This window comes from Monodelphis domestica, chromosome 4 (genome assembly GCF_027887165.1).
Source record: "Monodelphis domestica isolate mMonDom1 chromosome 4, mMonDom1.pri, whole genome shotgun sequence".
NCBI classification, from domain to species: Eukaryota; Metazoa; Chordata; class Mammalia; order Didelphimorphia; family Didelphidae; genus Monodelphis; species Monodelphis domestica.
The window spans coordinates 147147950-147272058 of record NC_077230.1 but is presented as its reverse complement, the minus strand read 5'-3'; the positions used below and the strand labels follow the sequence as shown (position 1 = coordinate 147272058).

General features: G+C 35.0%; 1 long non-coding RNA gene across 3 annotated transcripts; it reads left to right on the top strand.

Annotated features, from left to right (window-relative positions):
• The first annotated feature begins 15987 nt into the window (after positions 1-15987).
• LOC130453693 (uncharacterized) lies at positions 15988-101706 on the top strand. Of its 3 annotated transcripts, XR_008911192.1 has the most exons (5): positions 15988-16136; positions 47708-47869; positions 75293-75572; positions 76201-76335; positions 87066-101706. It is a non-coding gene; the product is annotated as an uncharacterized LOC130453693 (long non-coding RNA). The 3 variants fall into 3 exon arrangements; XR_008911190.1 differs by having other exon boundaries at positions 76201-101706; XR_008911191.1 differs by lacking the exon at positions 15988-16136 and adding an exon at positions 36410-37196 and having other exon boundaries at positions 76201-101706.
• The last annotated feature ends 22403 nt before the right edge of the window (positions 101707-124109 follow it).

The following is a 124109-nucleotide window of genomic DNA, read 5'->3' as shown; positions in this document are numbered from 1 at the left end:
ATGACCAGTTCCTTCTATGTTATAGCCTACTTAGAAACTATTTAATATAGAAATTACTATAAAAGTCATATATCCCAACAACGAGGTGTGTTATTTTTCCCCCATGTGCAGTGTCATTAGGGTAAGAATTGTAGAACATGATGAGAATGTTCAGGCATGCAATTTACTGCATTTTTCTTTTAGTCTGATTTACATTAACAATGTAGAACTGGTGAATTATAAATTATGAGGAAGAAAGAATGTGTTATATAGGCAAATAAGCATTTTGTTGCAGCTATAAGAGATGGGAATACATTCTTAGATGTTAATAATTTTCATTTGGTACCATAAGAATTCCAAGATTATATATATATATATATATATATATATATATATATATATATATATGTTATCAATTTTTAAAAGAAGGTCATTGTGCTTTCCATTTGATAAAAACAAATTCATCACTTCATAAAAATCTTCAAATTTTCAAGAAAAAGAATACACTTGAATTTTCTCCACATGTGATAACCAGTGGAATCATGCGTCGGCTATGGGAGAGGGAAAGGCGGGGGGGGGGGGGGGGGGGGGGGGAAGGAGGAAAAGAAAATGATCTTTGTTTCCAGTGAATAATGTATGAAAACGACCAAATAAAATAACTTTAAAAAAAAAAGAATACACTTGAATTTTCTCTGTAGATTCATGAAAATATGGTCCTCAAGAGCAGAAAAGAGAAAAACCTCTTAGCTCATCCTTTTGTCTCTAGAATAACCAATACACAGAAACCATGACTCCATGAGGCTGCCAGTGTTCACAGTATGCAAATTTTAATCCCTAGAGATTGTTATTTTGGTTCCAAGAAAGCCCATCTATATGTATAGATTCCTGTATAATCTGTTTTATGTGTTAATGGAGAGGCCATTACAATACTCACATTTCTTGATTTGAAAAACACTTTTTTTTCACGGTAATAAACTTTGTGAGGTAAGTAGTACAGGTATTATCATTACCATTATAAAGATTAAGAGACTGAAGATCAAAGAGTTAAAATGTCTTGTTTGTCCAAACTAACATCACTGATGAGTGTTAGATATGAAACCCAGATTCAGGTTCTCTGATTCTAAGGGCATCATTCTCAGAGCTTTTCAGTAATCTTTCTGAAAAACTAACTTGAAGCCTCCTATTTAGGGGAAAGCAGTATTCTCTCCTTTATTCAAATCATTGGAGAGCTCCATTCTGGTGTTTTACCACTCATCTTTCAACATGCTAGCAAAAGAGTAGAAAACTCAAAAGATGATAACATTTTTGATAGAGTAAACTTCTCCAGACCTCAAATTTTAGATGGAATGAATGAATGGATAAGGCAGAAATGATTCAGCTGGCAAAAGCTCATTTAGGGGCCTGAAGTGATAAAGGATAAAGAAACCAGTTAATAGGTTATCAGAATAGCTCAGACATTGTGTAATGAGAGCCTAAACTAGAGGGGTGGCAGTAGGACAAAAAGAAGGGAATAAATGCAAGAACATTATGTTTCTAATTGACAGAACTGACTGGATTGGTAGGAGATTGGGGAGAGGGAATAAAAATGACTCTGGTTTTACATCCATTCTACTAGGAGCAAAGTAGTATCATTAGTAATAACAGTGAAATTAGGATAAAGAACTTATCTACAGAAGTTAGATAATGAGTTTCTTTTTAGTCATTCTAAATTTGAAATTATCTAGATTTGCCAAGAAGACTGATGGTGCAAAAAAAGTTATAATGGATTAATGCATAGGTAGCCAATCCTAGAGAAACCAAAAGAAAACAAAACAAATGACAACTTGGTTCAAGACTTGTTAATAATACATATTAATTTCTATCTTGGATCCCCTTTGCTATGTGTGTGTGTCATTCTCTGATGGATCTCTTTGGCAGTCTGGAATGGCCCAAGAACCCCTATCAGGTGTTACAGAGCATGTTTCATGATTAGTTTTCTGAGATCCTGGTTGGTCATTATATTAATAATAGTCTATCAAAATTGTGTTTTTTTATTTATTTATATACCATAAATTTATTTATGGTATATAAATTTATATACCATAAATTATTCTCTCCCAAGTACTGAGCACCCCTCCAAGTTCTCATTCTTTACCATCTTAAAGAAAATTATGAATCTATTTGTATATACTTAGAGTTCATTTGCTATGGACGAACTCTTCCCTTTATTTATCCTCCTTCTAATTCTTTCCCTCCTACTTCTTTGTTGATGAAAGCTATTTCTGTACCTATGTGTATGCACATATATATGTATGTTTTTCCTTCTTTTGACAAGTTCAGATAAGAATGAGATTCAAATGTTATCTACTTTCTCCCTCCCTTCCACTTTATATAAATGTCTACTTACATACAATGATTATGTGAAATCATTTTTTCTTAACTTCCTTTCTCTTCCACCTCAGTATACTTCTCTTACTCTCCCTTTCCATGTATAAGATTTAGTCATAATAGAACCATTTTCCAGCCCTCAGCTAATTGGGTTTCTTCCAAGACTTCTGATGATGTGAAGGTTCATAGAGGACACATGTTATCATCTCCCATATTTGAAGGGAGGCAGTTTATCCTTGTTTAATCCTTTATCACTGTTCATTCATATTCATTTTATTTTTTTATGTTTCTCTTCACTTCTGTGTTGAACTTGAAAGCTATGGGCTTGATGAGAGGAATGCTTAGAAGGCATCTTTTTGATTAAAGATCCTTTTCTGTTCCTTGTAAATGTATACTTTTTGCTGGTAAGCCTTGCTTAGCCATAAGCGCAAATCATTTGCTTTTTAGAATATCATATTCCAAGTCCTTCCCTTCTTTTATTGTGGTGGTCATTAAATTGTACATGATTCTGATTGTAACTCCTGAGCACCTGAATTCTTTCTTTTTAGCTACTTGCAGTATTTTTTCTTTGATTTGGAAACCAGATTTTGGCTATGATGTTCTCAGGAGTTTTCATTTGGGGGTTTATTTTAGGAAGAGTTTGGTAGATTCTTTCTATTTCTACTTTCTTGTTCTAAGATCTCTAGGAAGTTTTCTTTTAAGAGTTTTTGAAATAATAAGGTATTAGGTCTTTACTTAAAAATGATGTGAAGATAGAACAATGATTCCATTTTTACTCCTTGATATATTTTCTAGGTCATTTTTAATTGAGAAACTTTAGATTTTAATCTATTTTTCTATCATTTTAAATTTGTTTGGATATTTATTATCCCCTCATAGACTCTTTGGTTCTGGATTAATCGATTCTGATTTTCAAGGAGTGTATTGTTTGGGCAAGATTTTGCACAAAGTTATTAATTTCCTTTCCAATTCTTTCCATTGTTTTCTTTAAGTGCTATATCATTCAATTTATAAAAATGTTTTAAAATATTTTATTTCTTAGTAAAATAAAATTGTTCACCTTTTCTAGGAATTTTTTTTTGAGTTTGCACCCAAGCTGTGTTTTTCTCTGAAACTTTCCTTACAGATGTTTGGGAATCATTCACTTTCCACTTTGTATGTTGATCATCATTGGTACCATAATAGCTCTTTTTGGTACAGATGTATTTTTTGTTGTTGTTGCTTTTCTTTTGCTCATATTCCACTCTGCTTCTTCACATCAGACTTGAGGTTAGGCCTGAACTCAGTGGTAATTCTGGAAGGAACATTTAGTGGTGGTCCTGTTACTGCTTTCTTTGGATATTGAATGTTGTATTTTTCCAGGATCTCAGGGGCAGCCTGGGGACCTGCAAGCTTTTAATGTTCCCAAATTGGTCCAAATCAGCTTTTGATTTCTTCCCCCTTGATATGAGCTCTACAAGTTCTTGATCTGGGTTTGGTTCTGAGCCATATTAGACTTCCAGTGGACTCTGCCTTTATCGAACAATTTGAAAGCTCTATTGGTTCGGATTGCCAGAACTCTAACGTCCCCTTTGGTCTGAGACTTTCACTGATTTTTCTTCAGACTGAGCTAGATGCTGAGAAGCAAGACCCTACTCTCAGCTTAAGACCTGAATAACACCACTGATGCTGTTAGCTTTTGAACTTTTTCTTTTCTCTGTACCTTTCCCAGGATCTCTCTACACAGGAATTCTTCCCACCCCTTTAAGCAAGTCACTTTTGGAGTCTGCTCTTGATATGTTACTGAACTGAGGAGGAGGCTATAAAACTATTAAAATTTGCCTGTTTCCACTTGAAGGCATCAGTATTTGCCTAGCAATGTCCTGTACAAGTCTGAGACTTCCTCTTATTATGGTGCAAAGTTTGGGTTTGAGAATGTTCCATAGGCAGAAAGATCTTGTTCCAAGTGGTCCATAGTAGTTTCAGATCTCTGTCTCTCTGTGCTGATTTGGGCTAGACAATGACACACTGATTTTTTTCTGAATTTCTACAAAATCTATCAAGATTCAATATGAGTCATTTTTAAATCTGGTTAGAGGACTTTTTTGGGAGGGAACTAAGCTTGTCTAATTTCCTCTTACTAGTCAATGGTCTTGTCTCTGTGCCTAATTAACTGTCTGATCTTACATCTTAGGGGATAATTTTGAATACCTTAACTTGAAAAGGCTTTGTACAAATAAAATGTTACCAAGATTAGAAAGAGGCAGCAATTTTTGAAAAAAAAATTAATAGACAGCCTCTCAGATAAAAAAGTCTTATATCTAAAACACTTCAAGTGCTTTGCAAAATTTAAAAGAATAAGACTAACCCCCCCCCAAAATGAACAAAAGACATGAACAATTTTTTCATGAAGAAATCAAAGACATATATAGGTATATGAAAAAAAAATGCTCTAAATCACTACTAATTAGATAAATGTGAACCAAAGCAACTTTGAGTTGTCACTTCACACCCATTAAATTGGCTAAAATGACAGAAGGTTAAAACAAAAAATGTTGGAGGGGATGTGGAAAAATGGGGACACTGAAACATTGTTGGTGGATCTATGAACTGATCTAATTATTTTAGAGAGCAATTTGGAATTATACCCAGAGAGTTTAAAATTGTGCATAACCTTACACCCAGCAATACAATTGCTGGTCTGTTTCCCAAGGAGATCAGAAGAAAAGGAAAAGAATCTAGATGTTCAAAAATATTTATAGCAATTCTCTTTGTGATGACAAAGAAGTGGAGATTTAGGGAATGCCCATCAATTGGGGAATTACCAAACAAATTTTGGTTTATGATTGTGATGGAATACTACTGCATCATAAGAAATGATGAACAGACTAATTAAAAAAAAGCTTAGAACTACATGGGATAATGAAAAGCATAATGATTAGAACCAAAAGAATATTATATATAGCTACTGAATTAATATTTAAAGATTAACTTGTGAATGTCATCTCCAAAGGCTGGACAGAAAAAATGGACATATTAAAGGCATGATCTATATATACATATGTGGGGAAGTGAGGAAGAACCTAAGACATTTGTAAATAAATTCCACTAAAAAAAAGTGCAAAAGCCAAAAAAAAAGGGAATATGAGAAGGAAAATTGCCGATTTACATACTTAAGTATTATACATGTATAATACTTAAATATTGTTAAATAAGATTTTACTTCAGAAAATAAATATTAGAAGATTAAGTGATTCTCCCTAGATATCTGGATAGCATAGTGGGCAGAGGGTGAGGGCTAATCTGTCTCGACAGTACAATTGAAGGTTTCTTTTAATAGATAACACAATTGTACTGTCTTAATAAAAGGTAAGAAAAGATGAATTCATGCCTCTTAATAATTTAATGTAAAGACTAATCAGTATTGTACTTTAATTTTTCTTTTAATATTAATCTAAACTCACAACTCAAAGCCCAGTGGTTAGAATCATAAATGTAACTGCAGAAAGATACATTTTATGTGCTATGTTTCAAGAGTTGCATTATTTGAATATAATTTAATGTGAAAAAGTATATGTTATTAGATATTTTAACTATGATTATTAGTGAGCACCACACATTTCAAGGAGATTTCATTTTTATTTCCATTATTACTTACAGTTACCCAATAGTTAAATTGCCAATATTATTTCATTTTTTAGCTAAGATAGCTTGATAAGAGAAAGGTTAAATATATAAAATCCAAGAGGTTATCAAGTCTACTCCTCATGACTGAATCTTAACCATCTAAAGTATAAGGTTATCTATGCTATTCATAAAGAAGTAATGTTTTTTTAAAAAGTAGTTCAACAGTAGTCTGAAAGAGTTAAAGCAATTTCCACTATGCTTATATCAAATCAGGAGGTAGATTTCTTTTTTCCCTTTTACTCTTTGGGAGAGTCCAGATAACTAAGATTTTTTTTCAATTAATAAAGTGGCATTATAAGCTTTGCTGATCCATTACTGCCTAGATACACAATAGAAAAAAACAAAAAAAAAGGAAAATGCATTTAAATGGTAGAAAGATATAATTTTTAAACAAAAGGATTAGTTTATTCATATTTAGGTGACTAAACACTGAGACAGGGTGTCAGGGACAAATGTAAAATTCCTATTATTAGAAAAGTTTCAATAGAAATCTTATTACATTTTAAAGGCAAAAGAAATGGAAATTCTACTTCATGATGATATATAAAAAACAGCTTAAAGTACTCATTGGGGTTATAATTTAAAACTAATTGACATTATTTTTATTTCCATTCATAGAGAACTGTTAGTGTGTTAGATTTAGGTTAAACAAAGATTAAGTAGTCTGGGACAATACTAGATTTATTGTGTAGCCATAATATGTGCTGATGCATTTAAAATCCACTGCAATATCTTACAGGTGATTACATATTAGATATGATTTCATAGAACTATATCGAAAAGTATTTTATCAAAAAGACATATATCTAAAGTAAGCTTTGAATTATTGTTAGTCTATGTTTATCGCTGGTAAGAATTAGTCATTGCCATGGAGAATGGTAGCAGGAATGGAGAAGTTCGTGTATACAAAATTTATAGACAGGTGGAAGCTAGGACAAAGATGGGTGCCATTCAGCCATACACAAAACCACCTATCTTCTATAGAATGCTGAATAGATGGTGTCATGTAGACTCTTTACCAAACTCTCTTTATTATCTCTCTATGGAAGCCCTGCTCTTTTCATTCACCCCTCAGACTGCTCTAACCTTACTTCTACTTTTTGAAACATCAGTACTCCAATTCCATGTATCACATCCTATTTATTGATTCTGGTTTCTCCTAGAATATTTCCAGACCCTGGTACTGCAGGCACATCTACCCTCTCTCATAAATTCATGCAACTAATATGGTTTCAACTTTTGCCAGGATATCTCAGACCATGGGCTGGATGTTTCCTGAGCTGTCTCAGAATAATATACATTAACTTTAACAATCTTGTTTGGTGATGAAAAATGAACTGGGACCAAATTGATTCCCCTGGGTAATTTTCTACAGTAGGCTTTATCCTCACAGTCATAGACCTGACTGAATGGTTCAGGTATTTTTTGAATGCCATGCCTTATAGGCATTTCAAACTCAACATGTCCAAATAGAACTCATTGTCCTACCACCCCTAGACTCTCAGGGCACCCTTCTTCTGAATTTCCCTATTATTATCTATCCTTATTATTCTGATTCACTCCATATATCCAATCTGTTTCCAAATCTTGACATTTCTATCTTCACAATATCTCTCACATTTCTCTCTCTTCAAACAACTATAGCAGTAATGGTAGTCTCTCGCTGACAGAATGACAATTGCCTTTGTGCATTATCATCTACGGTGTACCCTCATGTTGCTTTGGAGTCCAAAGACTGAGGCACAGAGTTTGTGGCACATGGGGCATGGGACACCAGTTGTTATGGGAGGTGCGTTTGTGTCCTGGTGTCCACATTCACGCGCAGCGGCAAAACGTCAATGTCGCTCATCTTCAAAGATGGTGGTGGCATGGTTAATGTGGATTCGCCAGCTGCTTCTGACAGAGGCAGCGAGTTCTAGTTGCTTTGGTGTAATGCCAGCCCACTTCAAGTTGGACTTTAGCTGATCCTTGAATCTTTTCTTTGGTCGGCCTTGTTTCCTGAGTCCAGCTGACAGTTCACCATAGAATACCTCTCTTGGTATTCACTGTGGGTCCATGCAGATGACGTGTCCAGACCATCGTAGCTGGGTTTTGAGGACCATGTCTTCGATGCTGGTGGAGTTGGCTCTGTCAAGGACTTCCTGGTTGGTGATTCGGTCCTGCCATCGGATCCTCATGATTACCTGGAGAGAGCGTTGGTGGAATTGCTCCAGCTGTTTCATGTGCTTCCGGTACAGTGTCCATGTCTCACAACCGTACAGGAGCGAGCTGAGGACCACTGTGTTATATACACTTTGAGCTTCGTCGCAGTGCTTAAACCTCTGTGTTGGAGGACTTTGGAGCGCAGCTGCCCAAGTGCCTGGCTGGCCTTTTGTATCCTGGCATTGATCTCATGGTCTAGGGACCCGTCGTTGGCGATGGTGCTGCCAAGGTACTTGAAAGTGTTGACTTTAGAAAGCTGCGTGCTGTCGATTGTAATGCACGGCTGGTTAGTTGGCCTCCCTGGTGCAGGTTGGAACAGCACCTCTGTTTTGCTGAGGCTAATAGTCAGGCCAAACAGTTTTGTTGCGGTGGAGAACCTGTCCACAATGGTTTGAAGATGATTTTCTTGGTGGGTCATGAGAGCACAGCCATCTGCAAAAAGAGCTTCCAGCATGAGTGTCTCTGTTGTCTTTGTTTTTGCAGTCAGGCGGCGAAGGTCGAATAGTGAGCCATCCAGTCGGTATTTGATGTAGACGCCCAGGTCTAGATCCATCACAGCATGTCATAATACTTGGGTGAAGTATAGGTTGAATAGTACCGGAGCGAGGACACAGCCTTGTTTCATGCCATTGGAGATGTTGAAGCGATCGGAAGTCTCTCCACCAGATAGGACTTCCCCTGTCATGTCGACATGAAAGAGCTGGATCAGTTTGACAGATTTTGCTGGGCAACCGAGCTTGCTGAGGATCACCCACAATGTGTCCCTGTTCACTGTGTCGAATGCCTTTGTCAGGTCTATGAAGACAATGTAGAGACTCAGGTTCTGCTCAAAGCATTTTTCCTGCATTTGCCTCAACGTGAAGACCACGTCGATGGTGCTGCGATCTGGTCGGAAGCCACATTGTGATTCAGGCAGGTTCTGCTCTGAAACAGATGACAGGAGTCTGTTGAGTATAACATGGGCAAGGATCTTTTCAGCAGTGGAGAGTAGTGAGATGCCTCTGTACTTGTCACAGGCTGCTCATGCACTTTTGTTCTTGTATAGGGCTACGATGGAGGCATCTCTGAGTTCTGGGGGCATGTCTTCCTCTTCCCATATGCTGGTCAGCACTATGTGGAATGCCTGGAGCACCTTTCCATTTAAGGCCTTGTACACCTCGGTTGGGATCCTGTCTTTACCAGGTGCCTTGCCTGCACTCATTTGTTTAATGGCTCTTTGGACTTCCTCTATTGAAGGAGGGACGCCAAGTTCTTCAATGGTGCGGTTTTGGGGGATCTGGTCAAGGGCACTTTGGTTGACTGAAGAGGGTCGGTTGATAGCTGACTGAAGTGTTCTTTCCACCTGTTGCTGATGCCTTTTTTATCTTTGGATAGCAAGGGAGTGGTGGTGGGTTTTAATGGCCCATAGACAGTCTTGAGAGCACTGAAAAATTGTTTGTAGTTTTTTTGTATCAGCAAAGCGCTGGATTTCTTCTGCCTTTTTTTTCCCACCATCGGTCTTGCATTTTCCTGATCTCACACTGGGCCGTGGCTTGGAGAGCCTTGAATCTGTCCTTTTTAGGAGCAGAGTTTGGGTTATTTTGCCACTCCATAAAGGCTTTGTTCTTTTTGCTCAATAGGACTTCAATAGCAGTGGTTGGGTTGTTTGGGGCCTAGGACTGCCTTTGATGTTTCCTTTACTGCGTCTCTGAACTGCTTCCATTTCTCAGTTGAGCTTCCAGTGAGTGGTCCCTTGGCAGACAGCTTGTCACCCAGGCAGGACTGGAATGTTTGCAAATAAGATGGATCTCTAAGATGACTCATATTGTAAAATGCACGAATGAACTGTCTGAGCGCATTTTGGATGGTGAGAAGCAATGCGCATTTGAAGAGTCTCTCTAACCAATCGGTGGTCTATCCAGCATTCAGCTCCTCTCATGTCTCTGGTGATCTGTACATCCTGGATGTCTCACCAGCGTACAATGATATAGTTCACATTGTACATTGTACAACTATATCACCATAGTATAAATTCTCATCACCTCTTGCGTTGATAATTGTGATAGGTTCATAAATTTCTCTTTATTCCAATCCATCTCCCCATCAAGCTTGACAAAGTGATTTCCCTAAAAAATACTGTTTTTCTCCACTCAATAAACTCAAATGGCTCCCTATTAGTTCCATGATAAAATATAAAGACTAACCTTGGCATTTTAAACTCATTATGGCCTGATCCCTTCTATCTTGATTCTTGTTACTTATTTTTGCTACTCCTCTTTACTGACTCTTTGATTCAACCACAGGATACTCTGTCTTTTCTCTGGTTGCCCCCTACCCCCATACTTAGAACACTCTCCTTTCAGATTCCTTCCTGTTAGAATTCCTGGCTTCCTCAAAGTATCAAATCCAGTGGCACCTTCTGTTGGAGGCCTTCAAGCTATTTTAATAGTGCCCCCCTTTAAGGAAACCACCCACCCAGTCTCTGTTATTTTGTTCATAAATGATTTTCCTCCAACTGAAACATAAGCTCCTTAAAGTCAAGCACTGTTTTTGTTTTTGTTTTGTTTTTTAAACATCACCAACACTTAGTACTCTGTTTGGCAAATTATAAACAATAGATACTTGTTGCGAGATTAATAAAATACTTCTTTTTATTTGTTGCTTTTAATAAATTATTTGATTTAGACTAAGAAAATGCAGATTAAAGGTTATCCTCAGACAAGATGCTTCTCATTCCTATGTGAAAATTATATGAGCTCATGACAGAGATAAATAACTTTGTTTATTGATATCTCAGGAAATAGAATTAGAGAGGTGATAGATCGAGACAGATTAGCAATAAATGTGCCTATCATGGAATGCTGCATCTTTCTTAAGGTATCAACAAAAGGACATTTCCTTTTGATAGAGAATTTATATGCATACTCTTATTCACAGATAAAAATTACTGTCACAAAGCACCAAATATGATAGAAATCCCTTGTGAAAGCTATATTAGTCAAGATAACTTTAATGGGGAAAGGGGAGATTAAACTTTTTTTTCCTTCAGATTATGAAATATATTTCTATAGCTATGTCTAGGAAAGTCATTCATTATGTGTTACATTGCTCCTTATTCCACTTTCCTTAAGGAAAAGTCCACCTTGTTAATACTAATATGCTTCCAGTAATGCTCTATGCTTATGCACCATGGAACACCACAATATAAAGAGAATTAGAATTAGAAAGTTTGTGTTAGTCAATAGAAAAATTTATAGCGAGCATAGATTTATTTTGGTGGTTTAGATCCAATTGAATAAAGCAAGAAGGACAGTGGATAGTACAACTCAATAGCTTGTGTAGTGGGGGAAGGATGGCTGAGGAGAAGGAATGGGGGTGGGTAGTAATGGGAAGACAATTGGCAAGAGACATGATGATAGAGGAAGATAGTCCCTGAGACATAACCACGAAGTCTATTGCATTCTACAGTGTAATGGCTTTGGACTTGAATCCCAGTAGGGCCATTGTACAAACACCAGTGGAGAACTGTTGCATGGAGGCCACATTCTTAGTCTCCTGTCAGCACCAAAGGCCAAAGCCCTAACTGACCAACTCTGACTTTGGATCTGATGTTGGGTATAAGTGGCTGCAACATGTCATTGAAAATGAGAAACTGCATATTCAGAAGTATATTGGTGAACCCCAAAAATCTAAAAGAAAAACAGGAAGGCTTTAAGCATTTTAGATGCTAGAGACTATAAGTCAAAATGTGGACATGTCATACACAAAACAAGCAGATGTTCGCTATGTGCTCATAGAGAGAATACCAGAACTCTAAAATTCTACATGTGTCTAAATGAAGTATATCAGGCTGTAAAGACAAAAGAAAATTCATGTAAAATTCTACTCTGAGTGAGCAAGAACTTCTCCAAGTTACTTTTTTTCTTGTTATAATTGCAGAAGGGGGAAAAAAAAAGCCTTGGTAAGGGACAAGTTGACTTCATAATCACTTCCAACAGCCTTTAACTTTGTAATGATACCTACAAGAGTAAGACAAATGAAACAAGGGTGATAGGAAATACATTATTACAAAGAACTTGACTTACTTGGAGTTAGCAGAACTGAGTTAAATCCTAAATTAAGGTCACAGTTAGTATGAATTCATGTTATCTATGTGACCTTAAGCAAGTCACCTAACCTCATTGAATATAAATTTCAACCAATTAAATTGTGGTTTTGCTAAATGAAATAAAAGGCCTTTCCTAGCTTGAAATGTATGACTCTAAGGCATCCTTATTAAGGTATTTTCTTACTGTGTGAATTCTTAGATTGTGTATTTGACCTGTCAGTGTATCAGAAAGACTGAAATATGTGGTTATTGATATTCACAGTGTCAATTTCATAAGATTATTAAGAGGAGAATATTTTTTCATAATGAAGACACAAGAAATTACTCAGAAGTTCCAACAAATTCTCTAAAATTGTCTTCCCACACTCATCTGGCTTCTCTGCCATAGATTTTATCAGGGATTCTCTTCTTACCATGATATTTGATTCATTTTGGATAATGTTGATAATAGCAATGTGAAATGTTTATTTCAGATCCAATATTATTAAAATGACAACTCTACCTAAGCTAATCTACTTATTCAACAGCATTCAAATTTAATTACCAATTTTTATTGAACTAGAAATCATAATAACATTCATTTGGAAAAATATAAGACCAAGAATATCAAAGGAAATTATGAAAAAGTGTTAAAGGAGGAGGTCCAGCTGCAACAGATTTCAGACTATATTATGAAGCAGTAATTATCAAAAGTATCTAATATTGGCTAAGAAATAGAAAAATAGATCAGTGGAGCAAATATATGTACAACAAATAGTTATAAAGTATTATATTAATTTTCTGTTTTACAAAGCTACAGTTACAAGTTTTTGGAATAATAGTTCACTATATGGTAAAAATTGTTGGGAAAGCAGTTTAGAAGAAAACACAAATAGATAAATAACTTATATCACTTATCAACATAAGATCAAAATGGATACATGATTATAGGTATCAAGGGAAATAATATAAACAAATTTGAAGAACGAGGAAAATGTTACTTTAAGATTTATGGATAGGAGAAGAAATTGTGAATTCTAAAACAGAAAACATTGTAAAATGTAAAATGCATGATTTAAATACACTAAATTTAAAAATTGCTCAAATAAAACTAATGTAGCACAGATTAAAAGAAAAACAATAAGTTAGGGGAAAAACATTTTATAGACAGTTTCTTGGAGAGAGGTCTCCTATCTAAAATAGAGAGAGAAATTTGTCAAATATATGAGAATATGAGCCATTCCCCAATTGATAAGTGATAAAAAGTTCTGAAAAAACATTTTTGGATGAAGAAATCAAAACTATGTATTACTATGTGAAAACTGCTCTAAAACATTTTTGATTAGAGAAATATGAAAATTTCAAAAATCTGAGATATCTCACACCTATTAGATTGCCTAAAATGTTAAACTGGAAAAAAAAAGACGAATATTGGTGGAAATGTGAAAAAATAGTGACACTAAACCATGATGGAGCTATGAAATGATCCAACCAATCCATTTTGTGGAGCAATCTGGAATTATACTCAGTTATAAAAGTATGAATACCTCTTGACCCAATACTACCAGTGTTTGATTTATTTCTTAAATTGATCAAGGAAATAGGAAGTGACAAACGAGGGAATCACAAAAAAACCTGGAAAGACATTTGTATACTCTTAAAAACATTTCTATGGCTATAAGCAGTGGCAGAGTAGCCTTCCTTGCCCTATCCAACATATATGGAGTCTAGTGAGAAGGTACTATAGAGACCAAGAGACCTGTCTGAACCACCTCAGAAGAAGAATGGCCCATCTATTGGAAATACTGAAATCTAGAAGGAGTGAGCATAGCTGAGCCACCAATATCATGGAAATGCTGAATTCAATGTTGAGTTGAACAGAAGAGATTTATAATGAACTTCCATAAGGATTGCCCAACAAGAGAAAGGATATTAAGTTCCAGAGAGGTGAGGTGCTTTGGCCATGTCTTTTCCCTAAACATATAACAAGCTGCCATTTTATTTTAAATTATTGTTTCAGGGACTCATGATAAAAAACTGGTCTATTGTTATAGAAGGAAATAAACAAGTCTGAATGAAGACGGAAGCCTACCATTTTTTCCATTTTAATTCCTCTATGAGTTTATTCTATAGTGTAATTGATATGTCTTCTTTTACATGATGAACATAGAAATATCTCATTTGGGGAGGGGGAAGGAATGGGAGAGAGAATATAGATGATAAAATGTCATAAAAATATAATTGAAAATTGTATCAATATGTAATCTTGAAAAAAATTTAAATTTCATATCTACTTTTTTGCCTCCTAGATCCTGAATGAATATGTGGAGTGAGTATCCCTAGTTTTAGAGGTAAATGCTTTGCAACTACTATTCTTACTAAGCCATTTGAGAGTAAATTCCATTACTGAAGGTAATTATTGAAGGCCTATTGGTTGATCATTGAGAGAAGCACACTGGTGGGCATTTAGGAGCTGTCATTTACAAATATAGACACTCACAGGGTTACCTTGAAACACAGAACAGTAATAGACACCCATCTGCTAATGGAAGCTTGGAATGGGCAAATGCATCCTGACTGAGTATTATAAATATAAGTAGGCACACACACATACACATATATATATGCATATATATAATTTATTCTCAACATTCATGGTAGTTATGCATTATAAAGTCTCTATAAACCCTGAATTTTCAACTACTCAACCACTGCTCCTAGGGAAAATACAAATTCCTGAGAGATTATAGTCACAACACTTTTGTCAAGTGAGAAAGATTCCTTATTTAATGTATATACATATATATTTCTTACAAATGATTATTTATCATATTTCTTTATAATAGAATATTGTTTTAATTATAGAACTTTTGAATAGTGTATTCTATGGTACTATGATTGTCCCACTTTAATGTTATTACCTTAGTCACACATTATATACACAAACATAATACACATATACAGTACTCAATTCAGTGAACATTTATAGAATATACAGTAATAAAGGTAGGGATGTAGGCTCAGAGGCTTAAGTGAGCTGCCCACAGTCATACAATTAATGGATATGAAAGACAGGATTTACATCAGTGCCTTCATGATTTGTTGCAGTATGCCCTATTTATCAAATATCTTCTAGAGGGAATTGTTGAATATGCGTGTGTATCTGTGTGTGTGTCTAAGTTTGTATCCTCATTGAACAGAACAGAGGTGGTGATTATGATAATAGGAAAAAAAGATCAAATATATAACTGTGATAGGCAAGCATAATTTAGAGCATTAGTCCCCAAGCATTCTGTGACAGTTACTTTCCACTTCCCCTAAACTATTAGACTATTGCTTAAAGATGGGAAAAGAAAAGGAGCAAAGAATGGTATTTATAGAGACAGTTATACAGAAGTGAAAGAATTATTGACAGTAGTTTCCTTAAAGCTGAATGATAAAGAGAGCACTGTTGTTACATTGCACAGACAGAGTCAAGTTTCAAGGGGCAAATATCCTACTCCATACTCAGAGAGAGAGAAAATTATATTGCTCTCTTTTTGTCTTTGCCTCTCACACACATAGAAAAAGATCTGAGTTCATATTTGGTCTCAGACACAAACTGTGATTTTTGGAAAGTAACTTTTCTGTTTGCCTGGATTTCATCAGTTATAAGAATGGTAACAATAATAACAACTATCTCACAGGATTATTTTTTAGTATCAAATGAAATAATATTTTCAAAGGGAAACGTTGTAGATAACATAAATGCTAACCATTATTATAATTTTTAATTCATATGTTTATGCATGGACTTGAAGCATACTTGTACTACGAGGATGGAGAGGAATTCATCAGGCAACAATAGAGGAGTAAGGTATTTCAAATGATAAAGATGGTAGTTATATATAAATATTATAATATGCATGTATGTAAATATAGATATATAATTTCACTTTCAGATTTTAAAAGATTTTGTAGAATATTGCCCTAAAATATGAGAAATTTGAATTTTATGGGAAAAAGCTTTTTAATTTGATTGGGAAATATAGTATATGGAAATAAGTAGTTAGAGAAAAAAATGAATTATAGGGAACTTTGGACAATTTATTTCGATATGGCATAAACATTGGAGATCATCTATGACAATTCCCCAATGCCTCTCATATAGATAAGGAAACTATAATAGAAAAAGTTATATTTTTTCTCAAGTTTATGAAGGTAGCAAAATGGTGGTATAAAGATTTTAATCTAGGCCCTCTTACTCTAAATATAGAATACTTCCATGATGTCAAGAGGCTTTTTTTTTTTATTGCCACATTTAATTAATGAAATACAGTGAAGGTTTTTTTTTCTTTTAAAAAGAAAAACTCCAAAAAATTCACAAAACTATTGTTTAAACAAGTCCTTCCTGTCATGAACTTAAGATTTTTATTTAAACTCTAAATTTAAATGCCATGGAATTTGAACCATGTAGTTCGGTATTCATATTTGTTTGTTGCATGCAGTTCCTTTAAACATAAAGTATTATTCCTTATTTATCTTTTAATATAAGGTCAGTTTTTGACTTTGCTTTGTTTGATAGCATGATTTCAACTCCTGCTTTTTTGGATTAAATTGATGCATACTAAATTTTGTTCAAACTGAAAATCCATGCAATAATGTCAGGTAGCTATATTGGATTTGGAATCAACACAGTGGAAGATTTCACAACTTAGTTCTCTCATTTACTAGCTGTCTGACCTTGAAAAAGTCATTTTAGATCTTTAAAGCTCAGCCATCTTTGACTTTGAAATACTACTAAGCTGGGTGCCCTCATGACAAACTTTCAGGCACTAAGTTGGTCTTTGACCTAATAATTTTTAGGATTTGTTTATTTAGGCTCACATTCATTTTTTATTTGAAAAATTTTATTTAATTAATCGATTTAGAATATTTTTCCATGGTTACATGATTCATGCTCCTTTCCTTCCTTCCTCCTATTCCTCCAACTTAGCCAATGAGCAGTTCCACTGAGTTTTACATGTGTCATTGATCAAGACCTATTTCCATCTTATTAATAATATTTTCCCTAGATTGATCAATTAGAGTCTACATTCCCAATCATATCCCCATAGACTCATGTGATCAAGTAGTTCTTTTTCTTCTGTGTTTCTACTCCCACAGCTTTTTCTCTGAATGTGGATAGTGTTCTTTATCATAGGCCCCTTAGAATTGTCCTGGATTATTATATTGCTGCCAGGAGAAGTCCATTACATTCGATTGTTCCACAGTGTAAAGGTCTCTGTGTACAATGTTCTCCTGGTTCTGCTCCTTTCATTCTGCATCAATTCCTGGAGGTCATTCCAATTCACATGGAATTCCTCCAGTTCATTATTCCTTTGAGCACAACAGTATTCCATCACCAACATATACCACAATTTGTTCAGCCATTCCCCAATTGTAGGGCATCCCCTCATTTTCCAATTTTTTGCCACCACAAAGGGTGCAGCTATGAATATTCTTATACAAGTTCTTTTCCTTATGATTTCTTTGGGGTATAAACACAGCAGTCCTATGGCTGTAGTTTTTTAGCACCCTTGGGGCATAGTTCCAAATTGCCCTCTAGAATGGTTGGATCAATTCACAACTCCAACAGCAATTCATTGATGTCCCAATTTTGTCATATCCACTTCAACATTTATTTCTATCCTTTACTAACATGTTAGCCAACCTGCTTGGTCTTAGGTCATACCTCAGAGTTATTTTGATTTGCATTTCTCTGATTCTAAGAGATTTAAAACACTTTTTCATGTCCTTATTAAAAATTTTGATTTCTTTATCTGAAGATTGCCTATTCATGCCCCTTGCCCATTTATCAATAGGGGATGGCTTGATTTTTTGTACAAATAATTGAGCTCTTTATGAATTTTAGTAATTAGACCTTTGTCAGATTTTTTATGAAGATTTTTTGAGGATTTGTTTTATCCCTTCTAATTTTGGTTGCATTTCTTTTGTTAATACAAGAGCTTTTAAATTAAATGTAATCAAAATTATTTATTTTACATTTTTAATTTTTTTAGCTCTTGCTTGGTCTTAAAACTTTCTTTACCCAAAGATCTGACATATATATTTTTCTGTGTTTACCTAATTTACTTATAGTTTCCTCCTTAATAGTGAAGTCATTCTGAGTTTATCTTGGTTTAGGGTGTGAGATGAATATCCAAACCAAATCTTTCCCATACAGTCTTCCAATTTTCCCAGCAGTTTTTATCAAATAGTGGATTTTTGTCCCCAAATCTGAGATTATTGGGTTTATCATAGACTATCTTGCTGAGGTCTATAACCCCAAGTCTATTCCACTGATCCTCCTTTCTGTCTCTTAGTCAGTACCATATAGTTTTGATGACCACTGCTTTATAGAATAGTTTGAGATCTGGTACTGATAGGCTCCCTTCGTTCACAATTTTTTTTCATTATTTCCCTAGCTATCCTTGATCTTTTCTTCTTCCAAATGAACTATGCTGTGTTTTTTTTTCTAATTCAATAACAAAGTTTCTTGGCAGTTTAATGGATATGGTATTAAACAAGTAAATAACTTTAGGTAGGATTGTCATTTTTATTTTGTTAGGTTGTCCTACCCATAAACAATTACTGGTTTTCCAATTATTTATATCTAGTTTTAATTGTGTGGAAAGTGTTTTGTAGTTGTGTTCATATAGTTTCTGTGTTGTCTTGGCAGATAGATTCTTAAGTATTTTATATTGTCTAGGGTAATTTTAAACGGAATTTCTCTTTCTAATTCTGGCTGCTGAGATATGTTGGAAATATATAGAAATGCTGATGACTTATGTGGGTTTATTTTGTATCCTGAAACTTTGCTAATGTTGTGGATTATTTCTACTAGCTTTTTAGTTGATTCTCTGGATTCTTTAAGTAGACCATCATATCATCTGCAAAGAGTGACAGCTTGGTCTCCCTGTTGCCTATTTTAATACCTTCAATTTCTTTTTCTTCTCTAATTGCTACTGCTAGTGTTTCTAGTACAATGTTAAATAATAGAGGTGATAATGGGCATCCTTGTTTAACTCCTGATCTTATTGGGAATGCATCTAGTTTATCCCCATTGCAGATGATGTTTGCTGATGGTTTTAGACATATGCTGTTTATTAATTTTTAGAAAAGGCCATTCTATTCCTATACATTCTGGTGTTTTCAATAGGAATGAGTGTTGTTTTTGTCAAAGACTTTCTCTGCATCTATTGAGGTAATCATGTGATTTTTGTTGGTTTGCTTGTTGATATGGTCAATCTTGTGGCTTGTTTTCCTAATATAGAACCATCCTAATATTCCTGGTATAAATTCCATTTGATCATAATGAATAACCCAAGTGATCATTTGCAGGAGTCTTTTTGCTAGTATTCTATTTAAGATTTTTGCATTTATGTTCAGTAGGGAGATTGGTCTATAGTTTTCTTTCTCTGTTTTTGACCTGCCTGGCTTTGAAATCAGTATCACATTTTTGTCATAAAAGGAATTTAGTAGGACTCCTTCTTTGCTTATTCTGTGAAATAGTTTGTATAATATTGGGATTAGTTGTTCTTTGAACATTTGATAGAATTCATTTGTGAATCCATCTGGTCCTGGGGATTTATTCATAGGGAGTTCTTTGATGGCTTGTTCAATTTCTTTTTCTGATATGGGAATTTTTAGGCATTCTATTTCTTCTTCTGTTTTTATATTTCTTCTGTCAATTTATATTTTTTCTAAATATTTATCCATATCACCTACATTGCCATATTTATTGCCATATAATTGGGCAAAATTGTTTTTAATGATTACCTAGATTTCCTCTTCATTAGAGGTGAAGTTTCCCTTTTCATCTTTGATCTTACTGATTTGGTTTTCTCCTTTCCTTCTTTTAATTAGATTGACAAGTACTTTGTCTATTTTATTTGTTTTTTTCAAAAGTACCAGCTTCTAGTCTTATTTATTAATTCAATAGTTCTTTCACTTTTGATTTTATTAAGTTCTCCATTAATTCTTAGGATCTCTAATTTAGGTTTCATCTGAATATTTTTAATTTGTTCACTTTATAGTTTTTTTTTTAAATTTGCATGCCCAATTCATTTACCTCAGTCCTCTATAATTGTTAATATATGAACTCAAGGATATAAATCTCCTCCTACGTACTGCATTGACTGCAACCCATAGATTTTGAAAGGATGTTTCATTATTGTCATTTTCTTCAATGTTATTATTAACTGATTCTATGATTTGTTCTTTAAGTAACTGGTTTTAGAGAATCATATTTTTTTTTAATTTCCAATTAATTTTTTATTTTTCTCTCCATATATTCTTACTAATTACTATTTTCATTACATTGTCATGTGAGATGGTTGCATTTATTATTTCTGCTCTTTTATACTCGTTTGCAATGTTTTTATCCCCTAGTATATGGTCAATCTTTGTGAATGTACCATGTGCTGCTGAAAAGAAGGTGTATTCTTTTTTGTCCCTATTTATTTTTCTCCAAATATCTACTAACTCTAATTTTTCTAAGATTCCATTCACATCTCTTACCTCTTTCTTATTTATTTTTTGGTTTGATTTAACTAGGTCTGATAGAGGAAGGTTCAGGTCTTCTACTAGTATAGTTTTTCTATTTCAACCTTGAGTTCTACTACTTTCTTCTTTAGAAATTTGGATGCTATGCCATTTGGTGCATACAATTTGAGTACTGATATTTCTTCATTGTCTATACTGCCTTTTATTATGATGTAATTACCTTCTCTATATATTTTACCCAGATCTATTTTACTTTGGCTTTGTCAGATAGCATGATTTTGGCACCTGCCTTCTTTTTCTCAGTTGATGCCCAATCAATTTTACTCCATCTGCTTACCATTACCCTTTGTGTGTCTTTTTTATAGACAACATATGGTAGGGTTTTAGTTTCTAATTCACTCTGCTATTTGCTTCCATTTTAAGGGTGAGTTCATTCCATTCATATTCCGCTTCTTGATTATCAGCTGTGTATTTCCCAAAATTCTGATTTCCACTCCTAGTCCTGCCCTTTCTTCTTTCATTATTTCCTTCTACACTAGTTTTTTTTTAATCAAGCCCCTTATTTCCCACCCTTGTTTTGCTCCTTTTCCCTGCCCCTTCCTTCTTATTCTCCTCTTATTTTTCTTTGGGGTCTTTCTTATCTACCCCCCATGCTCTCCCTCCCTTGTATTGCTTTCTTCCCAACAAGTCCTTTTGTTACCCTTATACTTTCTTATAGGATGAGAGTCAATTCTCTGCCCCAATTGGACTGATTTTTCTTCCATCTTTGAGTCAATTTCAATACACATAAGAATTAAGTATTTCTTATCTCCAAGCTCTTTACACTTCCAGTGTATTGGTATTCTCCTCCACTGCCACCATGAACTTCTTTATGAAATATTTATTTACCCCATTTTGTCTCTTTCCTCATTGCTATTAGTATTAACCTCTTTTTTCACCTCTAGTTATATATATGCATATATGTATATATAAAGATAGATACATAGATATAGATATAGATATAGATATAGATATAGATATAGATATAGATATAGATATAGATATAGATATAGATATAGATATCTTGGCATTTCATCCTAAACAATTTGCCACTGTTCCCTCTAAGTATAATTCTGCTAGCTACCCAAGTGATAATAACAATTTTTAAAAGATTTATCAATATCCTCTTTTCTTGTAACTATACAAATCATTTTATTGGGTCCCTTAAAAAGTGTTTTTTGGGGGGTGGAGTTTTGGGTTTTTTTTCCCTTTCATAATTACCTTTATGTGATTCTCTTGAGTTCTGTGATTAGACATCAAATTTTCTGTTCAAGGCTGATTTTTTCTTTAAGAATACTTGGAAGGCTTCTATTTTGTTAAATGACTATACTTTCCCCTGCAACAAATATAGTCTTTTTTCCCTGGGTAGTTGATTCTTGCTTGTAACCATAGTTGCCTTGCTTTCTGGGATATCATATCCCATGCCTTTCAATCCTTCAGTGTAGATACAGCCAGATGCTGTGTTATCCTAACTGTGGTTCCTTGGTATCTGAATGACTTCTTCTTAGAAGCTTGTAATAATTTTTCCTTGGTCTAGTAGTTCTTGAATTTGGCTATAATGCAACATTCCCAGGTGTTCTAAATGGAGATGTGAACCCTGGACTTTAATCCCCAGAAGTCCTTGGTACTTCCCAGAGTTCCCTATAATCTCACCTGAGTCTTCACCTGGGTGAAATCACAATTTAGTATTTAACGGGCTCTCTGCCTCCCAGGAGCTCCTCTTCCTCTTCTATATTCATGCGTGGCTCTCTCTTCCTCTACTTGGCGATTGCAACATGTAGTAAGTAAAATGTGAATGGGCTAATCAGTCCTAGGCACGTGTTTATTATTTTGTATCCTTGATTTCTAATAATCTTTAATAAACCTCACAAAATATAATATTTCTATTACTAGAGATTATTTTAACTTTTACAGTGTTGAAAATTGCAGATTAAATACAGATGGTGATTTGTGGATTCTGTTAATCTCCACTTTTTTCTCTTGCTCAAGAATGTCTGGGTAGTTTTCTTGGATAATTTCCTGTATAATGGTGTCCAGTCTTTTTATTTTGTTATGATCTTCAAGTAGTCCAATGATTCTTAAGTTGTCTCTCCTTGACCTATTTTCTAGATCTTCTGTTTTATGGATCAGGTGTTTCATATTTTCCTCAATTTTTCCATTCTTTTGATTTTGTTTTATATTTTCCTGCTGACTTGTGAAGTCATTTGCTTCTAGTTGGTGAATTCTAGTTTTTAAAAACTGAATATCATCCCTGGCTTTTTGGTTATATTTGTCTCATCTTTCATCTCCTTTGCCTCATTTTCAAGCTGATTAATTTTGACTTTCAAGATACTAATGTCTGTTTCCAGATGAATTATTTTGCTTTTTAAATTCTTTTCCCAATTGTCTTCATCCTCTCTTAATTATTTTTTTAATTGTATTTTGTGTTCTTCCAAAGTCTGTGTCCAATTTGCTGGAGTTTCTGTGTTTTTGCTTGGTGTTCCTTGATCTTCCTCTGTTCCATTGGCTCTTTGTTCATTGCCTGGATAGAAGCTGTCAATTATAATGTCTTTTTTCTTTTTCTGTGGTTTACTCCTATTTTCCCTTTCTTTCCCCCATGCAGTTGCCTGTTGTCTTGCTCCTCTCATTATGTGCTGGATCTGTCAGTTTGGGCTGTTCAATCTTGAAAGGGCTTCTTCTCTGGGTTCTGCTGATTGATTGGGTACTGACAGCAGCAGCAGAAAAGACACGGGGCTATTGTCAAGGTTGTTGCCTGTAGTTTGTTGCAGCTTTTGCCCTTGGAGATTAGTCAGCAAGGATCTCAGATCAGTTGTTTTTTTTTTTTGGGGGGGGGGGTGTTGGAGCTTGAGCTTCACTGACCTCTGAAGCATACTTATCTGTCCTATTGTTGAGATAGTGCCAGAGCAGTTGATCTGCAAAGCTGGATGTGCCCTGAGGCCAAAACATTGATGGGGGGGTGGCAAGGTAGAGTGTTTTGGCTGAGCTTAGGCTGCCTACTCTGAGCTTCTCCTCCAGCTACCTCTATTTCATCTGTGTTCAAAGCTCTGAGCCTGGCACAGCTGTGCCAGCAAGGCACTCCCTTTGCACTAGCACCCTTGCTCACTCAGAAATTCCAGCCACTGCTGGAGGCTCAGGACTGTAGGTGGGAGAGGGGTCCTGGGACTTTCTTCCTTCCCCTTAAATTCATATGTTCAAGAATTCATGCTTTTGGGGGGATATCCTTTTTAAGTTGGGTCCAGGAGGAGGGTTTCCTAGCTCTGTCCTGTTGTTAGATTTGATTTTCAGTCCCCTCGAAGCATTGTGTTTTTGATTTGGTGAGGAGAGGTTTATGGAGGTCTGAAATGTTACTTTCTCTAAGCCACCATCTTGACTCTGCCTCCTCTGCTTTGCATTATTTCATATAAATCTTTCCGGGTTAAGTTGTGATCATTTTGTTTGTCATTTCTCAAGGCACAATAGTTTTCCATTACAAACATATACTACAACTTATTCAGCCATTCCCCAACCAATGGACATACCTTAAGTTTTTATTTCTTTGCCACTGGAAAAAAGAGCTGATATAAATCTTTTTATACATGTATTTTGTTTTCCTCCATGTTTAATCTCTTAGGGATATAGACCAAGTAGTAATATTGTTGGGTCAAAAGATATGCACAGTGTGATGACCCTTTGGGAATGGTTCCATATTACTCTCCAGAATGATTATATTAGTGCATACTGACACCAACAGTGTATTAGTATCTCAATTTTTCCACATCCACTCTAACATTTATCATTTTCCTTTTATATATAATGTTAGCCAGTCCAGTGGGTATGAGGTAGAACCATGAGTTTTTTTTAAATTTAAATTTCTATAATTAAGATTGATTTGGAGCATTTTTCATAAGACTAAAGATAGATTTAATTTCTTCATCTGATAATTGCCTCTTCATATCCTTTGACCATATTTCAATTGGGGAATTCTTTGTTTTCTTAAAAATGTGAGTTAGTTCTCTATGTTTTTGAGAAATGAGGCCTTGATAAAAAAGACTTGCTATAAAGGTTTTTTCCCAGTTTGTTGTTTACCTTTTAATCTTGGTTGCATTGCTTATGTGTGTGTAACTTTTTTAATTCAATGGAGTCAAAGTTATCTATTTCACATGTCATAATATTCTCTATGTCTTGTATTCACCTGAATTCTTCCCTTATCCAAAGGCCTCATAGGTAAATTGTTTTGTGCTCCTCTAACTTATTTAATTTATCACTCTGTTTCTAAACTGTGCATCCATTTTGACTTTATCTTGTTATTTGTTCTGAGGTATCAGCTTGTGTCTAAATTGGCATGCTGTTTTCTAGTTTTTCCAGCAGTTTTTTTCCTAATAGTTATTCTTAAAAAAAACTTGGATATTTGGGTTTATAAATCTTTGATTACTATGGTCATTTACAATTGCATGTTGAGTTATTCTTCTATTCTATTTGTACTTCACTCTGTTTCTTAGCCAGTAGCAGATGGGTTTGACATATAATATAGCTAAGTCACTTAAGATGAAGTTTAATACTGATCCTAATCCAATCAACTTTAGTAACTAGATCATATGTTAACAAGTTCATCTACATTTTCTCTACATTTTCTTCTAATGCATCCTTTTTCTCTTCCTTTTTTTTTCATTTTCTGACAAAACAAAATTAATTTTAGCTGTGTTTCTAGTGACATTTTTCTTTTAAGATTATATTCAGTTTTCTGGGCATATTATTCTTTGTTATAAATAAACATTTATATAAATATTGTCAGACTTAAATAATTACAAAAATATTAATTGTTTGTTATCAGGATGAACCAATACAATCAAAATGATACTATTACCTCATATATATATATATATATATATACCTATATATATATACCTATATATACCTATATATAGATACACCTATATATACCTATATATATAGATACACCTATATATATATATACCTATAATTTACTAATTCAATGTAATATCAATCAGCCTATAAAAATACTTTAAAGAACTAGAAAAAATAATGATTAAATGCAATTAGAGGAAAAATAGTAATTAATGAAGTAATAAATTTGTTACTTTTCTCAAAGGCAATGAGAGAAATAATGAAATAAATGGAAATAAAGAGGGCCTAGCAGGATCAGATTTCAAACTATTCTACAAAGCAGTAATTCTCTCCTCAACTTGGTATTCGTTAAAAAACTGAAAGACTGATCAGTCAATAGAATTAGCATAAGATACACAGAAGCAAATATGTATATCACAGTTTATTATTTGAAAAACACAAAGAAATTATCTACTTATATAGAGACTTATTGATTGTCAAAAATCATAGACAAAAGGAGTCAATAGCATAGAACAAATTAAATTTTGACTAAGAATTTACATCTTAAATATCAAGATAGTCTGCAAATGGGTACTGTTCCCTAAACATGAGATGTCCCATTATTAACAAATTAGAGAAATATTGAAAAAATTACCTATTGGTTAAATATTAGAGAAAATGTCCTAACTAACCAAGGGATAGAGAGGACCATGGAAGATAAAATGAATAATTTTGATTGCATAAGATTTCAAAGTTATTGTACAAACATATATAATAAAATGAAGATTAAAATGGAAACAACTAAATGTGAAAAATATTTTTATATTAAGTTTCTCAGATAAACATATAATTTACAAGATATATTGATTGATTGACTCTATATGAAAACCCATTTCCAATTGATAAATGTGTTTTAAGTACATTGTATTGATAATTAATTTTTGAAATTATGAAATGGAGGCAGACATATCCAATTCTTTGTGTGCTTACCAGGAAGGATCATGATTGGCAGTAGGAAGAGGTGTGGCAATCATCCTTTTTTATAAACAGGATGTGTGTAAAAACACATGCAGGCAGAGATAATCAACAAAAGAGGTACAGAGGCAGACACCAGACTCTATTGGAATAGGGGATAGGGTATTAAAGGCAAGCACCCCTAGGAAATAGGATAGGAAGGGATGAGGCAGAAAATTTCAGTCACATAACCATAGATTAGATTTAGGAGCACTAGGAAGTATAGACCCAGTAGAGAGGGAAGAATGCTTGGGAGGTTGGTGTTTGAGGTCTCATTTTATAGGGTTTTTCTTTGAGGGAGGAGACTAATACTTTTCTGAACCTCTTTGGGATTAATTCATTAATGTTACCAAATCATTTCAGTTATCAGTAAAACTTCAAAGTCCTGATCTCACAGTTATTATCACCTAGCAGGGCTGGCATGGATGTTCTGTTTTTGATGTTCTGCTGGTCTGGACATATAGTGACCTAGAAATTATGTGGAATTAAAGTATTTTAGGACTACATATCCCTGCTAGAAGTACCTCAATGTCATCCTTTCATTCAGCAGAGAATACCAGAAAATGTGTTTTTTCAAACATATGACATAATTCTGATCTTTTGATCTTTGAGAAAGTTTGTATATTAATTGGAGTTTTCCATTTGTAAACTTATTTACTACTATTGTCCTTTATATAGCTACCCATAAGACTTACTATAATGACAAGAAGGAGAAAGAGGTTGTCAGGGGACCAGAATATTATATAGTTTTAACATAAAAATAAACAAGTACAGGTATGTGGTGCAATGGATAGAGAGCCAGGCTTGGATTCAGTAACATTCATCTTCCTGAGTTAAAGTCTGACTACAGATATTTACTAGTTGTAAGACTCTGAACAAGGCACAATGCAATTTGCTTCAGTTTCCTCATTTATAAAATGTGATGGAGAAGGAAAAGGCAAGCCATCCAGTATCTTTTCCAGGAACACCCCAAATGGGATCACAGAATCTAACACAATTAAAAATTACTGAATATGATGACAAAAAAGTTAGTTCTTGAGCATAAAAAATCTAGGAAATGAATGGCTCTATTAAAAAATGCTTCACACCAAACTAGAGAAATGCAAATTAAAACAATTCTGATATTTTACCAAATACTTATCAGAATAAAAAAAATAGGAAAAAACAAAAATGATCAATATTGGAAGAGCTATGGGAAAGCAGGTGCATTGATGCAGTACAGGTGGAACTATGAATAGAGACAAACATTATGGAAAGAATTTGGAATTATATACAAAAAGCTACTAAATAGTTTTTGCCCTTAAAATCAGTTATACACTGTGAGCTCTATACCAAAAAGATATAAAGAGAAAAGATCCTTCATATACAAAACAAAAATATTTGTAGCAGCTCCTTGTGGCAGTAGGAAACTAAGGGGACTCCTAACAATTAACAAATTGCTGGAAAAAGTGTGACATATGAATTAACCTGTAAGAAATGAAGTAATCCTTTTGAAAAGACATAAAAAAATTACACAAACTAATTTAGAGTGACATGAGAAGAAAACTTCATGTGATAAACACAATATTATAAAAAATGAGTAACTGTAAATATTATAAACTGATGAAGTATGAAATGAACAGAACAAGTAATTTATATAATAATAACAGCTAAACAAATAACTTTTAAAGTCATAAAAACTATAATAAAAAAGCCATTCATTAATTTATAGGATTGATAATGAATCATGCTATCTATGACAGAGAAATAAAAGGCATATATATGTACATATATATATATATGTACATATAGATCATCTAAAAAGAGTAACAGCTTTACCTCCTTAATACCTATTCAAACACCTTAAAATTTTCTTCTCTTATTGCTCTAGGTAGCATTTCTAGAATAAAATTGTATAGCAGTGGTGATAATGGGTATTCTTATTTCACTCTTGATTTTTATTGGGAAGACTTCTGTCCATATACAGATAATATTAGCTGATGGTTTTAGATAAATGCTACGTATCATTTTTCAGAATGTTTCATTAGTTCCAGTGTTCTCCACTGTTTTAAATAGGAATAGGTGTTATACTCCATTAAAAACATTTTCTGTATCTATTAAAATAATCCAGTGGTTTATATTATTTTTGTAATTAATATGGTCAATTAAGTTGATAGTTTTCCTGATATTGAACACATCTGGTAGAAAACATACCTGGTCATAATATATGATACTTGTGATATATTGCTTTAATCTTCTTGCTAGTATTTTGTTTTAAAATTTGCATCAATATTCATTAGGACAATTGGTCTATAGTTTTCTTTCTCTTTGTTCTTTTTGGTTTAGGTATGAAAACCATATTTTTCTCATAAAATAATTTGGTAAATTTCCTTCCTCAACTATTTTCTGAATAGTTTATATAATATTGGAATAAATTATTCTTTAAATGTTTGCTAAAATTCATTTCTGAATCCATCTGGCCAAAGGACTTTTTTCTTAGTGAATTCATTGATGGCTTCTTCAATTTCTTTTTCTGAGATGTGATTGTGTAAGCATTTTTTTTTCCTTTTTTTGCTAATCTGGACATTTTATATATCCTTAATTATTCATGTATTTCATTTAGATTATCAAGCTTTTTGGCATATCATTGACCAAAGTAACTCATATTAATTGCTTTAATATCCTCATAAATGGTTATAACCTCACCTTTTTCATTTTTATATTTGTAATTTAGTTTTCTTCTTTTTTAATAAAATCAATCAGTGGTTTATCTGTTTTACTTTTATTTTTCACCAAAATCAATTCCTTGTCTTATTTATTAGTTCAATAGTTTTTATATATTCAACTTTATTAATCTCTTTTTTGATTTTCAGAATTTCTAATTTAATGTTTAATTAGATGTTTTTTATTTGTTCTTTTCCTGTTTTTAATTGCATATGCAAATCATTGATATGCTCTTTCTCTGTATTTTTTCCATGTAAACATTTAGATGTATAAATTGTCCATTATGTACTCCCTTACTTGTAATAAAATTATTGAGTATGATTTGTTCTTTGACCCATTCATTCTTTAAGGTAAGATTATTTAATTTAAAATTCATTTCAGTCTTTCTTTTTTAAACCCTTACCTTCTGTCTTGGAATCAATACTATGTATTGGTTCCAAGGCAGAAGAGTGGAAAGGCTGAGCAATGGGGGTCAAGTGACTTGCCCAGGGTCACACAGCTGGGAAGTGTTTGAGGCCAGATTTGAACCTAGGACCTCCCATCTCTAGGCCTGGCTCTCAATCCATTGAGCTACCCAGATTCCCCTCATTTTAGTCTTTTTTTTTTTTGCTATTTCTTTGCTCAATGGAATTTTATAGGCTGAAAACAATGTATTTAAATTTCTGTTTTTCTGATTTTAGTTGTAAGGCTTTTATGTCCTATTTTATAATCAAATTTTGTGAAGATGCCATATATTGCTGAGAAAAGGCATATTCCTTTCTATCCAAATTCAGTTTTCTCCATACATCTATTAAGTCAAACTACTCTAAAATTCTATTTGTCTTCTTAATTTCTTTTTTTTTATTTTTTGCTTTGAATTATCTAATTCTGAGAGGGTTAAGTTAATTTACTCTAATTATATAGTTTTATGGTCTATTTTTTCTCATATATTATATAGTTTCTCTTTAGGAATTTGGATTCTATGTCATTTGGTGCAAATATATTTAATATTATATTACTTCTTTGTCTCTAGTTCATTTTAAAATATGTAATTTCCATTATTATTTCTTTTAATTAGGTCAATTTTCACTTCTGTGTTTATTATAATTGCCACCTCTCTTTTTTAATACTTTACCTCAAGCATAGTTGATTTCATTCCAGTCCTTTACCTTTACTCTATGTGTGTCTTCTTGTTTTAAATTATTTTCTTGTAAATATTACCTTGAATATTTCTTTAAAATATTATCCTAAAACAGAACTACATTTCCCAGGAGACCACTGACTTCCTGTCATTATGTATTTCCTGTAGACAGGGGATATTAGGCAGGTAATGCAGAGGGTCCCAGCATCTTTGGCATGATGATAGAGAGCTTGGTGGTGGTAAGGCAGGTATTTTGAAATGGCTGATCAGCCATGGGCACATGGTCTTTATTTTGTTTCCCTTTTATTCCTTTATTTCTAATGATCATTAATAAATCTCTTAAAATATATTTTTATTATTGAGATTTTGTTTTAAATTTTATAATTTTGGCAACCACTAGTCAGAAAAGAACTTCTCAAGTTTTTAAGATAACCTAAGATAAAATTATTTTGTCACATTTCTCCTGCCAAGGCTCTCCCCCCCCCCCAAACTCTGAGAGAACACCAAACTCTCTTCAAAGCTGCTGCTTTACTTCTGCCTCCCTATCTTTTGCCTGATTGCTCTCCCTACCAGCAGACTGGTTTTAGTTTGAGAGTCTTGGCAGAGAAAAGATAAGCCGCTTCTCTAGCCCATCTGACTGAGTCAGCATTCCATGCTACTATCTCTTGCATTGCTGTTGCTGATACTGCCTGCTCCTGCTTCTGTTTCTATTCCTCAGCCTGAGCCAGAGCAGTTTAAATTAATTATCTCTCTGTCTCTGTCTCTGTCTCTGTCTCTCTGTCTCTCTCTCTGTCTCTCTGTCTCTGTCTCTGTCTCCCTATGTCTCTGTCTCTGTCTATCTCTCTGTCTGTCTCTGTCTCTGTCTCTCTCTCTCTCTCTCTCCTTCCCTTAATTCCTTCATTTATATTAATTAAAATCTCCATAAAACCCAGCTTACTTGGGTATTTTCATATTTAGGAATTTCCCATGGTGACCACTTATTTTAGATTTAAGTCAAAACACTAAAATTATCCTTACAGTCTTGGCGTTTACACATCTCTGGCCACACTCCTACTCCTGCTCCCAAATCAGCCTCTGCACAGACCCTGACCCTAACAGCTGTTTCTGGTCCTGTTGGGCTGCTGGTAGCTGTAGCTGTATCCTTGGAACTCACAAACTTGGAGCCAATCTCTGGGCAGCTGGTAAAAATCAGGGTGTATTTTCCTTAGGCAACAATTAGCCTCCCTATTCATGTGGCAGGGGAAACAATCTGCTCCCTAGCATTTTACTTCAGGGGGAAAGGGAAGGAAGTTACTCTTCCAAATAGGAAGTAAATTACAAGCATGGCTCACTCTTTGAAAGAGCAGTGCATAACCTATTTCAAACAGCTTCCAGTTTTAGGATTTTTTTTTATGAGTGAACTGATCCTTTCATGTATCTTGCCTGAGATTCGGGGGAGAAATCCATCATCCTACAACTCTTTGCCATTTGGGCCTACCCAGTCATTAAGATTCATCCAGCTTGGGATTCTTCAAAACCAGGTTCTCCTTTGCTATGGGATATCCCAGAGCACTGACAAAAAGAATCTGAAAGGATAGAGAAAGGATCTTTAAAGAGACTGGAAGTGAAAATTTTAAACCTTTTCAGACTCCATTATTTTATGAAAGTCTTTGTATTTTATTGTGTTTGCAGATTGTTTTGCTTTAAGATTTAATGTTGATGTTTGAAGTTCATATATTAATGTATTCAATAATATTCTGTTACACTGAATCATTTTAATCTACTGTGTTTTAACTACTGTTATATTCTGTTACTTTCCCCTACAACTATACTGAACAAATATTACTGAATATGTCCATAAAAACAATTTTTTTTCAATTTTGGCTTTGTTAATTCTTCATTATGATAAATGGACTCAACATGACTAACAACTTTTGAAAATTTTAATGAGCTAAATATCTTAAATTGATTTTAAGGGGTCTTTAGACATGATTTTTAATTTTTTTCAATAACTCTGACTTATCATTTTGCCTGCCTGTAAGTTATTTGTAACAAGCGGTAAAGAGTTAATTTTAGTAGCTGAAGTGAAGTACTATTATAATCCCCATCTCCCACATTTGTAAAAATGTGAATGGATGGGACATAACAGTCTCATACCGAAGGAGCTCAGAAGTTGATACCAGAGCATGGTACCCCTAGATAGCTCCCAAGAGTGAGCATTTCTCATTTGTAATTCTTTAGCTCACTCTACCCTTCCACCAGAATGATCTAAATTTTTTGAGACATTTTTAGACCCAACATCAACAGCACAGAGATTTAGTTTTTTTTTTTAGACTCCCCTATCACATTTTGTAATAATGGCAGTAATAGATTTTTTAAAATATCTCAGCCAAGGTTGAAACATTGCTACACCTGAAAAACTTGTGACAAGTATCCATTAGCTTCTAAGGTGTTTTTTTTAATGTCATACAGCAGACTTATGTGAATCCTAATGATAGTGGGTTTGTTTGCTATTGTCATTAAATTGGTTATTATAACTTTGGGGATCTTGATTTTTTTTTTTTTGGATATGCATTACCTGTTCTATTACTGTTCTTTGTTTAAAAAAAAAACTGTTACTTTATAAACAGTGGATCATGTCCAAATTTATAAAAGACATGGATCTCATTTTTTGTGTGAGAAACTTTTGTATTCTACCTTTTCTTAACTGACATAGTGTGTCAATGAGTGTAAGCTATATATTTTTGATTTATAAAACTTTTATTATTTTTTTTTGCTTGCATTAGCAATATACTATTTCAGTTTTATTTTTTCTCTCCTTTTGGTATTTGAAGCACATGTCACCAGTACTGAGAAGATTTTCTTTAACTTTTTTTGATTTTGCAGTAATATAAGTTTATATACATTTGCCCTAATGTAAATGCATACCCCAAAAGCTTTAAACTCTAAAAATGATGCCATTGATAGTTTAAAAAATAATGAGACTTTGCTTAATGATTCTGTCTGATTACAGAATTGTTTGTTGGTTGTCTCTCGAACCGAGGATGACGATTGTCTTTGTGCATTTTTGTGCACAAAGACACCTGTGCATGAAGATTTAAGTGGAAAAGTCAATGCACACAGATTACAGAATAAGGAATACAAAAAGAGCCATAGCACAGTGTCAAAGAATCACAAAGCTATTTTCATAGGGCCAATCAAGTGCAAGATCAAGGAGACCAGACCAAACCTACATGTATTGATGACATTCTGTGCAAAGAGTGCAAGGACTTGATCATGTATGAGATTAAAGGTTGTGGCTGTTAAACATGTGTTAAATGCAGGACTTTCTTGTAACACACACTCTATATCAAATAAATAACACCAATTGTTCTGACTCCAGTATCCCTGAGAAAAATACCTAAAATCATATCAAGTTATGCTGTTTCCCATTTGCTGCAAAAATATAGTCCCTTTTCTGTCTTTCATAATTTGGCAACTTTCTGTAGTCCTGGCTACTGATTGGGTAAGTGCATAATTACAAAAATCACTTTATTTGGGTCCTGATTCAAGGACCTGTTATGAATTTATTTTTCCTTTACTTAAAATTTTTACACATAAGACTTTGATAGTCTATATTTCATCCAGAAATTATCTTTTTTATTTGGATTTTTTTGATGTTTTTTATTTCTCTTGTCAATTGATTCATATACCTCATAACTCAGCCATATATCCCTAAGTGATCCCTGTGTTTTTCAACCTTCTCTTCAGGGGGAAATGTATTATTATTCTAAAATGTGAAGTTTACATTCTTTTTGAGAGTAATTTAGGTTAAGAAACATGCTACCTCTCCAAATCCAGAAAGTGAACTGTTTGGAGAAAGCACCATGAAGATGCCCCCATAGACTTTATAATGCACCAGAAAATCCAGAGTGAATTTTGGGATGTGGTGATTTGAAATGTGTGGGGTTGAATTAATTTCTTTTTTATGTATATTCTTATGTCGAAGGGGACTGCCCCCTAACTGGCTTTTTGTCAATGCGCCTAGCAATCATTTGTTTGTTTGTTTTTTCCCTTTTATCCCCAGATTACTGTAATTCAAAAGTTGATTATGTTAAGTGATCAAATTGGGGAGTCAAGGCCCCCAAATTTATCATCAGTGGGAATGTATAATTGAAAATCTGTTACCCTAAAAAAGAACTACATTTCCCAGAAGCAGAGTGCACTGACTTCCTGTTGTCATGTACTTCCTGTACACAGGGGAAATTAGGCAGGGACATGGAGGGTCCCTGCCTCTTTGGTATGATGACAGTGAGCTTGGTGGTAGTAATGCAAGTATTTTAAAATGGCTGATCAGCCATGGGCATGTGACTTTTAATTTTGTATTCCTTTTATTCCTTTATTTTAATGATCATTAATCTATCTCTTAAAATATAATGTTTTTATTATTGAGATTTAATTTTAAATTTTACATTATTCCCTAACTCTGTTTCTGACTGTAAACCTTAAAATTTCTTAGACTTATAAATGTTGGAAATTTCACCATTGGGAAATTTCATACTTGAAAAATTTCCTATTGATAGTGGGAACTCTATTGGAATGTGAACCCCATTGGCATGGGAGGTTCCTCCTCCTCCCTTCTTAAGATTACTTTAGGACAAAAACCTTTTGCTGAACAATGGAAAGGGCTTTGACCTATGCTTAAGCATAGAACAGGAATTTCTTTGAGTCATGATTTATTTTAGAATTGATACAATAGAGATACTTGGAATGACAGAATCAGGTCTTGGAAATTACAATCTCCACCCTACTCAGTCCTAACAGGATTTAGGAAGGGCTGTAGCATAGATCAAAATTTAATTATTCCAATCTTTACCCTACTCAGGGTAACAGGATTTAGGAAGGGCTGTAGCAAAGGATCAAGATTTAATTATTTGAAAATATAACCTTCAACAGACATGTGCAAAGCCACAGACCTCTGGGTGGTCCTGGGTTAAGCTAGAGCCACCATTGGCACAGGGAAGACATGGACAGTGATTGGTAGATGTGAGAACTGAGGGGAGGGAACTTGGATGGCTGGCTTAAAGAGAGAGGGGTCTGAGGTCTGAGGTGTGGTTGGTTGGAGAGTTTTGGCTCTGAGTGGTTGGAGAGGTGCTCTGAGAAGCTTGCTCTGAAGGAAGCTGGAGGTGGAGGCCCCTGAGACTGTTTCTCCATTTTGGTCACGTGAGTAATAGGGACTGATCTCCTTTCTTTGCCCCAGCTATCTAAGGGCTTGGGCCTTTTGGCCCAGCCTAAACAGAAGGAGTATTTAAGCCCTATTCCCTTCTCTCCCCTTTCTCTCTCCCTCTCTCTCTCTATCTCTAATACCTTTCTTCATCCTGTTTGTAATTAAACTCCATAAAAGGTTGACTGCTGACTTGAGTTTTCATTTAGGAATTACATAGCTGAATTCCTTGGCGACCTTAAATTAATATATATCAGTCTTTTAAAGTGATTTCCTTGTCACAGACTCAATTGCCTTAACCCATACTCTCTAAAGTTGCTGCCTCCCTCATGTGACTCTCCTTTTCCTTTTGTGAAATATGAGATTCCTAGTGACAAATGGAACATGTCTAACTGGTTACATTAGTATCAATATCTGTCAAGGAACTCAAGGATCTTCAAGTGTCAGTAAAATTTAACATATTCTCTATGGTAAATTTAAATATTGGACTTCCCTAATCCTACTTACTAATCATTTACCCACCATAACCTTAGGTGTCTAGAGATAAGGGACTATAGGGCATTAGATATATATTGGATAATATAAAGTTTAACATTATTCTTCCATTCTCTGTAACAGCATTGGTCTATACTATGACCTTCTCTCTTTTTGGACTTCTTGAATATAGTCCTTATTTTTTTCTTCTCTTTTTTTCTTTTCTTCTTTTGGAGTGAAAGGATGCATACTGGGAGAAATTCCAGTGATGTACAAAACAAAATATTTCAATATAATTTTAATTTTTAAAAAGATATCATTCTTCTTAGGGTTCTCTAGTGGTGTGAACTATGGATCTTTTCTTGAACCTGTTTCTTGAACTGTTGTCAGCAGCTTGTTTGAAGCCATTGATAGCATGATCATTAAATTTGCAGGTGACCCAAAGCTAGATTGGAAAGCTAGCACATTGGTTGGCAGAAGCAGAATTAAAAATTTCTTTAACAAACTAGAATATTGAATTTACTAAGACAAAATTTAACAAAGAAAAATCAAAAGTCTTACACTTGAGCTCAGAAAATCATTTTCAAAGTTTAGAATTAAGAATAATTGTTAGATATCACTTCATATGTAAATAGTTTAGGGCAGAAGTTATAGACAAATGATATGTCAACTTCATATGGCCCTCAACACTCCTGATCATAGCCAAAACAAGATTAAAATGTATTTTCTTTAGGATTTTAATGACCTGATGGATTATGCTCCTTTGAAAAAGAAATATATAAATGTGTAGTTTTCTAAAGTATGCCTTTGCAAAATACCTTCTTTCAGTTCACAGCAATTCTTATTTATATTCTACTTGCCAACATTTCTATTTTAATTTGACCATATAGGTCTAGTGGACAGCACTTCAATAAAATTCAGCATTGTTATTTTGCAGATAGTAAGCTAAAGAAACATTTGATTGAATTGAGAGCCATACATAGCTTCAAGAATGAAAAACATCTGAATGCTGCCTTCATAATGTCCATTTCAAGGTATAGTAACAAATAATAACATGGATAAACTGGAGAATAACCAGTCAATGGCAACCAGTATGTTGAAATACTCTTAGTTCATGACATGAGAACTTATTTAAAAATAAAAATGGAGATGTTTGATTCAGAGAATACTCAGAAATTATAGGATAACTGCAAATACTTAAAGAGATATTATGTCAAAAGAGGATTAGTATCATTTGGCCTCAGAGGCCAGGAACAAAAACAATGTGATAAATTGCAAAGCTGCAGATTTATGTATGATGTCAGGTAAATTTTCCTAATGCTTGGGATGGGCTAGATCACTAAGTCTTGGGTTTTACTTTTTTTGGGAGGTCTTCAAGCAAAGGCTAGATTTTCCTTGATCAGATATGTCACAGGAATTTTTTTCAGTTATGGGTTAGACTAAATGACCTATAAGATCTCTTCTAACTCCACATTAGGTGATTGTTATTCTCATTTGTCACATATTTTCTGCAGTGCCAATTAGTTTTATACTTAGCCCACTTTTTTATATGTAATATGATTAATCCCTAAGTAGTCATAGATATACTTGCCTTAAGTAAACAGAAGAACAAAATAATTACTTACAATGCCATCAAAACAGTGATAGTCTGCTTTTGTCAACTTTGTTTTATGGAACCTCCAAGTTTGCCTTTGTTCCTTGGGAACTTGCCTTAAGGGAAATACCAGACTGACCTTGTCTTTGACTGAACAATAAATCTTAAAATACCCAATGATCTCAGCTTAGACAGAACCAGTAGTTAAAATCAAATCTTAAGTACCCTTTTGTCTTAGAAGTTTCTCCCATTGTATCAAAGGCTTCTCCCAAGTAGTCCAGCCCCTGGGCCTCTTCTTCCCTTATGCCCATTGTAAAGCCAAACATTGTACCTTCCTGTCCTATATTTTCTAAAAGGTATATAAGACCACAAGTTCTTCAGCTCATTGGAAAATCTCATTCTGAGGTGCTTCTTCTTGGAGACATTGTTCCCAGAGTCCCATAGCTTTGTCTCTGTGTAGTATCTAGTGCTTGACTCTGTGTAGTGGCCAATAAGAGCATTGTCTTCCTTGTTCTGATTAAAGACTTGTTCTTTTTAACTACTTTAGTGGTTCTGTGTTTTTCAAAGTTAACACTTTCAAGGATATTTAAGAAGGACAGTAAGTTACAAAGCTAAGTATCAATTTAAAAAATTCATTTCCACAAATTTATCAACTTATAGTTTGGGGTCACCAGTATTCCAGTCACACATGTGCTCATTTTTAATGACACAGGTCAGTTGCCTCTTCCACATTTTGGGAATTGTTGCCTCCCACAGGGCCAACAAACATAGTCATGTGTGCTGCACAAGTCATGGATTCAGGCTACCAATATTCCAACCTGAGAGTTATTGCATCTTTATACTAGTCTCTCAAATTTCTTGGCATACTTTCAAATCCAAATACATAAGTTCTTTCACAGTTGTATCAGCAGCACATCAGTCTGTAATGGGTTTATTTGAGTCTTTTCTGTCTTTTTCTTTGTCTTTTTTACAAATAAAATTCATGAATAAATAAAGGTTTTTATTATTTTGTTTGGTTCCAAAAAAGAATCCCTTGTCAATTTAATTGAAATATCATCATCAGTAAGTTTAGGGAATATATTATTTTTTATTATATTGGCATTTCCTAACTGTGACCATTCAATACCTTTCCAATTGTTCATTGTCCTTTCTCACAATTTTGGTTTTCTTCTATATAGAGTTGAGGTTTGTTTTGTGCAAAATCATAGAATAACAGAATTAATGTTAGAGTGAACCTTAGCAATAACCTTTATCTATCTATCCTCCAAACCTTTCTTCTCTTAATATAGCTGACAGGTGATTATCCAGTCTCTGCTTGAAAATGTCCAAGGCAGGGAAACTCTTTGCCTCTCAAGGCAGACCATTTTACTTTTGTAAAACTGTAATTGATAGTTCTGTATATGTATTAATAACCAGTCAATAAATACTTATTAAGCACCAACTATGTGCCCAGCATCTTATTGAGCAGTGGGGATACAATTACCAAAAAAAAAAAAAAAACTAGTCCTTGCCTTCAGAATAAAGGAAGATAATTTGCAAAATAATGGAAAAAGAAGGGAATTGGGACATAAGGAAGCTGAGTCTATCAAGTAGAGATAACTTCCATGTTAAGGTGACTTTGTTTCCTTGACCTGAACTTGCCTCTCCCTTTTTTCAGATGTTTCCCCATTAATTGTCTCATCCCAATTATATTCTGAACAATTACTCAGTAAATCCAATTGAAAAAGCAAAATAATATTTTAAAGGAATGTAAATAGATATCTCCTGTGCCAATAGAGAAAGAGGTTCAAGGAGAAGAGAAGAGATAACACCTTAGGGTCTATAGTCCACTTATATGTTTCAGAAACAAGCATTTTGCTTGAATAACCCAAATAGCATCAGTCATGGAGTGCTGGCCCTGCTCCTGGTCACACTTGCCACTGTTGAAGCTTTCCCTCTCCCAGCTTCATTAGATTTAGAAGGATAAATCTAACACTGAAGCATTTCACCAGAAGTGCTATCTTTGGCTGGAAGCCCTCTCATCAGGAGCTTCATTCCTTTTTCACCCTCAATTCCCTCTGAAATAACTTTTAAAAATTCATATGAGTGTTATGACAAAAGATTTCTTGATGTGCCTGCATCTTTACAGTTAATTCAATTCTTCATTATTTAACCCTTTTTTGTGATTAGGTCCTAGGAAAGAGGAATTTGGGTAAAAGGAGAGATACGGGGTAAGGAACTATATCAGAATTCCAGTAGATAAAACCAGATTTTCTCTAATAATAGTTTAGTACACTTGATTTTTGCACAGAAGGTGGGGTACATGAAGATGCAAGAATCAGAAATGGACTTATGGAATAGCATGAGAGATTGGTCATATAATTTCCTTTTCTTCAGGGATGTAAAAAATAACATAGACTCTCTGTTTCTGTCTTTGTCTCTGTCTATCCGTCTGTCTTGACTGTCTCTCTCTGTCTCTATCTCTCTCTTTTCCCTCTGACCCCCAGCTCCTTACCCTTTTAGATGCAGGATGATATACTAGTTTATAACCCAAAGTCTCATCAGGCCTAGCTGTAAACAAAATTGTTCACAGACTGAAAGCTAGTGCAAAGTAGGCATCCATTCATTTATTTTATTTAATTTATATAACTTTATTAATTATCTAATTTATGTGTCTAATTTTTAAAATTATATATGGTAAAACATTTATTTTATAAACATGTTCAACCTGGTCAATACTTGATATTTTTTTTAATTTGTAGAAAATCTGACTTTAAACATTTTATAAATGATTAATAGATTTTCTATTTTCAAAAGTATTTTACCACTTTAACAGTATTTTACTGTGAAATAAATTAAATATTCATTTTTATATATTTCTAATGCATCAAAATATGCTAATATTTTGTGCAGAAAATAATTTATCACATTTATATATAGCCTTTAAAGTTCACTGTAGCATCATAAGTATATTTTAAAGTATTTTTTTTATGTGGGGTTTGAACCTTCATAGTCAGCCTACCAAATATGTATAAATTATGGAGGAAAAACTCAGCATAGTTTTCTTTTCCTGGGAAGTAGAGCAGTTAATATTCAACATGAAATGTCTAATCTTTAAATACATTATAATCTAACTGCTTAGGATAATTTTTGCTTTAATACCTTAAGAGTCTGCAAAGCCTGAAGGATGGGATTATTAAGATGGAATTTTAATGTCAAAATTATCAGAGAAGAGAACATATTGCTAGTGTTCATAAAAAAATGTATTCAATTTCTGTATGATTTGTTCAAATAAGAGACAAGAATATATTTGATTATAGCCAGTAAGTAACCCAAAATTTGATCAGATGACTGTAGGTCATTGCTACATAAGTGCTGCCAACCTCAGGGATTAGACTATTTAAGACATAGAAGTCACCGTAACATATAAATGTACCTGCACAAAATACATAAAAACAAGTAATAAGGAAATAATTGTAAAAAGCAAGAATGATGTGAAAATAGCAATGGAACAGAGACTTATGAAAATGAATGCTAGCAAAATGGGATGTGTGGGGGGAATCTTGTAATTTTTGTTATAACATACCATAAAAGCCCCAAAGGAGAAAATGCTGCTTTGTTTTCATCTCTCAAAGCCTTTCAGTATTTCAGAAGTAACATATGCACAAAAGATTTCTAAATTTCAAAACTATTTTTATTCAGCTGACATTTATTAATGTTAAGATTAATCTATGATGTATAAATTGCTGTACCAAGCCAACTAATACAAAAGTAATAACAAGATAGCATTTAACTGTACTATTTTAGGCAATTGTTTTAGAGAAAATACATACTTTGCAGCATTTTCTATAATTGTGCTTGTCAGTTTCTTAAAGAGGATTATCCTGTAGCAATACAAACTTTTCCTTCTACGTTATCAAATACCTACAATGATGTGCTCATACATAATCATTTAAGGCTATTAATAGAAACTGTAATAAGCAATCAATAGTCATTCAAACCTACAAGTATAATTTCTTATCCAAGTGATGGGGGATGGAGGAAACTGTCCTATGAATTGGGGTAAAGATACAAAAGCACAGTAGGTATCATTCTCCAAACAATGCACATTTGTAATTTATGAATGTTCTTTTATATACTTGTAAGATATAAATATACAGTTACATTTTTCCCTCTTTCCCCAGTGCTACATAATTATAACTTGCAATATGTAAATATTTATGAATTCACAGGATGCTTGCTAGGAGAGAAGAATGTTATACTTGCAGATTTGTCTAGTATTTGCAGGATTTCAGATCATATTATTAGGCTTCATATTGTATTGCAAAATGTAAAAATACATTATAAATTTGACTTGTCTAGAAAAAATACCATCTGGTTACATTGTTGAGACTTTGGGATTAAATCTACCACCATTTACTGCTAGAGATAGACATTACAACATTTACGGAGAATTTTCCTTCCTCCATAATAATATTTTATAAAGTAGAATTTATGTAATGCTCTTCATCCTTGGTGATACTAAAAGGTTTTCTAAACTTAGAGTCCAAGAATTAGAAAGGATTTTAAATACTATGCAGTTCAACTTGCTAGCAATTAAAGGAATCCCTTCAACAATATCCCTCATAGATGGACAATCATTCAGAGTCAGCTTGGATATTTTAGCAATATTTACAAGCTCACAGGAGAATATATTTCATCTTTTGGAGATTCAAATATTCAGAAATATATTTATTGTCCTCTCATTAATTTAAACCCATTAATTCTACTTCTCTGAATCTTTCTAGAATAGACATAAGCTTCTTTTTGAAAAAGAATCACTCACATTTCTAAAGAATTATATTCTTCTTTAATGTTATCTTTTATAGATTAAGTAACAATAATGATTGCCAGAATAAAAACACATACATATATAAATACATGCACACATATCACTTTCAGGTTTACAAAGTGCTCTACAACTTTCTACTATTCCAGATATCATATCATGTTGAGATCCTTCATCAAAAAGGTGGCTCATTCCCAGATGCATATTAGTTTAATAAAACCACTCTTTAAGTAGAATACTATAATGTATGTAAATTGCAAATATAAGTACATTTTATACAAGTCATCTATTATTATTATTTAACATTGTATACCCATAACTGGTCATAATAGTTCAGTTGTGATCTGAGTTCTGTAAAATATAATGGGGCTATAACCACTATATCCTACCATCCACAAGTGTAAATATTTCTATTATTCCATTCTAATATCACATGTGGAACATTTGGCCTAGAGTCAGGAAGACTTGAGTCCAAATCCAGCCTTAGACATTTACTAGCTATGTGACTCTCCTAAATTCACACAACCCTTTTCCCCTCAAGTTCCTCATCTGTAAAAATAGCTGGGGAAGTAAATGGCAAATCATTTCAGTATCTTTGTGAGAGAACTCCAAATAGGGTCATGGAAAGTCAGACAACTGAAATAACTGAAAAACACCAAAAAAAATTCCATGAGAACCCAAAAGTCCAAACTGAATGCTTGTAATATTCAAATAAAACCTTGTGGTGGGATTAAATTAAACATTAATCTACTTTTGTTGTACAACCATTCAGAAGCTATGATTCAACTCACTTTTCTATCATTTATCCTATAATTCTACATCTTTTCCCACCAGCCAACCAACCAACCAAACCATTTATCAATAAACACTTTAAGTTCCCACTATGTGCATGGTACTGTTCTTGATTTATGAGATAGATATACAAAAGTAAAACATGACTGACTATCAAATTCCTTGCTGTTGAAGCTAAAATACATAGTGCCTACTGCATTTATCTACCCTATGCATTTATCTAATAAAAACATCAAAATGGGAAATAAGATTATATTGTCATGTTTTTTTTTTTCTTAACAAAATGATGCTGACTTCTTTCTTACTAGTCAGTATAATTTCTCTTCTATATGCTCATGAATCTTTTAAATGATAAATTCTACATTTTCTCCCTCTTGGGATTCGCCTCTAGAATAGTCTATAGCCATGATGGCAGACTTATGGCACATGTGCCAAAAAGCTTATTCAAAGCCCTCTCTGTGGACATGCTGGCAGTCACTTGCCAGAGAACTTTACTAGAAAGCCAAAGGGACTTGGGGCAGAGCTGTTCCCCTCCCCCTTTCCATATCCCTGAGGACATATTTATAGGTTACCCACCCCTCTGCCTAGCAACGCACTGGGAATACTTCCTCCTCTGCTATCTAGGGTAAGGCTGGAGTGGGGAGGTGGCTCACATGCTGCGTGAGGGTGCAGTGAAGATAGCAGCCTGTTAAAAATGTAGTGAAGGTGATTCCCATAATGGGGTACTAAAGAAGCTACTTTTGAGGGGAACAGTGCTATAGCATGGCACATAGTTGGAGAGAAGCAGAGGTGGAGGGGAGTGGAGTGCTGGAGCCCCTCTTCTCCCCCTTTCTTCATGCTTCTCATCACTAGCCTCTCTGCCCAAAAGCACAATAGGAGTTCTTCCTCCCTCCCCTGTCTAAGATAAAAGGGGTCTGGGGGAGGAGGGTGGGCAGGGACCCAGCACTCTGTCTCTAAAAGGTTCACCATAACAACATCATTTCTACAGTTCAACTTTCTCCTATTTTTCTTTCTTTTTTTTTTAAGTTGTTACATTTATTTATCTTAGTCCTTTGGTATCTTGGTTATAACCAATAATTTTGGGATAGCAAGAAAGTAATGATTCATAGGCAGATGTTGCCTTTACTCCAGTATAATGTTCTCTCTGCTTCTTATTAGACTTTAATCTGAACTGATAAAAGTCAAAAGGGTCAAGAACATTTTTCCCATTCTCTCTCATAGATGATTCAAGGGCAATGAAAGAAAATAAGGAGTTCATTTCCCTGAGGATCAGCCAGAAAATCTCAATTGTCCACTTAACTAGATAATAATTATAATATAGAATTTTTAAAGAACCTATGGGCCAGGCACATGATAAAGTATTTTTTTCCTTTTTTTTATTTCAAATTGTACAAAACCAAGTTAAACAAGCATTTCCTCATACAAAGAAGATTGTACATAAATGAAATAGCAAATATATATTTAGCTTATATTTGTTCATATGAATGTGATAATTCCTATCTACAAGCATCCCAGACCCTCCCCACATCAAAAATAGTATTGATTGGGGAGCCAACATGTTCTTATAAATTGTCTTTCCTATTTCACTTTCAGTCCACTTTCTGGAGGTAACATTCAGTTTATTCTTCCAGCATTAATTTAGTAGTGTATAATATTCTCCTGATTCTACTCATTACACTGTTCATTATCTCATGCAGCCCTTTCTAAGATTTTCAAAAACTGACCTGCTTATCTCTTTCTATGGTGCAGTACTATTCCCTCACAATCATATACTGAAATTTGTTTAGTCATTTCCCTCTTAATGGGCATTCTCTCAATTTCCATTTTTTTACCGCCACACACAGAGCTGCTATAAATATTTTGGAAAATAAAGGTTTGTTTTTCCCCCCTGTTTTCCTTATCTCCCCAGGAAATAGAACCAGCAGTATTATTTCTGGGCCTGTATATATACAGTTTTATAACTCAATGAATGTAATTCTGAATTGCTCTTCAAAATGGTTGGATAAGTTCACAGTTTCATCAAAAGTATAGTAGTGTCCCCATTTTCCCACATGCTTTCCAACATTTATTATCATTTCAATCTTTTATCATTTTAGCCAGTGAGTGTAGTGATATCACAGGGTCATTTTGGTTTGCAAAGCCCTTTTTCATGTACCTACATATGACTTTGATTTCTTCATCTAAGTATTTTATATCTCATTTGATGAGATAAAAAGATGCCAACACCAATGCTTATACACATCTGAAGACTAATATACTCAACGTGACAGGCAAAGATTACCCAATTGACCTTGATATATATATACCAACCTCTATATAGAATGAACTATAATATTAATTATAACATAGATTGTATACATGTAGACTATTTCAGCACAGTATAATAAAATATAAAACTTCAAAATATGTTATGACCCTTATGAATTCTAGACTTCCTAATTATGGCAAAGAGCATTATATTGAGCAGACATTTAATATACATTTAATGAGTAATGAATGAATGAATATAAATTGTCATTTTTCATCCTTACCTATGTATAACTATCCAAATATTTTCTAACTAAATGCAAACTATTTATACTTAATAAATACTAACTTAAGTGACTATATAATTTGAAATATAGCTTTAAAAACTTTAATACCTTTTGTCTTAACAAATTTTTAAAAATAAATCACCAGGTACTGATCCTTTCCTTATAACACACATAAAAATACCTCACAAAAATAGTTCATGAAAACCAACTAACACACTGACCACTCCTGACAGTAAGGTAATATCCTATGCTCATGAATGAAAAGGAGGTACATTTTCTAAAATCATGTTGTGGACCAAACTTGTCCACTAAAATTATATGGCATTCAGTTTTATTTTATTCCTTTCATTATTTCCCTAGTTCTGTTACTGCATTATGGATCAGTTCAGGTATTCCCAAGACAGTCAACATTTAGTTGATGAATATGAGAGGAGATGTGACCACTTACAGCAACTAACCTCAATTTTAAGCTATGATGATATGAATATGAGGTATTGTATTTCCATCTATACTTCAAATATCTCCTCTTATAATCATTGTTAATTTTATGAATTTACTTTCCTCTTCTGATACAGAACTAAATGTATTTTTGAGATCTCCTTATACACTAAAGGGGGTAAAGTAAGTTTCAATATTCTTGGGACCTACAATTTCATGGATGCTCCTTCAAGCCACTCAGAACACAATAATACTAAATCTTCAGTGAATGATGTTTATTAATTAATGGGACCTAAACAATTAATCACCTGTTGGCCAACCTTCTAAAAATAAGCCTCTCCAAATTGTACTGGCTAATACTTAGTTCTCTGGCATTAGGTCCCTTGCTAGATTCATACTCAAAGCCTTTCCAGCTTGGTTAGATAAGACAGCTTCTGCTTCACTGGCATTATCTTTGAGAATCTATGATCTTCTACACGTCAAAAACTATCCCACTAGGACTTTAATGGAAAATTTTATGTCTCTGTGAAAATTTAAATTTGAATGAGGTAGATTTTCTTTTTTTTTTTTTGTAATTTGGATATTGAATATTCCATAGGATCTAGAAATTTAAGAACTTTTGTAATAGACATAAACCTAAAGTGCTTTTCTTGTGTATTCCTTTTTCTTTTTCTTGGCATTTTTATTTACAGTGTCATCCTTTACCTGTGACATATTTAACAATGTCTACCTGTAAGTGGTATTCTACTTGAAAATTGTTTCAAGATTCTTTAAAAATATTCAACCTAAACTTTTCCTTTCTGAAGATTGCTTCAAAATAGTTTTATTGAATCTTAAATAATAAGGTACCTTAAAGAATATTTAATCAAATTTCCTTCTCAGTGTAGGAATCCCTCTTGAGATATTTGCCAACCTATTCTTTCTTCATAACAAGAAAGTCTCTAGCATAGGAATTAGCCTGTTTTAATGTTTTAATTCTTGTGGAGTTCCACTGTATCCTTGGTGGACTCACTATGGAGGAGTTATTGTAAATGAATGGTGATCATCCAGGAAGAGAAGATATGGATGGTTGCACTCTGTATTGATGGAACAAAGTACCCACAAAATTGAAATTCACAGACCCAATAAAGATGGAATTGAATATTTTGAATAGTGGTATGATATGATCAGATTTGTAGAGAGTATTATCCTCCAAACAACTTAAAAAAACATACCTAACTCTAGGGCCATGGAATTTTATGGTCTCCCAAATAGGTGTGAACACACCAAAGAATGTCCAAAATAATTCACTGAGGATGCTTAAAGAAACTATTAGAGCCAGAGTCCAGTTGTTCAGAGCATATAGCCACTGATGACTTCTACTCTTCTCTTTTTTCCTAGCTGAACCCAATGCAGCCTGTGTGAGAGTCAAAATTGCATATTCTCCTCCCCAGACCAGCAGGATGGCAGGCAATCATTCTGCACAGCCTTAATCCCTTGTTGCTGTGTAACCTGTTCTTGTTCCCTCCCTACCATCCTTGAGCAGCAGTAGAAGACAGTAAGGTAGGTAACTAGATATTTATGTCAGGGCAACCTTTGGTAGTCTGGAGAAACATGTCAACCCCTTCTCAGAATATTATTTTTAATTGAATAATTTAAAAAATAGGATTACAAAGGAAAAGAGGGTTTTTAAAAAATGCAATTACATGACCCATATATAAAATATTTATGACAGCACTTTTGTGATGACAAAGAACACTGAATGTCCCTATCAGTTGGTGAATGGTTGAACAACTTGTGATTTGGGGATGTAATTGGATGCTATTGTAATATAAGAAATGATAAAAAAAATATGGTTTTAGAAAAATTAAGGAAGACTTGTTTTAGCAGAAAATAACATAACTAAACAGAGGAGTATGCACACCAAACAACAGCATTACAAAGACAAGGAACTTTGAAATACTTGAGAACTTTGAGCAACAAAATGAATATTTTCCCCTCTGACCTATGATGAAGCATGCTTCCCATTTCCTAAGATAGAATTGATGAATTTAGGGTAAATAAAGAGACATGTAACTTCATATAAGGATACACACACATATATATATGTACATATACATATATACATAGAGACATATAGATTATATGCAAACATACATAGCATAGACAATGTCTGAATTTGCTTTGCTCAACTGTGTATATTTTCTATAAGGGATTGATTTTTCTTTTTTCTTTTTTATTTCCACGAAGGTAGGATTGTTGGAAAAGAAAAGAATTTTTTTGTTAATCAAGAAAATATAAGTGAATGATTCAATACTCAAAATATTTCAAAAACAAATTCAGAGAACCATGAAACTTATCCAGCATTCCCCTGAATATCTATGGGTAGCAGGTTAATAACCCCTAGTCTAAAGGTAGAAAAAATAACTAATAAATAAATTCAAGCAATTCCATTGTAAAAAATAGATCTAACTAGTCTGTTGTCTTGGAATAAACAAGATCACTTGCTTGGTTGAATTTTTCACTTTTATTCTGGTGTTTGGACATACCCCTCTCCATATGGGGTGCCTATAGTTTTGCCCTCTAAATTAAGAATATTGTATATTTTATGAGCTTCTGCTTATCATGCGTTATAATAGCATCTACTCCATGCATGTTAATGCATAATATGACATTATATATTTGACTCTATGTATTTTTCTGCTCTATTCTCAAGTTTTATCATCTTGCCACATCTTAATTTAACACATACATGGAGAGACTGCTTTTGCTTCTGTGGTTCTTGAAAATTTTACAAGTTTGACCAAACAGGGTGCAGACTTGTTTTTGAGTTTCTGCCATGAAATGTCTAATAACCCTGTCATTCTTCTGAAAATACTGTGTTAATAAATTCTGACAATGTGCAAAATATGGTGAGAAGATGGATTTTGCTTCCTACGCAGCTCTTCCTCAAATGGCAGAACTCAGAGGGAGAAAAGACCAATTGGGTCATATAGGCCATTCCCTTACCATAAAAGATTGCTTCTGAAATTGTCATTCCTTCTGTTTTTCCCATGGTCCCTTTAATATATAAATTAATATAACTTTTGCTATATTCCTTGGGATAACATATTTTAATCAAATAGCCACCAAAAATAAGAGGAAATAAAATCTCTTATTTAGATTATATCTTTCCCCCTTTAGTTCCCTTTAGTTTAATTTTATTTTAAATGATATGATAAAATTCCTTTGTTCTACTTTCAAAATGTGTTTCTCTTCCTTTCTGTTTTTAGTTCAATCTAATATTCATTTGTTGTCTGTTTTCTGCAATGCCCATCACCAGTAGCAGACTGTGGGAATATTATCCAAGGATAAAACTATCTAAGTTCAGAGAGGATCATTATCAAATTGGCTATAGAGTGATGAATTTTTCAACCACAGCAACTCTCAAAGAACTTTCAATAAGGCATAGAGATTATGATCTGTGTCAAAGAAGGAGTATTTATACCAATGAAATTATGGGTCATGGAAGCATATCTACCCAATGCTTCTGATTTCATATCTAGCTAGTACAAATAATCCTAAATATTGATTAAGTACCTACCGTAAGCAAAGTTATACTAACTTTTTGCTTTGTCACAAGGTTGCTAATGCATAAGTTTGACTGATTTATTATTTCTCTGTCTAAAAGATGACAAAATAATCAGTCAATTCCATGAAAAAATATAATTCAAATCAGTTAAACTGTGCTAAATCTGGGGACATATCAATATAACAATGATATTAAACAAATAGTTATTATACAAGGAATATTGTTCTAAGTGTAAAGGGGAAATCCAGGTAAAATGTTCTGAGAAATCCGAGGAGGGAGAGATAACTTTTATCAGGATGGGAATTTATAAGAGGAGTTGAAAGATATTCATGGAAGGGCTACCTAGAGGAAGTAGCTATAAAGTGTCACTTGAAAGAAGAGATAGACTTCAACTGAGATGAGAAATGAAAAAATGTAATCAAATTACTAAAGACAGGGTAGATAAAGGCATTGGAATAGGAAGACTATTGAGAACAGGTAATTCATTTGATCAATAATGACCAAATTTGATTCTAGAGGACCTATGTTAGAACATGATACTCACCTTCAGAAAGAGAGTTGATGGATTCAGGTGAAGACTAAGATATATATTTTTGGACACAGCTAATCTCAGATTTTTTAGATGACTATTCATATTATAAGCATTTTGCTTTCTTTTTTTTCCTATGGTAGGGTATAGATAGCTAGCGTAGGATAGAGGGTATAGGAAAAGGAAATAAATGTCTATCCATTTAAGATTAATTTAAATTAAATAGGAAAAAAGAAATGGGAAAAAATAGGAAAATGGAATACAATGAATGATGGAAGGATGAAAAGGTAAATTGGAGCTAGAATGTACAGATATTTGAATACCAAGATGAGGAGGATATGTTTAATTTAGTGATTCAAGACTTTAAGTAGAGGAATGCTGTTGTCAACCAGTTATGCATTAGTAACTGGTCAGCTTGATTGATTTGAAGATAGACTATATTAGGGAAAGAAATACTAGTTAGGATTTTATTATAATGGTCTAAGGAACACTGAGCATTATAAATAATAATAGCTGATAACCAATAAAATGAGAAAGCCAAGGAGGGAATCTTAGGAGATCTCCACATTTAAGGTATGGGAGAAGATTGAGGCAACAAAGAATAGACAAGACTGACTAGACAATGAGGTGATGGAGAAGGGGAATGATAAAGCATCAATATTTTTAAAAGGAACAATATTGAAGACATAAAAACTGGTGAAAAATGAAAAGAACAGAACCAAGAGAACAATTTATACAACATTGTAAAGACAAATAAATTTGAAAACTATAAGAATTATGATCAATACAATGACCATCCAATGACCAATGACCAATATAGAGAATTGATGGTGAAACATATTGTCTGCATCCTGACAAAAAGTTGGTAGATTTAGGCTGCAGAATGTAGCATGCATTTTTTTTACTTTTTTTTTTTACTTTTTTCTTTTATTATATACATAGTAACCACTACCACCACACACACACACACACACACAAAACATTTAGCTAAACAAACAAGTAGAAAAAATTACATGCAAAACCCCAAACTACACATTGCTTACAATTTATTTAAAATATGTTAATTATACATGTATCCTAATATAAATATCTGCTTTTGAGGTCCTTTTGAATTTGTTTTACTTTAGTACTTTTTCCCTCCTGATTTTGTGGCTGGTTTTGTTTTATTTTTTAATGTAATCATGCTATGTATTTTTCTTATTCTCATTTCCTTTCTTCATATGTTTTACTTATTTTCTTTCTATTTCCAATAGTTATCATTTCTAATAATATAATCCATTATATTCAAACATCACAGTCTATTCAGCCATTTCTTTCATTGATTACATTTGTGTTATTTTCAGTTATTTTGACATAACATATAAAGCTTCCATAAATATTTTCATACATACACAGCTTTTTAACATCTCAATAACATCATTATGGTCTAACCCTAGTATGAGATTCCCTGGGTCAATTAGCATAAACAGCTTTATAGCTTTTAATATATATTTTCACCTTGTTTTGTAAAAAAAAAAATGACAACTGCTCTAGCAATGTAATATTAGCCCCGATCTTCCACACTCCTATCAACATTTAATTTAATCATGATTCTTTAACCCATTTGGTTCTCAGTTGACATATATTACCAGGACCATATTTAGCTAGATCCATCCTTAGATAGCAGGTTCAATCTGTTGCCAGGACAATCCTCTTTCCAAAAGCAAGTCTTTCCAGCTTGGTCATACCCAGTGCAACTTTCATTCCAATACCAGAACCTTTTAGGATTGTAGGATTACCTCCATAATATGAGTGTTAAAGTAAAACTTTTGCAGAATAGTTATGCTCGCTAATCCATTGTTGTCCCAGCAAAAACTATATTTGGATTATGTGTATGCTCAGACTTAGACCTACTACCTAACAGAGGTGTGTGTAGTCTTTCAAGTTACCTAACCTATTTAACTCATCTAAGGTTCTGTTCATATCCTTAACTTGTTTCTTATTTACATTTTTGTTAGGTTTATCAAGTTCTGAATGGAGAAAAAGTCCACCACTATTATTATTTTATCTATATCCATCTAATTATTATTGAGTTTTTACTTTTAAGATCGGAATGCTATAACACTTGGTTCATACAGGTTCAGTGTTGATAATGCTTAATTATTTATAGTAACCACCTCACCCAAAGTAACAGGTAACCCTGTTTATCCCTTCCAGTTATGTCCATTTTTGCCCCACTTCTGTTAGAGATCACGACTACTGCCCCTGCCTTCTAGATATCAGCTGAGGCATACTATATTTCGATCCAAATCCCTCACCTTTACTCTATATGTATTTCTCATTGTCAGTATTTCTTGTAAATAATACATTTTCAGATCCTGTTTTTTTTATCCTTTTTGCCATCTATTTTCTTCTCGTGTATGAATTCATCCCATTGCATTCAATGTCATAGTTATTAACTGTGCATTTCCTTCTTCTGTTCCTCCTCAGTTTGTCCCTCTCTCCCTTTCTTTCTGCAATATTCCTCCTCAGCTGTCTAATTTCCTTTGACCAATACCTCTCCAATTCATACCTCTTCTCTCAAATCCTTTTTCCTCTCCCTTTCCCCTCCTAGTTCTAAAATGGCCCGCCTTCCCAAAGGTCCCTCCCTTATCCCTTCCCCCTTACTTTTTAATTCTTATCCTACTTATCTCTTCAAAATTCCCTTCCTTGTTCCCATAACCATGCTCTCCTATTTTTTGATATGAGTTCAATTCTAAAAATATCTCCCTTATCTTGTCATAAGAATCCTCCTTATCCTCTCACCTTATCCCAACTCCCTTCCCAAGTCATTCCTTTATCCCATCTCCCTTCTCTCCTACTTCTCTATACATTAAGAAATGTTTTTTTTTTTACTTTTCTAATTATGTATGCTGTTCTCCTTTTATCCCAGGTGTGATGAGAGTAATCATCTTAGTACTAGTAGGCCTCCACACCCTTTTACCCTTCTACATGGCAGTTCCTCAACTCATTCCTCCTTCTTGTCAGATAGCCATTCCATCCTACTCTACATCCTTATCTATTACACTATCATTTCACTCATTCTATTACATTCACCTCAACCTCAAGTCTTCCCTCCATATACGCCCCCTCAAAATCACCAGCAATAATGCCCTCCCCAAAGTACATAGATGACATCAAACAATTTGATTAATCTTATTATTAATCTTTCTATTCTTTTGTATGTTTTTTATAGATCAAATTTTCTGCCAAATTCTAGGTTTTTCTCCAGGACTTGTCAAAATTCCTTTATTTAGTTGAATGTCCATTTTTTACTTTTTATAATTATGCTCATCTTGACTAGATATATTATTCTTAATTGTAAGTCCAGTTCTTTAGCTCTGTATTCCATGTCTTAAGTCATTTTAATGTTGTGGCTCTTGGGTCAATTTTTATTCTTATTGTAGATCCACAGTATTTAAAGTTTTATTTCTTGTTCTTTGTTGTATTTTCTGCTTAAACTGGGAGCTACAGAACTTAGCAATGATTTTCATTTTCATCTTTGGGTCCCTTTGAGGTGATGATAAGTAGATTATTTCTATTTGTATTTTACCCTCTGATTCTAGAATTTCTAGGTAGTGTTTTTTGATGATTTGTGGGAATATTGGGTCTAAACAGTTTTTTCTTCATCATGACTTCCTAGGAGTCCATATATTCTTATATTTTCCTTCCTTGATCTATTTTCCAGGTCAATTGTTTTTGAGATAAAATGCTTCATATTCTCTCATTTCATGCTTTTGATTTTGTTTTATTTTTTATTTGTGGTCTTAGGAAATCATTAGCTTCTCCTTCTCCAATTCTAATTCTTAATGCATCATTTTCTTCTGTGAGTTTCTATATCTCTTTTTCCATTTGGGTAATCTTTCTTTCATAATTTTCTTGTATTCCTCTTACTGTTTCTTCTAATTTTTTTCCCTCATTCTCTCATTTGGTTTTTGAACTCTTTTCTAAAGCTCCTTCTAATGCATTTTATGAGTAAGTGACTCATTTATTATATATCTTTACTGTTTCTGAAGTAGGTATTTTTATTTCACCATCCTCTGAGTTCGAACTGAGATCATCTCTGTTCTTGTAAAAGCAATAAAAATTGGGTTCTTACTCTTTTGCTTGCTTGTTTTTATTTATATATTTAATTAATTTTAGAATTCTTAGTGGCTAGGCTAATAGATTTAATTATTGGTTGTTTTAATATGTTCTCAGTATTGCTATTTCAGGAATTTTTCATGTGTTTCTTTTAATATTGGTCCTACTTGGTTTTTTCTAGTTTTGATAGTTTAGCATCTGATATAATCCTGGGTCCCATCCTCAAGCTCCAGTACATGATTGACCTCAGATATTCCAACCAAAGCCCAAGTGCAGTTCTGCCACTATTACTACAAGCAGTCAGTCTGCCTCCCCTGTTATAGCAACCAGGTACTCCACTCTTCTGGGAATATAGCTGATGGAGCCTTATTACCTTAGTAACCACACTTACCAGTGCATGCTCCTTTCTTCCTCCTCATCTCTTGTGGCAGGCCAGGACAGACAAGCTGTCTCGTCCATGTTCCTTGGGTCTCTAAAGTCCCTTTTGGTACCAGTTAGGCCTCCGCTTCTATACTCAGGGCCTGGTACTTACAGACAGACTCCATGGTGTCTACTCCTACAATCCATAGCTGTAGGTTAGCAGGAATTCTCCAGAACCTAGGCCACAGTAGACTTAGCTAGGACCTTCCACCTGCAGATTCCAGTGGTATCCCAAGGAATAGAGGCAAACATGATGAGGTTGCCAATCCTGCCCCTAAAGGGTAACCTTATTGATTCCACTTTGTTTGCTCCATTCCTGCTCCCAAGGCCTAAAGTGGTAGGACTGTGAACAAGGAGGTCAGAATCTTTCCTACCTAGTCTTTACAAACTGTTCAATTTCACTCCAATTTCTGTCTGTTTTTTTTTTTTTTCTGATTTTAGCTTTGATTCTCTGGAATAATTTTTTATTTGTTTTTCTGGGGGGTGGGGGAGTATTAGGATGGCAAGAAAGCTTCCTGTTCTATTCCACCATCTTCCCACAGTATATCCCACAATTTCCATTCTTATCTATAACTAAAGTAGAAATAAACCTAGAAATCATTCATTAGAATTTATTGTCGTTTTGAAGGTATGCTAGTTCACTTAGCCACTGTATGATCTTTATTACACCCAGAAAAGTCATGTGGAAATATATATCTTTCTTGCTAATGTTGCAAAATACAAAGAAAAATCTAATTCCCTGGGAAGGCATTAAAAGTAAACAAATACAAATTTGCTGTGGTGTTGTTCTGAAAGATTTTGGCTACTACTAATATATGCACACAAGTGGAAAATGTTTCCCTTTTATGTCTCTGCATTAAGAGATTCGTGGTACCATTCCTCTCAAAGCCATGACATCAGAAACACCCCAGGAACCTGGAATCATAGCCATACTGAAAGAAAGCTTTTGGCTGCAAGGTAGTAAGGAGGAGGTTGGTTGTTGGAAGCTCAAAGCCTTGCTTTTGAAATGACATAAAATGCAGTTTGAGCTGTCAGAACATGGTTCCTATAGCCTTTCCCTAATACTAAAGCTCACAGGGTCCATTCTCCTACAGCCCAGGCAACAAATTCTGACCAACAACTTCCCCTATTTTAGTAGTTTTGGAAAACTCCCAAACAGATTAATATGTATCAAGAATGGTTAGTGGTTTTGTGAGAGTGAATAAATGGGCACGAAGAAATTCTTTTCCATTTGAGACCTAATGAGCATCTCAAGATACTGCAAGTCTCTAGAGAAGGAAGATTAATATTTAAAGCCATTATTCTACCTAACTCCATCAATTTCATGTCACCAACACATCAAAAGGTGCAATTTTCAGAAAGCTGTTTTCTGCCCCAGTCCTTTCTTTCATTGTGGTTTTACAACACAATCCCCTACTTAGCCCCTTGTAGCAAACTGCACCCTAGCAATGTATGCACTGTTTGGGCACAATGCCTTCCTGTTTCAGTTAATTAATACATCACAATACGCTTTCTGAATTACAAAGCCTCAACATCTCACAAACAAACAAGCTTATGATACTATGCCTAAGTCACATTTTCACTTCCTGGTTTTTGTTTTTTTTTAACACTTTCCCCTTTATTTATGTAGAATATATTTCTGATTTCCCTATTACTCCATAGAAAAATTGATAGCCAAATAATGCTAAGCACAATTCAAGAAAAAATAAGCAGAAGGAAGAAGATGCTCACAGACTGAACCTATTTTTAATCCTTCAAATTCTTCTGCACCTCTTTTAGGGTGTTTCATTTAGCACCTCTCTGTGAGAGAAAATGATTTGCTTTCTTCCTAGTGACAGAACAATCATGAACAAGTAGCCTCCATGGAATATAATATTATAAAATTGAGAAGTCAGATTCAGTGGCTCCCTATTTCCTCAGATAAGATACAAATTCTGCGTTAGCCATTTAAAACTCTTCACAATATGAATCCAAGTTTTCTTTTTAGGCTCATTGCATGTTGATCCTAAGCTTTGTAGATTATTTAGCACAGTGTCTGGGTCATAGTAGGTGCTTAATAAATCTTTGTTTCTTTCCTCCTTCACTCCTTTCTTCCCTCTCTTCCTGCTTTATTCATTCTACAATTCATTCCAATTGGTTTACAAACTATTCTCTCAGAATCTCTTCACAACTAACCCAAAATTCTATACTGTGATCTGCACACCCCAATAACTGGGATTTCCTCTCTCCTCACCTCTGTTTTTAGAGCTTTTCAGGCTTTGCTACAAGTATTGCCCATTACAAGAGACCTAGCCATTAACACCAAGGTTTCTATGCATTTATTTTGTACCTTTAATTGTATTCATGTTACTTATTCTTCTCATACTCTTTTTCTCCCATGGAAAAAAAATTATTGAGGATAGGAACTACTTTGTTTTTTGTCTTTATATCCCCATCACCTAGTATATGCCTGGCACATAGTAGGCACCTAAGAATATACTTGTTGCATTGAATGAACTAAATGGAATAGAATAGAATATGCCTAGTACTCATTTATGGCAGAAGTAGAAGATGGCATATTAGAAAATTACAGATAGTTTAGGTTGGTTAGAACTAGAGTGAGTAAATAGATGGAATGAATAGCCTTACCATATTTTATGTTGATCACCATTCTAATATAGTTATGTCTTTTTCACCAACTTTCTTAAATCCCACTATCTTGAACATGACATTACATAAAACAGAGACAGAGGTGATCACCCTTAGATCTTATTATTACTAAAAATTGCTCAATTATGATATGGATAGAAGTAGTTTCCAAGAGTTAAAAATTCAATGTGATTCTGGATTTTTCTTGGACCCTAAATCCCTATATTTAAGCAGATACTGAATCTACCAAAATAGCTTAGTTTTTACTTTTCTAAATCTTTAGTTTCCATTAAGACTTAGCTCAAGCCTCACCTTCTACAGAACGCCTTTTTCAATCCCCATAACTATATATATATAATATATGTATATATATACATATATATATGGCACCCCTCCAGATTAATAATATGAACACCCCATATTTATTTTATATTTACCAATATATGTTCAAGTTATTTTTTCCTGATAAAATGTAATTATACATCAATATCACCAAAGAAGTTGGTACAAATGGATGTTACTTGATTCTCTAAACAGGGGTCACCAAACATTTTACACAGAGGGCCAGTTCACTGTCCCTTAGACCATTTGAGGGCCAGACTATAAAAACTTAACCCTAACCCTAACTGGACAGCATTATACACAGTGCAGAATCCCCTCCCCCAGATCACTGCTCACCATGCTGACATCTTCCATTGTGCAGCCACATAATCCTTTGTGCTGTGCCTCATTCTAAGGCACCACACAAAGGATTATGTCACCGGAAGTAGCACTGTATGTGAGCAACACCATGCTTTGTGGGCTGCCACATACAGTACTCCTCTCACTGACCATCAATGAAAGAGCTGACCCTTCCGGAAGTGCAGTGGGGGACAGATACATGGCCTCAGGGGGCCGCATGTGACCCGCAGGCCATAGTTTGGGGACCCCTGCTCTAAAATATGGGCAAATATATTAAATGTATACACAGTAAATGTATACAAATGGAAAGTAATGGCAGGGTAGGGTTGAGGAGAACATTACTAGCTGAGGAATGGAGTGGGGATCAGACAGTCCTTGTATGGAGGTGGTCCATTAGCTGAGCCTTGAAATTAATTAGAGATTCCATGAAGTAAAATTAGGAGGGACAGCACTTAAGAAATTCAATGAATTCACTGTGCAAAGGTATGGAGATGAGATATTGGAAGGTGTATAAAGGGGAAAAAATGGTAGACAGATATAAGAGATAGTGTGGAGGTAGAATCAATAAAATTTTTTGATTTATTCGTTATAGAAGTGGTGAAGGAAGATGAAGAGTTGAAGATTAATTTAAAAATAAATGCAAGTAACTAAAAGGAAACTGGTGGCTTTGACAGAAAAAGAGAATCAAAGAAGGTTGAGTTTATCCCCTCAAAAGGAATTGTTTTAGAATTGATCATACGAATTTTAAATTTTGAAATAATATGAAGACAAGGAAATAGAGAATAACTAATTAAATAATGAATAACTAAATAACAAATAACATTTTTTATCAAAAGGATATTAGACACATTATGCTTAAGGAAAATTAATCAAACAATAGACTAGGGATAGCTTGCATAGGGGATTAACTACAATCAAGAGTCCTTCAAAAACTTTAATTAACTCAATTGTGAAGTTTGAGAGTTTGGACCAGGTTGATGACAGTGGAAATCAAGAGAAATTTAAAGTAATAATTTAAATGGAGAAATAACAAGAATGGCTGACAGTAAAGAATGAAGCATATTACAAAAGTCCTTTAGGCTGCATTGGTGACAAAATAGAATAAGAAACAAAATTTCCCCTCTCTCTTCCTTCTCTTTTCCCTTTCTTCTTTCTTTCCTTTCCTTTCCTAACTTTCTTTTTTTCCCATTTTAAGGCGATTTCCAACTATGACTAAGGGAAAGGTGGTAGTTGTGGCCTAACATCTCACAACCTGACACAAGTCTCTTGTCTCTCCCTAAGAGTGCCTAGCTACTTAACTACTTCTTTCTTTCCTTTCTTCTATGCCTCTCTCCCTCTCTCCTTCCTTCCTTCCTTCTTTCCCTTCCTTTTTCTTCCTCCCCCCTTTCTTTCTTCTTTCTTTTCCTTCTTTCCAGAGGAGCTATAATTGTTTTACCTAGATCTAAGAAATCATTGATTTTTCAAATTTTCATAATATGAAAATTATGAACTTATGAATTTTTAATATAACATGTGACACAAAATAAATCTAATTCTCATCATTGCAGTCCAAATATCCAATTTAGTGTGGTAGAAAGAAAACTAGATTTAGAACTAAAAACCTAAGTTCACATGTTACTTCTGGTACTCAGTTGCTGTGGGACTATGGCTAGTAACAAAATGTCTTTAAGATAGTTTCCCCATCTAAAACGAGAAAAAATCCCAGACTCACAACTTCAGTGATATCCTCGAATCCTCTCTTGCACCCACTCTGCATGTTCAGTCTGTTGCCACATATTTTTCTACTCTCCCAATAGCTCTGGTATATTCTGCCTTCTTTGCCCTTAAAGAAGTCACCCTGGTATATTTCCACAACAACTCTGACCAGAACTATTGAAATTATCTTCTAGTTCTTCTTGCTTTCTTTCCTCTCTATAATCTGTCTTCCACTAAACTGCCAAACTGATTTCCTAAGGCACTCCTTCCCCTTTTACTCAACAAACTAGAGCCTATGACCTACAGAATATATAAGTAACAGTGATTTCTCTGACCTTTACTGCCTAGAGGCCAAGGATCTTCTACCTCACTTGTCTCCCCAAAATTCTCTAGATTCCTCAAAATAGGGTTTTGGGGGGACATTTATTGTCCCCACCATTGACTCAACACTAATTATTTTTGTAATTTAGGGGTCTCTTGTAGTCCATTTCTATTTAGCCACTTAACAATCAGATTTGATTTATAAAGTAATATTTCCCCCAAAAGAAGAGAAAAAAAATATATAAATACCCCTCCTCCCAATATCTGAGGATGAGGTATATCTCTTCTACTCCACCATTTTCTGTGGAGGGAAGGAAGATTAGGTTCTCAGATCAACTTAGTTCCTACAAATCATGGTCCCACCAAGTTCAAAATTGAAAATCTTCCTCGGCTCAAATGACAGTCCTCTGACTTTTTAGGACTTTACTAGTAGACTGGCAACAACAGCTGCTTTGGAATATTGCTTCTAAGATGGTCTGGGCTTAAAATCTCAGATCAGGGAATTCTACTGCCTATACCTAGAACTGAAAAGAAGCAACAAAACAGACCAAAACTCCAAGTCCAATTCTTGGGTCCACAGAGTCTATAAAAAGGAGAGGGGAAAGTAGTTCTTATCCACACCCAGTTTAGTACATGATTTAAGCTTCAGGAGAACAGATCATTATGCCCAGGATATTGCTAGCAAAAACATGATTATTCCAATCTGGTAGTTTTAAAGATGCAGCCTGTTGTGGTTTCTCAGACAATGAAAAGAAGCTTTTCTCACCCTCATAATATGTCTTCTCCCAGAAGCACATCCCTGTCATCACCTACCTGGCCATGTGCAGAAGTCTCATTACATAATATAAAATCCTCTATTTTTTTTTTATTTAAACTCCTTTGTAAACCATCTCCTTCCTACCTTTCCAATATTACCCTCCACATTACCCTATGAGAGTGATGGCAAACCTTTTAGGAACCTTGTGCCATGCCCTGCTGTACAGGGCCCTACACAGCATGCCTCTGCCCTCCCCCCACTGTGTACAGTGCCCAACTCCCCCTTGTGTTGAAGGGTGGGGGGTGGGCTCCCAGTCAGCATGAGCCTGGGGAAGGTGCCTCCTGCAGCCATGGGGACCTGGTTCTGCATCCAGCCACCTTGGGGTACTGGCCAAGCAAAGGGGCTGCTGCTGGGATTCAATGGGCCAAGAAGATGAGGCAAGGCTAGGGAGTAGACATCATAGAGACCCTGTGCCCCCCACTTTGAGAGCAGAGCCAGTTTCAAACCAGCTCATACCTAGGGTAGCACCCTCTTGTGGCCTCAGTACCTGCCCCTGCATCCAGCCCTATCTACCTATAGGGCTGCAACCCATGTAGGGGTAGTACCAGATGGCAGAGGGAGAGCAGTTAGCCTTTGGGGTGGAGTCACCCCCAGACTGGTGGTTGGCAGGTAAGGAAGAAAATGGAGATATTTTAGGGGTGGGGTCAGCCCAGTGTTGGGAGAGAACCTCCCCTTAAGTCCCCCTGCAACTCCTAGTCCCAGACAGGGGTGGGAAAAAGGGAGGGACATGACCTGAACACTTTGCTCAGAGGAGCAAAGCAAAGAGGGGTGGGGAAGTTTGATGGGGAGGGGGAAGGGAGCAATTCTACAAGGGAAGGCCCCACATTCACACAAGAAGATTTCTGTGTGCCATCTCTAGAATGTGTGCCATAGGTTCACCATCATGGCCCTATGAGTAGAAAATACTAATCTACTTGCTGTTATAGGCATATAGCATTCCAGCCCACACCTATTATGTTCCCCTTTCCCACTTCTGATTCCTGTTTTCCTTTAATTCTCAGCTCATATTCCACCAATGCAAACATATCTATCTATCACAGACAGACGGATAGATAAATATGTAAATACATATATCTTGTACTTATGTTGGCTTTCTTGTTAGAATGTAAATTCCTTGAGAATAGGGATTATTTTTTCTATCCCCAGCACTGAGAATAGTATCCGGCACACAGTGTACTTAATAAATGCTTGTTGACTGACTTTCAGAATTAAGGATAAAATTAGCAAATATATTTAAAATGATATAGGAAATCAGTTATAATTATTTACTAATTGAGTAGCCAATGATTCTAGTTCTGAGCAAACACTGACTGTAGTTATTCATCTATCCAACATATATAGGCACCTATAGAAATTTTTTTTAAAGAGCTCATAGACTTCAATTAACTTTCAACTTAAACTCATGTATTACTGCCTTTTGAAAGAAAACTCTCTGCTTGCTATTTTATTCTTATAATTATAATAATTAATTAATCAGCTTATTAGTTCCTACATAAGGTACCCATTTTCAACAAAGGGAAAATTAAATGAAATAATTGTATTTGAAAACTGCCTTTTGTGAGCTAGCAACTTTTCAGTTTTAGGAGGCAATTAGGAGAACTTTAGAGCACATACTTATGTTGTGGCATAGAACTGGAAATGGAAGGGTTGTCCATCAATTGGGGAATGGCTGAACAATTTACAGTATATGATTGTAATGGAATACTATTGTTCCATAAGAAATGATAAACAAGACCTTCACAAAAAAAATAAGACTTACATAAAGTCATGCAGAGTGAAGTGACCAGAACTAGGAGAATGTTTTTTACAAAGTGAAAGCAATAATATGTGATGATCAACTGTGAATCAATTAACTATTATCAAGTAATTCAAGGATCCAGAAAAATTCTAAAGAACTCATGTGGGAAAAGTCTGTCAATTTTCATATATAAAGGTTAAATTTAAGGTTGAAACTGAATGTAAAAATTATTGGTCACCAGGGATTTAATTTGTTAAATCCCAAATGAAGCACTCAAGTCAGAATGGAATTTTATGGTGATTTAATTACAATAGGAGGAAGAAATTAAGAAAGTGAGAGAGAGAGAGAGAGAGAGAGAAAGAGAGAGAGAGAGAGAGAGAGAGAGAGAGAGAGAGAGAGAGAGAGAGAGAGAGAAAGAGAGAGAGAGAAGAGTTATTTTAAACTGCTCTGGCTCATACTGAGCCAGGAAGGAGTTCAAGGCCTTGGCCAACGAAGCCTCCCCTGAGAATCAAGGGAAAAGGGAGTCAATCTTATCACTTACCACATGGCAGTCTCAAGGAAGCTGTGTGAGGGAGCTCCTCCAAGCTCAAGTTCCAGGATGGAACTGGTGCCCAGCCTCCTCACAGGAAGTGATGAGAACTACAAAGGCTGTTCTCTACATCACTTCCTGCATCTTACATGTGCCAATGGTAGCTCAAGCTTAGCTTAGGACAGCCCAGGGGACAGTCAGTTGTTTCTGATTTGTCACTTGCTAACACATGCCAGTGTAGTGTGGGTATGTACATTCCTCGGTGCTAGATTAAGCAAGATAGAGAAATTCTAAAAATCACACATAGAAGGAATTGACTGAATCTGAATGCATATTGAAGCATACCACTATTCACTTTATTTCATCAACAATGTTTTTCTCTATTGTAAGTGATATGTGTCTTTTTTTTACAACATGATGAACACAGAAATATGTACTATAGCATAATAAATAAATAATCTATATCCACATTACTTATCTTTTGGGGGTGCTATAAAAGAAAAAAGAAAATGGATTTTAAAATGTCAGAAAATAATTATTAAAATTGTATTGACATGTAAGAATCAAAATATCAGAAAAAGAATCACATAAATATCATGCATGAAGTGTGAGTCAATGACGTCATTTAGTAAATAATTCTAAATGAAACTTTTATCATACTACCAAAGATCAACCATGTAAGGTGGATAATTTACATTAATTTCCTTTAAATCATCATTTATCAAGTAGGAATTAGAAACAAGCTAGGTAATTAACAAATGTGGGAGAATAAATAATATCAGGATTATTTTTCTATCAAATCAATAATTCATTTCAATTCAATAAGCATTTGTGAAATATTTACTCTGTATATGATACTAGGTTAAAGATTAAGATTACAAAGACAGAAATGAGCTATCTCCACTACAGAAATTTTATGCTCTATTAGTTAAGGGGAGCATTAACAAGGAAAAGTAAATAAAAATACATTTTTATGAAGAATAATAGAGGTGTGGAGCCAAGATGGAAGTGAAGGTACATGGACCCATCTGATTTCTACCAAATTGACCTCCCAAGAGCAGTGATATAATGTATCAAAAGGAATTTTGGAACACCATGACACACCCACACACACAAATAAGGTAAAGTTATTTTTTAGCCAAAAACTACTTGGAAATCCAGCACAAGGGAGCCAGCCCATCAGAATGGAAGTAGACAACAGACTTTAGGCACATCTGAAGTAACAGCAATTTTCCAGAACTCTCAGTCACAGATATTAAGGGGGGGGATGGGTCAGAGAATTGCTCAGAGATTAGAGAGGTCCTTTGCTATCTCAGTGTACAAGACTCTTATTACATTGCCCATACATAGAACAAGAACTGGGGAGCAGTCACAAGGCAAGTAGAAGCACTAGCATGTACCAGCACTTGCAACCACAAGGGAGCAAGGAACCCTAGTCATAGTTTGAAGGGGTATAAAAGTACTTGGGGTTACTCACTGACCAGAGCAAAGGCCAGAAGCATATTAAACACACATCTCCTTACATATTACCACCATGGAACAACTGAAAGCAGACAGATGCCCAGTTCCACCTCTGAAGGCAGCTTCACAAAGAGCCTGAAGCATGGTATAGTCTTCCCTTACCCATAGTTACAGGAGCCAAATTTAATAGTTTGTTAAACAAAATGAAAAAAAAAAGGCAGGAAAATGAGCAAACAAACAAACAAACAAACAAAAAACTCAACAGAGAAAGTTATATTGGTATTAGGATAGACTCAAACTCAGAAGAAGAAAACACAGCCAACACTGTATCCAAAACCTCCAAGAGAAATCTTTATTACTGTCAAGGCCAAAATGAATTAAGGAGCCCAAGAAGGATTTTAAAAATCAAATAAGAAAGGTAGAAGAAAAATTAGAAAAAAATAAGAGTGAAACAGGAAAAGCATGACTAAAGAATCAACAGCTTGGTAAAGGAAGGACAAAAAATACTGAAGAAATTAATATCTTAAAATAAAAAAAATGATAAAAAAGGCAAAAAATACAAAGATAACTCCTTAAATATCAGAATGGTCCAAATTGTAAAAGATATACAAAAATTCACTGAAGAGAAAAACTTTTCAAAGACAGAATTGACCTTTTGGCAAAAGAGGTATACATATTTACTGAGGAAAAGAACTCTTTACAAAAGAGAATTAGCCAAATAGAAAAGGAGGTACAAAAACTCACCCAATAAAATCATGCCTTAAAAATTAGAAATGGGCAAGTGGAAGCTAATAACTTCATGAGATATCAAGAAACAATCAAATAAAGGGAAAAGAATGAAAAAAATAGCAGAAAATGTGAATTATCTCATGGGAAAAATAGCTCACCTGGAAAATAAATGCAAGAGAGATAATTTAAGAATTATTGGACTACTTAAAATGTAGCAGTCCACCCCTAGCTATGGGCAAGGGGAGCAGTTGGTATGTACAGATTGCCTTAGAAGAGAGCATGCTCAGTATTGCACGTGGCTGGGAAAGCCTCTGATCCTTGACCCCTGTTTCCCCCAGGTTAGGCGGGAACACAGGTTTCTTTGTGCTCACCTGGTTAAGAGAAACCACACCTATACCTTGTCATTAACCAATGATGATCATCCCTATGTACTGTGTATATTTGCAAATCAAAGAGATTAAATAGGGCCCAGCCAGCTCCACCTTTCTCTCTTCTGCTCTTGCTCCCTTCCAGCTTGCACTGATGGCTATTCTGCTGGAGCCTGGCCTTGGGCCAGGCTCCATCTTTAATCTTTCTCTATCATCTCTCTGACCTGTGTGGTATTGAATCTGGATCTCTGGACTGGTAAAAGATCAGAGCTTGGTTGTGGCTTATTGATAATTAATAAAGACTCATTCCTGCCACCTCATATCTCTACTTCGACTCCGTCATCCCCCTCGTGGTATCTAAAACTTCTATCCTTTCTCTATCTTCCTACCTTAAAGCTTCTCTCTCCCCTCTGAGGAAGCTTTATCAAAACTATGATAAACAAAATGAGCTTAGAAATCATCAAGGAAAACTGCACAGATATTTAAGAACCAGAGGGTAAAATAGAAATTGAAAGAATCCATTGTTTCACCTTCTAAAAGAGATCACAAAAGCATAACTCTCAAAACTTCCTGGTCAAGGAGAAAATATCAAAAACATACAAAGTAAAACAATTCAAATGTCATGGAGCCACAGTCAAGATAACAAAAGACTTAGCAGCTTCTACATTAAAGGACTATAGGGCCAATAATTTGATCTTTCAGAGGGCAAAGTAGTTAGGAACTTCAACCAAGAGTCACCCAGTATAACTGAGTATAATCCTTTAGGGGGGGGAAATAGGTATTCATTGAAATTAAGGAGAGGTGGAAGGGAGGGAGAGAACATGGATTTCTTGATCAAAAGACCAGAGCTGAATGGAAAATTTGACTTTCAAATATACAACTCAAGAGAATCATTAAAAAGTAAACAAGAAAGAGAATCAAGATTTCCAATAAAACTGCTTACATCTCTTCATGGAAAATGTTATCCACCTACATTCATTGTGTGTATCAAATGGTTACCTTATCTAGTGTAAGGTGGGAAATGAGGGAGGGATACAGCTCAGTACTTAAAATGTAACAACTTAATTTTTAAAAAGAATAATTTAAAGGAGCAGGAATGTTAATTAATGTTTCCCTTAATGACCAAATGAGGTTATTGGGATAACTTTGTATTTAAACTCAGATCTTTAACAACCTAAGGACCACATTAACCTAGGGTTCAATAAACCTGAAGATACAAGGTATTGTAGGAAGAACATAGTATTTGACAAAAAACCTGTTGGGAAAACTGGAAAACAATATGGTAAAATTAGGCATAGGTCAACATCTCACATCATGCACCAAGATAAAGTCAAATGAGATATTTGACCTAGAAGTAAAGGGAGATACCATAAACAAATTAGGGAAACCTGGAGAAGTTAAAACACATATAAGGAAAGAATTTATGACTAACATGACAGAGAACATTACAAAAAGTGAAATGGATAATTTTGATTACACTAATTTAATTTTTATTTCTGTACAAATGAAATCAATTCAACCAACATTAGAAGGGAAAAAGCAAATTGGAGGGAAAAGTTTTATAGTGTTTCTAACAAAGGCCCTGTTTCACAAATATATAGATAACTGTACCCAATTTATAAGAATACAAAGCATTCTTCAATTGATAAGGAGTCAAAGGAAATGAACAGGAAGTTCTCAAATAAAAAAATTAAAATTAACTATAGTCATTTAAGAAAATGCTCCAAATCACTATTGATTAGAGAAATGCAAATTAAAAGAGCTCTGAGATGCCATTTCATTCCTATCAGGATGACTAATGGGACCAAAAAGGTAAATGATAAATATTGGAGAAAATGTGGGAAAATTGTGACATTAATACACTGTTGGTAGAATTGTGAACTGATAGAACCATACTAGAGATCAATATAGAACCATTTTCAAAGGGCAAAAAAAGTATGAACATCCTTTGACCGAGAATTACCACTACTGGGTCTTTATCCTAAAGATATCAAAACCAAGTGAGAGAAAAAGATTGAATCATGCAAAAATATTTATAGCAGCACTTTTTTGTAGTGGCAAAGAATTAGAAACTGAGGGAGTGTCCATCAACTGAGGAATTAATGAACAAACTGTAGCATATGGTTGTAATGGGAAATTATTGTGCCATAAGAAATGATGAACACAAGAAATTTAGAAAAAGCTAATATAAAAAATCTTGAATGAAGTGACAAAAAGTGAAATGAACAGAACCAGAAGAACAGTTTATATGGCACCAGAAATAATGTATTATGATCAAATGTAAAAGACTAAACTATTATTAGCAACACAAGGTTCTAAAATAATCACAAAGGAGTCATGATAAAAAAAAATCCCACTATCCACATCCAAAAAGGAATGGCTGGAATATGATTGCAGGTGAAAGCATGCCATTCTTCACTTTATTTCTTTCATTTTTTAAAATTGTAAATGTGATATGAGTCTTCAGTTATGACCTAGAGCCTTGATGGCAAACCTATGACACATGTGTCAGTACTGAAACATGTAGCCATTTTCAATGACAAGTGGTCTTATGTGGGCTCAATGTGCCTTGGGACCCAGGAGCCACCAGGGAGCTGCTTGCCCCCACAGCCCTGGTGTGGTCATGCTACAGCCTGGCTCAGGGAGGGGGAGGGATGCTCCCAGTGTTGGCCACAGGGGTGGGGGTGGGGGAGTGAGCACCAGGCTATGTGTGCCAGGTGGCTGGAGCATGTGGGGCTCCCGAGGGGGTAGGGAGGAGGAGTGTGTGGACAAGGAGCCTGTAGGGCGGGACCTGCTGCTCTCACTGGGCCAGCCAGCTGGGGAGGGATGGGGCAGGGTGGGGCCTGTGGAAGACTAGGCAGGGCTTCAGCCCAAGTCCAATGGAGGAGTGACTGGAACCTTACCAGACACATTTAGCACCCTGAAAAATATAGCAATGGCTTCACTCACAATTTTTCCCTCTACATAGTTTTGTGAGACCTTATTCACAGCATTAAATAATATCAAAACCAATAAAAGAAACAGATTGACAGATGAAGTTAGTAGCTCTTGCTTGGGCTTGAATTGTACAAAATACCAACCTTCAATTGAAGTTTAGCCAATGAAATTCAGCAACAAAAAGTCACTAATAGACAGATTAGTTAAGGAATTCTCCCTCCCCTTCACTTATCTTAGTTCAAGACACCCCACACAAGTTAAATAGTATCAAGAACAACAAAAGAAACTGACTGACAGATGAACAAAGAAATCACTAAGCAGGTAAGTTAAATAATTAGCTTTTGGTTTATTAAATGCAATTATATATTACATATATACATTTTTGTTATTTAAACTATAAATACTGTAAAATTAGTTTTTTTTCCCCAAAGTAACACACCACTTGAGTTATGCTCAGTTTTTTGGCAAATTTTGACACATCAAGCTCAAAAATTTGCCCATCACTGACCTAGAGAGTATGGAAAAATTGATGCATGAAAACTATGATATGCTCTGTACCAGACCAGTTACTGCTTTGGGCAGTGGGAAAAGGAAAAAAAGGATAGAATCTGAATGACAAAAATGCAGAAAACTATTCTTAAAAATTGTTTCTACATGCAATTTAAAAATTTTATTAAGAAAGAATTTTAACAATCCTGAAGAAAAGAATCATTACCAGAATGTAAAGAGCCTTTCAGAAGTTTTCTTTAGTAACTAAATATTTTCATACAGTTTGAAAATACTTAATGCAGATAGTCTTTTCCCAATATTGAATGTTAACACCTCAAAAAGGATTCTGCTCACTGGCTAAGCATATTTTAATTCATTTCTAATCTATACTATATATTATGCTTTCAAAAAAGAGAAAATAATGGCATAGTATAATTAGGAAGCAATTTATCAAATGATGATTTTCTCATAATTCATTCAGTATAAATGTAGATATTTATCACTACTTATGAATTTTAGAATATGTGGTCATTAAGGTGGAAAACATGGCAATGAATAAGAAACCAAACACTCACATAAACATACTCATAAGCCCAACTATACTTTCTTACATAATTGTTACATTTTCCCACCCCAACAAAACCTACTACCCCAACAAAAAATCCTTCAAATTTATTATAGACTAAGGGGACTTCTTTCCTCATGGCTGAGAAAGACAGCAAATATTTTTCTTCCTTTATCTTGGTTGTAATCGAACCACAGAATTTTAGTGAGAAAAGACCTAAGTGGCCATCTAGTCCTACATATACCAAAAAAAAAAAAATCCTTTCTACAAAATATATAGTCTTTGCTTGATGATCTCCTGGTAAACTTGGGACTTCTTTATTTCCTTAGTTGTTCAGGAAATTACATTAGGGAACCAGGGGTCTGAATCCACTTTATCATCTTTTTGGAAAAACTAATCCTTGTGCTGAGGGGAAAAGGAGGCATAGAACTACTCCATGGAACATGAATTTAATCCATGTTGTGATAGATATTTGTCCTTTTGCAGCCTGTTATTTAATTTCTATCACTTCCTAGGAAATAAAATATTCAAATAAGTAATTTGAATTTTAAAATGGATTTCATTTTGGAATAATGTAAATATATTTAGAATGGGTACCAGAAAATCTGACTTCTAGTTATAGCTCAGTCACTAACATGCTGGGCTACTTTGTCCTGTCTCGTCCCTTCTCTGGGACTCTGAAACTTTATCCTTTAAGTCTTTGTTCACAATAACATGTGAAGAAGCAAAAAGTGAATAAGGAAGGAAATTTTGAATATGACTAAATGGAGAGGCACCATAATATAGAGGGTGGAGAGCTAGTGTGAATTTTAAAACTACTCCACCCTACACAAGCCATGCTTTAGAAGATCTGATTTAGGTATTTCCTGATTAGTAACAATGGAGATAATTGGTTTAACAGAATCAAGTCTTGGGAACTACACATTTTTCCACACTACTCAGTTTAACAACGTCAGAAGGCCTGCACCATACTCAAAGATTTAATTATCTGAGGAAATGGCCTTCAACAGGCATGTTCAGAAAAAGGGGACAGACCCCTGGGCTTTCCTAAGTCAAACTAAGCCATCATTGGTACAAATGAGACATGGGAAAGTGACGTAAAACCATCTATATAAGGCACATCACTTCCTCTCTCTCCCTCTTTCCCCAGAGAGGAGACTAGCTGGCAGTGTGCTAAGCATTCTGACATCTTGGCGTGTTGGCAGCTATTTGTCTGGGTTTGGTGGTGAGTTTGCCCTTGAGCTGATTCAGGCTCAGACATCTTGGCTGAGCCCTTTTGGTGTTCAGGCTGGTTCCTTCCTCCTTACTTTCTAGAGCCTCTGGTCTTCTTTCTGGCACTAGCCAGGAAAAAGAGATCCTACTCCGTTCCCTTCTTCCTTCTTCTTAATCTCTTTCCACTATATCAATTAAATCGCCATAAATTTCCAGCTGACTTGGATATTTTATTATCTGGGATTTTCCCTGGCTACCAATTAAATTTAGATTTTAAGTCACAATGCTAAAATTATCTTTACACTAGCATTGAGTCAGGAAGACCTGAATTCTAATCTTGTCTCTCATACAGACTGGTTATATGACCTGAAGAAAGTGACAACCTTCCAGTTGCTCTAGGCAACTCTCAGCTGTGAAGAAAATGGAGACTCATTGTAAATGCTATAACTATAAAGGATAATTTTTAGTGTTTTGACTTAAAATCTAAATAAGTGGTGTAGCAGTTAAAAGAGTGGGAGCCATAAACTGTAAGAATTAAAATGGACATATAAAGAGTGGATGAGTAAGTTGTGATTGCAGAAAATATGTTTTCACTACAGTGTTTTGTTTTTAAATCAAATATATAAGGTGGTCACCAGGGAAATATTCCCAATTATGAATATACCCAAGTTAACTGGGTTTTATAGAGAATTTAATTAATAATACAATGAGGAATTAAAGAAAGAGAGAAAGAGAGAAAAAGGAAATAATGAGAAAGGGATAAGCTGGCCCTGACCAGTCCTGGCCAATCCAGGCCTAAGCCCTAAGAGAAAAGATCAGTCAGTCCTTAATCACTCACCACAAGATCTGTCCAAGCAAGGATTCTAGTGACACCAGGCCAGCTCCATCTCAGCTGACTTCACCAGCTCAATCCTCAATCTGAAATGTCCCCGAGAGAGTCTCAATAAAGACCCTTCAAGGCAGCCTTTCCCAGCTGACTGTTTATAGAGAGAGCTTTTTGTCTCCTTTTAAAGGGCATTTTCTCCTATGTCACCTCTCCTAAGTTCTTATATCTACCAATCACAGTAGACGTTTAAAGGACAGACCATTCTTAGTTCACACCTGAGTAGACTAATCTTTTGAGTAATTTACACCAGGAAAGCTCTGAGTAAGTTTCCACCTCTTTGCTCCTTGTAAGTTCACAAGTTGCCTGACCTTTATAGGTACTTAGCACCCCTTTGAATTAGTTCTAAAAATAGGCATGGCTTAAGTATGGGTTTAAGTACTTTTCATTGTTCAGCAAGGAGTTTTCTCCCCTAAAGCAGGCTTAAGTATGGGTGAAGTATAGGACTTCACATTTCTGATCTAAGTAGAGTTCACTGCCCAAATGGGGAATGGTCTTAATCCAATCTTATGAAGTAGGGTCTGGGAATTTTTAAGGTTCACAGTGGTCACGATGGGAAATTACCAAATATGAAAAATACCCAAGTCAGCTGGGGATTTATGGAGATTTTAATTAATAAAGAGAGAAGGAATTAAGGGAAGAGGAGAGAGAGAAAGAGAGAGAGAGAGAGAGAGAGAGAGAGAGAGAGAGAGAGAGAGAGAGAGAGAGAGAGAGAGAGAGAGAGAGAGAGAGAGAGAGAGAGAGAGAGAGAGAGAGAGATTTAATTTAAACTGCTGCTTTGGCAGTAGTTAAAGGCCTAAGCCAAAATGGCCTCCCTGAGCCTAAAGGAGAGGGAGTCAGTCTTATCACTTACCAGAAGACTGTTAAGACTGTTTCCAAGCAAGGTTTAGTCCTTCACTGAATCTCCTGAACTGAGTTCAGAATTCAAATCCAAACTCCCTTGAACTTCCTTTTTACCCATCCTTTTAAAGAAATTTTCTCTTATGTCACCTCCCCTAAATTTTCATGTCTACCAATCACAGTAGATGCTTTGTTCTAGGACTGCCCATTCTTAGTTCTCATCTTTTTTGGTTCTCACCTTCTCTGGTTAGTTTATATCTTCTGATTAAATCACACCTCTTTGTTAAGCTTGCCTTTTGTAAGTTACTTGACCTTTTTAGGTACTAATTTAATTTTTACAGGTACTTAACACCTTTTTGTATTAGATCTAAAAATAGACCTATCTTAAGGTTGTAGCTTTACTATAAGGTATGAGTTAAGGACTTTCATTGTTGAATCAGGAGCTTACAACTTTTTCTTCCCCTAAGACACTATCTGAGTAGGGCGGAATAATTTTAAAAGTTCCCAATACATTCCTGATTCTTGTTAGACCAAGTATCTCCATTGTTTCAATAAGGGAAAAGCTTAATAAAATCTTCTAAGGTACAGTCTGAGTAGTTCTTAAGATTCACATCATATAGACCAAAACAACTTTCCTTATTGAAAATGACTTGTACAAAAATATTTATAGCCAAGCTCTTTGTGGTGACAAAAAGTTGGAAAATGAAATGATTGGCGAATGACTGAATAAATTGTGGTATCTGATGGGGATAGAACACTACTGTGCTGAAAATAATGATGAACTGGAGGAATTCCATGTGAACTGGAAAGACCTCCAGGAATGGATGCAGAGTTAAAGAAGCAGAAACAAGAGAACATTGAGAAACAGAGACGGATACACTGTAGTAAAATAGAATGTAACAGATTTTTCTACCAGCAGCAATGCAATGATGTAGGAGATCATTATCTAGATCTCATAATGATTTAAAAGATCATTATGAGAAAGAATGCTATCCATATCCAGAGAAAGAACTGTGGAAACAAAAATGCAGAAGAAAAACATATGATCGATCCCGTAGTTAGATATGGATCTGATCAGGGTTTTAATGTTAAATAATCTCTCTACTGCAAATATGAATAACATGGAAATAGGTTTTGAACAAAGATACAAGTGTAGCCCAGTGGAATTGCTTGTCAGCTCCAGGAGGGGGGAAGGGAAGGGCTAGGGGGAATGGGATAAAGAATAATGAATCATTTAACCATGGGAAAATATTTTAAATTAAAAAATTTTTTTCATATCCAGCATATCCAGGACTATTATGAACATGAAGTTTCAAATATCTTCCCCATTGTATGTCCAAATCAGGAAATATATGCAAAATTTCTCCTGATATTGAGTTTTGGCTTTATATTAATGAATTTGTGTTAATCTAAGATATTTGGAAGTGAATAGTGTCCTTCTTGGCCATTTATATTGATTTCCTTTTTTGGGGGATGCTACTTAGGTGATTCTCATGCTTGTAAATGATTAAGTGACTCTAGCTAGAAAAAAGAAGACAAACATGTGGTGTTATTTGAGTATCTTTCATTTATTGGTTAGAGAGAGGCAACGCCAGACAAATTACTTCAGGATACAGCCATGATTAATTAGCTTAGAACATGTCCATGGAGTAGCATTATGTGATTTTTGGGCTTCCTGATAATTCTAGAATCTTGATGTAATATTAATTACCCTTTGTGAAAATATTACAATTTTGAAGAATTAGTGGCAAATTTTTCACAAGACAATGAACTCCAGGGAAGAGATTTGCACCACAGCATTCATGGCAACTATCATTCCAATTAAAACTGATTACCTTCCAGAAAACCTAATACAATACAGAATTTATTATTTCATTTATCCAAGTGTCACACATTTAAAAAAATCCAATGTATTGATCCTGAACAGAAAGCATTATGAAACCTAAACTGATGTAATAAATAGGATGCCTGACTTTGGGATTATAACTTGAAAAGTTAAAACCAATTAAAATGCCTGTCAAAAAGAGTTTGAGTTATTCTTTAAAAGTTTTCATACAGATCTCATAGAGAAAGTACAATAAATAAAAAGTGTATTGCATTTTTAATAGTATGGAGAGTCAGGACATCATAGAAATATATTTTTTAAATATTCTACCTCTACCACATTTGATACAATCAAGAAGTAGAAACCTCCATGTGGGAGAGGAGGAGATAAAGAAATAAAATAACGCCAATATAGGTTGGAAAATGTTAGAAGCTATTAAAATAGATATGGCACTAGATTAAATAGCTTTAATCATAGCACTAAATGAAACCAGAGAAGTTTTAATATGTATTTTGATTTCCTAAGGGCTCAAAGCAGGCAACTTATAATGCAAGGGAACCCACCTTTCAATACTATATATATAGTAGTAGTAGTCTCTCTGTAACCGAGGATGATAATTTTTTTTTGCACTTTCATCTGTGATGTAGATAAGTGTGCACAAAGACACTTGTGCGTGAAGGAGATTTAAGTGGAAAAGTCGATGCACAGAGACAGTCCCACTCTCTTGGTGTTGGAAGCCTGGGTCCAGTGGCACGAAAAGTCATTACACCTGGAGACTTCCTCAGCTACATTGGATGGCCATGTTGTCTTTTGTACTCCAACACGCCCTAAGCACTCCACAGTGCTTTGCTGTGTTGCCCTCTCAGCCGTTGAACCTTCTTATTGGTTTCTTCCGTCTGTTCCGCTGAAGCAGTCTTCACATGCTGGGTGAGCAAAGCCTTAGTTCACCAGGGGTCGATGACCCGATGGCTACCCTCACAAGGTTTAGCTGGCCTGTCGAAGCCATTACCCGGGGTGTGGCCGCTGCCTCATGCTAGCAGCTACTGGGAGCCACAAGTGAGAGTTGGGTGTCAGGTGAGGGTCAGAGGCTGGAGAGCTGCCCTAGGAGGGCACAACAAGCCCTCCATACCAGAGATACTACTTCTCCCTGAGCACCCTATACACCATATATATATATATATATATATATATGTATATATATATATATAATGTGTGTATATGCATGCATATATATTCTTTTTTATACAAATTATAATAAAAATAAAGATGAAGCTAAACAGAGATGCTTGTTGAATATGCAAAATGTATAGGTAATTGAAAGAAATGGGCAATTCCATCTAAATCTATTGTTGACATATGCAAATTGTATGGAGTGGAAATTGTGGGGACCTTGAACATTTCAAAGTACACCTAGTTTTATCCCTTATTAAAATATGATGAGAAAATTAATCATTCAAAATATAATGCTTTGTTGAAGGGGTGGGGGGAGACTGCCTCAAGTCATTGAACAAAGACAAAATGCCCAAAAATTCACAGAAAAATCTCTTACTTATAGGAGAATCCTGATGCAATCAAGTCTTCTAGAAATTATTATAACAGCTTTACAATGGCTTTAAAATGAACATATTCAAGCTAATTAACATCTCCTAGAAATTGGAGGATAACTTCTGCTGAGGATACATCAAAGCAAGTAAGTATTTTAAAGAAAAGATCAGGAAGTCTGAGACAAATACAAAGAGGGGAGTAGTTGGGACTGATGAGAGGATTAGTAAAGCCATTCATCTTGACCTCTTGGAAGAAGATACAATCCAAAAAAAAAAAGATAGAATAGGAGAGTCTTCTAAGACAAAAGGGTACTCAAGATTGTACTTAAGGTTTGATCTCAGGTACTTCAGGATCTAAGACCAACAGTCAGAGACTCCTGCTTAGGGCCATTCCCAGATAAGACTCACTTAAAGCTATGAAACCGTTGTAAGAATGGGGGAGGGGGGTTGTTGAGAAACATCAGCTTTTAGATATTAATAACTTGAGAATAATATACTGATTTCTCACTCAACACATAAATGAACAAATTTAGTTATCAAAAATAAATGAATCTCTTTTTAACATAATCAGAATCTTCTTTGGTAAATGCCCTCCCTACAGGCAGGAATTCTGTTTTGGAACCCTTTCTTGAATCTTGAATGATGTGTATTGATTACTCAGCACTTACTAAATGCCTATTGGTTGAATCTTGACTTTACAGTGTTGGAAATTTTAATGCTTAGATAACTATAGATCATCCAGGATCAGGAGGTACACTTTTTTTTTAAAAGTCACCATTTTTAATATAGAAAACATATTAAATAACTTGGTCAGTGTTTCCTTAATATTTGATACTTATTTAAAAAATTAATTGATTAAGGATGCAATTGTGCAGTCATTTTACTGACATAAAAATGAGGCAGAATTTCTAAGAAAGAGAAAATATCCTGAAAAATGTAAGAAATCAGTAATAAAATTCAAGAAAATGAAATACCAGATAACAAGAAGAAAGATAAGTAACAAAGGAAAGTTAGAAACATCCTGGAACATTTTAAATTAAATATAGTTCCCCACACAAATCTTTAGCATTTCTCTAAGTTACCAATAAAGCTCAACAGCAAGAAAGGGAAATCCTATTTAAATTAACTATAGGAAAAAAAAAAACTAGAAATCTACTTGCCAAGAAAAACCCATATGGTCACAACTACAAAACACTTTTTAGACAAATCAAATCAGATCTAAAGAACTGGAAAAACATTAATTGTTCATGGGTAGGTTGAGCCAATATAATAAAAATGACAATTCTACCTTAAACTAATTCATTTATTCAATACCTTGCCAATTAAACTACCCCAAAATTATTTCACATAGCTAGAAAAAATAATAACAATTCATCAGGAAAATCAAAAGACCTAGATTATGAAGGGTGTCAACATGGAATCAAGAAACTTCAAACTTGAAGCCTAGTAAGATCTGATGAATCCCAAGTTATAGGACTAGCTTGTAAGTTGGAGACCCCAAAGTTTGTCCTTGTCCTCTGTTCTGCTGTGAATCTACCCTGATGGGAATCCCAGTTTCAGAATGAATAATGGACCATAAGGTAAATGACAATTCCAGTTAGGTGAAGTTGAGCATAAGCCAAGTGACTCTTTTTGCCTTAGAAACTTCTCTGTTTTACCACATTCCCCTTTTGGGGATTGAACTCAGGATCTTCAGCTTACTAGACTGAAGAGCTGCCTACTACACTAAAGAGTCACTTAGCTTATGCTTAGCTTCATCTAACTGGGATTGTCATTTACCTTAGGGTCCATTATTCAGTCTGAAACTGCTAGCCTGGGATTATCCTCAGTGTAGATTCTCAGGAGAAAAGGAACAAGGACAAGCTTTGGGGTCTCCAAATTATAAGTTAGTCCTAAAACTTGGGGTTCATCAGATTTTACTAGGATTCAAGTTTGGGGTTTCTAGATTTCATGTTGACAAGGGAAAAATATATGAAGGAAGGTTGCTTGACTCTACCAGATCTTAATGTATATTACAAAGTGGAAATCATCAAAATAATATATTAATGGCTAAGAAATAGAGAGGAGGATCAATGGAATAGATTAGGCACTCAATTCACAATGGTAAGTGATCAAAGTAACATAGTGTTTGACAAATTCAAAGATCCAAGCTTTTGGAAGAAGAGGCCACTATTCGACAAAACTACTGGGAAAACTGGAAAACAGTATGGCAGAAGTCAAAGACTAATACTTCATACCACGTATCAAAGTAAAGTCAAAATGACATGGGCACTGTACCTCCAGAAGCTCAGGCAAACTATTATCAGGGAAGTTCCTTTGCTCCCTTACATCCTCATGACTCCTAGCCTAAAAAATCAAATGACCCCTATAGGACCTTGACATGATTGTCCTCCTTTGATCATCCTTTAGATTTAAGATGGACAGAGAGATGTACCTCCAGGCTACACCTTGATCCTATCAGGCTACATCTCAGACATCTGTCTGTTCCCTAAAACTAAGGAATCTTTATGAGGGTCATTTCCTATGTCTCCAGGCAGACCCCAGTCAGATGACCACCCCACCCCCCACTGAATGCCTGAGTGGCTACCACTCTAGAGTCACGACCACTCTAAAGTCATGTCCACACTATGACACAGCATTTGTTGCAAGAGTATAAAATCTCTAGAATTGATGGGTTCTGGGAGCAGCCTGCTGTTCCTCCTTGCTATTCTCCTGGCCATTCTCAACATTATTTTCCTAAATTAATAAATTTCTCTTTTTGTTTTTAAGCTAAATTTTGGAGTCTTGCATTCTTGCACAAGGTATCCTTCCCAAACCCCAGGGGTACACATCTGAACCCCATAACAAAAATAGATACACCATTTAGAAATAAAGGGTGATAGCACAAACAAATTAGGGATGCCCAAAGTAGTTTACCTGTCATACTTATGGATAAGGAAAGAATTTAAGACAAAACAAGACACATAGAATTTTATGACAGGTAAAATAGATAACTTTGACTTCATTTAAATAAAAAAACATTTTGTACAAAAAAATTCATGCATCCAAGATTAAAAGGCAAAAAATTAATTAGGGAAAATATTTATAGCAAGTATCTCTGACAAAGGGTTTATTTATGTAAAATATTGAGTCAAATTTATAAGAATATAAAGCATTCCTCAATTGATGAATGATCAAAGGATATGAACAAGCAATTCTCAAATGAAATGAAAATTATCTTTAGATTCATGAAAAATTACTATAAATCAATATTACTTAGATAAATACAAATTAAAACAAATCTGAGGTACCACCTCACAACTACCAGGCTGAATAACATGACAAAAAAGGAAAATGATAAATTTTTGAAGGGATATGGATAAATTGGGAGCCTAATGACCTCTAGGTGGAACTTATGAAATTATAACTATTGTTCTGGAACCATGCCCAAAGGGCCATCGAACTGTGTCCTTTGACCCAGCAATATCACTAGTAGTTCTGTATCCCAGAGAGATTAAAAAGAGAAGAAAAGAACCTACTGATATAAATATCTTTATAGTACCCTTTTTTTGTGGTGGCAAAGAACTAGAAACTGAAGGAAATGGCTTAACAAATTGTGATATATGCATTTAATGGAATACTATTGTGTCACAAGAAATAACAAATAAGATTATCATAAAAAATTCAAAAGATTTATATGACATGAACAAAGTGAAGAAAGCAGAACCAGGAGAACATTTTACAGAGTTACAAAAATAGTGTATGACTTTCGACTATGATAGCTATAATCAAGGCAAGAATCCAAAACAACTCCAAGGGACTTATGTTGAAAAAGGATAATAGAAGGAACAGATGGAGTCAAATGGATTGAAACATCCTATTCTCTTTATTTCATCCATGAATTTTTCACTAGTATAAGCAAAATGTGTCTTATTTCACAACATGATGAACATGGAAATATTTATTATATGTTGATATATACAAACTATATTTTATTATCTGCCTTTTGGGGGAGGTTGGTGAGGTGGGAGGGAAGGAGAGAACATAGATTGCAAAATATCAGAAAACAAATACTAAAAATTATTTTGATGTATAATCTAGAAAAAAATTTAAAAATTAAAATTAAGTATAATTCAGCCCCTCTAGCAATAAGGCATATAAAGTAGGCATTTCTACATGCCATGCTGTACCATGCCATTTTACATGGCATCATCTATATGTCAGAAGGAGAGGATGAGTGGCAGATGTCCAATTAAGTAATCTCCATATCGTTAATAAATGCACTGAGCAATTTAAAAAATCACAACAGGAATATTATTAAATCTGGATACCAAGAAACACAGAAGTGTAGAGCCAAGTTAGGAAAGGTAGAACAAGAAAAAAGATAACAATTAAATTTAGTAAGAAAATATGTTAAATGTAAAGAAAAAGACCCACGGATATCCTATTTCTTTTGTATAGTATTTTCAGTCATATCTGACTCTTCCTTTCTCTATTTGGGATTTCGTTGGCAAAGAGACTAGAATGATTTGTCATTTCCTTTCCCAGCTCATTTTACAGAACAAGAAACTGAGACCCTGTGACAAGGAAATCACTTTAAAAGACTGATATATATTAATTTAAGGTCGCCAAGGAATTCAGCTATGTAATTCCTAAATGAAAACTCAAGTCAGCCGTCAACCTTTTATAGAGTTTAATTATAAACAGGAGGAAGAAAGGAATTAGAGATAGACAGAGAGAGAGAGAGAGAAAGGGGAGAGAAGGGAATAGGGCTTAAATACCCCCTTCTGTTTAGGCTGGGTCAAAAGGCCCAAGCCCTTAGATAGCTGGGGCAAAGAAAGGAGATCAGTCCCTATTACTCACGTGACCAAAATGGAGAAACAGTCTCAGAGGCCTTCACCTCCAACTTCCTTCAGAGCAAGCTTCTCAGAGCACCTCTCCAACCACACAGAGCCAAAACTCTCCAACCAACCCCCTTAGTCCTCAGACCCCTCTATCTTTAAGGAAACCATCCAAGTTCCCTCCCCTCAGTTCTCACATCTACCAATCACTGTCCATCATTTTCCCTGTGCCAATGGTGGCTCTAGCTTAACCCAGGACCGCCCAGAGGTCTGTGGCTTTGCACATGTATGTTGAAGGTCATATTCTCAAATAATTAAATCTTGATCTTTTGCTACAGCCCTTCCTAAATCCTGTTTCCCTGAGTAGGGTAGAGATTGGAATAATTAAATTTTGATCTATGCTGCAACCCTTCCTAAATCCTGTTAGGACTGAGTAGGGTGGAGATTGCAATTTCCAAGCCCTGGTTCTGTCATTCCAAGTATCTCCATTGTATCAATTCTAAAATCAATCATGACTCAAAGAAATTCCTGTTCTATGCTTAAGCATAGGTCAAAGCCCTTTCCATTGTTCAGCAAAAGTTTTCTGTCCTAAAGTAATCTTAAGAAGGGAGGAGGAGGAACCTCCCATGCCAATGGGGTTCACATTCCAATAGAGTTCCCACTCTCAATAGGAAATTTTTCAAGTATGAAATTTCCCAATGGTGAAATTTCCAACATTTATAAGTCTAAGAAATTTTAAGGTTTACAACCCACAGGATTAAAGTGAATTGCTCTGGGTCATACACCTAATAAGTATCTGAGGCTGCATTGGAACTCAAGCCTTCTTGATTCCAGTTTTGGCAATCTATCCATTGGACTCTTTAGCTGCCCTTTCCTTTCTACCTCCATAAAGTCCCCCAATGTAATAGTAAGGGCAAGAGAAGTCAAGAAAAAGATTGGAGAAGACAGTTTTTAACAGATGACCCCATTATTATGAAAAAGTTAAATCACAGATATGAGAATAAACAGACTCTGTTATAGGATAATCAGTTAATTAATATTTATTTTAGCTCTTATTGTGTGCCAGACACTGTGCTAAAGGGTAGAGACACGGACATCATAAGCACAAGGAGAAATGAAACTTATGTCTATCCTTTGGTATTGATAAGTATAGTCTTGTTTTATGAATTTTAACACTATAAACCCAGATGAATATATCTGTATCAACACATTGCCATAATAGTTTATGAAAATAAACTTACTACAAGATAAAAAAATAAAGGGTAGAGACATACAAAAAAGGCAAAAGCAATGTCAGCTCTCTAGAAGTTCACAATCTAATTGGAGAGGGAGCTGGTGGGGAGAATCTTTAGGACAGTATCATTCTCATTATGACATAAAGAAACTTTAGAATATTTCTTAACTAGGAGTCCATGGATTTGTTTTTTAAAAATGCTTTCATAATTGTTTCAATATGATTGCTTTACTTAATAATCCTAAGCATTGTATTTTGTGCATTTAAAAACATAATTCTGAGTAGATCATGAATTTCACCAGACTTCCAAGGGGGATCCATGACACATAAAAAGTTGTCTATAAGGAACAGGGGAAAGATTTTAGATGATCTCCTCAAAACATTAACATAAAGATAAGGAGTGAAAAGTAAGTTCTTGGTCAAATGAAGAAAGAAAGGTAAAAGAGGAAAGATTTTGCTAAAAGTAAACTAAAACTCCATTTGAAAATTGTCATCAATTATAAAAAGGATATTGTTGTTGTTTTTCATCTCCACTCTTAATGGGCAATAAAATATGTAAAAATTTGAGGAAGACCATTTAATTAGGTGAAAGTAAAAGTTCTTTACCATTCAGACCCTTAAATCTATAGTAAGGTCATCAAGAGTCATGTGATTTATAGCTTGGCTTTGTATGAAATACTATAATATCAACTGTCTTGGGTGTCATGCTATTTGCCCTTACTTTACAGCTTTTGATCAACTCATGAGGTTGTTTATTTCTTTTTGGTCCTACTTGTACAATTTAGATGAGTTGCCTGGTTGATGACCTCATGAACCAAGCAGAAAAATGGATAATAAGACTAGGAAAATTTAAGTTTTTGAATAACAAATTCACATCTAAGTAAAATTAAATGCAATGGCAGAGCAATCATAAGATTGTGGAGCAGGAAGGAGTCTTAATTACGATCTAGTCAAACCTACTCATTTCATAGATGTCAGAAAGCTGAGGTCCTAAGAACTTAGAACTCCAGTTTCAGAATCAGGCAGACAGACCCAGGGAACAAACACGGTGTCACACAGGTTAAGTAATACATTATTACAAGCTAACATTCTTATTTTGAACATGTAGTCATATATAGTTGTTTTTCGGAGAGATCAGAATATTGTGGTATAAAATATAAATATAAAAAATATGCAAAATATAAAATGGTATAATTAAGTTGCAGAAGATGAAGGAGGGGAGAGACGGTAGTAATAGCAGCAAGGAGACAGCCTACCCATTCTGGAACTTCCTTGGAGTAGGGTATTTGAATAGAAGGCACTAAGATTTCCTAGTTGGCAGCTCTAGGGGAGGGAAAAGTAAAAAGCAGTCAGAGACAAAGACAGAAACAGAGAAATAGAAACAGACAGACAGAGAGTCAGAGGAAATGACCCAGAGACAGAGGCAAAGTCAGAGACACAGGCAAGCGCAGTTGTTATTTAAACCAGAATAATGAATATCTGAGTATTCCTGAACACGTTTCACATTGCGTATATTAGCAAATTTCTTCTGTCTTTTAAGTATAAGTTGGCGGTGGTGATGGTGGGGGGATTCTCGTATATCTAGCTTTGCGAGCCCAAAGTCAATGTCCTCATTATGCTACCAGAGAGTGATACAGTAGGACTTCATGCATTATCAGTAAAAACTATACAATCTTTTAAGATAACCCTTGCTTAATCCTCTTTACCCATTTTCTTGCTTGCCCAGCCCCCATGCAATAGGATGTGTCAATAAATACAATCCAAAGAGTAAGATGGTAAGGTATGCAATCTGTCAAATACTACATCGTTGCCTAGTATTTCAATTCAATTTTTTTTTCATCGAAAAATATTGGTGTCTTAAGATTTATACAGCATTGCCTATTGAAAACAGGTCCAACAACATAATTATACATGAAATAATAGTACATATAGAATTTTATATACTTATACTCAAACATCAACTAGTCTAAAAGCCTTAATTAAATATAAAAATCCTTGTATTTTAGTTGTGAAAATAATGGAGTAACACTTCATTGTAATGTAATAGAACTATAAACATTAGAATCATTAGAAAAAATATACTCACTAGATTAATATGTAAAACACTGAATAAAAATAGGTGTCTTGTGAAACATACGCTGTCTACCTGAAGCAGTACCAGGGGGAAAAAAAGAAAAAGAAAGCCTATTATCTCCTGTAAACTTACTATTAGAGCCAAGTTAGAAAATGTCATTAGAACATGCAAGGTGATGATCCCTGGAGGGCATAGAATATTACTGAATCCTAAAAATTGACTTAGTGAGACTAATGATGTACTCACCAAAATTAAATTGATTTCTTAACCTTTGGCTTGAGGCCTGTAAATGAGGGCTGAAAATGTTAGAAAGTGTTGGGGGAAGGGACTATTGTTCAGACCAATAAAGTAGAAATTCCTTCTTATAAGATAGGAAATTGAGCCTCGGAAGTGATAAATACTTTGAAGGTAGATTCATAGCTAATAAGTCAATAAGTTACTTCAACCCTCTTGACTTTCTTTGCTCTTTCCACTAAACCACAGGTAGCATAGAGCAGGGGGAAAATCTGGCAGCTTCAATCCAGTTACTTTTCCTTTTTTCTCAGGATACAGCTGCAGTTAGCAAACAGCTTGCTGTACTGGATAGTAATATGGTCTTAAGACTCAAAAAAGACTGAGGGTCAAGCCCTCTTGTTGCTATATATTGAACTATATGACACTGGACATATTGGTTCACCTTTCAAAACAGTATAATCCTGAGCAAATATCTTCTACACCAGTGGGACTTCTCCACATGTAGGAAATCACAAACCCAGATTCTCATAACCTCCCTAATGGCCTTCATCTTTGTATAGTATAAAGAATCTTTAAATATATTTGTTATGCCTCTCTTATACTCTCCAAAATAAGAAAGCCAAGTGGATCAAGATCAACATCATTATTATATACATAACTATTTTTGTATTTGGCAGGAATCTGAAATGTTTAGCATTAAAATGTGGTAATAGACATTGGGACCCTTATTGAAAAAAGAAATGGGGTGAGGGATCATTATAGAAAATTTTAAAGATATTGTGAAAAATATACTACATGCTTTTTACAATATATTTTTTTTCAAAAATATATTTCAAAATATAAATAGATAGCTAAAAGGATCAAGAATATAAAAAATAAAAAATGAAATGTCAAAATGTTAAGAATATTGCTATCATTTGGAGTTGCTAAAAATGTCACATTATTTTTTAAAAGCAGAATCTCGAAACAACATCAAAGAGAAACTTAGAAGAAATATTAATTCTACTTATATGCTTATATTGTTGTAGGGTGCCAGAGGTGTACCCCTATGGTTCTGGAAGGCTAACTTTTGCAGGAATGCAAAACTCTGAAACTTAATTTAAAAAATAAAAAGAGAAAATTATTATTATTTATGTATTGGAATATGTCTATTCCAAATTACTAATTTGGAAAGTCATGTTGAATCTGGCCAGGAAGGCAGCATAGGTGAAAGCCTGTGCATCCTAGGTGGAACAGCATAGGTGGAAAAGTTGCTCCTTGGGAGGATAGCATGGATGGAAGAGTTGTCCCCCCAAAGGACATCAGTTCTGGGGATTTTTATACTCTTTACAACAGTGAGGAAGTGACTGAAGCAAGGGGTTCAGGGAAGGTTTGCCCAAGGACATGGCATGGTTCTCATTATTTGAAGGATAAGTGAATGGGTTGTATCTCTTTCTCTATCTCAGCTCAATGGGGCAATCAAAGAAGGATGATCTTCAAGGTCAGATGTTTTGGGTGGGGAGTCATGAGGACCTAAGGGAGCAAAGGAATTTCCCCGATAATAGTTTGCCTGAGTTTCTAGGGGTACAATGCCAATGCCAATATGATAACTAGTATAAACAAATAATCATAAGATTTAAAAAAATTTATACTTAAACATTTATTTTCCATTTTGAAGTTGGAGAGTATCTTGTTCTTAGAAACATCCCTAGACATATATATTTGCAAAAATTTGTCAAATTTGCTAAAAAATTCCAATATATCTATTAAATAATTTATGTAGCTATTCCCTCCAAAAATCAATATATCACTTTCCATTCATACTTGTTAATCTTGAGTCACTATAATTCCAATTTCTTCATATTTGTCTTCACTTTGCAACAGGATTTTTGCCAACATGATGGAGGCTTTTCTGACCTTTTTCTATACATCATAAGGACACCATGAAGCAAGCATCCCTTATTCTTTTCTTGAAATTCAATAATACATTTCTTTGCTGGCATCCTTTATACAATATCTTTTGTTACTCCTTATTTGTAATGCATTTTATACTACTAACATTCATCATGTACTTCTCCCTTTCCCTTTGGATGATCCTCATTATCAATTATTCAGGGATTGTTGTGGTTTCTGACTAGTAGACATTAAAAGAAACTGATGTTGTTCTGTCCAGTTCTGGATCAGATTCCAAGGAGGAGATACACATGCTAATGCAATACACAAGAGGTACTTCATTTAAGCTATAGCTTGGGCCTCCACAAGAAGTGGAAGACCCCAAGCATTGCAGAGGTCTGGTTTATATAGAAGGGCTAAGGGTGGGGGTCGGTCTTGAGAATCAGGCACCAGAAGTGAAGACACATCAATCTTATTCCCAGATGCTTCCTTTTAACATATGGTCTGGCCAGTGACCTAGGTCAGTTCAATGAACATAGGGTCTTGAGATAACATATCCTTATGGCAGTACTCATTAGGGTATCATCTGGAGGGAAAGTTCCCATAATAACATTATATTTCTTCATTCTCCACTTCTTTTAGGACAATGAGGAATCCTACTCATGGGGACAGTGTCCACATAGGGGCATGGATGTCGTTTAGGAGCAGGTATTGCTGCCTTTGGACCAAGAGCTGGACTGTGTTAATGTGCTACTTTACAAAGCCACAAGTCCACAGGGATTTGTGAAAGAGCTGCTCATACCAGGATTTCTGGACCTCGAGTTCTTTCTTCCTGATGGCCAGGCCTTCTCTTACTTTTATCATGGAATCCCTAACTATACTTGTGTGGTCTGCATAAAAATAGAATTCTTCTCCTAGAGCAGCACAGAGTTCACCCTGCTGGAGGAATAGAAGATCTAGCCCTCTCAGATAAAGACCCTCACTGTTATAGAGTAAGACCTTAGGAAAAACAGTGGTTGGAGTCTAAGGAGCCTTTAGCTACACAGGGGTCAAAGCTGAAGATGCACACAACCATCGGGTGCCTTCAGGTGGGAGAAGGTATTTACTGTCTCTAGGAGTCATGAGGATGTAAGAGAGCACAAGAATTTCCCTGATAATAGTTTGCCCGAGTTTCTGGGGGTGCAATGCCTATGTCACCTCCCCCCTCTCCAAATATCTAAGGGAAAAGGGGCAATGGTCTCAATATTCTGTAGCTTCTTCAGAGCTGAGAATGGTTGTAGAGCTGTCGCTGTCTCTGACTATTGTCAGGAGAGAGAGATATTGTCTGTAGGCAATTTCCAGGGCTTCAGGCTGGAATAGTTGCCGAGGTTACAGTGGCATCTGGGTGGCTCCCAGGAATGCTTCTACCCTAGAATCAACTAGAGAAGTAACAAGGTGACAAATATAAGGTTCACATATCCCACAGGGGAGTAGCCAGTAGCCAAAACGTGAACAGGGACGGAAAGCCTGTGGACACAGGGTCTTTAGGGGCATGTCCTCAGTGAATGCCTGGGTCCTAGGTAGGTGGGGACCTGCTTAGAGATCTGAAGGATGTCTAGCGACTGCTTCTCCTGATTGGGAGACAGGTCACAAGGGGGAGAGTCAGCCCCTAAGATAGAAGTATAGAAACCAGGACTGGAGAAAACACTAGAACACCAGATAGAAACAGAGAAAATTAGTATAATAGTAATTGATATTACACATTTGCATTTGGTTATCTTAGACAACAGACTTTTTCAAAAATCACCTTCTGACAGGAATTATACCTTTAGCAATTCGAATTCCTGAGTTGTTTGCAGAGTTGGTGTGGGACATTTCTGTTAAAGAATATCCTTTTGCAAAGTACATATTATCTAAAACCATCTATAAACACTTGAGTAACAATATTTTACAGATGTATTTCTTTACCCCATATTCTGGGGGAAATTCAAGAAAGCTCTGAGCTATATATTCAAGCTCAAGATCCAAACTTCAACTGTGGTAAATTAAGGCTACAAATACAAGCCATCTATTAATAAACTTCACCTAATTTTCAAAGTATGCTCCCTAACATTTTAAGAATTTTCAATTATTAAGGTTGTTTGAGGAAATGGAAACTTTAATTTTACAATTTGCATTATGTGCTTATTATGGGAATTTGTCACAAAGAAAAAGGCTGACAGGGAAAATATTTCCTCATGTCCCAAGGGACTCATAGTGAGGGCTTCACATATAGGCCAAAACTATCACTGGCTCATGCCATCATTGTATCACTCAAGGATTAGCAGCCTATATGGTCAGAAAATGTTCATTCCCAGGTGAGCCCAGAGTATGCCTCTTTAACCATCCCAGGACGTTCTCTGTCCTTTGTGTACTTTGTCATCATTAGATCCCAGAAGCCTTCTTTTTCCTTAAAAGACAAGTCTCACCCATTTCACCTGAAAGAAATTCTGCTCATCAGCAGTCCAGAAATAAATTTCCATACCCTCGAACAAGCTTTTTATATCCCTACAAGACTGATCACTCAATTATTCTTATGAATTTTGGCAAAAATTTAGATATCACACTTTAGTCACAAAACCTGAAATAAAGAACATGAGTGCTGAATTGAGTAGCTCTATAGTAATATAAATCAGAGCTGTATCATCTCTTGGACCTAGGCTATCTGAAAGACTAAGACAAGACCATACAGGAATCACTTCAGGGATTCAGTCCAGAGAAATTAAAGAATCATATGTGATTTTCCCACAACACATACATTAATTTTAGAAATTATCCCCAGGTCAGGGATCCAATTATAAAAGTAGAACATCTATCTGTTCTTTTTCACCTCCCTACGTGTCTCCTTCTTCCTCTCTCTCTTCCTGCAAAACCCTCTGCTTAAAAAACAGAGCAAGATTTCCATTCTTCCTTCCATTGGTATCACTTCAATTGCTAATCGGTAACCCAAAAGAATTCTGATTTAAAGGATTACATCATTGAAACACTGCATCTTTAGCATAGTGCTCATCAGTTATAAGTTTTGATAATTTTAGCATCAAGTCACATAACAATCATAAAATTCTGAGCAAGGATTTTCACATTTATGCCATTTTTGATGCTCTATCCACTCCTTGGCTACTGTTTGCCACCTATATCTTTATACAGGTCAAAATGTAATCAAAATATCAACCAACATATTCCCACAGTTCATGTGAGGTAACTTATCAATTACATTTCACTCAACTCATTTTATCATTTTGGACATGGAAGGTTTGTATTAAGATTCCACAGCCTCAAACAAGCTTCTTGGTCAGACAGGGCTGGCAACATTTGCTTGCTTGAACATCTTAAAACCTCCAAATATATAATCAAAATATACTCATCTTTAAGTTCTATGACACAGTGGTTTTAACTCTGTGAGGTCCCTATTTCAGTCCCTAAGTATCAGTGTGGAACAATTATAAGCACTTCTTTCTCTTTCCTGTGTGTCTTTCACAAGGAAGGGGGTCAATAGCTTGTGAGTAATTTATCCTAAGGCTGTTTGGCTCAATTTAGGTTTTAGCCTTGTCTCATCCTTCTTTAACAAATTAACTTACTATAATTTACAATTTTGAATGTATCAAACCCCCTTCCTAATAATTTACTCTCAGTGGATTTTAGTTTGAACTCCATAACTTCCAAATAACTTTGATTAAGTCCTTTAGCAATCTTTCAGTGTGTAACCAAACAGAAGTGCAAAGCATTTACCTGTAGTCCTCTCAAACTTCTCTCTGTGAGTATCTAATTTAAGAGTACATAGAGACAAGATTGTGACAAAGACGATGATAAACAGAAACATCCCAAAAGTAGGGATGTCTCACCAGTTGTCTTTCTGCTCAGTATCAACCCTCTTTCTCCCTGCAGCAGAGGAGGAAGGCAGATCTTATCAATGGACTGATAGCTTCCTGGTAGAGATTTTGGGCTCATGCCTTAAAGACAGAGAAGTGAGCCAAGACCAAATCTAAGGGGGTAGATGTTTGTTGGCCCATGAGTACTATTAAAGGCCCAAATATAGAAAGAAATACAAGACAAACAGTAAAGGGCAAACAACAAATAGATGTGGAAGACAAACAACAGAGATATAGACTTTCTCTGATTTCAGGACAGGCAAGAGTACACTCCCCCGACCCCAGGGGCTTACCTTAGAGATCTTATTCCTCAGCACATCTGGCAGCATGGAAATTTTTCACCCTCACCGTCCAACAGTGCTGCTTAGGACACATTGGTCCTCAGAGGACTTGAACCTCTGTTGCAGGGACCTGGTCCTGGTCCCAAGTCCAACTTGGGCAGGGCGCCTCTAACCACCCCAAAGTTCCTACTGAGCACCCTTAACAAATCCTCTAGAAGTGAAATCTCTCAATCTCTTGAAACAACACTTCTGCTTCTGGGCCATTCCAGCCTGGCCCCTCGTGGGACTCAAGTATTGCGTACTTGGCAGGTCCTCACTCAGAAACAGGTGAAAGGGGATCTTAGTGGATCTGGCTTGGAAGGAGGCCATCTCCGTATAATCCACAGAGCACGGAATCTGACAGCCACTTAGCCGTATGCTGTGATCCAGACTCTCTCTTCCCCATACATATTCACACAGACAAACACACTCAGATTTCCCTTCAGAGATTCAAGTACCTTTACCACTGTGTGGTCCAAACCTTTGGAATCCCGGACGAGCCCCCAAATGTTCTGTCTGGTTCTGGTTCAGATTCAAAGGAGGAGATACACATGCTAATGCAATACACAAGAGGTACTTTATTCAAGCTATATCTTGGACCTCCACAAGAAGAGGAAGACCCCAAGCATTGCAGAGGTCTGGTTTATATAGAAGGGCTAGGGGTGGGGGTCGGTCTTGAGAATCAGGCACCAGAAGTGAAGACACATCAATCTTATTCCCAGATGCTTCCTTTTAACATAGGGTCTGGCTGGTGACCTAGGTCAGGTTACATATCCTTATGGCAGTACATAAATAAGGATATGTCAGTTTTAGTTCTTGGGACAAGGTGCCCTTTAGGGTATCATCTGGAGGGAAAGTTCCCATAATAGCATTATGTTTCTTAAATGTAAAAAAAGATTGGCCTTTTTTGGGGGGAGATACTGTGAGTTGTTAACTAACCTTGAGTTTTACAAAATTAATAAGCTTGCTCTTAATCTCCTCCTGTGCAAAATGGGTTCTCTCTTTAGTCTCCGACATACATACATACATACAAACAAACATTCATATACACATATGTGAGCTCTTTGGTTGTCCAATATAATATCATATTGAGATAGTTGGCACTCTTTATCCACTTAGTTTTTACTGTATGGACAATTCAATATCCTTTGAAGTAACTGTACATCTTATTCATGGAGATATTATCATCCCATTTTTATATAAGCATAAAATTATTTCCCAAATAATCCTTGGTTTAATTTCATCACCTTAGCATTTAATTCTGCTGGTTTATTAATATCCTCCTTTAGAAAGAAAAACAAATCTTAAAAACTATAAATTTAAGGACAATATAAATTCTTATAAAAAAGTTTTGATTATATCTATTAATCATCATTTTCACATGTATTTTCTATTGGACAAGCACCTTAAAATCTTTTATTCTTTTGGACCCTTGAGGCCTTCAATCAAGTTACATATGGTAAACACTTAACACTGCTTACAAAAGATTGCATCAGAGGCCATTAACAACTGGCCTAAAAGTAAGCACCACTAATTATAATTAACATAACAAATACATGAATATATTTTGCTAAAAAATAATACAAATGTTCTAATGATTGACTGAAAGCTTTAACACAACCCCCAAGTTTCCTATTATGCACAAAAGGAATGATTTCTCCTGCTAACATTTTATATTTCTGTAGCACTTTTCAGATAAAAAAGGGCTTTCCTTACAAAAATCCCTATATATGGGGCAAGGATCTTCATTCCAGTTTAAAGAATTGAGTTTTAGGAAGAATATAGAGTACTGAATTTGGAGTCATCAAAAACTGAATTTAATTCCTGTATTGGACACTTGTTAGTAAGTCAGTCACTTAACTTCTATGACTTCAATTTCCTCATCTGCAAAATAAGCTATTTGGATTCAATCACCTCTGATATTCTTTCCAACTCCAAATTACCTATGAGCCAATTATCCTTTTTTCTTCCATACTCCAATACTGCAGTGAAGCTATGTTCTGAACAGGAGGTAGCTAGGTGGTTCAGGGGACAGAGCACTGGGCTAGGAGTCAGGAGGACCCAAGTTCAAATCATATCTCTGGTATTCTCTAGCTATGTAGTTCTGGGCAAGTCAGTTCACTTCTGTTGACTTAATAGAATGGAGAAGGAAATGGCAAGCCACACAAATGTCATTTGCCAAGAGAACCCCATGGACAATATTTGTTCTCCATAGCCCAAGGGGTCACAAAGAGTAGGATATGACTGAACCCCGAGCAGCAACAACATACTCTCAACAAAATAGGAGACTCCTACATATAATCACTACATGCCTGAATATATTAATATGATACAAAGAAAAATAAGTTCTATTGACTCATTGCAAGCAGAGTAATGGGAGAGGGGTACTTTGTAATTTACTGTTAAATATTGCTACATCATACTTTTAGTGTTTTAGAAAGTAATAGAAAGTAAGTTATTGATTGTTTACCTCAGTGAGGTATATATTCTTGACATTGTGCTAGAATAAGGAAAAGTTATTTCTACAAAACTTGGAAGAGCCAACATATGCCAAAGAAAATTCCTAAGAATTCTATAATGATCATAGGAACTAACATAGAAAACAGTATTTTGGACAACACTAGAAATCATTTCTAAAATTTTTTTTCATTTAAGTGAGGAAAAAAGAAATGGGGTGAGGGATCATTACAGAAAAAAATTAAATATATTGTGAAAAAATACTATACACTTGTTACAATGTAAGTGATTTATTTAGAAAGAATCTTTCAAAATCTTTATAAACAGGCAGCTGAAAGGATCATGAGTGTAGAAAAATAAAAGATGAAATGTAAAAAATGTTAAGAATATTGCTATCATTTGGCATTCCTAAAAAATGTCAAATTATTATTTTTTTTAAAAAGCACAATCTAGAAGCATCATTGAGGCACTGAATATTTAAGGTATCTCTGTCATGCCTTGCTGTTATATTGCATGTGTTGCTAACATATATTTGCTTTACTATACCTAAGTTGGCAACATTTTCCTAAAAGGCTGGATCCTGAAAAGGAACACAATACTCTAGTTGAGCCTTATGGATGCCAAAATGAATGCTAAGATCAATAGGAAAACACAAATGAGTCCCAAATGAGTTAGTTACTCTAAATTCAGCTGCATATTTAAAATTTTCAATGTTTAAATGAGCTCTGATGTTGATTACATTACTTCTTTGATGCTTATATAAATTAAGCAAGCAGTATCTGTACAGTTTTGTAAATTAGCAGTTATCTTGTTAATAAGCATGTATTTAACTACCAATATAGGCAGCTTGGTAAATATTTTGGTGGGGAGCTGACCTAATTCTATGGGCTTTAACTGACCTGAAATTAATTACAAATGTTAGGTTTCTGTGACCACTATTCTTTCATAATAAACTGATTAGGATATTATAATCAAAATCCAACACAGAGCCATCAAAAAACATTCAGTCAATCACTACTCACATAAGATGGTCAACTGAAATCCAAACTAACACTTGAGTCTGTTCACATTACCATTTGATAATGTTATTCTGATGGAATTATATGCCCTGAGATATCATATTTTCTTAGGAAAAATGTTAGTAGGTGGGATATGCCTGTAGTAATTAATGTTAAAATTGAACTTGTAGGCTCCTTTGAGAGTTCTGTGCTATTTCCCATAGCTTTTTCAAAGTCCCTTTACTCATCTAAGTCACAGTTTTCCCCTCTGTAAAATTAATGGGTACATGAAGATCCTTGTGTTACCTTGAAGCCTTAATATCTTATGATTTTTTCATAAGAAATATCACAATATGTCCTGTTATTCATATATTTTAATGGATTCCCAGGAAGACTAAAGAAGCATTCCAGAGATTTTTGCAAAATTTGTTTCAGTTAGAATAAAATGGACAGAAATGTTTTCTGATGCTTTTCCTTTCCCTGTTTTTGTTTTTTTAATGAGGGAGAAATATAGAAAAATGAAAAACATTCAAGACAAATCAGAAATTATGAAAAATTGTAAGCATAAAGTTCATTAATGAATGTTTTCTGGATAGTTGAGTCTTTCTACTTCTTTGGATAATAGAGGTTTGTATGTGTGTGTTTATTCTTTTAAGCTTACTGTTTGGGAAATAATATTAAAAAGTGCCTTTTAAGTGAGAACCTCATGATAATTCAAAAGGCTATACATCACAGATACAACACCAGGCTCTGTTTTCCATTATATGATGCAACCTGATGTTACCTGATGTAGCACATTTTTGGCAGCATTTCAAAAATACAAACAGATGTTTTCCTCTTCCCGCAGGTGGAAGATGGGTGGGTGATCTACAACTATCCATGGGTAATTCCAGATGGCTGACATTGCTACCTGCATCTTTCTGTTAAATGGTGTTAAGTAGAATTGTGTTAACATTATCCTTTTTATAGATGCTGACATCCTTGAGATGGGGAATTAGTTTAAGGGGTATTCTTTTTGTACTATGTAAATTTTGAGTGGCATATGTTGGAAATATATAACACAACATAACATATTGGGATCTATTTTAAATATACGTTGTATTTACATATAATATTGAGTTTTCTCTACATGACATTAGAAAAAAATCTGGCAATTAATATGTTATTTGTACATACACAGAGAGAAGCCAGATTTTCACAGATTCATTTACATAGGGCCATTTTCCAAAGTGTGGCCTTCCTTTTTAAGTCTACAAAATAATGTGGGTGTACTCATGGCTTATAGAAACAATTGTCTGCCATTGGCCAATTGCCCTTTAATTTCAATGAGCAAGTTGAATACTTTTTTCTGCATTTCATCATTTTTAGTTTATAGAATAACCTGCTATCCCCCAAAAAACAAAATCTCAGAAAAACTTGAGAACTAAAAAAGAGTGATGTGCTAAAGATATCTTAAATTAAAATTTAGTATACTTTAGGAAATTACTTATATTATTCACATACTCTTCTATGAGGCAGATAATTGAGAAAAAAATTGGTATGGATTTGACTTATCCAGATAGACCTCTTAAAAATTGTTTTACTAATAACTTCTAAAGAAAAAGGCTATCCACCACCATAGAAGGAACTGACAACATCTGAGTGCAATCAGTTCTTCACCTTATTCCCTCCAGGAATACCTTTCTAGTATAAGTGACATGTATCTTTTTTCACAACATGATGACCATGGCAATATGTATTATATAATAACATATGCAAAACCTATATCATATTACCTGCCATCTTTGAGGAGGGAAGAACATGAATTAAAAAATTTCAGGTGATTATTAAAAAATATATCAACATATAAAAAATAAATTGTCTTAATAAAGACTTTTCATATGAGAAACTTGGATCTCTCCTATATGCCTACCAAAAGACTTTCCCCCATTTTTAGATACGCTTCTACTTTTCAGTCTTCTGGAATGCCTATTTTTCTTCAACACAGGTGTCAACTGGATTTTGGGAACCCCTGTCCCTTGGGACCTTACCTTAAAGGAAGTCTCAGACTGACCTTGTTTCAGACTGAAAAATAGACTGTAAAGTACTTAATGATCCCAGTTTAGGTGGGACTAGTAGTCATAATCAAGCATTAAGTATCCTTTTTTGTTTTAGAAGCTTCTCCAATTGTATTAGAGACCTCTCTCAGGTACCCCAGTCCTTGGCTTGAATATTCCCTTTGTATCCATTGTAAGGCATCCACCCCTCTCTGTTATTCCAGCCCATAACTCCTCATATCCTTGTAGCCATTTTAAAGCCCACCAATCATATTTCCTGGTCTTTAGGTCCCCCAAATGTACATAAGATCCCTATGTTCTATTGTTCTTTGAAGAATCATCTTTGGCAGAAACCTTTCCTGATCTCTCTCCCAGTTTTTAATGTTTTCTATCTCTTGAAATTAAATATTGTTTCTTGTAAAGATTTTGAATCTACTTGCCTTTTACATCTCTTCTAATCCACCACCCCAAAAGAGCATAAATTATTGAAAAGTAGAAACTATTTCATATTCTTTTGTCTTTGTAGCCCAATATGTACCATAGTGTCTTAGTATATAATAGGTATTTAGTCAGGCTTAACAAATAGAATCCAGTTTGCTAGTATAAGTAGATTTATCTTAAAATTGAAGTTTATCCCATGTAATATACAGTAGCAGTATTAATTATGATATGTTATAAATTTATATATTTATAATGTATATTAATTTATGTGTTGATAACATATACAAAATGGGATCAAGTTTATGAAAAACAGCATTGCCTCATGGATGGAGAGAGTCAGCCTTAAGGACTGAAAGTCTCTGGCTTCAGGGGGCCCTCTCTGTCATTTTGGGCAATTTACTTAACCTCAGTGCTGTAGATAATTCTCTAAAAAACTTAAGTTGTAGAGAAGGTGCTTATCTGCTTTGGAAGAGTGGATTTCCTCACCTGGGAGTTCCTTACACTAAAGTTCACAGACCTACTACCTATTGCTGATCCTAGAAAGTTTAAAAATGCTATCTTCACCTCAACCTGGCAAGGTACTATATAATCTTGTGAGAAAGGAAGATCATGATTCAATTACAGCATGTCAGTGCAGCAGAGTTCCTCAAAGACAATCTCCTATCCAGTTACTTAATAAACATTACCTGGGTTTAAAGAATACTGAGGAAAACTAGAGTTGAGCATCTTGGAATAAGAGGTTTTTTTTTTTGCTTTCTCCTGGGTCTAGTTCTACCAGCTTTATAATTCTTTGGCTAGAAACAAATTAGAGAACTTCTGCATAGGAATCCTGTGAGCTTATATATCAATTCTTTAACTTGCTTTTAGTCTTGAAAATGGACATTCCTCCACTCCCCCAACTTGATCTTCAACCAAAAGACCCACTAGTTTTGGGTTAGTAATTGCTCTATTAGTTTCCCCTTATGGAAATCACATTAAAAGACTTATATATATATTAATTTAAGGTCGCCAAGGAATTCAGCTATATAATTCCTAAATGAAAACTCAAGTCAGCAGTCAACCTTTTATGGAGTTTTTAATTACTAACAGGAGGAAGAAAGGTATTGAGAGAGAGAGAGAGAGAGAGAGAGAGAGAGAGAGAGAGAGAGAGAGAGAGGGAAAGAGAAAGGGGAGAGAAGGGAATAGGGCTTAAATACCCCCTCTGCTTAGGCTTGGCCAAAGGCCCAAGGCCTTAGATAGCCAAGGCAAAGATAAGAGATCAGTCCCTATCACTCATGTGACCAAAATTGAGAAACAGTCTCAGGGCCTCCACCTCAAGCACCAGGCTCCCACAACCTCCTTTCCTCCACACAGGAAGTCCCCAGACTCCTCAGCTGTCCTCTATCTCACTTCCTATGTCTCCCCTGTGCCAATGGTGGCTCTAGCTTAACCCAGGACCGCCCAGAGGTCTGTCCCCTTTGCACATGTCTGTTGAAGGTCATATTCTCAAATAATTAAATCTTGAGCTTTGCTGCAGCCCTTCCTAAATCTTGTTACCCTGAGTAGGGTGGAGATTGTAGTTTCCAAGACCTGATTCTCTCATTCCAAGTATCTCTATTGTTATTGATCAGGAAATAGCCAAATCCCATCCTCTAAAGAATAGTTTGAACAGGGTTGAGTAGTTTTGAAATTCACACCCTCCACTCCTCTTCCCTTCCCTCCCCTCCAGTACTCTTGGTTTTGCAGTCTTTCTCCTTCTTCCATTCCGTTTCCCTGCCTTCTCCTCTTCTCCACATCTCCATTTCCTTTTCTTTTCTCCTCTCCCTTATTCCCTTCCACTTATTCTTTTCCATTATTCTTCCTTCTCTTTAGTTAAACCCAAAGGGAATATTTACAAAGGATTTTGATTATTCAGAGAATCCCACCCACCTTCTCTAGATGCATTTAAATTGGAGGTAGCCAGATTGTTCAAAGGCTAAACCAGAAGAACTAGGTTCAAATGCAATCTCAGACACTTCATAGCTATGTGTGACCCTAGGCAAGCTATTTTACCTCCATTTGCCTTAGTACATTGGCAAGGGAAATGGCAATCATGCCAATATGCTAGGCAAGAAAACCTCGTGGAGAATATGGTCCACAGAGCCATGAAGAATTGGACATGACAGAACAAGGAAAAGAGGAAAAATCCTAGCCCCTAGGTATCAGCATGATTATTATTCAAATTCTGGTTCTAATACTTCAAGATTTCTTCCTGTCCCTTCTCAAAACACTTAACTTTTCAGTTTCCTTATCCATCAATCAAATGATTACACTATTTAGACTTCCTGCCTTACCAGGTTATTGTGGGGAAATCATACTTTAAAAAAGTAATTATAATGCAGTAGTAAGAAATTTATAAGCCCTTGGAATTGGTTTTTGGGCTTATCACAAATCTAAATAGTATAATAATTTAATTTTTATTCTTTCTTTTATTTTCATTTTTTATGTTATTTTCTCCCAATTACATGTAACATTTTTCTAACATTTAAAAAAATATTGAATCTCAATTTCTCTCTCTCCCTCCATCCCAACCCCTCAGCCCCTTTAGAAGGAGTAGCAATCTCATATAGATTTTAAATTTGCATTAATGTGTTAAACTGGAAAAAACAGAGCTATTAAGTTGTCAAGAAAAAACAAGTATTCAATCAGGAGAGATATAATGGTACAGTTCTTTGGCCTCCAAACAGATTCAGAGACCCACAATCCACACAGAGTCCAAGACTCCGGCTACCATTCCTTGGGAGTGCCACCTTGCTAGATGACAGCTTCAAAGACCATGAAAATTGGAGAACTTATATACATCTTGGGAAACTGAGGACAGGAATGTTATTGGCTTTTCAATGGCTACAAAGAAATGAGGATTACTAGACAGGATTATCAGGGACAGGATGATGCTTTACAATGGACTCAAAAGGGAAATATCCAGTGAAGGGCTGGGCTACCTGAGAAAGGACTTTGATACTATAGGAAAACCCAGTTGGATAAAAAGGGTACTTAATATTTGATTGAATCTGCTAGCCCCACCTAAATTACTTAAAGGTTTATTATTAGTCTGAAACTCTGAGTCTGGGATATACTCCTTTTAAGTGCCTTAATAATTACTTTGGTATTATAAGAATCATCTCCCCATGTAGGGATTTACAAAATTTAACCTTATTGAATGTCTTTTAATTTTTCTTTTGTTAACTGTTTTCTTATATTTGAGAGGCAAGTTTTTCATTCAGCTCTGGTCTGTTCATCAAGAAGTTCTGAAAGTCCTCCATTTCAATGAATACCTATTTTTCCCCAAAGGATTATTCTCAGTTTGACTGGTTAAATTGCCCTCTGTAAAATCATATCCCTTGCCCTCCTATCCTTTAATGTAGAACCTGCTAACTCTTGTGCTGTCCTGACTGTGACTCCACAATATTTGAATTGTTTCTTTTTGGCTGATTGCAATATTTTCTCTTTGATATGGGAGTTCTGGAATTTGGGTATAACATTTCTGGGAGTTATTCTTTCAGGATTTCTTTCAGAAGGTAATTGGTGGATTCTTTCCATTTCTATTTTGTCACCTGATTCTAATTATCAGGGAAATTTTCTTTGATGATTTCTCAAGAGATAATGTTTAAGCACTTTTTAAAAAAATTGTTTATCATGGTTTTCAGATAGTCCAATAATTCTTAAATTATCTCGCCTGGATTTATTTTCCAGGTTGGTTGTTTTTCCTATGAGATATTTCACATTATCTTTTATTTTTCCATTCTTTTGGCTTTGTTTGTTTCTTCATCTCTCATATAGTTGTTAACTTCCACTTGCCCAATTCTAACTTTAAAGAAAAGATTTTGTTGAGTTAGTTTTTGTATCTCCTTTTCTATTGTAGTCTTATGCTATAATGCAAAGTTTAAATTCCTTTTGAGAGTAATTTTATGTTAAGAAACATGGTACCTCTCCAAATGTAGAAAGTGAACTGTTTGGAGAAGGTTCCATGAATATGCCTGCACAGACCACATGTTGCACCTGAAGATCCAGAGTGAACTTTGAGATGTGGTAATTTGAACTGTAAGGGTTTGAATGAATTTGTTTTATATGTATATTCTTATTCCTAAGGAGACTTCCCCCTAATTGGCTTTTTGTCAATGCACCTAGAAATCATTGGTTTTGTTCTTTTTTCCTTTTATCCCCAAATTATTGTAATTTAAAAGTTGGTTATATTTACAAGATCCATTGGAGAGACTAGTCTTCCACTGGATCTTGGGGGGGGATGTGTAATTGGAAATCTGTTACCCTAAAAACTGCCCAGGAGCCCACTGACTTCCTTTCATTATGTGGTGACATAGACAGGGAAATATATTGGGTGGGGTTCCTGATCTTGCTATTTTTGTTTCCTGGGTTGAGACTGTGTTAAAGCACAGGGTTTTTGAACAGGTAGATTAGCCATGGGCATGTGTTTTTTAGTTTGTTACATTTTTATTCCTTTATTTCTTTTTTTTTTGAAAGGTGGTATTAATTTTATCAGTAAATATACCCAATAGTGGTCATCCATACTCTGCTTAAAGTCTTCTAGTGAGGGGAGCCCACTAATTTCCAAGACAACCCATTTCACAAAGCCTAAATAATCTTTCTTTCTTCAGCTTGCACCCCTGCTCATGCTTAATTTTGCTTTCTGAGGCTAAGCAGGGCAAGCTTAATCTTCCTTCCAAATGGTCTTCCTTTAGATAGCTGGAGGTAATCATCATTCTCTTCTTAAGTTTTAAAAAACCAGTCATTTCAACTGAATGTTATGTAGCAAGACCTCAAGACCCCTCACCATTATGGCCACTCTCCATCAGATACATCAGTTTTTCAGTATTCTCACTAGAATATGGTACAGAGAATCAAAAATAATATTCGAAAGGTACACTACAAAGTAGTGTAAGAAAATGAGTTGACTAATCTTTATAAAATCAGAGAATTTCAGGTTTGGAAGGGACTTCAGTGGCCATCTAGTCCAATCCATACACCCAAAAGTAATACCCCACAAAACATATCTGGTATAATGCCATCCAGATTTAACTTTAATACCCCAAATGAAAAAGCACTTTTCTACCTTCTTAGGTATCCATTACATTTTTGTTATTCCTTTATTTCTAATGATCATTAATAAATCTTTTAAAATATAATATTTAAATTATTGTACATTAATTTTACTTTTTATGCCATTTGACTAATTTTACTTTGTAAAGAATTGTTTTCCTAAATTAATATGTCTACCTCTTTTTTCAAAAGGCCAGTTCTATCTTTCAAAAAGTTTTACTCATTAGTGCATTTTTGTATATTTTTTTTCTATTTGGTCAGTTTGCTTTTTAAGATATTTGTCTCTCCTTTGCATTTTGTGCTTCTTAACCAATTGGTGTATTCTGTTTTTTAAGATATTAATTTGTTCAGTACCTTTTTTGTGGCTCCTTTACCAAGCTGTTGATTTTTTTGTCATGATTTTACTATATTACTCTTATTTCTTTTTCCAGTTTTTCTTCTATATTCCTTATTTGATTTTTAAAGCCTTTTTAAAGAACCTCCTTAATTCTTCTGGATGCGAGAACAACCAATGTGTTTCCTGGAAGCTTTGGATGCAGCAGTATTAACTTTGTTTTCATCTTCTGAATTTGAGTCTACATTGTCCCCAAAATAGCTTTCTATATTCAGTTTCTTTTCATTTTTTGTACATAGAATCTTGTACCCTTGGGCTTCATCTCCCAGAATTCCCTCATCCTCACATTACATGCTTACATTGTATTGCTAAAGTTGTGTGGAATTCTGCCCAACACCCCTCCTCTCTCTCCCCCATGTGTGATGTGCTGGGAAACTCCTCTTTACTAAGGCTATTATTTTCAGATTTTCATGGTGGGAAGAGGGGGGGGTTCTCCCCCTGCTGACCTTTCTAACCTACAGCCCAACATAAAAGAGAGGACAGGTAGCAAATCAGTGAATTTGGGGTCAGAGTTTTTTGGGGAAAGTCTCTGATTTTTTTTGTCCTGATCTTAAACACCAAGAGAAGTGTTTTTTTTTTTTTTTAATATTCAAATACCTTATTTTTCTCCCTGACATTTTTGACCCTAACGGGGAAGGGAAGGGTCAGAGCTCTTCTCCCAAGCATTCTTTGTGGGACTTTTACTCCAAGCCAGTGCATATCAGAGTAGCACTCCCTAAGGACAGGAAGTAGAGATTGCAAGCATGGCCCAGTTTCTTGTCTATCTCAAACTGTTCCTGTTTCCAAAGTGCCTTACAGAGGTCATGCAGCTCCCAGTTTTGTGATATCATTTCTTCCTACTGTTCCTTGGTTCACTGGTCCTTGAGATTAGCTTGGGTAATCCTGGGATTCAGAGGGGATATTCCTCTCCCCTTGTCATTTTGACCTGCCCAGCCTGGGCAACACAGCCAATATGGGATTCCTCCACATTATGCTCAGTGCATGTATGGGGAACTCCAGAAGTGTGAACAAAGGAATGTAAAATGGATAATGATACCGGGGAGGGGAAGTAACATAATGAGATCTGTGGGTGAATTTTAAGCTTTTTCAGACCCCATTGTTCTATTGATGTTAATTCTTTCAGTTTGTTCCCCACCAATTAGTTGTAATATTTATTGGGAGAGATGGCAAGGATAATGAAAAACTGAGGGATAATGAGAGGTTTGTAGCAGGGTATGGAGGAGTTGAGGGGAGAGAGGGAATATTGCTTGGTAAGGCAAAGGAGAGAGATGCCCCCTGCTGAGAGGAAGCGGCAGGGGTCCAATAAGGACTGTGTGTCTTGAATGACTAAACTGATGTTCAGCTCCCTCTATGCCCCAGAAAAGGTAGTCCACTTATCTAACTGTGAATTTGATTAATATAAAGTTTAATAACCAGTTGGGATTGAGGATTTTTTTCCTCAGCTTTTGGAGCTGAGGCCAGGCCCCACTGGCTGATGACAGGTTTCTTCCACTCCTGTCTACTCTATATCTGTCCTCGCTTTGTCTAATTCAGAATCTTAGCAGTAGACAGAAAGCTAACAAGAACAGTTCTAACCTTCAGAAGTGATTGGGCCTGAATCTTTGGACTGAACCAAGAAGAGGCAAGCCACTCCAGACTGGGCTGATCAAGTTCCTGCCTCCTCCAACACCAGGAAGCAAGTAAAGCCCGGCAGGAAGGAAGTGCTAGTCACAAGATCCAACTCCCACTCCCAGTTGCCCTCACCAACTGTCAGTCTTGTTTCCTTTCCACATAGTGAACAAGTCTTTATTGGAATTGCAGAAAAGGACTTTTGAATTCATTGCCTGTATCCAGTCATGCTTATTGAATTTGCTGAGTATTTGTTTTAAAATTCAATTATGTTTTTTAAATCACATATTAATCTGATCTACAACTATTCTTTTACACTGAATCATTTTTAGCTACTGTGTTTCGGCCATTAGCTATATGATTCGTTACACTGTTTTATTTGTACCATCCTATTATCTTTATTTGTACTTCCCATATTATTGGACTTGAAAAAATACCATTGTAAAAGCCCATAGTTAATTTACACAAATGCTTTTCAGTGGAAAAACAATATGTTCTTATGTATGCTGGGCTTATTACCAGATCCATTGAGGCTACATGTTGCCTATGTGGCCTTTTGTTCTCTTTTGGCTTTAATTGTCACATAGATGAGGATGGATGGACTCCATCAAACTGGTTACAAACTGTATACAACCTTTGGAGAATTTAATGAGCTAAATATCTCAATTGATTTCAAGGGGACTTCAGAAATTATTTTTAGATATCTAATAGCATCCCTACCTCTGACTGATCATTTGTCTGCCTTTGAGTTGTTTGTAACAAGAAGTAAGGGTACATTTGTAGTTGAAGTATTGTACAATAGCACTGTTGTATTTTCCAATCTCCACATTTATTAAAAATGTAATGGATGATGACCTCAGCCACTTCCTAGCTGTGTGACCCTGGGCAAGTCACTTGACCCCCATTGCCTAGCCCTTACCACTCTTCTGCCTTGGAGCCAATACACAGTATTGACTCCAAAACGGAAGGTAAGGGTTTTAAAAAAAATGTAATGGATGAGACATCTGAAGTTATTTTCATTATTATAGTCATTGTAGTCTTTGGCTCCACTTTGAAATTGATGGAACATTTTGGAGACAGGTCTTTTATACTTTACAGTCTCATATCAGAGTGAGGAAGGCCTCCCAAAAGGGGCTTGGTTACCCTGTGAATGGGTTATAATTTCATCCAGGAGGTGGGAAAGATTTTCCTGGGAAGCCCAGTAACTTCTGAATGGGTTCTATATTTGTAACTCTTCAGCTTATTCTACTCTTCCATCAGAATGATATAAATTCTTGGTGAAATTTTAGACCCAGAAGGTTTTCATTAGAAGTATAGAGGTTTGTGTTTGTTGTTGTTGTTTTTTTTCTGGGCTTCTCTGCCAAGTTTTGGAATAATGGCAGTAATATACTTTGTTAAAAAATATCTAAGCAAAGGTTCAAAGTTTGGCTACATCCTTATAACTTGTGACAAGTATCCATGAGTTCATAGGTTTTTTTAAATGTCACACAGCAACTAATGTGCATCCTGTAGAATAGTGGATTAGTTTGCTATTGTCATTAAGTGGGTTATTATGATTTTGGATAATTTTGGTATTTCTTTGAATGTGTATTACTGACTATACTACTGTTTTATAAAGCTGTTACTTTGTAAAAATCATTTGTACTCACACTATGGATCATGGCCAAGTTAAAAAGGAAATGGATTTCATTTTTGGATGAGAAACCTTTATATTCTACCTCTTCTTAGCTGACACAGTGTGTCACTGATTGTAAGCTACATATTTTTGATTTAAAAATTTTATTTTAAACTATATTTTTCCCTTGTATGTGCAATATAGTATTTGAGTTTTCTTTTTTTGTGCTCATTTTTTGTACTCAAAGCACATGTTACCAGTATTAAAGTTTGTTTTTTTTTAATTTTGCACTACAGTAAATTTAAAATGTCCATTAGCCCTAATGTCAATGCATACCAAAAACCATTAAACTATAGAAAAAGCTCCATTTATTGTTAAAAAATTATGGGACTTTGCTTCCCCCAGGAGAAGGGAATACAAAAAGAGCCACTGTATAGTGCCAAGGGAGCACATAAGAAATTGTATAGTGCCAAAAGAACACATAGTCAAAGAGACCAACCAATCCCAATGCAATTTATGAGATTCTGTGCCAAGACAAGAGGACTTGAACTTGGTTGGGTTCAAGCTTGTGTTTGTTTGACATATATTAGATGCAGGACTTCCCTGTCCCAAATTCTGCCAAGCACCTCACATTGGCTGTCATCCTGACTCCCCTATCCCTGGGAGAAAAGGTAAAATCAGACCAGGAAATGTTATTTCCCATTTGCTGCTATAATCTAGTCCCTTTTCTTTTTTTCATAGTGTGGCAAACTTTCTATAGTCCTGACCACTGATTGGGCAATGGCATAATTGCTACTACAAGCTTATGGGACATAAATCACTTTAACTGGGCCTTGATTCAAGGACCTAATATAGGTTTATTTATCCTTAACTTAGAATTTTTACAAAGACTTTGATATTTTATATTGTATCCAGAAGTTATTTTTTCTCTTTTATTTGGATTTTTTGATGTTTTTGATATTCTTTTGCCAATTGATTCATATACCTCACAACTCAGCCATGTATCCCAGTGTGATCCCTGTGTTTGTCAATATCTTTTTCAGAGGTGAATGTATCATTATTGTATAATGCAAATTTTAAATTCTATTGAGAGTAATTTTAGGATAAGTCATTGCTACCTCCCCGAATCCAGAAAGTGAACTGTTTGGAGAAGGTGCCACGAAAATGCCTGCAGAAACCACATGTTGCACCAAACTATCCAGAGTGAATTTTGGGATGTGGTGATTTGAATTGTGGGGGTGGTGGGTTGAATGCATTTATTTTGAATGTATATTTTTATGCCAAAGAGGACTGTCCCTAAATTGGCTTTTTGTAAATATAGCAATCATTGTTTTTTATTCTTTCTCTCTTTTATTTCCCTTTTATCCCCCAAATTATTGTAATTTCCCCTTAGGAACTGCAATATTGTATATACCTTTAGTTAAAATCTTTAGAGTTATAAGTTTGTTATGTTTAAATGATCTATTGGGGAAACTAGTCTCCCAAAGGATCATACAAGGGAATGTGTAAATAAAATCTTGTACCCTTGGACTTCATCTCTGTAATGAGGAAAAGAAAGATATGGTTTGCAAACAGGTAGGAGAGAGGAGAGTTTGCAAAGAGGGAACTTACTGAATACCATTGAACTATATAGGATATGTTCTGGAATGTGGAGAAATTAGAAAAGGGGACCAGTGATCTGCCAGTGGGTTTGGTTTCCTGTTTCTGGGGTGAGCCAGAAGCTGCTACTTCCTCCTGATTGCAAGCTATATGAGCCAAGTTGGGGGGGGGGGTGTTGGTACTTAGCTCCTTTGAAGCCAAAGCTATCTATCCTCGTGTCTAGTTGGATAAATCCATAAATCCTACCTACTTTGTCATCTACTCATGTTCCTGTGTCCTGAGAGAGTGTTCCTAAATCCTGTGACGATTTCTGCTGGCAAGCCAGTAAACTGTCTGGGGTGGGGAAGGCCTGAAGCCATCTTGGACTCAACCTGAAGAAGGTTGAACCAACTCATAAAAGATAAAAATTAACTACTCTGACAAACTATATATATTATCTGGGAGGATTAGTAGGTCAAGTACTTAGATAGCTGGGAATTTCTAGACAGCTAGAGAAGTAACTAGGCAGCATGGAAGACTAGAAGGCACTCCTTTCATAGGGGTCATAGAAGGGGGGGAAGTTTAGCTAGAATTTCTTAGATTATGGATTCCTAATCCTCCTGTCTACTTTACTGAGATTTAAATAAACCCTATTTTTTTTCATAACAACTGGTCTAGAGTCAGATAAGTGCACTGGGCCCATGGGGAGGTCTGCAGGAACTAGCTTCACTGTGGGGTATGAAGAAGCCAGCAAACCTTGATATCTCACTTCTAACAAACAACCATTGAGACTATATACATTATTTCATCTCCCAGAAGCCCATTCCCTTTGTCCCCACCTTACATAAAGTTGCATGTAACTCTGCCCTCTCTCTGTCTCTGTCTCTGTCTCTGTCTCTCTCTCTCTCTCTCTCTTTCTCTCTCTCGTGTATGGCTGGAAAACTCCTCTTTACTAAAGCTATCACTTTCTTCTACTTCAAATTGTTATTAATAAATCATAAAATATAATTCTTGGAGTATTGGATATTAATTTTTAACCTTACAGTTGTTTGCTCATTTTCTGCCTTTTTCTTTTCTTTTAGTTTAAAAAGCTTTTAAGTTAGGAACTTTAACTCTAGCGAAGGGAACACTGTTTCCAAGCTTTAATTTCTTTGTGCAGCTGCCTTCAGAGCAGACACTGGAGATCTTATCTTCTCTGACTACTTCCATAGTGGTATGATGTAAAGTGATGTACTCTCCTGTCCTGTTCTCTGGTCTCTGAGTAAACCCAAGCACTTGTTTACATCTTGGAACTATGACCAGGGTTTCCTGGTCCCTTGTGACTGCAGGTGCTGGTATATGCTTTTATGATCCTCCTCACCTTGTCACTAAGTCCCATGGTTGCAACCTAGTTCTGTGTATAGACAATGAGACAAGAGCCTTGCACCCAAAGGAAAAAAAAAGGACTCCTGTAATCTTCTGAGCAGTTCTTTGACCACCGTCCCCATCCCCTTCTATCTGTGGCATAGAGTTCCTGAAACCTTGGCTGCTTCAGTTGTGCCCAAGGCATGTTGCCTTGGTGGCAGCTGTCCTTGTGCACTTTGCCCTACCTCCATCCCAGTGTACTAGATCCCTCATGCTGCCTTCTAAGTAGTTTTGGGCTGAAAAATCATTTCATTTTTTCTTTTTCTGGGTTATGTTTCTACAATTCATTTTAAAAATTTTTATTTTTTTAATTTTTTTCTAGAATTCATTTTGAAATATTATATCATTGCTTTTTTTGGATAGTTATTTGGTAGAAATCAGATGGGTCCCTGTACCTTCTCTGCATCTTAGCTTCTCCTTCTCATTTTATTCTTTCTACAAATATTTCATTGCATTCCTCTACCATGCAAGTGATTGTGTCAGAGCAAAGGGGATAAAGATAAAAATGGTACCATTCTGACTTTCCAGGAGCTCTTCTTATCTTTCAGAAAAATATATTATATGGACATAGAATCCATATAATTAATATAAATATCAATATTGAAATTAATCAATATATAAATAACAAATATAAATCATACAATGATATCATAGCCTATGCATGAAGAGGCAATGGGGAAATTGGTATAAATACATTTGGGCAAAAATTAAGTCACAGGAGAATATGTTGAACAGTGTTGCTATTTTTAAGGCATATCAATAGACATGTCTAATTGTATGAATATTATATGAAATAGAATAAGTTAGAGCTTATGCCATTGAAACTTAAGCTTGATATGAATGACAAACCTAACAGGATCTCAAAGGTGGTTTTCTCTTTTTTATGGTTCCTTTCTGGTATCCAAAAGAAGAAACATGTTAAATGGCAGCTTCCTTTCACTGATAAATGCTTTTGCTATTTCCCCAGTGTCCTAGGTTACGATGTTAATTTCTTCTGTAGTTAAAAGCGAACAATACAGTTAACATCTCAGTTAAGGAGTCAAAGGGGTCAGAATCTAATCTCCAATTCTCTCTCAACTCTTATTAAAAGCTAAGAGACCCAATGCTTTTTGTCAAGTCTTTAAGTAAAGTTGGCAAGTTTCTCTTCTCTAAGAATTGGATGCACACTGCTTTTCAACACCAATCAGGTATAATGTTTGCTACAAGTTGTACTGAATGTTGGATGTGAGATAAGATTGTGAGGTTATACCTATAAAAGAGAGAGGACAAACTCATGTGCAGAATTTCAATGAGTAGTCATTCTGCTTCCAATAAATACACACTGGATACTTCGAAAGAACTGGAGCACTCTCAGGATGCAGTTTAGGGCTAATAAGAATCTCATCAGGGACCATTTTGAAGATTAGTTTTTGATGTTGTTGTATGCATTCTCTGCTCACTATTTCCTTGCTGCTTTGCTATTATGATGAGGGCTGCAGCAAGCTATGACTAGTTGCTGATCTCAGAAAATATAGTAGAAATCATGTTAGAATTCTAGTTTTTGTCTCTGGTCAGGTCCCTTCACCAAATATATATTTGTATACTTCAATTGTATTGTATCATTTATATCTCAGCCTTTGATTTGTGCTCTGGAGAAGCGATCCAGAGATAGACACAGACAGAAGGAACAACAAGAACAGTAGAGGCCAATGTAGACACTGGTCAAGTATAAATAAGAGGCCAAACTCAATGCAACTGACTATTCTGTAATATATGTATTAGACATTTCTAAACCTCCTTCTAAATCAGAATGACCTCAAAGAACATTACTAGTTAGTTATAGGAGGTCAAAGAAAATTCGTTTTAGATTTAGAACAAGTAGAAGTGAATTTGATTCTCATCTTATATACATATGAGTTATGTATCCACAGATAAGTAAATTCACCTTTCTAAACCTCTGTTGTCTCAACTACAAAATGGTGATGATTATATTTCCTTTACCTACTTGTTAAGAATAAAATGCTGTCTAAACTTTAAAATGTGATAAAAAAGTCAGTTACTGTTTAACACCTTAAGATGACCCAAAAATGACACATTTAATGAATGAATCCCCCAAATACACCTCCTTGTGTTTGGAAAATAAAGTAGGCAAAACAGTAAATTCTTGATTTCTAATTAGTCCCAAATTACAAGGCTATATAAGGATTCTGGACCATTTCTAGGTAAAAATTTAAGATTAAGGTACTTCGTGTTAGCAACATGGTTCTGATATCAAGATACTTTTAAGTGATCTCTTAAGTTAATAAGTTATTTCAAGCAATAGACTCATAGATCTACATAGCCCAGAACTGCAACTAATTATTTATACAGTTGATATAATTAGCAGACTACATCATGAAAGATTCTTAAAAATACTGCTGGGGAATACTGCTCTGTGTGTGTACACATGGCTGTGAGGGGGACAAGGCATAACATAATGGGACAGAGATCACCTATCTTAAAGTAACTGGTATACTAATTTGATCATTTCATTTTTTAACTTATTATTCCTGTTTAATTTAATTGTTTCTATTCAGCTTAACTATGCAAATGTTGTCAGTATCCTTTCAACTTTAGTACCTTGCAACAATCACAGTTGTCCTGTCCCAGCTACAGTTCTGATCAATACTAAATATACAGTCCAATGTAACATCCAAGGGATATTTTTCATTCAGGAAATTTTAAAAAGTCCTTTTGCTTAAGGATAAGTGTACAAAACAAGTTTAAAGTGAGTTAAACAATATTGACTTCTCTTGAATAAAAATAATTCCATTAGAGTTTTAAAAGAATAGTGATTTTTTCTGCATTTAACAGATTGATACATATTTGATGCTTAATTAATACTTGTTGACATGTGAAGATTTTATTTGTAATGCCTCACATAGCTGCTACATGTAACAACTATTTTGAACAACAACAAAAACAACTTTCAAAGCAAAAGGAAATCTGAGAAAGAAGTGTTAATTTGTTGTAATAATATTTCAACTCTTGGGTTCATGGGCAGATCCCCACCTTGGGGATTGTCTGGGTTCTTCTGGGATGATGGACAAGTAACTATTTCAAAAACTGAATACAGAGAGTTTTGACAGATGACTTATACATAAATACATAAAATTTTTGAAGATAGTAAAGATCAAGGAGAGAAAAGAGCCATTTATAGAACTATAAGTAGAAATGATGGAATAAATTATAGTAAAACAAAAGCAGTGATAAAACTCAATGGAAGATATAATCTAATGGATGAAATATCTTAAATTTCCTTAAAAAGGCCAGAAATTCTATTGGTTGCACCACTTTAAATGATTTTTGCCTATAAAGAATGGGATACTTAGAAGAGAAACAAGAAAAGATTAATATCTTTTGACACATGTGATAACTCAAAGATATCTCTGGATTCTCAAAAGTTGCAATAGCAGAACATATAACAAATCCTATTAAGCTTGAAAGCTTTCAAATATAGGTCTATATAATATAATTAAAATGACAATGCTATCCAAACTAATCTACTTATTCAATGCCATCTCAATTAAATTACTCCCCACCCAATTATTTAAGTAGAAGAAAACTTAAAGGAAATAGGTATTGGGAAAGGGAATTCTTCATTATCTTTGTTTATTTTGAATTAATCAATCAAGAAATACTTGCTTAACCATTTGTTAGCCATCAAGTAAGAGAATTCACAAGTCACTTACTTAGAGAGCTCTACCCTTTTAACTCAGTCAGAAACTTGTGAATCCTTTGATAGGAGTTCATACCCTCAGAGGATGAGAGGTGGATCTCACAGACACTGCCCCCCTAGGCAGTGTTAGTCAATTTGGAAGCTGTGATTGGTCCCCGTGAAGAGAAGAAGGGACAGGAAGTGACATGGAAAAAGGACTATAAAAAGTCCTGAACTTCCTGTCGAGAAAACCTTCAGCTTTCATCTTCAGCTTGGATATTCTCCTGGTGACTTGGCTTTAGGAGGTGGCTTTGGACTTGACCTTTGGCTTTTACCTTGCCTTTCACTCTTGGACTGCTACTTGGAATACTGCTCCTTGATCTTCTCCTTTGGACTTCATCTTGGATGAGTGAGTAGCTGTCCCTCCTTTCCTGGCTTCTGGAAAGATTAGATCTGGAGAGGCCTTCCTTTCCTTGAGGAGTTTGTATTGGTGGAACCCTTGCATAAGACATCACTGGGTCCTTTGGCTGAGGGTTAATGAACCCTGCTGGGGCTGAGCTGGACACCAGAGCAACATTTAGTGTGATAGCCTAGACATTTTCTCTACCCTCTTTTCACATTTCTCTACTTTCACTCTTCCCTCCTCTTTGTAAATAAATGCTACTAAATGTCATTTTGACTGGAGCTATAATATTTTAAATCAGAGGCCATAATATTACCTCAGAATTCTCATATTAACATAAAAACCTAATTTTAAATTCTTACAGTCTACCAGTACCAGACTTTAAGCTATATGACAAATTAGTAAATATCAAAATTATCTGTTACTCAGAAATAGAAACAGATCAGTGGAACAGAATAGACATATGAAAAAAGTTGTAAAATAATATAGTCTAGTCTTTTACAAAAATAAAGGTGAAAGTTTTTGGCATTAGAATTCAATATTTGGTAAAAATTGTTGGGAAAACTGGAAAGCAATTTGTCATAAAGTGTAAATATACCAATATCAAATACCATTTGCCAAGAGAAGAGCAAATTTGTTACATGATTTAGTCGTAAAGGAAGATATAAGCAAATTAGAAGAACAGGGAATATATTACCAAAAAGATTTATGGATAAGAGAAAAAATATGAATAGATGAGAGATAGAAAGCATTGTGAAATTAAAAATGCATAATATTGAACATAATATGTTAATATTTTTGTACAAATAAAACTGATGTAGCCAAGATGAGAAGGAAAGGAATAAGTTAGGGAAAATCTTTAAACACGGTTTCTCAGAAAGAAATCTCAAAACTAAACTATAAGGAGATTTTTGTCAAATATATAAGAATTTAAGCTACTCCCCAATTCAAAAATGATGAAAAGATATGAGTGGTTTTGAATGAATAAATAAAAACTACATATGTCTGTATGAAAAACTGCCCTAAATCATTATCAATTAGAGAAATATAAATCAACAATTCTGAGATACCTCACTCCTATTAGTTTGATAATATGTTAATAATAATATCATAATAGTAAAATTATAAAAGGGCAAAATGACAAATGTTAGAGGGAACATGGAAAAATGGGAACACTATTACATTGTTGGTGCAATGATGAACTGATCTATTCATTTTGGAGAGCATTCTGGAAATGCACTCAAAGAGTTGTGAAAATATGTATACTTTTTTGATCCAGAAATAACACTATTGTGTTTATCTCCAAAGGAGATCAAGAAAAAAGGAAAAGAAATTATGCGTTCTAAAGCATGTATTGCAGCTCTTTTCGTGGAGGCAAAGAACTACAAATTAAGGCATGTCCATCAGTTGGAGAATGGCTAAATAAATTATGACCTATGATTGTGGTAAAATATTATTGTGCCATAGGAAATAAAGAACAGGTTAGTTGTTTTTTTTTTGGGGGGGAAACATGGGAAGTCCTACATGAAATTTGAAGAGCAAAAGAAGTAGAACCAAAAAAAACATTATGTATAGCATCTTGAGTATGTTTACCTTTAGAGAAAGAACAAATTAATGATAATTATCATAAATGATAATGAATAACTAAAAGGTAATGCCCCTCCCCACCCATTTATAGTAATATTTAATCATATAAACATATTGACTAAAATACCTAAGATTGATAAATATCCATAATTGATCATTAAATAAGTAGATTATTCATCTGTTGAAAAAATCAGGAGCTAACCAATTGTTTTTTTTTAAGTCTCCAAAATCATTTTTAGATACCTATCCTCAAACATTTGCAAGATTATTAGTAACTATCTCTATTTGTTATTTAAGACCAGAGGCTCTCAATCCCTGTCCCCCATATATTTCTTGGACACACTGTGGAAACAAGATGAAATATTTGCCATCCAAATTCATGAACCTTCTGAAATCTATCACAGATCTCAGATTAAGAACAAGTTGGTTCGACATTGACTAGACTGAATGAATCCAAAAGGTTCAAATGGAAGATCATTTAGGGTCCCTTCTTATTCAATGATACTATAATTCTAAACATGACCATGATATTAACTGGACATCAAAGCTATATATTTCTGGGTCACTGAGTTCCCAAATATGATGAAAATAGAAATTACTTCCTTGCTAAGAGGTTTTATTTTATTTTATACATCATTTTGATCTTAGGGGAATTTAAACTTCCATGAACAAAATTTATAGCAGAAATGTTTATAGATACTTAAGTGCAGTGAAGGGAATTATAATTTTATATTATTCACACCCTCTCCCCTCCTCATCCATTCATAATATTAAAATACTAGGGGCTCAAGGTGAAGGCTAGCTGAAATTGACATTGAACATAGAAAGGTAAATGACTGGAACTTTAATTACTTTGAACCATCAGGCCTTGTAGCTATGTGTCAGTCTACCCAACCCACCTGACATAAAACAAAGACTATCAGTGTTTTAACATCTTAACACATTTCTAATTGTTGATTAATAAATATATTGAACTGTATCCGAGCTGAGAATAGAAAATACAACTATAAAAAAAGGAGACAAATTTCGATAGGTAAAATACTATATCATTGATGTTGAACACTGAAATAAAGGATAGATTATCCCCAAAGTCAACATTCTCATAATCCCAAACCTAAGTCAGTTGAAGGTTGTTTCTCTAAAAGGACAAATAACTGGGCAATTTAATTAAGCCAAGAAAAAAAAAAATTAGTGAAACTGAATCTAAATGCTAGTTAATTGGCTAAACATTGCTCCTTTTAAAAAGTTATTTTGTTGTCATATGGATTAAATCGCAATGAATGTAACTAAGGGATTCTCACTTTAAAATTCAGTTGATCAGTTTGGCTTTTCCCAACTTCTACAAAGTAAAGATTTGCATTAATTTTTGTAGTTTTTAATTTTTTTTTCTGAAGGAGAAAGGGGAGGTGGTGATGGGGAGGATACCTTCTTTAGTAAAGGTTTTACAGGAGTTTACACTGCAAATCAATTTTCAATAATGCTTTGTAGTCATGAAATTTTAGAGATTTGACACTTTTGTGGTTCCACAGGAGAATACATGGCTAAAAATCTACTTAACTTATTTTTAGGAGATATACCCAAAGGCCTGGTTCATTCTAGGTAACTCCCTGGGTGAAATCCTAGATTTTTTTTCTAAATATAAACTTTCTTTCTCAAAAGTATAACATATCTTTGAAAAATCTTTGTTCTTTCTGTCATCATTTATATATAGGGAAAAAAACAGAAAATATTAATATTAGGTTGAATATAGGAAGTCTCTCTACCAGTAATGTATTTGTAAAATTTAGCATTTTATTTAGGAATATGTGGTTTTCCATTTAAAAGTGGAAAATATAATACAAGTATAAAATTATCCTCCTCTGGAACTCTGCTGACATAATAGGCTTTATATAACATCAATATCATACACAAATTCTGAAACAGTATCCTTTTTGGAAAGTTGTTGTATCAATTTTTCAGTCCTGTCTCACTCTTCATGAACCCCCTTGGGGTTTTCTTGAATAACTTACTGGAGTAGTTTGCCATTTCCTTCTGTAGATCATTTTAAATATGAGGCAAATAAGACAAATAAAGTTAAAGTTACTTGTGCAGGGCAACACAGCTAAGTGTCTAAGGTCAGATTTGACCTCAGGAAGATGAGTCTTCCTGAACCCAAGGCTGGCACTCTACCTACTATGCCTCTTGGCTGCTCTTATTTGGATATAGCTCATCAATAAATTACTTAGCTTATATTTTTAAAAATAATTTACGGTAAAGAAGAATAAAGAGAGTGGATTAGATGAGGTGAAGAGACATGCAAAAGCCAAGGTCAAATTCCCAGAGAATATGTCAAATCCGTATAGTATGCTGAAGAGGAAGGAGGCAGATGATCATACAAGGACATGTGCTTTGGCAGAGCTTCCCTTTAAGCACAAGCCAGAGCATGCCAGCTCCTTGCCCTCAGGCTTTCTAAGGAAGTCAGCTTGCCAAAGGGCGGGAACTGAGTACTCGGCTATAACTGACCCATACTCTGGAGATAGAGTCTAAGGCAAACAGCTGTTGCTCATATTGACCTGAAAATAATTTCCTTTTGCCCACAGACTGTGTGCACATAGGCCTATCAGTTTGACTGCTTTCAATGAAATCGCCAGTAAATTAAACAGGCATCTATTTCCACTGCATTGACTCACTCAGCTCTTTATTTTGCTTGTAGAGACAGAGATTTCAGAAAAAAATGGTCACATGGAATTTTTGATGGGATAGTTAAGTTGTGTGAAAAAACACTGACTTTTTTGAGAAATGAAGCTTTCATCCTCTTTAGGGAAAGGGGATCTAATATGATTCCTAATAGTGTATGCCATTACCTCATTAAGGACTTCCACTTCAATGGGCAGATAGATAGGCACTCTCTCACCTGAGGATTTTGAGACATCATTAACATGTCTAAAACTCCTTCTGAGGGAAGAATTAGTGGTCTGCAAATTTAATAATAATAGCTGTAGAACAATTGAGGAAAACGGAATCATACCAAGGAAAAGATTACAAAGGCAATTAAAATAGAAAAGGGGCCTATTGTAATGATGCACACTGACATTGGGAAAAGCAGGAATAAGATGAGGAAAAATTCAACTTTTAGAAACAGAGAGGCTGGATTGAATGCCTCAAAGACAGTGAAATTTAGTTTCCACTTTTTAAATCACTTGAATTTAGCAGTCACCAAGAGAAAGTGTTTTTTTCTCCCTGAGTGGTTCTAGGTTTTTTTAATAATGGAATTAAAAGACAACATTTATCCTGGTACTGAAGGTAATATGTCAATGATAAATTCAAACTTTTTCTTAGTTCCTTGCTACAATTAAGAAAGACAATGAGAGAATGGAAGGTGTTTTCAATTTCATCTTCTTACATTCAACATGGTGGAATTTCCATCATTTCTTTTATCAATCACGGATTATTTCAATTAATCAATACAAAGAATATTCAGTTTAGTTCAAGTGGAAGTTAGTAAATATCTCCTTTATAGAAACAACATATCTGGATGACCTTGCAAAACTCATTTAAACTCCTTAGGTTTTAGTATTTTCATCTTGCAAAATGATGAGAGCTGGTGATATCCCTCCAGAATGAGAGCTTTGATCCTAGGATTTTCTAATTATAAGTGAATGATTTAAAAAGCAGTGATTGGATTCATGCTTCTTCTGTGCTGTGGCTCATCATTATGAGTCAAACTGTTAGCTCCCAGGGTGGCAGTTCCTGACCAGTCTAAATCACTTGGCCTGAAGCTGAGATCTAGGCCAAGCCCCAGGTCCCTAACCAAGCACTAATTATAGAGAAGGAAGCACTTCAAGCCCTCAAACTAGAAAGTCTTAGAACTGGCAGTGACTACCAATGTGGGGCTGCCATGTTTATCCTAGCTCTTCTTTTCCCATCCCAGGCCTTGAGACTGGCTTTCCATTAGCTTCTGGTCCATAAGGGGTAACAACAGTTATCTTCCAGGAGGGAATCAGATTTTCCAGGCTAAGTCCCAGCGCTGGATTAGTGTCAAGACAGAAGTTAGAATAGGCGAGGATATAGTGGATGACCTTGGTATTTTCGATGTCTCATCAAGCTCTAAGTTATCCATAGCACTTGCTTCAGTCACCTTCATGTCTGTTGGAAAAACCATTTGTATTCACTCATTCTGAATGAGGAGAGTCTTCATGGGCTGAGGATAGAAATAGTCCCATCTCATCAATGGGTATGAGGTCTGGTTTAGCCCATCTGCCTGGTTGATCAGGGGGTTCCTATGCATAGTACAGCTCCTTAGAGCCACAGGTAAGAATTGGATGAGAGGTGGAACTCCTCTTTTTTTTCCTTTTCATCCTTTACAAATATTACAATGGAGGTTAGAAAAATTAGTGAAATGTATTAATAGACTAGGTAAGAGCAGTGAGATTTTACTTATGGTAAGGACTGATGTAGGAGAAAGATTTTAGAGATAGAATCAATAAGTCTTAGTAATTAGATAAGAAAGGTGAAGAAATGGGAAGATAAGGACTTGGACTTGGCACTTTGAATATTCTCTTTACAGGAAGAATGAATCAGAATGGGGAGCAGGCTTTCTGGGAAAGATGATCACTTCAGTTTCAACCATGCTGCTTTGGAAATGCCAGCTAGACAGCTAAATGTGCTGAATTCAGTCAGAGATGCAAGTCTGAAATGTTAAAGAGAGTGGATATATGAATATGATAAGCTAAGAATGAGGAAGACTGAAGTCTCTTTAGTATCATACTGAATTAAAAAATTCCCTATTAGAATTAGAAAACCCTATTAGAGACATTAATGCACTGCTGGTGGAGTTGTGAATTGATCCAACTATTCTGGAGGGCAATTTGGAACTATGCCCAAAGGGCGCTAAAAAGACTGTCTGCCCTTTGATCCAGCCATAGCACTGCTGGTTTGTACCCCAAAGAGATAATAAGGAAAAAGACTTGTACAAGAATATTCATAGCTGTGCTCTTTGTTGGTGACAAAAAAATTGGAAAATGAGGGGATGCCCTTCAATTGGGGAATGGCTGAACAAATTGTAGTATCTGTTGGTGATGGAATACTATTGTGCTCAAAGGAATAATAAAGTGGAGGAATTTCATGGGAACTGGAATGACCTCCACGAATTGATGCAGAGCACAAGGAGCAGAACCAGGAGAACAATGTACACAGAGACTGAGACACTGTGGTACAATCGAATGTAATGGACTTCTCCATTAGTGGCAATGCAATGATCCTAAACAACCTGGAGGGATCTTCTAGAAAGAGCACTATCCACATTCAGAGGAAAAACTGTGAGAGTAGAAACACAGAAGAAAAAACAACTGCTTGAATAAATGGGTTGAACGGAATATGGTTGGGGATGTAGATTCTAAATGAACATCCTAATGCAAACACCAACAACATGGAAATAGATTCTGATCAAGGACACGTAATACCCAGTGAAATTGCACATCAGCTGAGGATAGGGGTGGGGGGAAGAGGAGGGAGGAAAATAATGTGATTCTTGTAACCAAGGAATAATATTCTAAATTGACTAAATAAATGAATTCAAAAGCCCCCCCCCCAAAAAAAAGAAAGAAAAGCCTATTAGAGTATGCAGATAATGAAGGAAGAGAATACTCATGTCTATAGCTGCTACTATGTGTTAAGAATGTTTAAAATGTTACCTCATTTGATCCAATGGGTCATAAAATGAGCATCAGACATTTAGAGCTGGAAGGGACTTATAGGCCATCAAACCCAATTGCTTCATTTTTTAAGATGCAGAAATTAAGAGAAGTTAAATGAATAACCTAGACTCACACACCTGACTGTGAAGTGAATGAGGCACATTCAAACTCAGGTCTTTGTGACTCTAAGCCCATTACTATATTCACTATACTAAATAATTACAATTACAATGCCAAAGTGCTTTTAAATCATAAATCTGTCCAGAAAAAATAGTGAGCATACATTTTTGCTCCATGAGGTAATTAATACATTGCCCAGTTTAGTGATTGCATATATTTTCTAATATATTATTTTAAAACCAAAACCAAAACCTTAACATCTGTCTTGGAATTCATTGTAAGGTAAGGCCTATGAATGCAATGTGGGTCAGGGACTGGATCAGGGACAGACAGGTAGGAAGTATTTGAGGCCAGATTTAAACTCAGGATCTCCTGTATTTAAGCCTGGATCTCAATCCTTTGAGCCACCCAGCTACCTCCAATGTATTTTTTCTATGATTTATGTTTGCTCTTTGGATAAGTGGGTTTAATGGCTAATTGCTATGTGTGTTCGGTATAGAAGTGTTACTTGGTAGGAAACAAGTCAAAACTTACATGCAACAATTCAAGTCCTATGTCATTGGCTAGTGAACAATCAGAAGTCAATTTGAACCTGAAATCCATGCCTATTAGACTAATGATATTTAAATGAACAAAAAGATCTAATTCTAGCCCAATATTCCCTTTTCCTGTGAGGGGAGTAGCCTGGTGGCTTCTAACCCCAATTTACTACTCCTCCTGGCAGGAAATAAAGTCTCTCTTGGAGAAGGATGGGGGCAGAGCCATACAATGCCATGTCACTGATACATATTGAAGTAGCCCTCATTATGCAAAATCACTAAAAGTACAAAAAAGATAATGTTGGAAATTTGTTGTTTTTTAAGTCAATATGTGACTGACAGAAGTTCATATTTCTTCAATATTACCCTCCTAAGCAAAATTTTTTTAACCTTTTTTGTGTCATAGATCCTTGTGGCAGCTTGGTGAATTTTATGGAGCTCTTCTTATATCATGTTTTTAAGTATATAAAATAAAATATAGAAGTTTTAAAAGGGAAGCAATTATATTGAAATTCAATTTTCAAAATATTTTCATTCATATAGTTGAATTCGAGTTCCGCCTTTGACAGATAAAGCCTGGGTAACCCTGAACAAGTAACTTAACTCATTTAGAACTCCAGGAAAACTGGAGATATAAGATGAGAAAACTCTGATATGAGATGATTCAGGATCTGTATTGGTAGAGGAAGTATCTTATTGAAAACTCCCTATTCTAATAAAATCATTGCTCCCATCAAAAAAAGAGATAGGAGAAAAAAAAGTTTATACATATATCTTTTGCTTAACTCAATAGAATATAGGTTACCTGAGGCCTACATCTGTTTAAATTTTTAAAATAATTCTCTTTATAAGCATAATAACTGGTCTAAAAAAAGTGCTTAATAAATCATTTTAGATTACTGCAATTTCTTCAGTGATCTCTTTTATACTCATTCCCAAAGCAGACATAGCATATTGAGGGGGATAGAAGAATATAGGTCAGTAGGGCTTCCCCAGGATCATTATTTACTAATATAAGGGGAAAAAAAGATATTAAGCATATTCTAGGCCTAGTTGGAATAGAAATACATTTATAAACTTTCAATTCTAGATTATCAGATAGCGAGGGGTCCTTGAAAGCAATTAGTAGATGGCATAGGAATCTCAATAAACTGAGAGTTTTATTCACAGAAAGAAATTATATTAGAAGGTTAAAACTATAATGGAAGCTTTGTATATGATTAATGTAGGAAGAACCAAGAAAGACATTATAAGACATCAATAACAATGGTCTATTTCTTTAAAAAAGATAGATCCACAAAAGAATTATCAAAAATTGATAAAAATCAAATCATGGTTATAAGGAAAGCCAGGAATAGTTTCTTCAAGTGAAAATGAGTAGAGGTGAGTTACTGTTTAAGAAGGAGATGGTTAGAATGAATTCATTTATTCATTCACTCATTTGACAAGAGTTTATTAAATATCTACAAAGTCCCAGGCACTGTTCTTGGTCTTAAGAATGCACAGAAAAATTATAACACCTTAACGGACTTATATTATACTAGGGGTAAATGTGTACTCAATGTTGACTTAGAAGGGTGCTCAATATCCAATCAGATGCTTTAATTAATCTGTGACCTCATCTATGAGAGAATTCGGTTCTTTCCAATGATGTTGGTTGAGACCACTCAATAGATGATGGTCTCCAATGAATTGTGACACTATGAACTTGGGATGTCTTTATAAGTCCAAAGGGCAGTTGGTGATTCAAGGAATTCAGGATAGTTTTGAGAATCATTTACTTAGGGATTAATTTTGAAATAAATGAGATCATGAAGAGAGAATGATGAGAAAAGTTAAGAGGTGAGGTAGAGAAAAAAGAGGAGAGGTAGAAGATAGGGGAAGGGAGAGGAAGAGAGCAAACCTTGAACCAAACCCTGGGTGGGGTATGGAGTGTCCACATACAAGAAATGTGATATATATGATGATGAAGCAAAGAAAAAGAAAAGTAGATTCAGCACAGTAGGAGGTCAGAGAGAGCAGTTTCTCAAAAACCCAAGAACAGATAGAAAAAACAGGATATCAGGAATGGCCAGTGATTTTAAATGCTACTGAAAGATGCTAAAAGATGAAGAAATTTAAGGACTGAGAAAATACCATTTTATTCAGCAATTAAAAGATTATTTATATTAACAAGTGAGTGGGTAAGAGAAGGATAAGGGAAAGATTCATAGAAGACTAAATAGATTAACAACAAGACAGGTAAGGGAAGGAGAAAAGGAGGGAACCTTGAAAGGGCAGGCAAGGAAAACAAAGACAAGATTGAAGAAGGGGTGGGAATTAAGGAGGCAGTAGTAAGAGGAAAATTAGATTTCTGCAGAGGAATAACAAAATGAAAGACAAAGTAAAAACAGTGAAGAAAAATAGAATGGAGGGAAACATACTGCTGATAATAAGTTTGAATGAGAATAGAATGAGTTTGCGCATGAAATGGAAATGGATAGCAGACTGGATTAAAAATGCTAAACCAACAATATGTTTACAAGACTTATATATTTAAAAATGAATGACACACATAGAGGGGAAAAAAGAGGGATGGAGTAGAATCTATTGTTTCAGCAACAAACAAAAAAAAAGGAGAAAGAGGGAAAGGACTTTACAAAAGTAATGCTTAAGTCCCAGAGGGTATTATTTAAAATGATTGCCCATCAGTCTCTTGTTGACTGGTTATCCATGGTGCTTATGACTTGGCAGCAGCTATCTTCTTCTCTTTCTACTTTATCATTGATTAGTATAAACTGTTCACAGAGGCAAGCAATAGCCCATGGATATATGGTTAATTATGTTGTAATATAGACTAGAACAAAGCCATATTTATTTGATCATAATAAACTGATTGTGGAAAATTTATAAAATTCAGGGGTAGCAATAATGATTGCAGACAAGATTAAAGCTGAAATATGTCTAACTAAAAGAGACAAATAGGGATATTGCATTATGTTAAAAAAGTGCCATAGATTATGTAGCATCATTGATACTAAACATATATGTACCAAATATTAAATACTTCAAATTTTTAGAGGAAAAGCTAAAACAATTACCAATGGAAATAGATAACAAATTTATAAAAGCAGGGGATTTAAACCTTCCTCTTTCAGAACTGGATAAATCTAATAAAAAATAAACTAGAAAAAGTTAAGTAGATAAATAAAATCTTAGACAAGTTAGATATGATAGATATCTAAAGAGAATTACATGGAGATAGAAATTTTTTTCCAGTGGCACATGAAACAAACAAAAAAATTTGACAGTAGTCAGAGACAACCATTTTATAATTAAATACATGAAAGTAGAAATATTAAAATCATCCTTAAATGCAATAAAATCATATTTATTAAGAGACAATTGAATCACAGAATAAAAATAATTGGAGAGCAAATAAATTAATTTTACAGAATTAGTGAGTTAGAGATTGTCATAGAAACTGATAATTTTATTAAAGAAAATTATAATAGTAGGACAACATACCAAAATTCATGAGACACAGGAAAACTAGTCCTTAGAGACAATTTTATATCTGTAAAGTTTTACATACACAATTAGAGAAAGAACAAATAAATGATTTAATTGAGCATACAGTTAAAAATTAGAAAAAGAACAAAGTAAAAATCCTCCATTAAATATTAAATTAAAAATCCTAAAAATTAAAGGTGAGATTAACAAAATTGAATGGAAGATGATAATTGAGTTAATAAATAAAACTCAGTTATTTTCATAAAAAAAGAAAATAGATAAACCACTGGTAATTTGATTTCTTTTTAAAGAGAGAAGACCAAATCACTTGAATAAAAGATGAATAAGATGAATTTACTACTAATTCAAATGAAATAAAATTA